Source organism: Dicentrarchus labrax, unplaced genomic scaffold, assembly GCF_905237075.1.
Source record: "Dicentrarchus labrax unplaced genomic scaffold, dlabrax2021, whole genome shotgun sequence".
NCBI lineage: Eukaryota > Metazoa > Chordata > Actinopteri > Moronidae > Dicentrarchus > Dicentrarchus labrax.
In genome coordinates this window covers 3,682,394-3,822,485 of record NW_026136701.1, presented here as the reverse complement: position 1 = coordinate 3,822,485, position 140,092 = coordinate 3,682,394, and the positions used below count along the sequence as shown (strand labels likewise).

Below are 140,092 nucleotides of genomic sequence, written 5' to 3'. Positions count from 1 at the left end.
CTTTGCCTCTCAACCTTTAATCAAGCGAAGTGATGAGCCCCGTAGCTGACAGCAGCCCTCCTTCCATTAATAAAGGTTGCTTATCCACCAAATATGGGATGAATTTTTGGAGAAAGGTTGTACATTAAAAAAAGCGTTCTCTTAATTGGGCAGAATGTACTGCTGCTATTTGTTGCTTTCACCTTGTGACAAACAAGGCGAGGACAATACATGGTACAAAGAAAGGGGAGGGCAAGAGGTGGGGATCAGGGATAGGCTTGATATCAAATGACTCTTAGTTTATTCATATAAATCATAACAGGTTATTTTATATAATTTTTTACCAGTTTTGTTTATGTTATGTTATTTTGTTTGGTTGCCCTACCAAAATAAATACTTTTATTTGATATTTCAACATTCTAAAAGACATTTAAATATTTAAGTTAAACCTTTTGAACCCCTTTTTTGTTTTCATGATAGATGTAATGAACTGATGGCAAATAATATGAACCTATTATGGTCATACAGTATATTTTGATTTGTGTATTATCTGCATTACTTATCTAGCAGCTGCAATTTCTGATAACCAGAACCAAAAAGCTGGAAAAAACATAGAAGAGGTTCAATTCACATTTATATGTGAAAACAAAAAGTTCAAGCAAAACTGAGAGACAGCAGGTCGCATTCTTAATTATCTACTAACATCACCTTTAAGTTCAGTGTCTCATTTCTAAATCCCAGAGTTGTGACAGACAAGTAACATTAATGACTTAATACGACTAATTTGATCTTCAAACATTGTGCTTTGAAAACAGCTCTGGACTTGTTACGATTCCTAAAAAGATAAAGTTCAGCAAAGGTCATTCATGTGAAGGGTGGTGAAATGCATTTCTACAGCCTCTACTGAGACAATAAAGTGTTGCAGCTGTTGTCAAGTGTGAGAGCTAAGGTCAGGGACTTTAAATTATCACTCACCACTGTTCTGCCCAGCAAGGTCTACACCCTTTGTCTCATGGTGTCGTCATGGCATTGTTCCCTTTCCTTTGGCCTTGAGGACAAAGATAACCCTGTGAAATTCTTGCCTGGATTCTTTCTGTCTGATTGAGAAGGGCAGCCTATGAGGGCAGTGATATAGCTGAAGTGCAGTCTCTGATGTCATGATGGATGAGTGGTAACAGGTGCATAGCACTGTAACTTTGCCCAGACACCTCCCTTTATTCTTGAGCACAATTAAATGTTTTTCTCATTTATTCATTTTTACTCCATTATGGAATGTAATAATTTGATGTTGGTGGTTTTAATCAGAATATACACGTTGATTTGCTTTTGAAAAGGCTATGGTAGGGATGGTCCATCTACTTTTATGGAACATCAGTTGAAAAAAACATTTAAATGAACATTCCTTCAAGGAGAAAAAAAAAAGAAAATGGATTTTGTTGGATATGGAATATATCCTGCTATCCATTCTCACCTCTTAGCAAATTAATGATTGAATGATGAGTGCTGAACAATTTTCCAAGTTAATCAGAATTTGCTTTCACATTGTTGGACTTATTCTCATTCTCAGCTGTCTAAATCCCTGCGGAAATCTTGTTTTGCATCCCCTTCCTGGCTTTGGAGTTGTAACCAGATTCCTCCAAGGTAAGGCCAATTGTCTGCGACTAAAATCTTTGATGGAAAGAACAAATGGTGTCACCTTGATTTACATTTGCTGTGGTGTCTGCTAATTAATCCAAAAGTATTTCTAAACATCCCATTCCTATGTGTTAGGCAGTTGACACAAATGAGCCTATACCACTGAGGTAATGATGTTAAAAGTCTTAAAGGGTCAGCAGGCAGATAAACAAACCTTATGTAGTTTTGTTAGTGTTGGATGACAAAGAATAACACTATGCAATTTATTTATTATCTTATAATCTCTCTGCAGATATCTTTAAGCCTTGAAGGACAAGCCATGTGAGATCAAGGTCAACATGCAGTGCTAGACAAGTGTCAAGCTGATATCCACCCCTCACTTGGCTCTCTCTGACAGTGCAAGAACTGTAGCATCAGTCCCTCCTTTGTGCTACTGCAGAAGAATAAGGTACAGTAAGCCTGTCAGCTTACAATATTTTTAGTTGTTTGTATTGTATTTTGTTTACTTTTTAATTTATTAATTTCATTTCACGATATGAGTCCATACAGTTTAGTTTGTAAAACTTGCATGTGCTAGCCTAAACAACAGTCAGCACTCAGTGTACTATTGTTTTATGCACGTTACATAGTGTGATTGGGTGATATGATTTAAATTTATTTAAATGTTATTAAAGAGTGTCTATTTGCATGTATAGTTAGCCTCTAGTTTAGCCATAAAGAACAGCAAATACCATGTAGGAAAGAGGTCATTGTGGATGAATGGTTCAAACACAGGATTTGAGTTCTGTGGGAAACTAAAGTCAGCATTGAATATTTGTTTTTAGACTTAGTTGACTTATTATTTTCTTTTTCTTTCTTTTTAAAAATAATTTTCAGGTTCAGTCACAGTTTGGTAAGGTTTTAAGCAACAAAACTACTTTGTAGGCATGAGACGATTTCATGAAAATTTCATGTCACGACTATATATTTAATAAGTGTGATTAACGATATTATCACGATAATCAAGAAAATATACTGCATACTTTTGAAATGGCACTAAACCATACTGGAATTACTTAACTCTCGCTAAGAAACAAATATATTTATTGCATCACAGATAGGCACCGCATCATCTCCCTGTTTGTTGTTTTGGAATCTAATACTATTTCCACATAAAATCATATATCTTCCCATCCCTACTACTTGTTTGTCTCTTTCATGCTGGTGTAATGAAATAATTGGCCATCCTACCCCAGGTGCAAATAGCATTGTTGGCTTCTGACACCTGGGTGCTAAAAGCATCTGCCGTATTAAAATTGCTATGTATATGTTTTTTCGTTTATTGTTTTTTTGGCATTTACTTTATCTGGATAGAGCGAGAGGGGGGATGAAATTTAGCACAGGTCCCAGGGCCGGATTTTAATCTGATCTGTGGTAAGGACTCAGCCTTGGTATGTGGCACCCCCAGATTTAGCTATTATTTATGTAAACAGTATCAGAATCAGAATTAGAATTGGGTTTATTGCCAAGTAAGTTTTTACACATACAATGAATTTGCCTTGGTGCGTTGGTACATAAAAATCACACAAAAATAGAGTACTTTTAAAATCTAAATAAACAAAGAGAAAGATAGAAAGATCTAAACTGTACTGGAAAGATAGTTACAATGTGCTGTAAATGTGTTATGTATACATAGCTTCTTCTGAAGGAATAATTTTGAATTTGTAGAACAATAACATGAGAGGATCATAAAATCATGATATAATTTTGCTGAAATTTGATAAACAATGATATCTGATTATCCCCCACTGGAATTGGCTAGGACAGTGTCAGTGAATGGTACTGTATATATTAAACAAACTCTCTTCAAATGTATCACTGTTAAAGTAATGTGTCTATTTTAATACTCCAACATGTTAACAAACACACGTAGAGATATTATCTGTTCCCTGTAGTTAGGTGCTTAAAATTAATGACTTGTCTAGTCACTAAACATCTAAAATGAGTAGGCTCAATAAGCCTAATTTACCTACAGATAAACAGTGCCTTTAGACATTTTATTTGTGATTTCTGTTTAGAGATTACAAAACTGTTCTCATCTGGTTTATAGGGCCATTCTTACAAATTTTCACGGTTTTCGCTGCTTCAGGCCTCCACCCAGTTATAGATTCATAAATATTACAGTAATTACGTAAAAACGTCATGTATACCATCATGAGCTACTTTCCACAGAAATAATTTATTTAAGGAATAGCAGCTTTTTTAAAATCTATTTATGGGTGTTTTTTATTGCTGTGATCAGGAAGGGACCTAACTACTACTAACTACTAACTGGTTTAGAATATTCCAAAAAGCCAATATCGTTACTATATATTCAAGCGGATATATCATAACTCTAGATTCAGTATAAGAGGGTTTACACAAAAAAAAAGCTGAGTTTTCTTTTATTCTAGGGACACAGTCTAAGATCAACCTAGACAGTTATGTCTCGGTAGAGACACTGCTGGAAAAAAAACACACAAAATGCTTACAAAATACTACAATCTGACTAACAGGTAATGACCCTATTAGGATTTTCAAAAACATCCCTGCAACAGTAGAACGTCAAGGAACAGTTCAAAATGTCAGCACAAGGTGGCAGGAGTAAGTGTGTGTGTGTGTGTGTGTGTGTGTGTGTGTGTGTGTGTGTGTGTGTGTGTGTGTGTGTGTGTGTGTGTGTGTCTAATACTAACCCTTCTGATATCTTCCTCAACTGAAATACATTTAGCAGCTGATATTTTTCATTGTCGATAAAGTGATAACACTGACTTATACATTATACATACTTATGTCTCCCCTTTGCCTCTCCAGGTTAATGTGAGAATTCTACCAGATTCAAATACAGTAAATAAGGACTTTACACATTAATTTGAATGCACTTTGCTTTATTCTACAGAGTTCTAGTACTTTGAAGACAAAGGAGACTACAGCCAAGGAGATCCCAAAGGTCTTAGGTGGCCATCTGTGAGTTTCACTCCTCCTCTAGCCCTTTCTGTGATGAAGAATGATAAGAGAGTAGACAAAGAGAGACGGATTAGGGGACCAACAAGACTCAACAAGTGTTATACAAGGAAGTACACCAGAACTAGATTTTGATTAGTAAATGTAATATTCAAGATGTTTTAAGTTAGTGATTGTGACATTCATTTTACATGACAAAGGTTTATTTTACTGTCAGCATTCCTTTACTGTAGTATGTTGTATGAATTTAAACCATGTCGCACTTAATGCATTTGGAGGAAGATGTTTTAAAATGCATATATGCTAAAGATCCACGTTTAGTTTTAGTAACATCTCAAGCCATTTTTGTTGACACTGTGAAAACTGATTCCTAGCGTGAGTTCAGTGTAAATCATTTATCTTTTTTTTAAATAATTTATTTGAAATAGGTTAACAAAAATGTTGGTAATGCCAACAGAGCCACAACATTAGCGTGTTCCACTCACTGCATACGAGCAAACAAGAACAGTAGGAACTTTAAGTGAGAACGTAACACTAACCCAGTGCTCTCACAACATCATTTAACATTGTTTGTTTGTTATTTTGTTTACATTTATTTGATTGGTATGTTTATTGATGTCTCTGCATTCCCCAAAAATCACATTGAATTTACTAAATAGTTCAATAGTATAATAAAAATGTTAATTTAGGGGCACCTTGGGGACCTGGAGGTTAAGGAGCTAACCATGAGCCATCCCTGGTTTGAGTCTGGCCAGGGAGGTGACCTTTATTGCATGCCGTCCCCTTTCTCTTCTCTATCCCCTCTTTCTGTCATATTTGTACTGTCAACTCACTAATAAAGGCATGAAATGACCAGAAATAAACCGTTTTTAAAAAACAATGTCAGCTTCTTTCTATGTCACAAAAAAATACATTACTACTAACATATTAAATTCCACTAATACAACTTACCAAATACATTAACAAATTCAGAATAAAAGTGATCAATTCAAAGACCGGTCTGGTTTATTTATTACCATTAAAAATGATGAACAGTTGTATAATTACTGATTTTGAATTGCAAATAAAACGCAGCTTGAAATGGATGACATTTAAATGATGAGAATGACGATGAATGAATGATAATTAAGAAATAGCGTCCTCACTGTGAAGGCAGTAGGACAGTATATGAAGTGCTGTATTAAAATCTAGAGCTTCTTACCTTTGAGCCCACATCACGGCTCTTGGCTCGCAGCTTGTTGACTTGAGACTCAGCGATGTCAGCTCGCTCTTCAGCCTCATCCAGCTCGTGCTGCAGTTTACGGAACTTGCCCAGATGAGTATTAGCCTGCTCTTCCTACAGGATTCAACAAAAACACAGGCCACAAAATGATATTACTAAAAGAGACTATGAACCTGGGAGAATTGACTGGTCTTCAGTTGAAAGGGTAAACAGCTATAGCTATAGCTACAGCTGAAATGTTTCATTGCTAAAATGCAAAAATGCTTATGTTTTAGTAGTATTTTAGAATTCTCAAAATATAATAAACTGTATAATAATAATAAACTGTATATTATAAACTAGGATGCACAATATGTTTTTTTTTCCCAGCCTATACGATTACTGGTAATTACCTACTTTCCATGACCTATACCGATAAGATAACCAATAATTTCACATTTTTGTATATATAAAAAGAAGTTCATAACCTGTTCTGTAAGAATGATCATTAAATATTCCATTGCTCTGTTCTAACTAAATCTAACTGAAATCACTGTACACACAAGAAAAACTTCAGAGTCTTCAGATGGTCTTTTTTTTCTTCTTTTAGGTGCATCAAAAAACTTCACAAAAATACCTAACATAAAGCCTATCGATTCATTTTCAAAAGAATTCTAACTAAATTATCTGACTAGTTTATCAACCAGAATTTATAATATAAATTTCCAATTATTCTGACAATCATTTTACTGTCCTGATAATTATTGTGCATCCCTAATATAAACATGCTATGCTATGAACTGTAACTATGAACTATGACAGCTTAAAAAGTGCTTTTAAGCTATTGACATTTTGCAAAACTAAGTAAATCCTGAGCACACAGCACAAATGAAAGATAACTTTCCCAGCCCATACTTACAGCCTCCTCAGCAGATCTCTTGTAGGCTTTGACTTTCAGCTGCAGTTTGTCAACCAGATCCTGCAGACGCACAGTATTCTTGCGGTCTTCCTCAGTCTAGATAAATCAGGAATAGGAAAGAGACTCACTAATTTAATAAGGAGTATTATTTTTAATTAGCATCTTATATTTATATATTAGTTTAGATTATTTAGATAATTTTAACTTCCACAACTTAAATACACATGTAAATAAATAAATCCAAACAATTGTATTGACCGAAAAGGTGTAGGCCAAAGCCATAGCTTATTACACATACTCATTTTACATTATTTATATAGATCCCTTTGGATTTATACACTGAAAATATACATTATATGTATTCTTATACATTATACCCAAAAATCTTAAACAAAAATACAAATTTTTATACCCCCATTTTACATCTGTTAATTATGTAGATAAATAAAATGTACATATAGATATATATGTTGTATAGATGAAAATACACATGCTATTTGTATACGTTATGGTACAAAATATTACCTGGTATGTGAGCTCCTTGATGCGTCTCTCATATTTACGGATTCCCTTCACTGCTTCACTGCTCTTCTTCTGCTCCAACTCCACCTCATTCTCTAGCTCCCTCACCTGAAAACATCAGAAAACCATTCACTGTGAATCAACCGGTCCATAAGGAGCTATGCTCAAAGCTGCATTGCTGCATTTAACATTTACTGAAATAACTATATATTTATCAGCCAATTGTGCAGCTCTACAGAGCTTTTTAGCTCACTGTTTGGGTTTTATGGCAACTCACTGGTGATGAAATATCATCATCTAGCAAACTAAAGATTTTGTGTACACCAAACCAGAGTCAAAGAGCAAAGGAATGATGAACATATATTAGTCAGATGTCAAAAAACTAGACTGATCGGATCATAATGTTGTTTACTGTCTGCAGGATATGCAAGAAGGCTTTAAAAGGCAGTAATGTAACAGGGTTATCGGCAAAGTATTGTTGGTTGCTCTAATGTACGTGATGTTTGTATATAAGCAAATTTCTCTTACCCTGGCCTCAAGCTTCTGCACCTGCTTCTTGCCTCCTTTCATTGCGATCTGTTCAGCTTCATCCAAACGGTGCTGCAGGTCTTTGATGGTCTGCTCCATGTTCTTCTTCATACGCTCCAGGTGAGCGCTGGTGTCCTGCTCTTTCTTCAGTTCTTCTGCCATCATCGCAGCATCAGTAATAGCCTTCTTGGCCTTTTCCTCTGCGTTTCTGCACTCCTGGACTGCTTCCTCCACTTCAGTCTGAAGCTGGGATGTATCAGCCTCCAACTTCTTCTTTTGGTTTATCAGGCCGGTGTTCTACATATTTTTGAAATTTGAGAATTTAATAAAATGTGTGTTACTGTTAATTCACTTAGAACTAGTAATGCCTTTGAGTTCCTTAGAATGTCCAAGAAACTAGTCCGTCATCTGCAGTGGTTGCAATAAATTATTAGGTCTCACCTGTGAGTGCAGTAGCTGCACCCTCTCACTAACATCCAGAAGCTCTTGCTCAGCAAGTTTGCGACCTCTCTCAGTTTGTTCCAGAGCAGACCTCAGTTCCTCCAGTTCAGCCTGAAGAAGGTTGTTGCGTCTCTCAACAATAGCAATGTTCTCTTTAAGATCATCATTGGCTCGAACAGACTCATCCAATTGAATTTGGCAATCCTTATTGGGATGACATCAACCACATTAATGTTTATATATATATCAGTTTGAATTTGAAATATCACAAGAAAGTGAGACTTTTCATTTTCTGGTTTACCTTTAAATGTGCATGAACAGATTTAAGTTGTTTCTGGGCCTCAGCAGCCTGCCTGTTGGCCTGGCTTAGCTGGATCTCCATCTCATTGAGGTCTCCCTCCATTTTCTTCTTTAACCGGAGGGCTTCATTCCTGCTGCGACACTCGGCTTCAAGAGAGCTCTGCAGGGTGTCAATCGTCCTCTGCAGGTTCCTCTTGCACTGCTCCATCTCCTCATCTTTCTCAGCTAGTTTACGTTCAATATCAGCTTTAATTTGATTGAACTCAAGCTGGGCTCTTAGAATCTTACCCTCTTCATGTTCCAGGGAGGCCTGGTGGACAGGAGGGTACAGAGTATTACATAACCGCATACAGTTATACTGAAAAATGTTTCATTCATCAAAAAGGAATCTGTACCTCAGCTTCCTCAAGAGCAGACTGGATCTCACTCTTTTCCTGTTCCAGTTGTTTCCGTAATTTTTCCAGTTCATGGATGCTCTTTCCACCCTCACCAAGTTGCTCAGTGAGGTCAGAAATCTCCTCTGTGGAATGTCAAGCAGTGTGATTAAGATGTATTTACAATTTAATTGGCAAAAACGTGTACACTAATCCTGGCAGTAGCTCTCACCCTGTAAGTTTTTATTCTCTCTCTTCATGGTCTCCAGATGATCCAGAGACTCCTCATAAGAGTTCTTCAGTTTAAAGAGCTCAGTGCTCAGAGCCCTGGCCTCCTTCTGGGAGCTCTCCAGCTCACACTGAGACTCTTCGTACTTCTGCTTCCACTCCGACAGGACCTACAGTGGATAGAATGGCCAACAGTAAGTGTACATGTGTCAGATGAATGGAGAAAGCACCACAGGCTTGGGGAGTTTGCCTTGCGTGAAACAATTTCTCCCATTATGGAAAACAGCACATCTAGGTAGATAACACGTAAACCCAAAGATATTTGCTCAATAGGTGTTAGAACAGAATATAAATGTGTTCTCCCCTGTTAAAGGCACTATTTCCATCTTTTATAGATGGCATTAGTTTATGTTTGTGGAAAATTTGAATGCCAATGAAAATTGGTGCAATGTGTTGCCCACTAGCTTCATGCCAGCATGTGCTGCAGTGTGTTTTTTGAATACTACCACTGGGGGGCACCGAACTTAGACTTCAAATGTTACACACTACCCCTATTAAAGTTTAGTGAAGCTGCCCTATACTGTAGTTGTGGTGGGCAGCTCTAAGATGTGATGTGTGTAAAACATGAAGCTGGGCACTACTAAAAATAGTTAATAATTAAAAAGTCTACTGATGATTTTGCTGGTCCAAAGTCCTGTGGCTCCCCCCAATTGATATCTTTAGTGGTCACCAATACTTCATAGTACTTCACCTTATCAAAGTTTCTTTGCTTCTTGTCCAGAGCAGCAGCAGCAGCATTAGATCTCTCCACATCCACCATGAGATCTTCAATCTCATTCTGCAGCCTGTGTTTGGTCTTCTCCAGAGAGGAACATTTAGCGTTCACTGCTTCAACAGCCTCCTCGGCATCCTGCAGACGCTGAGCCAGCTTTTTCCTTTAGAAAGCAATCATTAAAATAATTGAATGTCCCTATAGTTGTGGTATAAATTATAATAAATTCAACTAATATAATGGCTGCTTGATCATCTAACAGACAAACTTTTTGTTCGTCTTACATTTTAGTAGGAACATAACACAAACAAAAAGCTGATCTGCTAGACGAAGTTAAATGTCTCTTTAGGAATTACATATCAAAACATGAATTTGTATCTCAAACTGTCTTACTTGGCCTCCTCCAGTTCCTCAGTTCTCTGTATGGCATCAGTTTCGTACTTGGTTCTCCACTGAGCTACCTCAGAGTTGGCCTTGGACATGCTGCGCTGCAGTTCAGCCTTGGCCTCCTGCTCCTCCTCATACTGCTCCCTGAGGAGGTCACAGTCATGACGAGCAGACTGCACTGCATGGGCCAGGGCACTCTTTGCCTGTCGAAACAAAATTATATGAATAAGTAACATTGTTATATACATCAGTTAGAAATGACTGTCCAGTGGTGTCACTGTGCACTGAAACTTCATTTCACCTTGGTCTCCTCTTCCAGTTGTCGCTTTAGGTCTTCCATCTGTTGAGTGTAGGACATTTTTCCTCTTGTCAGTTGAGACACTAGAGAATCCTTCTCCTCCAGCTGCCTTGAGAGCTCACCTAGTGTTTCGGAAAATGCAGAATTTAACTGCCTGTGTCAAAGCAAACTGTGTCACCAAGAAGTGATTGTTTTAAAGAAATGTTGTCTGTTTTTTGTAAAAACTAATTGAATTCCATGATTTCAAAGCTTGAAACATATATGGAAATTGTCAAATACATCAAGTAAATATCAGCTTGTATTAATGCAAAAAAATTACCATTTTCTGTTTGAAGTTTGGCTTTTTGTATATTGAAGTCATTGATGCAGCGTTGAGCCTCTTCAAATTTAGTCTTGTATTCATTCATCTGATCTTCCACAGTCCTGCATGTCTTCTCTAGATTTGTCTAGATTGAAAATAAAAAAAATAAATACACCCATTTTACCCCTACTGTCCTGCCACATCTGTGCAATCTTAACATTAGCAAGAGTTAGTCAGTTTAGCCAACCTTTGTCTTCACAATATGTTCCATATTAGAGACCACATCATCCAGCTCCAGTCTGAGCTCACTCTTCTCCTTCTCCAGTTTCTGCTTGACTCTCTGCAGGTTGTCAATCTGCTCTCCCAGGTCAGCAACACTGTCAGCTTGTTTCTTCCTGAGTGTGGCAGCAGTGGCTTCATGCTGCAGAGTGGCCTCTTCAAGGTCTCTGCGGAGTTTCAGGAACTCAGCCTCCCTCTTCTTGTTCATCTCAATCTGGGCAGTTGTTGCTCCACCAGCTTCCTCCAGCCTCTCACTGATCTCCTCCAGCTCTCTGGACAAGTCTGCTCTCTGCTTCTCCACCTTGGCTCGGGCAGCTCGCTCTGCTTCAAGCTCTTCCTCCAGCTCCTCAATGCGGGCCTGTAAAGGCAAAGTTCTTTGGTTGGCACTTAGTGCTGAGTGTTTTATAAATTTTGGAACCCTTACACACAATTGGCCATTACCTGGAGCTCTTTCAGTTTCTTTTGAAGATGAATGGTTACAGCCTGCTCATCCTCTATTTTACTGTTGAGCTGGCTGAGTTCAAAATCTTTCCTGTGGTAAAAACAGTAGTTAGAATTACTGGTCATCTGTTGTGCTTGTATCTGTACAGCTTTTGTGTCGTGTATGAGATACAGACATGCTGTATATGCACTAGAATATTGTGTTCACTTTTTCATATGCTCTTCAAGTTGTTGCTTGTCATTCTCTAGGTCCATTACGCTCTCCTGGGTTAATTTCAAGTCTCCCTCCAGCTTCCTCTTGGCTCTCTCAAGATCCATTCGAATCTTCTTCTCTTGTTCCAATGAACCTTCAAGCTGAGATATATCAAAACATAAAGTCAAACTGTTTTCTCAATATGCAAGGAGCATAATTGTCTTACAAACACATCAAACTAAGTTGGAGACAACATGTAGTAGAGTTCTTACATCATCCACTTGCTGCTCCAGCTTAGCCTTGGCCTTGGTCAGAGAGTTGACTTTGTCTTCTTCACTCTGCAGATCATCCAGTGTTTGCTGATGAGCTTCCTGTAAGGCTTTCTTTTCCTTGGTCAGCTTGGCAATGATTTCATCAAGAGCAGCCATCTCCTCGACCAGGTTCTTTACCTGTGAAATGAGTAGTAAATATTGTACATGTTAGAAACGTGCTAGTGGCATTTCTCCTGTATTAAGATAAATATAAATAGCTGAGTCGTTGTCATACCTTGTTCTCAGTGGCATGCTTCTCTTTCTCCACTTTCGCCAGAGTTAATTCTAAGTCATCAATGTCTTTCTTCAGCTCAGAACATTCATCCTCCAGCTTCCTCTTCTTAGCTGTAAGCTCGGCATTCATCTCTTCCTCATCCTCCAGTCTTTCTGTCAGCTCTTTGGCTTTTGATTCCATCTGAATTTTGTGTTTGATCAGCCCCTCACATCTTTCTTCAGCATCTGCAAGATTATCTTGCTCCTAAAAAGGAAATGGTTATCAATTTAATAACATATGATAAGTTGCAATATACATGATTAATGTATGTATTGTTTATTCATATTCACATGGTATATACTGTATGATTACATTTTGACATAATATTAAGAATGCTGTTATTAGACTTACAGCCTGGACTTGGAGCTGTAAGTCATTCTTCTCTTGGAGAAGAGAAACCATTTTCTCCTCTAGTTCCTTTCTACGAGCTTCAGATTTTGCATAAGCCTCTTTCAATTTGAGGAATTCTTCCTTCATATTGGCCATCTCTTTTTCTGCCTCAGCAGACCTCAACAGAGGTTTGATCTTGAAGAACAGCTTCATCCAGGGCCAATTCTTGACCCCCATGAAGGCACGGATGTTCCACTGGATTACCAATAGTGCATCTCTGTCAAAGATCAGCCAAAGTTATTACTACCACTTCACATAAAACAAAATCATTATAAAAATTACAAATTTACTTGGTTTTAGTTCATTTAGATTTCCTGATTCCTCTGACCTTCTTTCAACTATCTTCTGGAATTCCACTCTCGCCAGCAAGCCTCTTGATCTAGCCTGGATTCCAGTGATGATAAGTGACAAACGGTCATCCCTCATCTCTTCCAGCTGCCCAAGAAGACCAGCCTTGAAGAATACCTTTAGGAGCATGTCACAGCATGTAAGTAATCAACACGTATTACATGTAAGGGCTGGCATTCTAGGACATACAGTAGCTTTCTTACCACTTTACACTGTATATAGATTTTAACAGATGTGCTTTGGACTTTTCTCTTTTATTGATTACCTTGGTGTGTCCAAACTTGTACTGATTGTGATCAATATCCAGAGACCCAAGGAGTTTCTCAGCTCCCTTCTTGCTGTCAATGAACTGACCATCAGGGATGGCAGCAGGATTCAGGATGCGATATCTGACAAAGAAAAAATAAATATCTTGGAGAATGGTATTTATGTTTTCTTAAGTATGTGACTAAACACATGACATACGAGATAATACCTTTGTTTGAAATCTCCATAGAGGATCCTGTTTGGGAAGCCCTTTCTGCAGATCCTGATGCCTTCCAGCACACCGTTACAGCGCAGCTGGTGCATCACCAGAGGATTCTCCATGGCCCCAGGAGTCTTGGTTTCATTGGGGATGATGCAGCGTACAAAGTGAGGGTGAGTAGACCTCAAGTTGGTCATCAGCTTGTTCAGGTTCTCCTGTGAAGGCAATTAAACCCTGTGTTTAACAGCCACTTTAGGGGATTACTGTGACACATATCAGTGCAAAATTAAACCAAATCAGTATTCCTCGTGAGGCAGCCATTCACACCTCTTAATGTGTTTTACTAACCCTGTGCAAGGCAGACACAGTTTGGAAGGATGAACCCTTCTTCTTGCTTCCTCCTCCTTTGCCACCCTTTCCACCTTCAGCTAATAAACAACGTGTACAACTCATTAGATTGCATTAACAGACACAAGAATTCCCACTATGAACATTTGTCATAGTGGGAAAAGTCAGATTAAATAATTAATCCAGATTAATCCAGTACATTCAATATATTCGTACCTGATTCAGCTCCAGCATAATTTACAAAGAGGAAAGATAAAAATTTGAGAGTAGACTTCTGGTACAGTCCAACAACAGTCTCATTCAGAGGATCCTTGTTCTTCACCAGCCAGTTGTTGATATTATAATCAACAGTGCCAGCGTAGTGCATCAGGGCAAAATGGGCCTCTGGTTTCCCTTTGACAATTCTGGGCTTCTGGAAGTTGGCAGATTTCCCCAGATGGTTGTCATAGAGCTTAGCTTTAAAGGTAGCATCAGAGGCTTTGGGGAACATGCACTCCTCTTCAAGGATGGACATGATACCCATGGGCTGAGGGGGAAAAGATGTGGTGGTGGTTTGAAAAAAGAAATCACATTTTCAATTGGTCTTTATGTATAGTTGTAATAATATCTCACCTTTTCAATCAGGTCAATACAGGCCTGCAAGTCCATACCAAAATCAATGAAAGTCCATTCAATGCCCTCTTTCTTGTACTCTTCCTGCTCCAGCACAAACATGTGGTGGTTGAAAAACTGTTGCAGTTTTTCATTGGTGAAGTTGATGCACAGCTGCTCAAAGGTGTTGAACTGCGAAGTAAAGTTTAAAAAGTAAAGTCATTTTCATGCTCCTGTTAAATGAGTTGAATAAATTAATTTGCAGAATATAAATTAAAAATAAATGGAAGAAGCTCACATCAAAGATCTCAAATCCAGCAATATCCAGTACACCAATGAAGTACTGACGCGACTGCTTGGTGTCCAGAGATTGGTTGATCCTCACTACCATCCATAGGAACATCTTCTCGTACACTGACTTCGACAGCGCACCAATAGCATAGTACACCTTAAAAAAAACAAAAAAAACATTAAACTTTGCTTCCGTTATCTGTTGTGCTTTACTGCCGGAGATATATTTGGTTTTAACTATGTATTTGCACAGGCATGACCTCGCATATGCTATGTCAGTTTGGACTGTTAATTGTGTATGTCCTATTAACACTGTTAAATTAACACAACACTTCTTGGGGCGCCAGCTTAGCTCAGTGGGTAGAGCTGGCGACCCATGTACCGAGGCTAAGTCCTTGCTGCAGAGGCCAGCGTTCAAATCTGACCTTCGCTGTGTGTCATCCCCTCTCTCTGCCCCCCCTTCATGTCTATCCTCAGCTGACACTATAATAAAGGCAATAAAAGCCCCAAAAAATTTACTTATTATTTTTTTTACAAAAAAATAAATAATTAACACAATGCATTTGCGGTGCGAACATGTGTATCTCTGGCCTAAGGGACACCTTACAATAAGTTCAACAATTCAAGTTTTATTCTTACCTGCTGGACATTTTGTCCCTTGGTGACCCATTCATTTCCTACTTTGACTCTTGGGTGACAGAGACCTTTGATCAGGTCAGCAGAGTTCAGACCCATTAGATAAGCTATTTTGTCAGCATCTGAGAAAAATACATGGAAATGTAAAATTTCTCAATAAACATAAATGCCTTAAATCCTGACATGTTTTATATCCCGTTTATCATGTTTCATGGCTTCCGAGAGATTCTGTTTTACCTTCAGTGCCATCAGCTTCTGCCTGCTCTTCACGCTGCTTGTTCTTGAACTTCATGTTTCCATGATGCATGATGGCACCAGTCAGCTTGTAAATGCCGTTCTTCTCCTCTTGAGTGAAGCCCAGAACATCAAAGGCATCCTGAATGAGAAGAGGGGTATTAGGTTTGATATGTCATTGTCATTGATAGGTCATAAGTGACCTCAATGACACCAGGTCTCATAATCCTATACCAACCCATAGATACAAAATAATGTGGGAAGCCAGAACAATAGCAATAGATTTTATGGCTTAACAGTCAGTTTTCAGTAAACCTTACAAGGTCTAAATCTAAAAATAGCGAAATCTATGAATTGGACTCATAGCACATATTAACAACTTTTACCTTACTTTTTCAGGAGTGACTGTTGAGATATTATGGTGCATCCCTACTCACATCAGTGGCCATCAGCTCTTCAGCATCATTGATGGAGGCTACAGTCGTCTCTCCTTGGGAGATGAAGGCATAGTCATAGGGGTTGTTGGTGATGAGCAACATCTCTGAAAAACAAAACAGACATGTTAGATTTTGTATGCTTTGGATATAGCAGTATTACAACTACTAGTTGTTACTGGTCTAAAGATTATTTGTCTTATTTACCAAGCAGTTCAGGTTTCTTCTGAGACAGAATCTGATAGAAGATGTGGTAATCTCTCTCAGCCCTAAGCTGAAAGGTGACGCGGGACTTTTCCAGCAGATCTGTAAAGACATTTGCATTATGTAGGTGGGAAGATAACCACTGTGAACGTATGAATAAACAAGATGAAAGTATAGAGAAGAGACTGCTTACAAGTCTCAATATCAGCTGAGGCCAACTTTCCACTGGCTGCAAAGTGAATTCGGATGAATTTGCCCTAAAATGTATGGCCAAAACAACATTAGAATAGAATAGGTGGCTAGAATAGAGGGCTTTCATTACAGGAAAAGCTCTTACAAATCTTGAGGAGTTGTCATTCCTGATGGTCTTGGCATTCCCAAAGGCCTCTAAAGCTGGGTTAGCCTGGATGATTTGATCCTCCAGAGTACCCTAAAAAGTACAGGCGTGCAACATTCATTCAAAAGAGTAAACACACAAAAAAAAAAAACACTGTCAAATGTTCTATGTTGTCATTTAAGCATCAAAACCTTTTTCTCAGAGCCTGTGTCCTTCTTGCCGCCTGCAGCTGCAATGCTGGCAAAGTACTGGATGACTCTCTTGGTGTTGACAGTTTTCCCAGCACCAGATTCTCCACTGAAGAAACAAATTTGACAAATCACACACACCTAGTCAGGTTTTTGACTAATCGACACTAATTAAAACAAAAAATCCGAATTTTAGGCCTTGAAATGTCTTAAATATAATTTTGACAGGTCATGGATTCCATAAATCAACTTTACTTAGTTGCATTTTCCAGTCTCACTATTAAATGTGTTTTGGGGAAAAATTGTTTTACTAAACTAAAAACCGATATGGAGCCAATACTGATTTTACTTAATATGATTAGTACTTTTTTTGCCTGTATGGACGTATCATAGGTCTTAATTGCACTAATAATGATCTTAAAAATCTTAAATTTAACCTGTTGAAACCTGCCAAACTGCACTATGACTGTTATCCATAATCAATATAGTAACCTGGATTTCTTTAAGTTTATTCTTCCGTATCTGCCTATTTTCAGCTAATAAAACATGACATGATTACAGTAGTGACCGCATCAATAGGTGGCTTGTAAGTAAATTCACACTATAACAGTCCAAAAGAATATGTACTGATTGAATGTTGTTTAGTTATTTAGTTTCTTGCCATTAAATCCATGATTTAACGTTCTATTCTTCTAGTCCAGTATGGAATTAACATGCACAACCGTTCACTCACAAAACCAACAAATATTTCATGGAAGGCTGCTATTCTCATAGCATGATGTCATTCCCAGTTGCATTATAACAAAGTCATGAAAACATAACTTACGTGATGAGAATTGACTGATTTTCTCTGTCTGGAAAAGAGAAGAACGTAAGTACTCTAGGATTCCTTTGTGAAGATCTGCTTTATATTTATGTAAATGTATCATAACTGTAGCTAAATTACCAGTTAGCATGTACTGGTAGGCATTGTCAGAGATAGAGAAGATATGAGGAGGAGCTTCACTCCTCTTCTTTCCTCTATAGGCAACAACCACTTCCTGGTTGTAGACTGGCAGCCACTTGTAGGGGTTGACAGTCACACAGAAGAGCCCAGAGTAGGTCTATGAGAATGAGAAAGAGAAGCAAACTGTTTAAGATAAAAATTATATTAGCCATTGATATATGAATGTAATATGTAGTTGTATAGGTGATGGTTACAATCTTTGCCTCATAATGTTTTTCAAAGCTGTAAACTCACATAGATCATCCATGCTGCATAACGCTCTTTGAGGTTAAACAGCACAGCAGGCTCATGGAGGAAGGTGAACATCGCCATGTCTTCAATTTTGTCAAACTTTGGCGGGTTCTGAGGGTGTACATCACACTCCTTCACTGTGACAGTCTGAAAATGGAGATAGTCGGCATTAATACTGTTATGAATCCTGCAGAATTTCAGCTACTTTCAAAGATTAGTTATTTTTGAGTGAATGTTTATGACGGAGCACAGGATGATCTTGTCTCTACATCAGAGTCTCTGGCTGCTATTTTGTCTCTGATGTGTGTGACAAATGGACCTGAATCATGTCTTGCATTACCACTGTGTCTTAGGAAACCAGTTGCATCCCAGGCAGCGGTGCCTCCCAGCTCACTGACCTTTCCTTTCGCATTTTGAGCTGTGACTTTGTCCCCCTCACGGCTGGTGATGGAAGCCTTCACATACTCCTCGTCAGGGTCAGGAATGAAACACTCCTTCTTCATGTCGAAGGGACGAGTCTGGGCCTCCAGTCGCTCCCTGTCTGACTTCCTCAGGTACGGGGCTGCTGGCCCAAACTCTCTCATAACAGCATCACCCATTTTTTACTGTGTCTACAAGAAAAAGAATCAACTATGTTATATACTTATTAGCATATGCCAATATAGTCTATTTATTTTTCTTTCTTAATTTATTATCATATTGGTAGTACAATTTATTTATTTCTCCTTGTCCTAAAACAATTTTTTAAATCAAAAAACATTTTTCAGATGCTCTTACCTTTCCAATCCCAGCTAAGGAGACTGAGGTGTAATGGTCCTGAGGAAATAAAGAATGGAAACTGATGAGACAAATCGGCAGTCCCCACCAACACAGGGAATGCTTTCTTTGATTTGTAAGCGACTGTCCACCTTACCTTGAGATAGAATGGTGACCTATGGGGGCTTTCACCATGAGTTCTCTTTTTAAACAAAGCCTCTCTTCCAAATATGGAGGAGCGTTTCAGGACCCAGGAATGTTATTGTGTCTGAGTTGGGTTGGGGGTTCATGAAGGGAGGGGGTTAATGCCCGGAGAGCAATATAGAAATCAGCGGGCCAGAGTCTTATCAGTGATGGGGTCTCCTGACGAGGCCATATTAGGACCTGCTCCATGCAGTGTGGTGATTAATCATAGGTATCCTCAAGCAGCCAGGGGACCACGACTCAGTCTTTAAATAGACACAGAGGAATTCCTTTTTCATCATCCCTTATAGTCAGTCTGTTACAAGAACAATACAGAAGCATCCTCACTTAAGACAGACAAGACTGATAGTATTTATTACTAGTAAATCTGGAAATATGCTTAACTTCAGGATTAAGAATTTCTTATTGTATATGTTATGTGTGATTTAATATAATTGATCCAATAGAAAACGACAACATGGACAAATAACTGTTTTAAGAGGGCAAATGGCAATATTTCCAATATAAACATATTTTACATATTTTTATATAAATATTATATATAATGAAATTTTCTCATGTATTACGTTTATTATTGCTTCCCTATGTATCTGTGCACTTCTGTTTACTATGATAGTAAATAAAATTCTACAAAACAAACTTAAAAAATTAAAATTAAAGCAAGCAAAAACTAAAATTACATTTTAACATTATTCAGTATACATACATTTCTAATACATACAATGTTAAATAATAAATGATTTGGAGATTGAGAAATAAAACAAGCAAATGAAAAAAAATCAATAGCATAATTCACATTCTTTGCATGGTTTACAATTACACAGAGCATGATGTCAATGTAAACTACTGGTATTGTTGTCTAAACACAAAGGAAGCCACAGAAAATATCTGGGGACATATTTTAGAGAAGTATGTCATGTATGGGTCTCAATTACCCAGAGGGCTTAAGTGGAGTCGCAGTGAGGCATTGGTAACATACTGTGTTCAGTTATCACAGAATGGACCTTGTGGTAACATAAACAGCAGCCAGATACTGAGTGGGTCGGTCTAAATACAGAACATTAGCCTTTGCGATTAACCAGGCGACAAGTGCAAGGCACACAGACAGAGGTCTGCCACAGGTGACATGCTTGAGATTCACTGAAAGTCAGTAATGATGACACACAATAGTGGGCTGTGCCAGAACAACATGCGGCAATGTGATACCAAGGTCAGTGTGGAAAGCCTTCTACCATTATCAGACAGCAGCTAGTGAAAGCTGGCCCCTCAGTTACAGTCCTGTTGACATGGCATTGTGTCTTTGAGGACAAAGATAACTGTGCGAAATTCCTGCTGAGAACCCTGCACTGATTAAGAACAGCCACAGGGGCTTTCAGTATCCTGCCTTCGCCTGCATTGAGGATCAATTGTAGCAGATGAATGGGCTCTGTTTCACATAAATTTACTAGTGACAGGTATATCCCACAGTCCATCAAATTTTTATCTTCCATTTAAAATGCCGCTCTTGGTGGAGTCTGAGTCTAAGCTGAGCTGCTTCAGTTCGGTAGGGCTTACCTCCACTCATACTTCTGACATCTTTGAAATTTACTCCATTAACAGATGTTGGCGTTTTAGAAATCTCTTTCTCCAGAAGTAAATATACACCTACCAACTGCTCACTCAGGTGCTGTTCATTGGGCTTACTGACACACTTTGCTTATTTAAATATTATTTAACCCACTATATATATATAATAACAGCTAAAGGTGGGATCAGTGATTCTGGGGAAAGATAGTTGATTGTGAAGTCTCATTCTCAAGTTCTCAAATATAGACGCTTTCAAGAATGACTGACCCCACCTTTAATCATTTATGACATAAAACAATTTTATACAACATGCATATACAGAATATGTATAGCAGCTATAATGCAGAGGCAGTCACTAGCACCAGTAATCACTGCCCCTTCAAAGGTTAAGAGATAAAAGGAGGGTCAACAGCTGCTGACAAGTACTGAGATTATTTCCATTCTGATAACTTCCCCGGCCCTGTTACTGACAGCTGGCGTCAGGGTGCCAAATGGATGTGAGAGATTCCATGCCCCTGCTAAAGACCCAGTGAAGATAACACTGACCGTACAGGTCAAATGTCTACTCAATAAAAGAAACATGATTTAAATGCTTTGTTTATGTCAAAACAAATACAAATTTTAATTGCATATAAACTGGGGAAGAATATATAGATGGAGCATTTAGCTACATGTCCCTGGCACTGTAACAATAGGCACCTACTCAGCAACTTAGAGACTAGTCTAACTTTCTTCTAATTTTACTACTTTATAGCTCTTTTGTGTTTTTTTTCCCTTCTACTTTACTCTGTGATTTCCTGTAAAGCTCTATAAAGTACACATCAAATCAAATCACATCCACATGGAGTCCAACAGTACAACTGAAGGTTTGAAATTAGTTTTTATGCTTCTTTTGTTCATTTAATTTAACTGTACTGACTAATGATGTACCATGTATGCCCCTAGTCTTTATAAATAGGGATTTTGTTGGATCCCAATTAAATGTGTTCTTTATTTAACTTCTTCTCCACATATTTGGCACAAAGTGTTCATTGCAGCTTTTATGACTATGAATATGACCTTATACCATCCGTCCGGGATTTTCTGTTGATAAGGTTTGAGTTTCTATATGTGGTGCCCTTTTTTAGTGGTAATTGTAAGTAACCAAATTAAAAATGTCCATACAGTCACTTTTGCTGCTGCTGGAAAAAGCAATGGACTTTCTGTATAGCAGATATATTTTCCTCAAAGAAACCTAGTTAAGAACTGCGTGTGTAAAACCTTTTATAGTCTGGCTATGAACTAAATCACCATTGTGTAACAGTAGTCAGTGACAGTAGCAAGCAGAATTGTATAAAAACTATATGATCATGTCAAAGATGATTGTTTTTAACTCCAGAGATAAGACCATAAGCATCATATACTGTATTAAAGGTGTGCTAATTATAGAGGCAGTGAATTGTTCCATCTTTGGTCTGTCCTCTTATTCATTCGAGCATGGGCTCAGATATCCTGTTAATCGTGCTGATAATCCTCAACACATACTGTGCTGTATGTGGTACACCTCTTTAAACAGAGGTGTGAATGCCATTTCATTAGCTAATAGATACCTGCTTGTCCACTCAGGGAGTTAAGAACGTGACATGTAAAAAGAGAAGAGACAGGTCTCCCTGAATTTCACACAAAGGGAGTCCAGGGCCAACCTCTCCTCCCTCCTCCTGCCCCAAATCGTCATTTATTATCCAGCTGCAGCAACAATGACTGAGACCCTACGTCAACACCAAGCCAAAGCTCTAGACAGGTAAGAATAGCGTCTATCAAAGCTTGTAAAACATCTTTGATAGATGGGGATTTCTCTTCATGTCTCGATAGCACTGCAAACTACTCCCCCCGAGTTTAGAAAACAGCTCAACTTTGATTTGTAATGCTGGTAACCCTTGAACAATAATATTTTAAGAATATATAAAGGGCTTTATGTAAAAATTAATCTCAGCTTAACATGTCTAATAATGTGTAAATGTAGGATAGACATCCCAATGTAATGTGTTGTATCTGTTGATTTATTTTAGTATATGCTCTCGATGCGTGATCATTCATTCTTTGAAATCCTCCCTAGCCCTGTGGAGGAACAGGCAGACTTGAACAGGGATTTACTGAGCAGCTGCAAGTGATTATGTGTGGTATTATAGTAGGCCTGAGTATAAGCATTGGTTTATTGTTGACCTTGACGCCCAGGCTCTTGGGCTTTCTTTAACTCTATTTTAAGAACAAGAGATTTGTTTTATCTCTCTCTATTTTAGCAATCACCTCACTTCAACTCTTGAGTTTTTGGGCCATCTGACACCACCCTTCAGTGGCACCCAGAGTTTTCCTGCTTAGGCCTAACCCAGCTCTTCAAGGTTCCTCATCCTCACAGTGACGCCTGGCTTTCATCATAGTTTACCTCAAAACATTTTAATCAATCTCACTCCACTGAATTTAAGTAATTAGGTAAGATAATGACATTGAGTTTTCAAAAATTCATGGTGGCAATTTTATCAGTTACTTCAGTTGTAATACTATGTATATACAGATGGGTAAAAGTTTAAAAAACAAACTAACACAAACTTTCTGGAACTCTCTCTATTCGCCCATATGTGTTAAATTCATTCATATCATTTTCAGGCAGGTCAACCCAAGCTCTGCTGATTACACACATGACATGCCTTATTCCATAATCACTAACCAAGTGCTCCCCTCCAATCTGGCGGTCTATTTAAACTGCATAATTTCCCAGCTCTCCCTCTGTGTCAATGCCGCTATTGCCCTGCATCCGTATTGTTGCTGCTGCTGCTCTGTAAGCCCCACCACCACCCCAGCATCCACCTGTAGGCTCCGACTGGGGGTTAAGGTATTTGCTCATCACTCCCCAATATCTCTATGTAAACATATCTGCGGGGAGTGATTGGTCGGAAACCTAGACGCTAGAATCTAAATATGTTATACTGCTTAATAATCATTCCAAACGTGAGTTGGCTGACTGAACTATACTTAACATACAGTGCTAAATTAAAGCTGCAAGCAGCGATGAATGGGCCCATGCAAACCACACAACTCGGGGTGTGCTGCGGCTGCGTCACGTGCCGTCGTAACACGTGCGGACCAGGACATGAATTTCGCGTGAATCAGATCATAATCACATCGCAGCGCTTACTTCCTGTTGCCAGTAGGTGGCGCTCTCACGACTGTTGAAGAATATGTAAAGTTTAGTTGACATTGGACAATACAGAGTACTATCAGTGTTATGGCCAATTGACAGAATTCGACACGTCATCACGGGCACACGGTTCGACGTACAGTCACAAATAGCACAACTTTTGATCAGCAATATTTTTTAACTTTACTGACCAATTTTGACGTTGATCAGATAAATTCCTGATGAGAAGTTCTTTCAAATACAATGCAAAAAAAACTTTGAAAATCACTGAGAAATGGCGTAAATGGCATCAATGTTTGACATTCGATTCAACCTGGCCAACTGTGATGGCACGCCACAGACACACCCTTCAACATACATGCTCAAAAAGCACAACTTTTAATCAGAAAATTTTTTTAGATCCAATGAATTCCCTAGGAGGAGTTTGTTCAAATACAAGGCGAAAAGTTCGCCGAAAGTGAAAATGAAAATAAAAATGGCCCTTCCTGTGGGGTTTGGGGTATGGGTCCAAGAGGCTTTTCTGTGGGTCTCGGCACGTCACACGTGCCTACCAAGTTTTATACATATCGGTGAAATGTGGCGCCACCTAGTGGTGGATTGTTGACACATATTTCAGCAAGCCTCAGGGAGCCATGGGCAAGCATCGTACCAAGTTTCATCTTAATCACACATACCGTTGTAGAGATATAAACTTCTTCATTATAAATAGTAATAATAACTAATAACTTCTTTGTTGCTACTGACCAGTCAATATAATCTACCAAAGTAACATTAAATACAGTATTTCCTGTACAATGTTTCATGAACCCACTCATTAAAAAAAAAAAATGGAAGAATACAATCTTGTGCAACAGCAGATTTTATTAAGCACTACAGGTTGGGAATAGTGATAGTTGAGGGAATCTATGGTACACAGCAGGCAAAAGGATTTCTGCAGGCTCCAAAGCTTCACTCCTCATCAAACCCTTTCTGTTGCAGCCGGGGAGGTTGGAAAAAAAGAAAAAGAGAAACAGCTTTAAGGTCTTCAGATTAGTATTGCTTTAGTGCCACAAAGCAATGTACTGTTTAACTAATATGAACTGAAGCACTGCTATTGACCTGATATATCTGCTCTAATACTTGAAGAGCAAAGCAGCATACAAGTTAACTGAAGCCAACAGAAGGCAGCATGTGTTATCGTCAGATGCTGTACACCTGCCACAGAGTGCATGCTTCAAACCTTGGGGCCAGCATCACGGCTCTTGACACGCAGCTTGTTGACCTGAGACTCAGCGATGTCAGCTCTCTCTTCAGCCTCATCCAGCTCATGCTGCAGCTTGCGAAACTTACCAAGATGAACATTAGCCTGTTCCTCCTGTTTGGGTTAAATAAAATAAATATAGTTACACACAGTGATAAGGGAAGACGCCAAATGAAGACCTCACTTCATAAATTTCCATACTTACAGCCTCCTCAGCAGCTCTCTTGTAGGCTTTAACTTTCAGCTGCAGTTTATCTACCAAATCTTGGAGGCGGGCAATATTTTTGCGGTCCTCGTCAGTCTGTAGAAATAAGAGACAAGGTTACAAACCTAATTTCCTTAGAAATAACTTGAACCACACATTAATGGAGCTAATTACATCCTACAAACCTGATAGGTAAGCTCCTTGATACGGCGCTCATATTTACGGACACCCTTCACAGCTTCACTGCTTTTCTTCTGTTCCATTTCCACCTCGTTTTCCAGCTCCCTTACCTGCTCAGGGACAATATTTTTTGGATACTTTGCTAATAATGTCACTGCTAACCAAAAATGACAGAAATCACAAATCTACTTACCCTGGCCTCGAGCTTCTGCAGCTGTTTCTTGCCTCCCTTCATGGCAATCTGTTCAGCTTCATCCAGACGGTGCTGCAGGTCTTTGATGGTCTGCTCCATGTTCTTCTTCATACGCTCCAGGTGAGCGCTGGTGTCCTGCTCTTTCTTAAGCTCCTCTGCCATCATGGCAGCATCAGTAATGGCCTTCTTGGCCTTTTCCTCTGCATTTCTGCACTCCTGGACTGCTTCCTCCACTTCAGTCTGAAGCTGGGATGCATCAGCCTCCAACTTCTTCTTGTGATTTATCAGGCTGGTGTTCTTTTATTATACAATTAAGGCAATTGCATTATACAATGTAACATAAAGCAGCATTTCAAAATATAAAACAATTTCTAAAGTCTAGTATCTGCCATACCTGTGAGTGCAGTAGCTGCACCCTCTCACTAACATCCAGAAGCTCTTGCTCAGCAAGTTTGCGACCTCTCTCAGTTTGTTCCAGAGCAGACCTCAGTTCCTCCAGTTCAGCCTGAAGAAGGTTGTTGCGTCTCTCAACAATGGCAATGTTCTCTTTAAGATCATCATTGGCTCGCAGCGAGTCATCAAGCTGCAGCTGAGCATCCTGGAAATTTTTCAACAAGTCCGGTTACAAACCATACCATAGTAATGATACTAGCAAAAATGAAAGGCAAGTCCCCTTTTTTACCTTTAGATGTGAATGAACCGCCTTAAGTTGTTTCTGGGCCTCAGCAGCCTGCCTGTTGGCCTGGCTTAGCTGGATCTCCATCTCATTGAGGTCTCCCTCCATTTTCTTCTTCAAGCGGAGGGCCTCATTCCTGCTGCGAGTCTCAGCCTCAAGAGAGCTCTGCAGGGTGTCAATCATCCTCTGCAGATTCCTCTTGCACTGCTCCATCTCCTCATCTCTCTCAGCTAGTTTACGCTCCATTTCTGCCTTAACCTGGGTGAACTCAAGCTGGGCTCTCAGAATCTTGCCCTCCTCATGTTCAAGAGAACCCTAAAACATGAGACATGACAGGAGTTTGTCAAATTATATATATTTCCAATTACAGCCTCAATTTCTGTAACAATACATATACAGTACATATGTGAGAAACTGTGGATATAAGGATTTAGTTTTACCTCCGCTTCCTCAAGGGCAGACTGAATCTCACTTTTTTCTTGCTCCAGCTGCTTACGGACCTTCTCCAACTCATGAATCGTTTTTCCTCCCTCACCAAGTTGCTCAGTTAGGTCAGAAATCTCCTCTGTGTAAGAACATAGTTTTATTTAATTGGCTTTTTGGAACCTGCATTGTGTATGTATTGCCTGATAAGATACATTATTTGATATATTACCCTGAAGATTTTTGTTCTCTCGCTTCAAGGTTTCTAGTTGGTCAAGAGATTCTTCATAGGAGTTTTTCAATTTAAATAGCTCAGTGTTCAAAGACCTGGCTTCCTTCTGAGAACTCTCCAACTCAGACTGACACTCCTCATATTTCTGTTTCCACTCAGACAGGACCTAGACATTGAAATACAAGGTTTATGATTTAGTTTAAATCACCACAATGATCTCTCTGCAGTTTGTGAAACACTTGTTTTTTACTATTTATTTATTTATCTATTGCCACATCTATGTAGTTATAAATGTCATTGACAGATTAAGGTAAGAAAAACATGTCAAAATGTATAAAACTGGATTTGATTCATTCTAATGTCTTTAGGGTTGTGATGATTAGAAAATGCTTATATACTTTGTCAAAGTTTCTTTGCTTCTTGTCCAGAGCAGCAGCAGCAGCATTAGACCTCTCCACATCCACCATGAGATCTTCAATCTCATTCTGCAGCCTGTGTTTGGTCTTCTCCAGAGAGGAACATTTAGCATTCACTGCTTCAACAGCCTCCTCGGCATCCTGCAGACGCTGAGCCAGCTTCTTTCTGAAAATGAAAAACAAATCTTATCCACTGGTGCTTGGTGTTCCTTTTATTTTTGGACATTTGATGCCTGTATTTGAGTACATGAAATTTAGGTTATAGAGATGGGGAACAACATGCAACAAGACGGGAGACATTGCCATTCGTATATTTAAAACAATATATCAGGACAAACTGACTTCTTTCCAAATGAACAGGATTTTTTCTAAATGCAAACAAGCAGAGGGATCTACATCCACTGGTGCAACACTGGTTTTCCTCTTCTTGCATGTCAACACATTTCTGAGAATCTTTAAAATAGCTGTAGCAGTTCAAAGTTTGCATGACCTTTAGAGCCACAATGCCCACATTTATGGAAAAACACCTTGTGGAAATAAACCTACATTTTCCCTTAAAATGTTCTTTCTCTTTATCTTACGTCACATTTTAGATTAATGTTTTTATGTGTACTGGACTCACTTGGCCTCCTCCAGTTCCTCAGTTCTCTGTATGGCATCAGTTTCGTACTTGGTTCTCCACTGAGCTACCTCAGAGTTGGCCTTGGACATGCTGCGCTGCAGTTCAGCCTTGGCCTCCTGCTCCTCCTCATACTGCTCCCTGAGGAGGTCACAGTCATGACGAGCAGACTGCACTGCATGGGCTAATGCATTCTTGGCCTGGATTAATATTGATAATGTGAGGATTCCTCCTGTAAATTCAAGTATTTATGAAAGATTAAGATGAATTAATACATTTTGACATCTTCATACCTTTATTTCCTCCTCTAGTTGCCTTTTTATATCTTCAAGTTGTTGATTGTAGGAATTCTTTCCTCGAGTCAGCTGAGAAATAAGTGATTCTTTCTCCTCTGCTTGTCTTGAAAGCTCATCTAGAGAGGCGAAGTTAGGTTAGGTTTTACAATTACATTGTTCTACATTATCATTCATTTATTATTTCAGGTGAAAAGAGTTTAGCACTGACCATTCTCAGCTTGAAGCTTGGCTTTCTGAGTGGTGAAGTCATGAAGAGATCTCTGATATTCATCACACTTGCCCCTGTATTCATTCATTTGATCCTCCAGAGTTCTGCAGGTCTTCTCTAAGTTAGTCTTCAAAAGAAATATACCATAGTTCACAGGAATTACTTACTGCTATTCTAATACTGTGTTAATATATGCAAGTGAACTAAATATGTCCCCGTCACTAGACAGGTTCTACGTCTTAAACTGTCATCATGCAACTACCAGGTTGTCGGCAGTGTGGAATTGATCATGTTTATGTGCACATACCTTAGACCTAACTATTTGTTCCATACTGGAAACCACATCATCCAGCTCCAGTCTGAGCTCACTCTTCTCCTTCTCCAGTTTCTGCTTGACTCTCTGCAGGTTGTCAATCTGCTCTCCCAGGTCAGCAACACTGTCAGCTTGTTTCTTCCTGAGTGTGGCAGCAGTGGCTTCATGCTGCAGAGTGGCCTCTTCAAGGTCTCTGCGGAGTTTCAGGAACTCAGCCTCCCTCTTCTTGTTCATCTCAATCTGGGCAGATGTTGCTCCACCAGCTTCCTCCAGCCTCTCACTGATCTCCTCCAGCTCTCTAGACAAGTCTGCTCTCTGCTTCTCCACCTTGGCTCGGGCAGTTCGCTCTGCTTCAAGCTCTTCCTCCAGCTCTTCTACACGTGCCTAGTTTTTGGATAAAAATGAAATGTATTAATGTAACAAGACTGGAAAAATAATAACACCTAATTAAAGTACTTGTGCACAGTTTTACCTGTAGTTCCTTTAGCTTCTTCTGGAGTTGAATGATTATGGCCTGTTCATCTTCAATTTTGCTGTTCAGCTGGCTGATCTCAAAGTCTTTCCTGCAGCATTTGATTTAGTAAGCATTGGCTAAAACAGTGTGCATATTATCAAATGAACCTATCATCTACTAAATAAACCTAAACCTACTAAATGAACAATACCATAATAAATTTTTACTTTTTCAGGCGCTCCTCCAGCTGTTGCTTGTCATTTTCTAAATCCATTACCGTCTCCTGGGTCAACTTTAAGTCTCCCTCCAGCTTTCTCTTAGCTCTCTCAAGGTCCATACGAACCTTCTTCTCTTGCTCAAGAGATCCTTCAAGCTTAATGCAAATACATATGATTACAATATTTGCAAAATGTTAAATTATTAATACTTACAATATCATATAATGAGTCAAATGCTGATATGGATTCTTACATCATCCACTTGCTGCTCCAACTTAGCCTTGGCCTTGGTCAGAGAGTTGACTTTGTCTTCTTCACTCTGCAGATCATCCAGTGTTTGCTGATGAGCTTCCTGTAAGGCTTTCTTTTCTTTAGTCAGCTTGGCAATGATTTCTTCCAAAGCAGCCAGCTCCTCAGTCAGGTTCTTTACCTGTGAACCGTGAAAAGATGCCTCATTAAACTGCTGTGTTAAAGCAAATGGTTACTGATGGTATGAAGAACTTTTACATAGATGTTATTTGGGACACAGAGTAATTCCACAGTAATTAGTGTTTGTGGTACCTTGTTCTCAGTGGCATGCTTTTCTTTTTCCACTTTAGCCAGAGTTAACTCTAAGTCATCAATGTCTTTCTTCAGCTCAGAACACTCATCCTCCAGCTTCCTCTTCTTAGCGGTAAGTTCAGCATTCATTTCCTCCTCATCCTCCAGTCTTTCTGTCAGCTCCTTGGCTTTTGCCTCCAGTTGAATTTTATTTTTGATCAGCCCCTCGCATCTTTCCTCTGCGTCACAGAGATTATCTTGTTCCTGCCAAACATTTTATCTAGTAAGCACATACCATGTATAACATATTTAAAAGAAAATGTCAGTATAGGGCCATTCTCACCGCTTGAACTTGGAGCTGCAAGTCATTCTTCTCTTGGAGAAGAGTGACCATTTTCTCCTCTAGTTCCTTTCTACGAGCTTCAGATTTTGCATAAGCCTCTTTCAACTTGAGGAATTCTTCCTTCATATTGGCCATCTCCTTTTCTGCCTCAGCAGACCTCAACAGAGGTTTGATCTTGAAGAACAGCTTCATCCAGGGCCAATTCTTGACCCCCATGAATGAACGGACATTCCATTGGATCACTAATAATGCATCTCTAAAAAAAAAAAATTTAAATAAAAAAGAAGGCTTTAGTCAAATATGCAGATCACAAACCAACAACAATCTTTAATGATCAGTACCAACTGGAAACAAAAGATACCTGCGTTCCACCATCTTCTGATACTCAAGACGAGACAAAAGACCACGGGATCTGGCTTGAATAGCAGTGATGATTTTGGAAAGACGCTCGTCTCTCATCTCCTCAAGCAGACCTAGCAATCCAGCTTTAAAGAACACCTAACAACACCAATGGGTATTTTACTTTTTGCGATCTTTTTCCTCTGCTGTTAGAATATTTTTCAAATATCAAAAGAACTTCAGATGATACCTTGGTGTGTCCAAACTTGTACTGGTTGTGGTCAATATCCAGAGACCCAAGGAGTTTCTCAGCTCCCTTCCTGCTGTCAATGAACTGACCATCAGGGATGGCAGCAGGATTCAGGATGCGATATCTGAAGGACAAAAAATAAAAATAAGAGAATGACAATATAATTCAATCGGAAATTTTACAGTATCTGACTTAAATTGAATAATACCTCTGTTTAAAATCTCCATAGAGGATCCTGTTTGGGAAGCCCTTTCTGCAGATCCTGATGCCTTCCAGCACACCGTTACAGCGCAGCTGGTGCATCACCAGAGGATTCTCCATGGCCCCAGGAGTCTTGGTCTCATTGGGGATGATGCAGCGTACAAAGTGAGGGTGAGTAGACCTCAAGTTGGTCATCAGCTTGTTCAGGTTCTCCTTTTAATGTGGTGAAAAATACATTTTAGCATCGTATGAAATACCATATTTTAGGATTGAAAAAATATACAATCATATAAAATACCCTATGAAGAGCAGACACAGTCTGAAATGATGATCCCTTCTTTTTCTTCTCTTTTTTGCCTTCAGTACCCTCTGCCATAACTGTTCAAAAAATGTGTAACATTAGTCCAAGACAAAAATAAAATTGTAATCTCTATTGATCTTCATGCCAGTGTACCTGAATCGGCTCCAGCATAATTTGCAAAGAGTGTAGCGAGCAGTTTAAGATTAGATTTTTGGTACAGTCCAACAACAGTCTCATTCAGAGGATCCTTGTTCTTCACCAGCCAGTTGTTGATATTATAATCAACAGTGCCAGCGTAGTGCATCAGGGCAAAATGGGCCTCTGGTTTCCCTTTGACAATTCTGGGCTTCTGGAAGTTGGCAGATTTCCCCAGATGGTTGTCATAGAGCTTAGCTTTAAATGTTGTATCAGAGGCTTTGGGGAACATGCACTCCTCTTCAAGGATGGACATGATACCCATGGGCTTAGGGCAGAAACATAAATGTCATTTTTAAAAAAGACCATATTTTTAAATTAATTATCAAAAACACGTAAATAGCCCAGTCTCTCACCTTTTCAATCAGGTCAATACAGGCCTGCAAGTCCATACCAAAATCAATGAAAGTCCATTCAATGCCCTCTTTCTTGTACTCTTCCTGCTCCAGCACAAACATGTGATGGTTGAAAAACTGTTGCAGTTTTTCATTGGTGAAGTTGATGCACAGCTGCTCAAAGGTGTTGAACTACAAGAGAAAAACTATGTTTTTTGTCCATCCATATTATATTGAAAGGGCTGGGTTATTGTTTGCTAATAAGATCACTTACATCAAAGATCTCAAATCCAGCAATGTCCAGTACACCAATGAAGTACTGGCGAGGTTGCCTGGTCTCGAGTGACTGGTTGATTCTTATCACCATCCACAAGAACATCTTTTCATAAACAGCCTTGGATAAAGCTCCAACAGCATAGTTCACCTGTGTAATAGGCAATATATTTGATTTGATATTTGATTTGATACAACTTTTTCATGCAATCTTTCAGCCTGTGCAGATGTAGCCATTATTGTACTGGGTATAGCACAGGATTTAAGTTGCCTTTTTTTTTTTCTTCTTACCTGGGCAACATTTTGTCCCTTTGTGACCCACTCATTTCCTACTTTGACTCTTGGGTGACAGAGGCATTTGATAAGGTCAGCAGAGTTCAGGCCCATGAGGTACGCTGCTTTGTCAGCATCTACAGAAGGAAAGTGAATGCTGTAAAATTGCCTACTTAGGCCAGTGTTTCTCTTTGTTGGTTCATAGCCAACCTGACAAACAGAGCTTCTCTAACCTTCAGTGCCATCAGCCTCGGCCTGCTCCTCTCGTTGTTTCTGCTTGAACTTCATGTTGCCATAGTGCATGATGGCACCAGTCAGCTTGTACACAGAGTTCTTTTCCTCTTGAGTAAAACCCAACACATCAAAGGCATTCTGTGGAGGAACACATGATAAGTTAATGGCCATTCACACATTTAGCAGATGTGAAGTTAGTAACATGCATTAATGGGGCATGAATTTGTGCAGAAAGAGAGGGAGAGGATGAGAGGATGAGAGGAGCTCAGTGCATCATGGGAAATCCCCAGATAGTCTAGGCCTATAACAGCATAACTAAGGGATGGTTCAGGACTCACCTGAGCCAGTCCTAACTATAAGCTTTATCAAAGAGGAATGTCGTAAGCCTACTCTTAAATGTGGTGAGGGTGTCTGCCTCCCGAACCACAACTGGAAGCTGGTTCCACAGGAGAGGAGCTTGGTAACTGAAGGCTCTGGCTCCTGTTCTACTTTTAGAGACTATAGGAACCACAAGTAGCCCAGCATTCAGAGAACGTAGTGTTCTAGGGGGTAATAGGGTACTATGAGCTCTTTAAGATATGAAGGGGCCTGACCATGAAATAAATAGGACTTAAACCAGCTTAATGTCTTCAGTGCCAATTAGATGCTCAAGTCTCTGTAATAGAAGAGATCTATCAGCACTAGGTTCGAAATAGGTCTATAGTTGGCTGAAACCCCTCGCTCAAGAGTGGGCTTTTTAAGAAGGGGTTTAATTACAGCTACTTTAAAGGACAGTGAGAAATATTGATCATATCCAATAAAGAAGTGCCAATTAAGGATAAGACTTCTTTAAGCAGCCTAGTTGGGATGGGGTCTAACAGACAGGTTGATAGCTTCGATGTAGAAGGTATTGAAGTTAGTTGATGCAGCTCGATAACAGAAAAACAGTCTAAATATATATCTGATTTTACATTTGGTAAAATTCCTGAACTTGGAGAGACAGCGATACCTGTTGAGGGCATTTGGTGATTAATTTTGTCTCTAATAGTAAAAATGTTATCATAAAAGAAATTCATAAAGTCGTTATGAGGATAATCAATAGAGCTGTGACTCTCTGTCAGCCTGGCTACAGCGCTGAAGAAGAACCTGGGGTTGTTCTTATTTTCTTCTATTAGTGCTGAATAATAAGCTCCTCTGGCATTACGGAGGGCCTTGCTATATATTTTAAGACTATCTTGCCAAATTGAGCAATATTCTAATAGTTTGAATGAGCGCCATTTCCTTTCAGATTTCTTTTTGCCTAATTGGCGGGTTTGGTGGTTGTACCACGGTGCTAGCCTCCTATGTTTTAATGTCTTCTTTTTTATAGGGGCAATAGAATCTAGTGTTGTTCGCAGTGAACCTGCAGCACTATTAACAAGATGATCAATGGGAGGGACTAAAGTTATTATAGGAGTCCTCTGTTATATTCAGACATGGCATTGAATTAAACACTGAAGGAATCTCCTCCTTAAATTTAGCTACAGCACTGTCAGATCTGCTGTAGGAAGTTTTACCTAATGGCTTATAATCTAGTAATAGGAATTCAAAAGTTATTGAATAATGGTCAGATAGAAAAAGGGTTTGTGGGAATACTATTAAATGTTCAATATCAATGCCATACGATAGAACAAGGTCAGAGTGATTAAAACAATGAGTGGGTTTATTTACACTCTGACAGAAGCCAATTGAGTCTAATAATTAGATAAATGCGTTACTAAGGCTCTCATTGCCAGCATCCACATGAATATTAAAATCACCTAAAATAATTACTTTATCTGTTTTGAGGACTAAACTTGATAAAAACTCAGAGAATTACAGAGTACGGACCAGGCACACTATTACAAACTATAAGAACTGGCTGCAGTGTTTCCCAGGTCGGGTGAGAAACAATAACCAGAGTTGGTTTCTCAGCATGTGTGTCGCTGAGTGGAGAAAATCTGTTGAACACGTCAAACTGTTGGTGATGAACCCTGGGCTTCTGCTGTCTGGGACTAAGCTTCCTCCGGACAGTCACCCAGCCTCCCTGGCTTCCCGGCTGCTGGGGAACCAACGGGAGACGGCTAGCAGAAGGTACATTGGGTCGGCCCACACCGACTACTGGGGGCTGGCTAACTATCGCGTCTAGACAGAAAGATTTCTCTGTGGTGCGGTGCCGTGCTTCTAGTTCACTAAGCCTTGCCTCCAACGCAGTAAATAAATACACTTAATACACGTACCATTACCGCTAAAGGTAGCAGAGGAATAACTGAACAACAAGGAATTAACAACTTTCTCGAGTGTAGTTCAACATCTACACCTGAACATAACTGTAGAGCAGAGTATGTAGATTACATGCTCAACACAACTCACACAGAGAGGCACTGTCTACTACATTGTATCTATGTGAACACAGTGAATGGCTGCACTCTAGCTGTCATTATTATTAGTTATTAGAGTTTAATGAGTGAAATGCACAGTAATAAGTGGGAGCCTTACATCTGTTGCCATCAGTTCCTCTGCATCATCAATGGAGGCCACTTGGGTTTCCCCCTGAGAGATGAAGGCGTAGTCATAGGGATTATTTGTGATCAACAGCATCTCTGGAGAACACAGAGACAGGGTGAGACAAGGTCAGCTAGACACACAATCGCAAAAAAATAGCCAATAAAAAGCCATGTTTTACCAGGGTGGCCAGTCACTGAGAGAAATGGAAAGGAACCACAGCCTAGTACTAACCCAGGAGTTCAGGCTTCTTGTTGGACAAAATCTGGTAGAAAATGTGGTAATCTCTCTCAGCCTTGAGCTGGAAGGTCACACGAGACTTCTCCAGAAGGTCTGACAAATGACAGATACAAGAGTGAAAATACTCCCATATATAAAATTAACTATATTACTATATTATTAAATGTAAATTATATTTACATTATTAATGTGTGTAGGATAAGCGTCTTTGTTCTTACATGTTTCAATATCAGCAGAGGCTAACTTTCCCCTGGCATCAAAATGAATTCGGATGAATTTACCCTGAAAGGATAAAGTTTGTGTTTAGAAATATTTATATTTGCTAGTGATTGTGTATTCGTTGTAACTGAATACATTAATCGCAATCAACACAAAAATGAAACACTTACAAATCTTGAGGAGTTGTCATTCCTGATGGTCTTGGCATTGCCAAAGGCCTCTAGAGCAGGGTTAGCCTGAATGATTTGATCCTCCAGGGTACCCTGTCAAAGGGAATGTTGTGGATGCTCAAACAGTAATTAGTGTTTAAAGCTACACAAGAAGACTTCTGCCTCTGGTGGCATCAAGTGATATTTTTTCAGTTTTACAAAAGGTTTTTTATTATTATTTATTTGTACTACTTTTTGTACTAATAATGTAACACAGTAGCTGTTGAAAGTGGAAATCATCAATCATGAGGAATGATGAAAGTCATTGTTGGTGAATTTGTGATTTTTAAGTTTCATTTGTAAAGATTTCTTGGTAATATCACTTTACAACAGAAAGTTAACAGGGCAAGTAAGGCAAATCTATCCCATTTCAGTGAAATGGAGTAGAAGTTTGTTGTGACAATCACCTTCTTGGTGAATACTTATTATTTGTGGATTTAGCCAGTTTAAGACTCCCAAGAATCCCTCTAACAAATCACACGACAGAGTTTATTACTTACCTTGTCTTTGGCATTGGGGTCTTTCTTTATGCCTCCAGCTGCAATACTTGCAAAATACTGGATGACTCGCTTTGTGTTTACAGTCTTTCCTGCACCAGATTCTCCACTGTAATTGCAGAGTCAATGATCAATACTTAAAGTTGTAAAATATAAGATAACATTTTATTTCCAGAGCATGTAGTGTCATGCTTTTCAAATATAAGATATTACATACGTAATCAGAATTGACTGGTTTTCACGGTCTACAAAAACAAGAGAGTACAGTTTAGTTAGTATAGAGTCATCATTATTACATGTAACAAAAGTTAGCCAAAACATTATCTGTCCTATCAGTTTTTACCTGCCAGCATGTACTGGTAGGCATTGTCAGAGATAGAGAAGATATGAGGAGGAGCTTCACTCCTCTTCTTTCCTCTATAGGCAACAACCACTTCCTGGTTGTAGACTGGCAGCCACTTGTAGGGGTTGACAGTCACACAGAAGAGCCCAGAGTAGGTCTGAAATTCACAGATATCTAATCACTTGCCATTTATAAATGAAGTTAAAAAAATGAGTTTAGGTATTGGTCTCATTCCTGGTAGAAATTCCTGTACAGGAACAATATTTTATTTACATTACAGTTACGAAACAAACAATTATGTCCTTACTTGTGTTACATAAGTTCAATTATCTGCTAACATGCCTTTTCATGCACATCTGTGCAACAATCACCTGAATGACTTCTTTGTTTTAGATGAGGAGGATACAGCTTTCTTTAATTCTGACATCAAAATCATTGAATATTTGAAGCCGTGGTCAGAGATGGAGATAGTGTTGACAGTTTCCGTATAATATCCATAAAATTCAACACAGCAACGCCATCTAGTGCATCCGTAGGGAGACTCTTCAGCCTGGGCAGTTTTGTGCTGACTCAAAGGAGGAACAGGTTGTCTGATAAAGGATTTGAGAGACTCCTCCTCATGAGGTACAGCCACTGCATTATGATAAACATGTCAAATAAGCTGGACTAGGCTACTATAAAGCTATGGTTTGGTAAGAGAGCGACTTTGTTTGAGTAAGCTTGGTTTGTTCGAGAAATTACTTTCTATAGGGAGTAATTAAGTAAATGCATTAGTTTTAAAAAAACGATAATGTGTAAAATAGAGTAAGGACCCCAACAGTGTTTATTGCATTCAGATTTCAGCACAAGGCTTATTTGGCTTTGTGGAATCATACTTTTATACAGTTTGTAGGCTACTCACATAGATCATCCATGCTGCATAACGTTCTTTAAGGTTAAACAGCACAGCTGGTTCATGGAGGAAGGTCAACATGGCCATGTCCTCAATCTTGTCAAACTTTGGAGGATTCTGTTGCAGAATCTGGGAGTCTTTAACAGTCACAGTCTAGGGGGAAATGGATTAATATGTAACGGTCACATACATTTGACCTCGAAATATCATTTTTATGAGTGAGTAAACATTCAGACAGTTTCTGTTGTTTTTTTGACATGTGCTACCCTATTATCATCAACATTGCTTGAATAACATTGCAAAGCGTGCCACACATTGTTATTGCCAGATGGCAGCAATGCCTCGTTTCATCACTCAGCTGCTCAGTGGAGTGACTGGAGACACTTTAACTGCAGTAGTAGTCAGGCTCCTATTTGATCTTGCACATACACTCATTTAAGGATAGAGGCTTTAAATCACTCATAGATTTACACTCAGATTAACACTTGCTCCCAGACAAGGACTTCCACATAGACTCACACTCACATCCTGCTTTAACCGACCTTGGTGGCTGGAGTGAGTTAATTAAAATGACTGAATGGATCCAGTAATTCTTCTGGGACTGATTGGTTTCAAGTGCACTGAAGGATGAAGTGGAGCAGTCTCTGGACAGTGCTTATCCTTTGGCATGCTAGGTAGGTTCAGGCATTGGCAAATTGTGAATTTGTTAATTCACACACATTTTGGGAGTCTGACATAACTTTTGTTTCTACCAGTTTACAGACTCTGTCCACAGCCTGCCTTGTACTTCTGATTATTCCCTGATAGTTACATTTGCTCCATGCTTACACTTATTATTTTGTTCAAGGAGATTTGTTAAGATGTTAAGGTCAGGCTTTAGGTTCATACTAATATTATTGCAACTACAGTATGACAAGAACACCATATGTGATGTAATACAAACTAAATGTCTGACTGGTAAAATGTAACCACTGACCTTCCCATGCTGTGTCTCAACAGTAACCTTGTCTCCGTCTCGGCTGTTGATGGTTGCCTTCACAAACTCTTCCACTGGATCTGGGACAAAGCATTCCTTCTTTATGTCGAAGGGACGTGTGGACGCCTCCATGCGCTCCTTGTCCGACTTCCTCAGATACGAGGCAGCCACCCCAAACACAGACATCTCTGCATCCCCCATGGCTGCAATAATTTACATACAGATAACAGTGATTGATAAATCTGATACTTCACCTTAATATCTGTATTATAATACTTTCCAACTATTGGTATTTAGTTATTACAAATCCATCTTGGTCTTCTACATATTACATCAATCTTTAACTCTATAATATGAATTGCTATGACAACATTAGGAAAGGATCATTTACCGGTGGGTTCGACTCAGATGAGAGGTGAGCTCAGAGTACAAGTCAGTGATCCACCTGAAGTTGGCAGAGAAAACTGTTAGTAGTTTAAGTTGAAAAAGGTCTGAATCACAGTATCTTACTCACGTCAACATTGGTGGAATTAACATTCTTACTCTTTCTTAACCTAGTTAGTTCAAATGTTCAAATATATTTGACTATTTTCTACTATAGAAATAGAACTATTCTACTATATTAGTATAAATTATTTAGTTTAGACCATGGAAGAGAAGAAGAGAAACATAATACAAAACACAACTAGTTGTTCAGACTTACAGAGGCCAGGTGAAGAGGAAGCAGCTACTAGACCTGCAGGGAAGGCAGGGATCAAATATATAACCCCAGATAACCCTGCCTTACAAGGCCAAGGGCACTACCCTGACCTGCTAACTACCACACACACACACACACACACACACACACACACACACACACACAGGTACAATCCTCACATACACCCCCCTCTCCCCTCACACACACACATTGTGGTAATCGCCATCACTTTCATCACTTATGACAGGGCTCTCTATGGCTCTCATGATGTCTGGCTGCCCTCTATGCTCACATCCAAATAATGTGATTTTTCGGGAGCAGCGCCAGGAACTTTCTCCTGCATAACTCATGTGTGAGTCACCCTAGCACGGCCTCTCTATCTCTAATTCTACCACGCTTTTTCAATTATTTTTCCAAGTGAGGAGGGGTTATGGACAGGAACCAGAATCTGTTTATTGCCAGTGAGGAGGAGCAGAGAGGGGTGGAGTGTGACAAGAAAGGTATGAATTGCTACCTAAAATAACATTACCTGTCAGTATCATTTATATCCACATGTCATCTTCAATTTATTTATTGATCTGGCTGCTGCCCACTAATGACCACAGTGTGGTACGTGGTTTGTGTGCAACTGTGACCAGTGGGGTCGGATAGGATACATTTCTTTGCTCTGAAAAAAAGCCAAAAACTGTTAAATTCTTCGCAAATAAGAACAGTAGGAGGAACTGCTGTCATTCTCTATTAAGAGTATAGTAAAGTGTAAATATTCTTGAACAGATGATAATTAAAATTATCTTAGATTATAGTTTCAGTTTTTTCAAGGTGCATACAATAATTGTATTATAACCGAGCACCCTGGGTTCACCTAACTGTATAAACTCAATAAGGAAACAATGAACGGGACAATGAGTCCAGACTTTTCCATTTAAACACTGTTATTAATTTAGAACATTCTGTTGTAACACACCACACACAATAAACCCTACCTACCCCTCCCCCACAAACAAAGAGTTGAATCTCACTCAATTGTCCCTCCCTGCTGCCCTGCAGTTACTTTATACACCATAAAAAAGATCAGATAATTGTGAGAGTTCTAACTGCAAGGAATTGGTTGATCATATGCTCATAGGCTGTAGGAAGCTCAGTGTAGAAAGAGAAAGACTAAAGGACAGTAGAAGAACAAGACTGCAAAATGAGTTTGCTTCTCCAGGGGGTAGGTGCCAGGTGTTTAGAAGGAGCTGATGGATGTGTGTTCAAAATAGTTTAACATGGGTATGACAATCCAGATTCTGAGTGTTGATTCTATGTGTGGTGGGTTATTGAAAATTCACTCTACATGTAATTCATGTGATGTGCATTCAGTGCTGTTCTGCTGCACTACAGCCACATGGAGCATTCCCAAGAGCAGAGCCATCCTGTCAAGTCAACACTTTAAGTTGCTAAGCTTGGTAAAACAGCTACAGATGAGTGATCATTTCAAGAAAAACAATACAAACATCCTAGTCTCTGAAACCCCCTCCATTCTCCCATATGTGTTCCATTCATTCACATCATTTTCATTCTCATCAAACCATTCAATGACCCCTCGTGTCCTGTATGAAAGCATCTGCATTTGTCACGTTTCTCCACTCATTCATTCAAGTTTTTCCTTTGATTTGTCATCCTGATTTAGTCATGGTCTGTTTGTAAGCATCCCAGAGGATCTTTATTTTTCAACTGATTCCCACTGAGGGCTTATTTGCAATGTCCTTATATTGCTGTGCATTCCATGCTACTATTATTACTGCAGTGTGGACGAACTCCAGCAGCAACACCATACCATGTCAGAAGTTATATCCACAGTTGCTGGCATGTGCTAATTGGCTTTCAGATCACTCCTCCCGTAACGATAGCAGGGTTAAGTAGTTAGGTGATACCTGTAAATGAACACCCTCATTACAACATGCTAGGAGCACAGCTAGGCTTTAGGTCTAATTTATATACTGAAGGCTTGTCAAGTGACATGTGGTTGGCATCCTCTCAGCAACCACTACTGACACTTCAGTGACAGCTTTGTCATGACCTCCTGCATGTAGCCCTATAGGCTGATGAAATACAGCTGACACAGATGGACAGGCTTTGAAGAAATGAATACTGAGTGATGAGAAGTTCAAACTCTCTGCAGACAGATTAATCACAGACACATCAGCCGGTCAAGAACATTTTTTTCAAACGTTATCACTCGCAACTACATTTATGTTACTACGGTACCTCTGAAGTGAGGTTTGATAAGGTTTAAGGATAAATAACCCATGTGACCAGAGAGGTGAGGAGCTATTCTTCATCTTATATCTGTTACAGGATGGATATTGTCCCTTCCAGTTCTGAGATTTTCTGGGTCAGTCGCATCCGGGTGGTAAGGTGAGTGGAGGTATGGTTTATGGGGTCGGTGGTGGTCGCTGGGGAAAGAGAAATGGCTATGGCCAGTAAAAGAATTTATGACAGGGGTAAATGCTATTGTCTTTGGTGTAGAAGCAAGCAGTGACACAGGGCGAGACTTACCTGCGAGTGCTCCACAATGGGAGCCGACAGCGGATAGTTGGAGGTCCTGAGACTTACCGGCACAAGCCCGAAGACTGGGCCTGCTACAATGGATCAGTCTCCGGTATGCAGGTTAAAGGGTTCCTTCCCAGTTAGTGGTGTTGGTGATGATGGCGAAAAACATTGATGATATTATCTGCTGTCCCCGTTGGCTAACCAGCTACCATGATAAAAACAAGCTAGGTTATGTTAGCAGCAGATCCACTTGTGGCAGGCTATTCTGGCCTTAAGATTTAGGATCTGTGCGTCCAGTTACCAAAATGTCAACTTTTGACAGAGCTTCTGACAGGAATTTCTGCAATAATTGGACATGGATGACAGATGGCTATTGACACTGAAATGTAACTTAAGACACACATATGCTCTGTTTCTCGCTGTCATTAGCAGAGAGAGGGAAGGGAATACATTTAAACTTCTCATGCTAAGTTATCAGTATGGGGACTGCCCATTGTTCCGACAGCCCATTATTCGGAAACCCCAATAATCCGAAAAATGAACAGCTTGGATGCATACTATCACGAGGTGCTACTAAGGTAACTATTAAGCTCAGCTAGTTTAAGCCCCAACATAAGTGCAAGTTCTTACATTTCCCTCTGTATTTTATTTGCTTTGACAAATTCAAAATGTTCTCTGCACATATAGTTTGATAAGGATTTGGATAGCTTTTTTGTCCTAATAATTTATAATAAATAAATGAAAAAGGTCCTGTGGGGTGTGGACGCAGGAAATAGCACATTGTAACTAAACTCATTATAACGTTATATTACAAAAACAAATACTGGGGGTATGCATTATATATTACACTAACTTTTAACACTATGATTAAAAATAAAAGTGCAGTCTACTCCTAGACAGTCAGTGCTCTATCCATAGAAAGCTGCACCCACCATTGGTCCCTCATCATTTTGGTATTAAGCATGTGTGCAGTTTATTAATACCCCGAGTGTGATGGATATTAATAAACCTTTTGTTTGATACCTTGTCTGACCCCACTGCCTTCTTCTGCATAGACACACCACACAAACTGTGTAGGCCTGTTTACTGGTCACACCATCAGTGGCATTTCCAGCCTGACAGTAGCCAGGGAGATAAGAGCTCACTTTAACTAGAATTGAACTGAACCATGCTCAGAAGACTCAGTCATGGGGAAAAAATAACCACAGTGGCTAGACAGAGAGCTTGAACAGATATGTGTTATGCCTGTTTATTCTCAGTCATAATTTGGCTGGCATATTCAGACACTGAAGGTTTAATAATGTTAGGATATTGAACCACTGATTTCCTATGGCAATCACTGGAGGAGTAAACTGTTTTTATATTGCAAGGGTATGTATGTGAGTGTCCCTATGTAACTGTAGTAAGTGTTCTGTCATTAGAACTGACTGATCAGACACATTTTTGTCTTTAAGAATGAAAATGAGGGCCTCCAGCATGTCCATCCATGTCCTTCCTTTCTGGCTTTCTGCTTTGGAACCTTTTCAGCCGTGGGACAGGGCAGAGCAGATCAGGCAGACAGCTGTTTGTGTTTTAAGTCAGTGTTTTATGGAGGATTAGAGATGAGATCCCACAGCTGACAGTCCCTCTGGCTGCCTGGATGCCACACAGATACCAGGCCCTTTCATGGATCTGCACTGGGAGGGGCCGCGCAGGGAGGGGTGAGTAAGCTATGTGCTACATCTTCCCTAATTGAACTGATATCACAAATAAAATTCAGAATGTTAAAGCAGAAACAACCGTTAAAGGACACTGACAAAGATTTACACAGTGGGCCTAAAATATTAGTATTTCTAATTGAATGATGATGCATTAAACCCCAAAAAAATGCTGGATTTAATATTCAGGGTCTAAAGAGTTGTTTGAAGGTACCAGGGAAAGGGTAAGGTGAGCTAAAGGGAGTATTTTGTTTCAACCTTATTAGACAGTATCAACATTTTTGTACCTATATACTGTAAGTGCAATGTGTACGAATTTAAGAGATGTAAACCTTCTAAAAATAACAAAAACTAACATCAGAATTTGAATAAAATTTTGATGTCATGTCGAAAAGCGTCCATGTATTGTGTTGCAAAGATATCTACTGAAGATAGCATGCTAACCAATTAGCCCCAGCCAGCTCTGTCTCATATAGGTGATAGTCTGATAGCATAGCTCAGACCCCCCAACCCCCGACTTTCAACTCACTACGTTACACATGCTTGGTTTTTTTTTTTGTCTAATAAAATCGATGTCCACCACTATTTCTCTCTATGTGTCCCCCACCCCGCCCCCGGCCTGAAAACCTCTGCCTCCTGGTGGTCCAAGGCTCCTGTGCTAGTACCGCTAAGTTAGCTGCACAGCTAACTGAGATAACTAGCTATCTATTAGACAAAAATGGAGAGTAGTCTCAATTCTTACACAGTGTATCTTTTAATAAAGTGATTATGGCAGTGATGAGAAGATACAGTACTTGCACTGGTATTGTTTCTCACTGTTTTCTTCTAACATTGTTAGAAAACATAATCAGTCATGTTTCTTTGTAATGTTGTTATCTAATAGAATGTTTTCTTGTAAATTCCCTGTTAAAAAATCTTAAAAATGTCTCTACTACTTCTCCTTCATTGATGTGAAAACTAACTGTACAGTGAAGCTCCAACACCCAAGTGAGTCAGCATTAGTATTGTACTATTTCCTTTGGGAAATGACTTAACTTGGTGTACAATGATGTTAATATCCTCCATAATCAAGGCATTGTTCCGCAGGTATTTATATTAGTTGAGTATCCATAAAACCACAACCACTCCACCATCAGCATGCACAGGTGTAGTCCTGCATGGTGGCTCCATCACTTCATGTTGAGCTGGACGCTGCACCACTGGGATATGAAGACTCATCACACCAGACAACCTTTGTGCAGCGATCAGTTGCTGGAAACACTGGCCACAGATGAGAATTAGTTAAACACAGAACTGATCTCCTGGGGCGCCCTTTAGCTCACCTGGTAAAGCTGGTACCAGGGCTGAGTCCTTGCTGCAGCGGCCCAGGGTCCGAATCTGACTTGTGGCCCTTTGCTGCGTGTCATCCCCTCTCTCTCTCTTCAACTGTCCTAATAAAGGCAATATATTTATATATTTCTTTTTTTTTTTTAAGAACTGATCTCTTGAACTTAATACCAAACCGTTCTTAAATATACATTTTGAACATATACACTTGAAGGACATCACACTGCAGTGACATATAATCCTAACATGGTCCAGAGTAGGATGTGGGAATTTAGCAGTGGCAGAATCACCTCAGTCCTCAGAATCACAAGCCAGGAACAGGTGAAGGATTGTGGGAACTGGAGTAGGCTCATGAGTCATGAGGTTCACATGTAATGAGTGAGTGAGTGAACAGGAAGCGACGTATTAGTAACAGTATATTACTTTAAATGTGTTATAAGTTTGGCTGCTGTGGTGCACTTCCTAGAGATGATTTGTCATTCCAACATTGTCCACTGCTGCGATGTCCTAACCCTTCAGAGTATTTATGAGAGCAGCAAAGCTCCTTCAAGGAACAGCTCTATCTGGAAGCTGAGGTTAGGGTTAGTTGAGGATGTTTAAAGATCCTGTAGGACATTGGACTATACCCAGGCTTTCAGAGGGGCTCACTTTTTCTACTGTCGTACTGTTCGCTTCAGTGGTGAAGGCAAGAATAGCAGTATCCTTTTGGGCTTATTGGAACCTAATTAGAATAAAAACAAAGTATCATCTTTTGATATGATGTACTTTTAGAGAAAAATGATGTCCACATATGTGGATTCATGGTCCGAATTTCCATAAAACACAATAAAGTCACCTTTGTGTAATAGAATAAAAAACTCTTTATTTCCACCTTGAACACAGCAGTTTTTTCCTGACTGTTTTTTAATGTATTAATAACACATACACACATATTTGTTGAACATGTTTTGAATATCAGAGAGTAAAAACAACATGGAAACATTGCATTTTTGCCCATTTTGGACAGTTAAAAATGCAGTTTGGATCATTTGATATGCTGTAAACAGTTGCAGGATGACATTGTATGTCTGTAAGAAAATATAAAACATTCAAAGCATTTTAAATGGTCACTGCTTTTTTAAAAAAACTATTAGGCTATTAATGTATTTTGAACATCATAGTGGAAAAAAAAAAGAAAAAACATCATAGTAGGTGAATAGCTCATGTGAAATTTTCCATTGGTAATGTAAAAAAGGGAACATGTTAAATGCTGCTATCACTGAGAACTGAAGGACCAGGCCTGCTTACAGAGGCCCAGAGGTCACCTGATTGATTGACCTTCACAGAGTTTGAGAGGAGAGGAGTTGGAGGAGGAATGTGACTAATCGCACACTCACGCTCTCTCTCTCACACACACACAAACATACACACAAACACACACACACACACACACACACACACACACACACACGAACACACACGAACACACACAAAGTAATAATGTCACAAAATATACATGTACACCAAGGAACATGTACACACCTTGAGAATCACTGCCATCACTTATGTGTGAAAGGCTGAGTAACAGTTGCGCTCAGTTTGCAAGCACAAGAACACAGGTCACACAACACACTCGGGTTCTTCCAGTGCAGCCTAGTAGTCTTCAGCCAATGCATTCTTCAGGCTGATCATCTCTGGGAGGTGGGCATTAGCCCTCCTGCGGACCGAGATATGGGGCAACTCTGTCACATGACATTTCACTCCCTGGTTTGAATCTTCTTCTTCTTCTTCCTCTGACTGTGTCAAAAGGTCTGCATCTGCACCATGATGCTGGGCCAAGAGGATCTTAGCCACTTCCATGCGGAACTGAAGGAACTGGATGGGTCTTGTCTTTGGTCCAGCACATATTGCATGGTCTTTGCGGTAGAGTAGCCAGCTGTTGGCTAAAGCCAGATCCGTGAAGTGCATTACCATCCGCATTGTCCACTTCTTAGTACGGGTGCTCATGCGATAGTAACTTATCATTCTATCTATCAAGTCAACTCCACCCATCTTGATGTTGTACTCACGGACAATGCTTGGTCGTGAGACAGTGACATATTGTTTCACTTTCTTGTCCCAGTGCTGGCAGGTGTCTTCAGGCTGTGTACCATGAACAACAGACATCAGCAATACTGGTTTGTTGTCGTACCACTTCACTACACACAACTTTCCATCTTCAGCGGAAACTTCTGATGAGGTACCTCTTCCTGTGTTTTTCATGGCTTTGTCACTGGGTAACTTATGATTCGCTCCAGCGAGTCGGTTCTTCATTATTGTACCAGTCATGTACAGCTCTTTCTCCATCATTCGTTGCGCACCTTTGATGGTGGTGAAGAACCGGTCACAATACACCTTTGTGCCACGATGCAGAGTTTGGCACAGACGGTCGATGACTAAGCTTCCCAAACCCAGGCCCTGTGGTTCTTCGGCCTTCTCAACCAGTGAACCTGTTCCTTGATACAGCTCAAAGTCTATCTATGTACTGTTCAAAATAGTCTAGTGGGGTCCAGCCATGTCTGTCTAGATCAGTTTCGTCCTGATGCTGATACTCTGCAAGGTTTGGCGTCAATGGAGTAGCCTTCCAGCGTATTCCGCGTCCTGCACAACCAGAATCAGAATAAAAATAGTATTTATTGCAGGAAGTTACATTTTTACCCATGTAAGCAATTGAGGTGTATTGGTGCATAAAATACTTGAATCTGTGTGGAAGTTTATATGAAATTTGAAGATTTACCCCCAAGGTGTGCCAAAAATAATAACAATTACCTTGTTCAGAGTCTCCCTTTTTCTTTTCTTTTGTTTGGCTTGGTCTTGGTGTTGGCTCTTCCAAGTCATCTTCTGAGCTATCAGCCTCGATCTCTTGAGTTTAACGGCGACGTCTGAGAGTGCGGGATGAACCTGTACCTGTACCTGTCTCTGTCCCTGTCCATGAACCTGTCAACAAGTTTTGTAAATAAGCATTTTGCTTCCAATCCTTCACATAGCCCTGAGGCCCGAACTGCATAAAATAAACAAATATCTACTGGGTCTTGGCTAACCATTATCTGCACTACGGAGACGTTTGCGTCCTCTGCTGTGGTCAGTGGGCTCAGGAATGGGGTCCTCATCATCACTACTGTCATCCTCATCCTCACTGCTGCTTGTGGTGATGGTTGGTAATTGTCATCCAGGATGGGATCATCATTGTCAGACATGTTCAAATCTGAGTTGTCTCCATCAATTAACCCAAGTAGCTCCAATGCTCTTTGCACAGAAAGAACGCTCTGTAAATAAAAACATGACAAAATCAAATACAAATTAATTTCATTCATTTATGTAGGTTTGCATTATTTATTTGTTATTTATTCCAATGGGACAATATGCAGCTTTTTAGCTACACCAGAGTTAGCTGTAAGCTAATTTACATGTGCACATTTTTACTAGCATTTTCAACCCAACTAATTTAAGTATGTATGTATTTAGTGATTTAATTGTTATTTATTTCATTGGGACCATGTACAGCTTTTTAGCTGTACCAGAGTTTTTTTCTTATTTTACATGTGTGCATGTTTACTAGCATATTAGTTTCGAGGAGCATCAGTCTGTAAGTACACTTTTGTGTACTTCATGTTTAGCGACCTACAAAGTTGCTATTTTTACACATTTTTTTCAGATTTGCATGTCATGACAACTGTACAAGGCTTTTATAAATATCTAAATCAGAATAAGCCATGAAATATGACAGAACTTCTAACCTGGTCAACGTTTGTGTATGGAGCGACCTCTTGAATCTTCCCTTGTGTTTGCCGCCATTTTGAATTTTGACCGTAGTGTGTTCGAAATTTCTGACACGACCAGATGGCAGTGTAAGTACCCCATTTAAGTGTCCATAACACCCCCAATTCAGCAGTGAACACAATTGTGGACATAAGAGCTGCAAAGTGCTGTCCAGGTATGAGACCACTAAGCCCTAGGAGGTTCAATTAGCCTAGAATGGCTAAGCTACGGCACAAACTCACACATAAGGTCCTACGGCAGAAAACTGCAGCATTGAAAACCATTCAAAACACCACTTTTAATCCCATGTTTATCTTAACATAAACAAATGCATTCCTTTATGTTAAGATTTCATTTTGATCTATAAGCTTTCAATTTTTATTTTTTATATTAGTCCACCACATTGCATTACTTTTTCCCATTCAAAGCATGCAGCAAAATTTCACACTTTTTACTGTTTTCTACCAGGGTGCCTTGCTACTGAAATAAGTGTGTATTGCTATTGATGATGTTGTGATGTGTGTGTGTGTGTGTGTGTGTGTGTGTGTGTGGGTGTGTGTGTGTGTGTGGGTGTCCAACTTCACAAGTCTTTTCTCTTAGAATGCCAAACTCTGCATTTATAAACTAATTCAATAATAAAAACTATGAGTGGCGTTCAGGCTGTTGTTCAGGCTGTTGATGCAGGTGCACTACAGTCATGGTTATAAGTATGAGCAGTAGTGAGGGAGTAGTCGTTTTAGAGATGGCAAGGCATTACAGCACACAGGAGGCGCTTAAAATAATCATGGGCTCCGAGAGCGAAGATGGCTCCTCATCTTCCTCCTCCTCCTCTGAGGACTCTGATTCCTCCACGGAGGAGGCCTCAGAGGTAGAGACAGATGATCTGGTGTCTAGCCCTGACTCATCTGAAAACTCATCTGAAGATGAAATTGATGAATCAGCAGCAAAATGGACTTCAAAAAATGGAAAAATAACTGGTCTCAAACAAATTCTGAGACTTTCCACAACAGCGGAGTTGTGTAAACATATTGGCCTTTAAAGGGTTTAAATATCCAAAATATGATGTCTGTTTGATATGTATATTTCAAGCTGGAGTAGTTCTAAAGGATTGACTCATTTAAAGTGGAAATAAATATTGATTTATAAGATTTTTACAGCAGTTTCTGCAAAGGTGGCAGTTTTCTGCCAAAGGAACAAATGTGTGATTTTTTGCTTAAAATCAGACACTGCAGAAAAAATAATAATGCATTAAAATCAATGTTGCTGCCAATCATTGACCCATCTCAGGTCCTAAAAACTTTTATAAGTATATACTCCTTGACATTATTTTATGGAAATTATTTAAGTTTTTTTGTTTTTTTCAATAAAAACACAGCAGAGTTGTGTAAACATATTGGCCTTTAAAGGGTTAAAATCCCCAAAATATATTAAATGTTTGAAAAGTATATTTCAAGCTGAAGTAGTTCTTAAAGATTGACTCATTTAAAGTAGAAAAAAAATATTGATTTATAAGATTTTTACAGCAGTTTTTGCGAAGGTGGCAGTTTTCTGCCTTAGGAACAGATGTGTGATTTTCTAAGGGTTAACAAAGATAAAAGCAGCTCTCACTTTCACAACATAAAAATGAGAGAGAGCGAGAGAGAGTGAGAGAGAGAGAGAGAGAGAGAGAGAGAGAGAGAGAGAGAGAAAGAGAGAGCCACACCTTACCCACTTTAAAGTTTTCATGAATTTGCTGTGTGATGAATCACTATTGTATTATAGATGAGAGACAGATTGCACATACTGAGTATCACCCTGTTCTGTATACTTCCAACCAGCACTCACCATCTGAGCACACTGCATTCTTACCGGTGGGAATGAATAATCTAATATACTCCATTACTCATCACATTGAACTGCTCATGACTGTGAGCTGTCTCCCCTCGGTGTTGGAGTAAATAGTAATGTCACAGTTGATCCACATGGTGGCAGTATTATTTCATGATTACATAAAAGGAGTTGGGAGGAATAACCATTCTCATGCCTATAATTCAATATTTAGACTGGGGGGAGGTTGGATATAATAAACTTGTGGTCAGATTATGTCTGTCTGTGAATTTATAGACATATCACTTTTGATGCATCAAACCCCAGTAACACCACTGATTAAGTAGTTCTCCATCAGAGCGCATCAGTACATTATGTATCTAGGCTCCAAATCTACTCAGCATCTGTGTCTCTACTTGGGCTTTCTGTTATATTTTGTAAGGTTGTATACAGCTTTACATTATAAACTAACCAATGTCATGTGTCCAACTCGGTGACATTTTACAGTTGGCTGATAGCAGTATCTGCTCTCCAGCCAGCATGTGGGACTTCTCTCTGACTCCTGTAGGTGTCAGCAACACAGATGTAACTGTGGTAGGCAGTGCTACAGTATATTAGTGAGAGACAATAGTCTTGCTCTTGGAGGTGCTGTTGCACTAAAGATGGGTCAATATTAGAACCACTTTATTTGATCTTTGTGTTGAGTCATCACAAATCCACTTGTTGTGTGGCAGCTACATAGTTCACCCTCACAATGAACCATAGCATTCTTAATACAGTAAGTTACAGTAATATTACAGTAATATCTCAGATGGGAAACTGTCTTTTTTCTTCCACATAGAGGTCAGAGGTCAGGGTCAGATTCAAGACACAAACCTGGGTGTCTTGCTTTAGGAGACTTTAGGAGATTGCTTACTAAAGGAGGAGGTGTGGACCTTTGCTGCTGGGTCTCTCCTCATTAAGTCAACCAAACCTTCCGAACATGTCCCTAAATGCTTCTTCTTGTGGTGAAAGAAAGTGCTGGATTGAATTAATAAAGTTTAGAAGTTTTCAGACCAGTGCCTGACTTTTGTAAGAGGGGGAAACGTTCTAGAAACAGGTCAGGAGAGCAGTCGTCCAGGAACCGTCTGCGAGCCAGGAGCTGTCTGTGGACCTTACCCATCGACAAATCTGACCCTCTCCCGTTGGTCCAATCTTGGGGAAAAAATACATTAGAATTCGGGACCACTCTTCAGAAGGAAATCATCCCACCCACCATCTCAGACCTTCAACAGTCATGGATAATAACTTGAAATGTGATGTCAATTCTGATGCAGTCTGTAAGAAAGGACAGCAATGTTTGTACTTCCTCAGGAAGTTAAATGTTTTAATGTGGACAGGAAAATTATGTCCTTGTTTTATAAGTCGTTTACTGAATCTGTTTTCACTTTTCAGTGATTGCTTGAACCTGAAAATAAAGGATTAAAAACCACCTGAACCACATTGTTGAGGGTGCTGGGAAGGTGATAGGCGCCCACAGACGCCCCTGATGGCTATCTTTGACCAGCAGGCCAGGTCTATACTGGACTGTACAAACCACCCCCTGTACCGTGAGTCTGAAACTCTTCCCCCAGGCCGTAGATTTAGAGTACCGAGGCTGAAGCGTAACAGGAGTAAAAACTCCTTCGTTCCTTGTGCAATAACCCTGCTTAATTTGCACATGTACTTTTCATTTTTGCACTTCATTTGCACATGTAATTTTAGCATTGCTGTTTTTATATTATGGTTTACTGTATATTGTATGTACAGGAACCCTTTTTGTGTTTTGGTACTTGTGTTGTTTGTTTTTATGTTTGTGCCCCTGAATGTAACTTAAGTGTCCCATCTTAGATAATAAAATTACTGAACTGAACTGAACTTTGATCTATTTTGTTGGCGTAATGGTAAGAGGATGGCTTTTACTTTGTGGACTAAGGCTGTTGTGTTATATGCAGCTCCAGACCAAGCACGCTGGAGAATAAACCTAATGGGGAAACCCATGCAGACGCCACACAGAAGGGCCCTGCCCCAGGCAGGATAGTGATATTTAAGACAAATTATCACTGAAAAACATTCTTTATTTCTCAGATAACATATCATATACAATATTTACTCTTATATTTTTCACAAGGCCTTCTTGATTTTAAGGGGTGTAAGAAAACACCAGAAAATATACACAGAAGGCCTATATGTCAGCATTTGATTCATTTATGTGAAGAAAACAAAATTATTTTATATTTCTAAAGTTTTATTATTATTATAATTTTAGAGCTAAACTTTAAAGACCTGAACACAACCAAACAATAAAGGACCTAATAGAACAATGAGAAGAAAACACACACACAAAAATAATAACTATTAATTTGTATGACTGTCGAAAAAAAGGTAAAAACAAAAAGAATACATAATACAAACAGAGAATTGTATAAAAAGTTCCTAGAAATTTCAGTAAACTCATCTCTGATCAATATTCACAGGAAATAATCTGCTCAAATTCAACCAAATCGCTCATTTTACACAAACGTCCTGCAGTTATTGTGTTCACTGTTTGGGTCCATTGTGCAGTGTATCAGTTGTTCTGCAGTGAATATCATATAAGATATCAGTAAAATATGTCACTGAGTCAGGAGTTGTCAGTTTGTACTGATTAATAGAATAGGGGTCCTTTGAGGTAACAGGTTGGGACCCACAGTGTTACTGTGCACCCGCAGCCAGCAGTGTGTGAAATAATAACTCTCATAGCAACCAGTGCGTTTGAACTACAGTCACTGCGCGTCCAGAATCAGATAGAAACAGACTCAGGTGTGTGACACTGACATGAGCACACACAGAAGAGTTTAGTTTAACTTATTTTGGTTGTGTTGGATGCACATAAAGCGGTTTTCAAGCATGTCTTTATTTTTGTTACAAGCTTAACGGACATGGACGTCTCTCATTCATTCACATTCACCCTGCTGCAGCAGAACCCGGACCTTCAGTCCACCTACCAGCAAGTAAGTTCCAAATATTGTGGATATTAATGGAAGCTGTAACAGGTGGGATTGCATTCTCCCCTTCAGCAGCTCTCGGCCAGCATATTTCAGACTGCTGAAACTGTGCTTTGTTGCAACATCGCAGTCATCTGGAGAATGTGTGTGTGTGTGTGTGTGTGTGTGTGTGTGTGTGTGTGTGTGTGTGTGTGTGTGTGTGTGTGTGTGTGTGTGTGTGTGGACAATGTAATGAGCAGTGAAGTCTCTCTTCAGAGAAGTATGGAAGTCCATTTCGCCAATGTGACGGGGAAAAAAAGGATTCTGTAAGTCATTATAATGAGAAACTTTCTCAATGTTTTGACTTAGTATCACAAAGTCATTGTTTTGGGATGCTAAGTCAATATTTTGAGAAAGTTTCTCATTATAATGACTTACAGAATCCTTTTTTGTCATATTGGCGGAAATGGGCTTCCATAGTGAAACACAAGGCACATTTTTATTTAGCCTACTTTTAAACATATATATAGTATATAATATGAAATATCTATAAAATATATCACTTAGTCAGTTTACTCAATGATAGAAAAGGGGTCGCTTAAGGAATAAAGTTGGGAACCACCCCTTTAGATCTGTCCCCGAGTGTTTAGACTTCTCTGTTGGCTTGCAGTTTCCTGTAATCTGATCACCATTGGAATATCCAAAAAAGTATGGTCACTGATATGGAAGCAACTCATTGTGTTGCACTAATTGATTGTTATTGGTTATTTTTTGGAGCCAAAAAACCCCAAACTCCAATATTGCGGTGTCTTCAAACATGTAAAAAACATTGTCTCAATGTCTTCTGGCATTTCTATTAGTCAGGGGTGTTGTAACAAATGTAGTGGTTAGTGGATCGAATGCTGTCTGTAATTTAACTAGGCTGTTGAGCCTTTCTGCACGCAGTCAGAAAAGAGAGAAGGGAGACATTTAACACTTCGAAACAAGGTCAACCTTTATTTCTGGACAGACGAACAGCAGAGTTCAGCTCAGACGTTTCAGAAATTCAAAGGACACAAGAAGGTTCTAGTAATGTAAACAGGAAATTAAAGAATAGTGCACCAAATGAGAAGAATCTGCCTAATTTTGAATTACACATCTTTCAATCTGTATTGACACAAGATTAAAAATACATACATGTAACTTTTTTACTAACATGCATCTTTCTGTGAGCATGATTATCCTCCTAAATTTATTTTCAATACGGACTTGAAAATTGCATACAAACTGACTGATTTCAACATATCATAAAAACTCATTGTAAAATGGAAATACTAACTGTACAATTGACAGTATAAGTATCTTACACAAGACATACGCACCAAGATGGGATTTGGCATCAGAGCCTGATACACCTCTCCGGACACTGTAGGAAAGCAAAAAAATCTGCGAAATGATCTTTGCTTTAACAGCGATAACTAATTCATCATCAGAAAATCAGCCACTGATAAGGAAAACAAAGAGCAAAAACAGCACGGAAACAAATGCCAAGCTAAGGTATATTGCCACAACAAAACAAAATGGATGAGGGAGCGATGGTATTATAGTAACAAAAAAGACCGCCAAGATGGATTCTTGTGTGGTTTTGTGATCTTGCGAGTCCAGATGCCTCACAAGGTTAAAGCTAAGTTAGCTGGTTCTAATTTACAGCATCTCAGCAAGAAAGCAAATATGCCTTTAAGCGGGACTCATTTGTTACGTGCAAATTGGGTCTATGTGGCTGAACAGGCAGAGACAGTGTGTAGAGCCTGGAAGCTTTGTGGATTTAATTCAGTTCAGTTTTATTTGTATAGCGCCAATTCATAACAGAAGTTATCTCAGGACACTTTTCAAATAGAGCAGGTCTAGACCGAACTCCTTATAACATTATTTACAGATTTAAGGGGACTATGTGGTCAGTTGATGGAATTGCTTTGGTCAGGGTCAGTTCATGTTACTAAATGTAACTGGGTGATATCTGAGGGAGAGAGAGAGGGAGAGAGAGAGTGAGAGAGAAAGGACAGGAGATGTGGGTTGTGTGTGTGTGTGTGTGTGTGTGTGTGTGTGTGTGTGTGTGTGTTAGCATTCACTGATTGACAGAGACAGACAGCTGCAACAGCTGAATCCCAGCACAGATACAGTACAAAGGTTACTGCTATTAATATGCAAACACACACACACACACACACACACACACACACACACACACACACACAATGCAACACATTACATCTTATTTCACATCATTGCTGACAATTCCTGACTTTTCTGTAGCACTGCTTCTGTTGGCACTGCTCATCTTACAATTCAAACTTAATTAGTCGGAAACCCTGTGATACACATGTTAACACAGAGGACTTAATGTCATTGCTTCAACCTTTCTGTACCCTACAGTCATCTCAGTAGGAGCAATGTGACACCTTCAAGGCCCGGGCGGCCTATGACAGGGCGAGAACATACTCTGTATTTTTATGTGTGTGTGTTGGAGAGTGGGTGTCAGTGACAGAGAAGAGCGAAGACGCTACAGTTACCGCGGAGATAGTTCGAACAGGGGAGGTATCCTGAAGCTACAACTCTTGGACGTCTCTCAAGGTGACACAGCGGCGGCCATCGCTGAGTGGAGTACGCTGGCAGCCATATGTGCAGCAGCAATCGAGAGGTGGCCAGTTGATAATCACTGCACAACAAGAGGAAAACAGGAAAAACACGCATGGGAAACCTGCTATACAAGGTCAGAGACGACTGAAACTCCCCTTACTGCAGCTGCAAGAAAAACCTGCCAGGTAACAGTGATGCTGTTTGGTTGCATTGTTCAAGTCTTCAGTCCTAAGTGTGAAAACTGGAAAACTGAGAGCTGCAGTTAGACTACTGTGCACTGAAGCTACTAGCAGATACAATATACTCTACTGAGTCAGGAGAAGTGCCAACGGGATGGATTTCACAGTGTGCACATATTTGCAGCCATCTGAGGAATGCTAGGGTCCAGCTGTCACTTCATTCATGTTATGGAGTACACTCTACGCGTGGATGAACACTAGCAGCTAACACCAGTGGACAGCAGTTATTTTCAACTACATAGCCAGCGTCTTTAGATCTTAGGATCTGGATTCATCTTCCATAACACTAGTGGACTTAAGATATTTTGAACAACACAGCAAGCGTCTTTAGATCCCTGGATTTGGATTCATCTTCCATCGATGTGCCAATGGACCCAATCTAAAACTTAAAATATAATTCAGTCTGCACTGATTGATTGAACTGTTACCATATGCAACCGAGGTAATCCACAACATCAACTAGCGTGTTACGTGCATTCTAGACGGGATTACCTCTTTATCACATGAAACTGTGCATGCTACTTAGTCTGAGGTGGATAATCTACACAAACACACTGCTGCATTCAGAGTCAGCAGCAGTCCATTTTCATACAGAAATACTGAGTTGACATCTGGTCAGAGGTTCCGTTCTGGGTCCAGATGTTCCTCAACACGGTGCTGGTGGTCCTGACGGACCTGGCGGCCCGGTTCCTGGGTAGCACTGTGTTCCGGCAGCACTTCCACCTGTTGCTGTCAGCAGTGCTGATGTTCGGGCCTGCACTGAGCTTCTGGGTCTCCCAGCACAGCGTCTTTGCCAGAAGAAGCCACTTCCTCTACAGGTGAGGCTGCTTCCTGTTTACTTCCAGTGGTATTATTGTGCGCCTGCCTCCATCAGAGACAGCAGGCCCACAATGCAGACTGTGTTACTGCTCAAAGGAAACTGAGCCAGAGAAAATCATTTCTGTCAATTAGATGACGTGTCAGTGTTCAATTCAATTCAATTCAATTCAATTTTATTTGTATAGCGCCAATTCAATACAGAAGTTATCTCAGGACACTTTTCAAATAGAGCAGGTCAAGACCGAACTCCTTATAAAATGAGAGAGAGAGAGAGAGAGAGAGAGAGAGAGAGAGAGAGAGAGAGAGAGAGAGAGAGAATGGGGTAAAGACAGAAGGACAGAGAGAGAGAGAGAGAGAGAGAGAGGGAGAGAGTGATTGATTTGTTAAAAGCTGAGGTATTGTTGAACACGCTTAAGTCATTTCTTCTTCGTTAAACTATAAACATAGGAGCAGAGTAGTTTAATCCGTTTCCTGTGATAAATCTAAAAACCAACCAAATCATAAAACCAACCATCATGCATTTGTCTTTAAGGTCTGCTCTACTGCAGGTGTACTGCACTCATTAGCTGTGTCCTAATTCCACACTACATACCAACACTCAGGGTTGGGAGGGTTACTTTAAAAATAGTAGTGATCCCCAATTTTACTAAATGCAACTGTAATCTGATAAAACAATGTCTGTAAATATAATGGATTACAGTAACTTTTTTTGTATCCTGATTACATAACTCAGGTACATGAAATCCATTACTCCCCATCCCTAAGCCTGCTAATACTACATAATCAAGTAAACACTATGTATTAATCTGCACTGTTCTGGCAGTTAGTAACCTATGCCAGAAAAGAATGCTGCCTCATACTTACAGGACGTGATACACATACGCTGGTATTAAAGTGTAACTTGGAACATACTGCTGCGTGAATATAGTAGTGAATAGTGAAGTTGTGTTTTCTCTTTTCTATCATTTAGTAAACTGATAAGCTCTGATTATGTGACATATTTTATGGATGTTTCATGTTATACTCAGCTGTACAATGAACCCAAATAGTGAACTCAGTAACCGCAAAAAGTTTGTGTAAAAGGAGAGATTCAATTATTTTATTGAGGTTATTTCCTGTTAGAGGATCTTTTCAATGGCTTTTAAACAATCACACTAATTTGTCTGTTAATTCAATTCTATTTTATTTGCATAGCGCCAATCCATCACATAAATGAACGTGATGTAATGATGTTTAACCACGACACGTCTCCTCCTTCCAGGATGTTCTTGCGCTCCGGTTGGGGCTGGACCTGCGTCTTTGTCGGCTCCTTCGTCTTCCTCCTCTCTTTCTCCATCCGCCGCTCCCTCTCTCTCTCCATGCGTCACCTCTCTCGGCTCGGGGTGGCTGGGGGATTGTGGCTCGGTTTCTGTAAACTCCTGGACCTTCTGGAGAACGCCACGGGAAGCTGCTACGAGCCTTTAGCCGCCAACCCAGAGGTCGCCAACGGGCCTCTGTTGGTGCTGCGAGAAGGGGAGAGTAAGTCTGTGTGCCTCAAAGCTGGGATGCTGTGGAGGGGCTATGAAGTTTCAGAAGATGTCTTCCTCCTGTGTCTGTGCTGCCTGCTGTTGGCTGAGGAGACAGCAGTGTTTGGACCTTATCTGAACCTAGGTGGGATCTCAGATGCCCCCCTGAGGATCATCTTTCTGTTCTGTGTTCTCCTGCTTGGGCTCTGGATCTTTCTGCTGCTCTGTCTCTTGGCTTACTTCCCTCAGTTCCCCACACAGCTGCTAGGGGGCGCTCTGGGGTGTCTGAGCTGGAGGGTACTGTACCAGGGCTGGTACCGCCTGGGACCCAGCTGGTGCTGCCCCGGGAGGCCTGGACTGGGACTGCTCAACACCAAGACCAGCAGTGCTGAGGCAGAGAACCCAAAACTGAGCCACGATCACCGCAATTAACTGAAAGAACAGATGTTAACAAAGACAGATGTTTTAGATCATTAGCAGGAGGTTGTGTGAAGATGACTGAGGATTCAGTTACAAACACAAAACCTGTTCAGGAAATCCTGTAGAAACAGACAAACTGTGCTTTCAAAATGTGTCATCAAACACGCAGTTTTCTAATGCATGCTGGGGTTTTCTGTGCCATCGTATCAGGGAGTCACAGTGGGTGACAGCAGAGCCAGCGGTTTCCAATTAGGCTGCAAATGTTTGAGACTTTACTGAACCCACAGCTGCAGATTGGTTTACAATGCAGAAAAACTGAAAAGATTTGATGGGTATGTGCCAACCACTAAATCAGATATTATAGGACTACATACAGCGGTGCTCAGCCATGCTACCAGCTGTGTGAGGCTGTACTTTCATAAACCAGTGCTTTGAGATAAATGTAAACATCAGCATTGCTAACATGCACCCATTATAATGCTAGCATGCTGATGTTCTGCAGATATATTCAGCATCTTAGCATGCTATGACATGTTAGCAGTTAACACAAAGTACAGCTGAGGATGATGGGAATGTCATTAGTTTTACGTGTCAAACTTTCAGTTTGTCCAATACCTGGGTTCATAATTAAATATAATATATAATTCCCATCAGCCTGAGATGTACTTCAGTTTTCAATTAGCATATGTTAGCATGCTAATTAGCATCCTAAAATAAAAAATGGTTAGCATGGTTAACACACCAGAATTAATCAACCACTCAGACTATTTGTATGCTGAGGAAACATTGGAGGCAGAATTAGAAAAAGATGAAAACCAAGGATAAAAAAATATACCAAATAAAACAGATAGACGCACAAATACCCAAACAAAGTAAGAAAACTGATTACCATGTACATTCACCTCAAAGTACTGCTCCTCCTGAGCACAACTTCACAAAACCAAAATCCACCTGAATAAAGAGAAGACAATGGAGCATTTTCCTCCTAAATTTGTTTTATTGATAAATCGCCTGCAGAAAGAAAATATATACAAAAACATCAGACGTCAGAGGGTAAATGTGGCCTAGACATCTGATACAGCAGATCAGCTGTCAACCTCACAAAATGAATACATGCAGTTTCACAGCGCTCAAAAGGTATGGAGAGGTTGTACCATTCATCTATTATATAGAAAGACACAGAGCTTCTTGTCTGGAAAACAGTGATAAATTACATTTGTGGTTGATTACTGTTGGGTCAACTCCCTATGTTCACTTCTACCCACATAATGTCCATTAAATCTATCAGAAAAACTGAGGAAAGTTTCTTCATTAAAAATGAACAAGACTGTTATCCTGTATATACAAAGTCATTCTAGTTCATCCTAGACTGAGAGGACGTACATGGCCAATGATAATTAAGGCATATTTTAAAGTTTTGTCTTGAGAAGACAATCTGTTCTTCCAGGGACATACTCAATGAACAAAGTTAGCTTTTGCTGGTGTCACCATTTCAACATGGATCAACAAAAGTAAGACAGTGGAGTTTGTTCCTCAGTGACATCATTAAATATTGAAATACTGACACGCGTTCAGTTTGCTACAGCTACTGTGTGCCAGTCAACAGCAGAGAAGGCTGCTTCAGCATTTCATCCCTACACTGTATCGAGGAGCTCATGGTAGCAACTTCACTGATTATCAAACAACTTTTTGAATATTACCAACATGGTAAACATTAAAATCGAGTGAATATTTGTGTGTACTTGGAGAGGAACAAGTACATGTGGATGTACTCTCAGCCTTCAGTCAGTTACAGTACAGACAGTGGACTGAAGATGTCTCTGTGACGGGGTCAATGTGATATCAGACCATGGCAGATTTAAGGGAAGTACAAAATCATAAAAAAATGAAATATTTAAGGTTGGGGGGGGGGGGGATAGGAACAGTAAGAATTATCAAGAAAAAGATGGGATGGGTGAGTCAACTGAGTCCATGGGTTCCCAGTGACAGGTCATCATGGCGTCGTAGAGCTCCTCACTGCGCTGCATAAAATCTTTGTTCCACTGCTCCACGTCACATTCAGGGATGGGCTCTGGAAAATAACAAGTAATGATTTGTACACATCCACAGTACAAGGTAGATATGTGTGCATGCAATCAAAAGATGAAACAAATTACAGTGCAAATTAGGGCTTCGCTCATAGCACTGGCATTCAAATTCTAAAATAAACATTGAAATACTGCACATGTTGAGACTGCGTCTATAAAGAGCTGCAGGTTGGTGTGTCTGAGCTACACACACACGTGGCAGGATAAAGTGTGGCTCCTTCCCACAGGGTTGTGCGGAACTCTTTATTGGTGCTTTAGAATGCTGTGAAACTATCAAAATAAAGGTTTTATTTGACTGATACGCAGCTTTGTCCTCGCCAACGCCACTCCCTCTCTCTGCACACATCATCTAGCTCGTTCAGCCACTGATTTTACTTGCTCTTCACAGATGATGCCGTCAAATAGAAATTAGAAATACTTCTAATGTAAAAAGAAATGCGTTGAGTACAGCCCTACCCTTGTGGCACCAGACAACCCTGAAGTTGTGGATTTATCAAGATTGAATCAGTGAGGTGTTCACTGCTACCGCTCCTAAAGGGCCTTACCTTCTGCATTTTCCTCCTCCATGCCCCCAGTCTCCTCATGGCCCTGCTGGGGAAACACAAACATTATTTCAGAGACACTGAAAGTATAAGTGTGTCACATGAATGAAAAGCCCTGTCCTGAAAAGTCCTTTAAGCATGGGTGTCAAAGTATCTCCCTCACCTCTACAGCTCCAGACATGTCAGTGGACATGGGTGGCAACCCCATGGGAGGGGGTGGCATCACGTGGCCTGGTGGGGGGTATCCATAGGGCCCGTAGTTGTAGTTGTAGCCACTGTTGTAGCCGCTGGCATAGCCGCTGTTATAGCCGGTGTTGTTGTAGCCACTGTACTGGTCGTAGCCACCCCACTGAGAGTAGTAACCCCCCTGGCCCCCGCTGCTATTGGTGCCGTAGTAACTGGACGGGGACTGGTTGTAGTTGCTATGGTAATTCTGGCCCTGGCCCCCATGGTAGTTGCTCATCTTCTGGCTGCAACACAACGAAGACAACAACGTTTCATTAACAGTTTTTGGAATTTAGAGAAGAACCCTTATAATGCGGCGCAGTTATTGGAAACGTAGGCTGTGCAGACAGATGTACCTCTACAGGGTCATCCAGATTTCAGAGGGCAATATTGCTTTGTTCTTGTATTGTGCAGATTAAGTACTGTTGACTCTTCCTGTGTAATATATTAATATACTTAAACATTACTATATCAATAATCCAACTCTGAGGGGTCATTCTATACATGCAGTACTCTCAATTCAGATACAGTACATCTAATCCATACTATCACTATGCACAAATAATATTTGGAATGTAGGCTGTTATTTGTAGAGGCATTTCTTTTGCACTAGTAAAGGACCTGAATTCTTCAACCACTGCTAAGATGATAAACTCGGCAGGAAATAAACCCACATGCCTAACACCCAATTTGAAACCAGCCCTAATATTAAAAGGATAAAGCTGACCATACTTTTTACTTTTATTACCATCGACAAATCCTGTGAAAAGATTAAAATAGGGCAGCAGTTCATTAAGATGCAGTAAGTAATCGAGTATTCTAACGATTTATTCCATTGATCCATCGAGTCACTGGTGCAACCATCCTTTAGTCTGTCTCTCATAACTTCGACTACATCGTTTTATTCTGAGGGACATTAAATTGTGGGAGAAAATGTACAGTCTGGATATTTTGCCACGTTCCATCATGTTTCCTGTTCAGCGTCTTACCTCTTTGCCACGGCGATACTGAGCCTGAGCGGCTTTCCCCCCAGCATCGTGCCCTGGCACTCCTCAATCGCCTTCTTCTGCTCGTTCTCCTCACCAAACTTGACGAAGCCGTAACCTCTGCAAGTCAAACAGCAGTTACACCCCCTCTCCACACCACCACACACTCCATACTTGGCATTTAAAAGCCACTTATGAGAAACAGAATATAATGGGTATTATTATGGTAGAACTGAAACTTGTTGTTTTACTTTTTAACATGAGGTAGCATCACTTGAATTGTGAGTTGCTCTTGCTTAGCCTATATGGGGAAAACAATAGTTTTAGCATAAGACGGTAAGAAACATTTCTTCAGCCTTTTTCGAAAATAGATGAAGATGCACTGGTGTTCAACGTCCATAGCACTGCTATCTAAATAATCATTACAACAAAGAAAGCAGGACACATTTTATATTATTGTATATTTCTTACAATAATATTCAAAGCAGAATATTACACATAACACACCAAGGAAATTAAATATGTAGTTCATCTGATGTCAAACTGAATACTTTTAACATTTCTGAAGCCACATCACGGTCAGGTCCACCTCTAAGAGCTGACATACCTGGAGTATCCGTATTGGTCAGTAACCACTTTGGCTCCCTTGCAGGAAAGATACTTCTTGAAAACTTGATGCAGCTGGAAGTCGTCCACCTCAGAGGCCAAGTCTCCCACAAACACTGAGAACTCCGGCCTGAAAGAAGTAAAACACTCGGTCAAATGTTCTTACTGTATTACCATTACTACATTTGTGACATCACAAATAGTTAGGATGTCAGTCCTGGACCAGTATGCAACTCGTGCAGTGTGATCCACCAGTGCACATCCACTGAATATGGACTTTACAGTGAAGGAGGAGACATCTTCCTTTTATTGAGGTAGAAGGAGTACATGACTTTAAGGATTTGAATGTGGAAAAAATGTGTGTGTGTGGGGGGGGGGGTGTCACACCAGACACACGTTGTTCCAAGCAGACTGTCTGAATAGATGTCTGGAGGAGGTATTTAAATAAAGAACAAGCAAAAGTTAAAAGTGAATATCTTACCCTGCCTCTGGCCGTTTCCCATAGGTGGCATAGTTTAGCTTAAACTTCCGGGGCTGCACAGGGGAAGAGAGAAAACACACACACACTAAGCCGACCTCAAACACCAAAGACGTGTAGTATAGCACTGATATTGCTGAAAATAAAGAGTGGAGTTATTATGGTTGTTATTTGGGTTTACATACCTCCACCACCCAGACCAGCCTTTAGCCCATTCCTCAGTTAGTTCCTACCAGAGACTCTATTCACCAGCTTCAAACAAAGTACATTCATGTACAAGCAGCCTCTCAGCCACCTTCAGCAGCAGATACAGGCCGGTGGACAGGGGAGCCCAGTAGCTTGGCCAACTCACAAGGCCAGCAGCAAGCAGCTAAAGCTCACAACTTTACACAACACTGAGACATAAGTTTCAAGCTGGCATTATATGTTTCACCAGACCCTTAAATAGACTTTCTGTCACTACAGCCAATATACAATAAGGTTGCACTTAACAGTATCTGTGCTGTGCTATTGAGTATTACTTCTTTGTAGAGGATTTGGTTAAATTCTCTGGTATAGCACAATAGTAGTAGTGAACAAAAAGCAAATCAAACTAATTTGGCACATTTAACAAATGTATTAACAAGAATCTGGTGTGTTTACAGAGAAAAATGACAGCCGTATATTGATTCATAAACATTAAATACTATCGAGTTACTGTTGGAACAAAAGAGGACCAAGACTAGTTGAGCTCCACTATCCACAGTCAAATCAACAATTAAATACTGCTTGATAACGTAACTAATACTGGAAAAAAAGGAAGGCAGTATTAAATTGTCAATAGTATATTTATTTATATTCATGGAGAAACAATGATATATTACAGTAAGGATTGCATCAAAGATATATGAGTAAGTATTTTGCAATTACACCATAGAACTAACCGGGTTTGATCCAGGAACCAGTTTTCCGTTGAGTCTTTGGACGCAGCGGTCTACACTTGCTTCATCTGCCAGCTCCACAAAGCAGTATCCTGCTGAACCACTGCACCAGAGAATGGAGAGAGAGAGGAAACTGTTTCTAAAACAGCAACTGCACACAGATCATTGTGCCATCAAACCTGCTGTCACATTTTGATTAATACCGACACACTTTTAGTTTAGTTCAAATGGTTTAAATGTATAATTTGTAACATTTTGTTACCACTACAGAAACATTAAATAAGTACATACAACATTACCTGCTGTTAATTATTAGTTATAGTTTGATTAACGGTTTAATAAAGTGTGTATTAATTACTGACTTTGGCTGATTAGACTAATTAGCCGTAAACGGTTGCCCTTTGTGTGTGTATGTATAAACTACTGATTAAAAAAAGGACTCCTGATGAAATCAGTCATGTCTCAAAGTCATGTAGAGTGACCAAGGCTTAAGGGTGAGCTACAGGCTTGTCTTAAAACAACACTTGGTGTAACCACTTACAGTAGTTATTTATAATGGAGGTCAGTCAACACTTAACACTTGAGCTAGAGCCTGAAGAGTCTACCTCTACTAAACATGTTTGTGCTTGTGCTGTGTGTTACGTTCAGAGTCAGGCAGGGTAGTGGACTCATTAGCTGACTCTGCTGGGACTGGGAGTTCCCAGTGACTACAGCTGACAACAGGGTACAGAGGTGTTTAGTTGTCAGTTTTGGTTGCTGCTATCCTGGGGCAGTCAGCTAACGTTGGCTGCATGAGCTAACAGCATCTAACATTACTGTTAGCAATGATTTCGGTTAACGGCGGCTACATTAGCAGTTCGCTGCGTTGAGGCGGAGCAACGGGAGGACGTCATAGAGAACAGACAATATTTTCTCCATAAAATAGCACTGATAACGTTGTGCCTTCGTACAGTGATAACACTGATTTTTCGTACAGTCCTCAGGGAGGTCCAGCACTCTTATACATCCATACTACACTGCAGTAGAAAGACAAGAAATGTGTTTTTGGTATATAAAAGAAAAACTGGCATACATTGTTAAAAAGTATAAGTCAATATAACTGAGGATGCAACCGTACAGGGTTCCAATGACAGAAGCTGCGTGTGTATCTACCCTGTTATCCTGTGAGTGATGATCTTGACTCCAAACGGTGACTCTCCCATGGCGCTGAAGGCCTGCTTGATGAAGTTCTCATCCATGTACGGGTCCAACTAAGCACACAGAAAGACATTTAAATGCAACACATTCAATTTGAACCAAAACCAAACGCTCATCAAATGATGACAGAGTGAGTATGATTAATGGGGCTTTCCACCTCTGCTAGATGCTAAACAGTGTTTTGTTAACCTCAAAAAATAAAAGGCCTGTTTAAGAAACACAAATTAGGAGGGGGGGGGGCAAAGGTTACACTTCAGTGCAGATTTGCTATAATCATTAAGTATTTAACCATTTAACTAACGTTAGCTAACTACATATTCGTGCTGCGTTCAGTTACAATCAGGCTGACTATCAATCCTGTGTGATTCACTTCACAAACATTAACTTACAGCTCTGACTTCCTGAATGAAAACACCCTCCACACTCTACTCACTGGAGTTTGGGGTCTTCTTTAAATCGCTGGAGTACCGTTTACTTTTCTGTGACGTTACTTCACCTAGTTAACGTTACACGGTGCAGTTTCACATAATGGCGTTATATGTGAACTCCACCGATGAAGCTAACGTTAGCTCGCATCGAGTAACTCCACTAGCTAACGGTTGCTACAAGGCGGAGACGATGCTGTGGACGTGAGGGACGCTGGGTGAATCATTCCGAGCACGACAATGTACTATTACTGCTCTCAACAGAGGTTAGCCTAACCTTTTCCGACAGGGGTCACGTATCCGAGCTAATTTAACGTAACCAAGCTAGCAACCAGCACGCGTAGCTAGCTAACGGTAGGCTAACGGTAAGCTAACGTCCCCACACTGAGAGAAAGAGACTTCGGACATACATCACCCATCCACAGGCTCGTCTGTCGGTTAAACATCTTGAAGTGTGGAACGGAGATGGCACTATGGAGACGTCCGCAGGTGGTAACAGTTAGACAGAGTGTAAAAAGTGAAAAGTTACAATGTTAAAAGTTCTCAACACCTCGATCCCGGTTCTTCTTCCGTCTCAAACTCCTCCGGATACTTCCGGTGTTCTGCCTGCGCGCTCTCGCGAGGGAAATGCAGTTCTCGGCGGGCGGAACTCACATAACTGTAATTACCTGAGATATTTCTATGAAACCTGACACAACAAACATTATTACATCACCGTTACATCCTTAATGCATGCTAACAAGCTAAACTCTACTTACATGTTAATATAGCACGCTAATATGTGTTTGTTGTCGTTCCCACAGTGTGCTGTTTGTCTGAGTGCTGTCTGTACAGAGTTTGACTCCAGGCTGGAGGGAAAGTGCTTTAGTTGTCGAGATACCCCTACCGGAGGTAGAACAAAGCACAACAATGTTTTTTATTTTCTCCAAGGTCTCCCATATATGAAATAGATTCTTGTATAAAAATATTTTACTGCAAAAGTGGTTACATTGAGAGATATAGTGGCACACCCCAAATTTAAAGTCAGGCTGAATGGGAGACCATACACCTTCACCCATGTCATTTTGTAATCTAAGCTCTGATTGATCCCAAATTTGGTGTGGAAGTGGACAGGGGGCCCATATACATGTCTGAAAAAGAGAATGTGGATATCTTGATGCACTGAGGAAATAAAGTACTACAAACACAGAAGTACAATAGGCAGAAGTATTAAATATGAGGGTCTATGTTGAATGTATACATTTACTTTAAGTTAGCTTTGGCTGGGAGTGTCTCAGGATTTGTTAGAAAAGTCTGACTGTGCTGAATCCAGCAATATATGATATGTAACTGTAGCAGGTATAGTCAGTCATCTACAATAAGAAATGTATGACGTGTGCCAACAATAGCATTAAATAGATGTTAAAGGGGTGGGCATAATAAATTATTTATACATTATTTAACTTAAACATTTCTTGAGTAAAACAAATACAGCCTATTTTATTCAACTAATATATATATATATAATATACGTATAAGTTGTCAGTCCCCTTGAAATAATATTAGAACACCATTTTCAATAAAACTAAATATTGTCACTGTATTAAATATTCTAGTCATTTGACTGATTGAGCTCGCCTGGTAGAGAGTGATTGGATAAACTATTCGATCAACTATAAACTATTTGAGGAACTCTAAAACCTACTTGGACCCATGTCCATACACCACAGTCTTCATAGATGTGTTCTTAAAATGTCCAAAGGAAGTCTTAATGTGATAAAAATGATTCAGCTTTAACTAAAGAACTGATTACTGTAGCTGTTAGCTGTTAGCTTTTGACTTCAGCTAACATATAATTATACTTCATTCAACCATTCTGTTGTGTTAGGTTGATGTTAATTACTTTTGTTTTGTTTGTCTGTGTTAGAGGTTTTATTATCCCTTCTGCTCTTCGTTTCATGCTAGCTAACTTTGTGTTGTTAGTCAAAATTGACTGATCTATTTTAGCTGCTTAAAAATCTACCAGCATCCTTATATTATAATCTATTAATGTGTCCTCATCTTTCTATTAACTGAATTTAATTTGATTATCACAAGACTTGCATTTATATTTTTAACTGTATGGCTTAATTTACATGAGCTAATACAATTTGTCTTTAGCAAAATTAGCAGAGTGTATGAATGATTTGAGCTATAGTGATCGTAGTGTAGTAATTCATTAGCTGTTGTGTTTCCAGTCAGGACTGATTTGTTGTCTGAAGGATATTCCTCATAATGAATAGAACAGGACAGTCATAGTATAACCTGTAGAACAGCGCTAACCAATCTAATTCTAATTCATCTGCTGAAAGTGGAAAGTTTCTGTGTGCTCACTGAAAAGCAGATTTTTAAGGGGCGGGGCCTACCAGCAGGATTTGTGATGTCACAACTAGTTACTGAATGTGATAATCTACATGATAAGAACTCCTGGCATTAAAAGACAGGTATATATATATAATATGTTCATGGTTGCCCTTGCTTATTTAGATGTCATGAAACAGATCTTATTTTTTTAAGTATTTATTGAATGGTTTCATCAACCTAACTTAGACCCACGCAGACACAGGGAGAGAATGCAACTCCACACAGAAGGGAACAGAGCTTCTGTGAGGCCACCGTGCTGCCCTCAACAACTATTAAAGTTTTACAGCACAACTTCTCTCCGTATTTCCCGTGTGAGCTGTTGTGCTGGAAAACCTTCACAGTGCTGTTAGCCCTCGTCGTTGTTGGCGCTGACACAGATGCAGAGTGTCCTCCTCATCCAGCAGAAGGAGCGCTTGAAGCAATTCCTCTTTCTCTTCTCCTTCCTCCTCTCAGGGTCTGTGTCTTCTGAAAATCCAAAGCACATCAAATGCCTCAACTGTCCTCGCTACATTTAACAACAATTTGAAAGAGCTGTAACAGTTCAGACTCAAGTGGAGGAGAGCATTTCCTACCAGATGTGGTGTCAGTGAGTTCTGTGGGCTCCTGCTCAATGCTACAGTCCTCAGATAAAAGGAGAAGAAGAGGGAGGTCACTTTCAACCTCCTCAGAGTACTCCACTGGACCACTGTCGGAGAGGTCCTCCAGGCTATCCAAAGAGCTTAAAACAAACACACACACACACACACACACACACACACACACACACACACACACACACAGTTAATATATATGATTCCTGACATGTGATGATGTAGACACACTTCCTAATCTGCTCCAATGGTGGCCTAACTTCTCCATTCCTCTCCTGCTATCTGATGACTGATTTGATGTCCAGAGGAAATCATCTCACCTGGCTTCACTCTGCTCCAAGCTGTCCTCATCCCACCTCAGACAGCGTTCAGGTGGTGCAGACTGCACCGAGATGACACCTGGATAAAGTGGTGATTCATGAAATCCATTTGAGCTGCGAAATTAAGACACATAACATTTAATTAAATGAACAACAGACAGCTGACTAGGAACTCTTCAATCTGTTCTATTTCTTAGGAAAGTGATAAATGTTGCCTAAACTACAAAATAACAATTGTGAACAGACAATTAAATTAAACAACATGTGAGGGGTACTAAAGAGGAGGCAATGGAGTAATGTAAGGTGGGTTTTTGCCAAGCTCTGCTGAAACCATTGACGGCATATAATTAGTGGACAGAACCTCTGGGTCTGTGAAGTGAAGCCAACGCCATCTTGAAGGAAGGAGAGGAGGATATTGATGAGTCAGAACGTACCCGTCCACAGCCTTGCTCTTGTTGAGCTCAGTTGCCTGGGTGGTTTGTGGTTCAGCTGCCTGGTTGGTTTCAGGTTCCTTTGTCCTGTTGATTGCTAGTTCAGTTGTCTTGGGGGTGCTTAACTCTAAAGTTTCACTGCTGCTGAAGGAATGTCACACTGTTATATTCATTGTCAGGAATGGCAGTATGCCACTATTCAAAATTGTAAGTCAGAACAGTACTGGAAGACATCTCTAATTACACTTGGACCAGTCAAATGTAATCTATCTGTAATGCAGGAAAGTGTGTGACCAGGTAAGCCACTATTGTTTCCTTTAATGGACGAGTTGAGAGCACAGCCGATGAGAGCAACTCAACTCAGTTCATCACCACTGCTGGCTGCAAAAAAACGATTGCCGACCTCGAGACTTCAAAACAGTACTCCACAAACCAATGAGTGACATCACAATAGGTTTACACCTGAAATTTGGTTTCAACAGGTTAGGGTTTCCCCTTTCCTTAGTTTAGTTTAGACAGTTAACTGTTAGCATACTGTCAGAAAGAGCCTATGATGCTTACCTATGACTCATAGGATACAGCCTTGACAACGACACACTGATTGATTGACACACTTACAGACAGTAACAGTTTGGAATATGGGGTTTGGTAATAATGAGTGGGACAGATCATGAAAGTGCTGAAACAAGTATAATATTACAATTATTATTATAATTGTGGTGAAAACAGGGACTATTTAGTGTTTTACATATGTTTGTTGGAACTTGGGAGACTGGGACATACTGGAATAGCCAGGAGGTCTGGTCACCGTTTTCTTAGCACAAAGGAAACAATGGAACTGCTGTAGAAAGAAATTGAGTAGTCGAAACCTACCCGTCAGGCTCGCTCTCCTTGGTCTCAAAAGCATGGGTGGTGAGTGGTTCAGCTGTCTCAATGGTCCCAGGTTCAGTTGTGTTGGGTGTACTGGACTCTAAAGTTTCACTGCTGCTGAAGGAATAAGTCATACTGTTATATTTATGGTCAGGAACAGCGGTATGCCAATATTTAAATTTGTAATCTGTCATCCAATTAGAAATTAGTTATTTACTATTGTGGCAAGCAGTTTTAATATATAAAAGGTTTTATGTGACTATCACCATTTCCATTTTAGAAAACTTCAAATGCATTTATCATGAAGTCATTCAGATCCCATTTGGAGTCATAACAGTTCTGGAAGACATCTCTCATTACATTAAGACTAGTCAAAATTCTAATCGAATCAATTCAATCATAATTTCAAAACTTTAACTAGGCACAGGCATAAACTGCTGATCATGTGAATACTGTCAGTCTAGTAGATGATGAATCAACTTGCCATATGTGTATACACTCTGATCATCTGTATACAAAGCAATAAAATAAAGATTTCTCAATAAGACTCCTGACACTTACTCAGAGCTATGGTGGACGGTGCCCCTTGTGATGAACGGATGAGCGAGGACTTCACCGGGTGTAATCCTCTCACTGGGATCCATCCGAAGCATTGCCTTCAGTAGGTCAATGCACTCCTTCCTTTCATCGGGCTCCACCTTATTCAGGTTGTCCAGGGGCATCTAATGTGGGAAACAAAGGACAATTAGAAATGGAGTAAGTAAAGATGCACATAAAGAGAATCAGAGAAAGAGGAAGGTTTTCAGCAGCTACTGCACAATCTACTTAAACACCTACCATCTCCACTTCGTCCAGTTTGTGGAACTGGTAGGCCTTGTAGTTGGTGCGAGGTGTGCCTCTTCTCCAGTACTCCTTGCGTGTCTAAAAGAAGGTCATGTCAATTTCAGACAGCTTTTCATCACTTTAACTGATTAACTAGTAGAAAACTAAAGAGAATGTGAAGGAGGACCTTGTTTACCTTCAGTTTCCAGCGACCAGAAAATGTTTTTATAAAATATTTGTCTGAGTATATCCCAGCTCTCAGAAGATGTTCTGGAGGTATACCCAGGAGATCCACTATATATAGTATCTGAAGACAGAACACAAATTTATAGCATCTTTCAAAGTACAAATTTCTTTACATCTGCCAGAAATGCTTCTAAAATATAAATACAGACAGCACACCAAATATTCTACTTCATGTAACATAGGATTATGTAAAAGTCTGTGACTGGTTATGTCCACATGTACTAGTAAAGGATGAGGTGACCATTAAAGATGAACAGTTTTTCAGGAAGTGAGGCCAGTCCTCCAGCAGTGCTAGATCTTATATGAAGAAAGGAAAAAGGGGGCAATAAATGACTTACTGTATCATACTCAGTTTCCCCAGGGAAGAGAGCGTTGCCAAGCACCAAGAACGCCATCACAACACCCAGAGACCACATGTCGATGGCCTCTGAAATTGGAAGTCCCAAAATAATTTCTGGAGCTCTGAAAATGAAACAAAGGTAGAACACAGGACGAGGAAGACTGTCATGTTTAAGCTGATGGCAGAAGTATCCTACAAACTATATATGATTTATGTTTCTGTGTAGCTCACCTGTAGGGCAACGTTTGGTGAATGGCACCCTGCTTCACTAAAGAAGCTGGAAAAGCCAATCCAAAGTCAATAAGCTTTGCTGTGAGGGGCTGCGCGTTGCGATCCACTACCATGATGTTGTCTAACTTTATATCTGAATGGATCACTCTAGCCATCTTCAGGGCATTCAATGCCGTGGCCATCTGCAAGTACAGAGATCAGTCATCAGTGAAATTCAGAAAATAAAGCAATGCTGATATAGCTCTTTCACTTTAGTGTTGAGTCTAATGCCAACTGTTCCCATACCTGTTGGACTACACTCCTGACTTCATGTAAATCCAAAGGGGTAAAGTTCCTCTGAAAAAAAAGGTTGCTAAGATTCTCATCCAGCAATTCGAAGGCCAGACCAGTTCTCTCGTCCTCCAGCTTGAGCAAGTCAATGAACCTGACAATGTTGCACTTGTCCAGGTTCTTCTCCATGAGGAAGTTCAGTAGAGTCAACTAGAGACAACACAGTAGACGTTTGATGCTTACTTGTTGACACTTTCAAAACTTTATGATATTTAGATAAAAGCAATATGAACATTCTGATGACTAAAGGGACTTACTTCAGCTTTGAAGCTGCAGCCATAGTGAGGGACCTTTACAGCAACAGTCTCATTGGTGTCCTTTTTGACACATTTGATCGCATCTCCAAAGCCTCCCTCACCCAGAAATGACACCAGCTTATAGTTGCTGGGGAGCGGGTACATAGCACGGAGAATGCTGGGGCAGCGGCTGCTGTCAGATGAACTGGATGATGAGCTATCCGATGAACTGTACAAATACATCTCGCCAGTTGGTGCAGAGCTTAGCGTAAGGGATAGGGGTATATACTGTAGGTGTGGTAGGAGTAAGGTTAGGGTTAGGGTTAGGGTTATGGTCAGTCTTAAGAGAGCATGACAATGGAAACATGGGTCAAAGAGAAGCACAGGTTACTTTGAGTCCCTTTGTCTGTGTGATTTTGTCATGTTTAAACAGCTCAGTGTGGAGCTGTGTGTCTGAGATCTGATCCAAACTGAATGCATTCCCCAGCAGCTGCAGGGACTTAAGTTCAAGTTCATAAATGTAAGATACATTTGGAGTTGACACACACATGCAGATTCACTACAACTGCATTACTTAATCATTTAAACAGCAGTCAAACTGAGTATGAACTAACTACACTTTGTACTGAAATATTTTTAACACATTTCTGTACAGCAGGGAGCAACAAACAGTGGTTTACCTGTGTCACTAAAGATTTCCAGTTGGTTGAGTTGGTTTGACTCGTCCAGAGGTTGATTTAGTTTGAGATTCAACTCTTCTTCTCTGTCCACTTGTACTCAGTAAAAAGGTTCTAGAGTATCATGTCTACAATCCAAATGTTTGTGTGTGTAGTTCCATGGTTCCAAATATGCAAATTAGTTTATTTTCACTAAAGTTCTTAAACCAAATGAGAAAAGTAACCAACAGCATTTATTCACTTCACTCGAGTACAGCTTCGTATCTAAACAGTCCTGGTTTAGAGAGGTCATCAATCATTTTGTTTTGTTTGTCTCAGTTATTGGAGAATGTTCTCAGCTTGTAGGAGCATGTACTGCTGCAACTGATCTGAGAGCAGGTTAATCATCAATATTGGAAGATTTTCTGCAGGCTGTGACAAAATAGTATATGTTAGCAAGTAAAATCCGTATTCGAGAATAAAATAAAACTAAACAAAAACGGAACATTTTTACATTTTGAGCAAAAAAAACACAATTAATACACATAATTATCCCAAAACTGGGGATACAAGGTTTCCGGCTGACAGTGAAACCAAAATCTACTCTTCATTCCTATGAGTACTGAATAGCACTGAATGTACGGTGGCTTTTAAGTGCCGTCGTGATTTGCACTTTAAGACCACGCAGATTCATCATTTATTAAAAAAAAGTTACCACACTAATGTGTTGAAATGTATGGAAGCTCCCGATGAGTATATTATTCTGTGCAGCTATTTTCATTATGCATTTTTATTGATATGCTTACGACATATTGTTTGCAAGAAGGTAAGGAATAATCCTTCCTTCATTTCACTAAACTTGCCCTGAAAAGCAGTTCCCACTGAGATTTGAACTCAGATCACTGGATTCAGTGTGTAGAGTACTAACCATTACACTATCATATATGTTACATACTTGCACTCACAGACAGGTGGTGTAGCTTGACAGGATTGTACGCTGTACATTTTACGTCTTGTCTGCTTTACACTACAGATTGCAGTCAGTCAGTTTCCTATCCATCACTGAATGTATGAAATTCTAACTGTCGAGCCAGAAGGGCCAAAAATGAAATGGCAGCTACAGTCCTGCGGATGAGTTTTATGTTGTGACTCGAGTATTTTCTCATATATATAATATCAGATATTTCACTCACATGTTCAGCCTAAACATAGTCCATAAGATAAAACATAAAATGAAATCCACAATTTGTGTTGATACTTGTATACATAGAGGTATATTTGTAAAAGTGATAAAAAATACAAGTAAATGCTTGTATCTAAATGCATAAGGACAAAAAGTGCCATTGCTAATGAATGAACTTGTAAAATAATTTTCCTGTTGTCAGTGGTCATGTAATTGTACAGTCTATGTGTTAAACCTATAACCTCTGCAAAGCAACTGAATCCTACAACTGTACATGAATGCAGTAGATAAAAGTCTAGGCTCAAAAAAATGAAAATACTCTTCAGCTTCAGTTAGGATAACAAAGTCCAAAAACAGGCTGAATATAAAGCTGTTTCTGTTCTTCCTCTGGGTGAAATGTATGTAAGTTAATTGTTATTTAACTATTTTGGTTTAATATTTGATTAAATGTACAAATATATACATTATTTCCTATATATGTATATATATATATATATATACATATATATGCATGTGTTTGAAATTTTTTTAAAAAACAAAAAACTACACACACAGTCAGTGCCGGGCCCCAGTGCAAAATGATCATAGCGGGCCTTCCAATCACAATCAAATGTAATATGATGTAATGTCAGTGGTGAGTTAAAGAAATAAAAGCATGTTGCTTTAAAACAACCAGTAACAGCAAAATGCACTGCACAACTGACACCTAAATTAAATGAAAGCAGCCGTGCTATAGAAGATGATGTCAAGGCTGAGACAGTGATAGACTAGCCTGCTTGACCAAATTGTTGCTGGAGTGCCATCAGAGATTAAAACGCACCTTCACACAATTTAAAAAAAACATAACCAGTGACAGCCACCTGAAACCATGATCCTATTAGTGATTGACATTACTGACCTGTTTGATGTCTGCACATAGGCATTATAAACACAACTGTGTAGACTAATTATTGTACATCAATGTACAGACTGTGGAGGTATGAGCCAACACAATGTTTGCATGTGAAAGGGTTTCATGTTATTGTATTGTTCATTAATGTGAATGACATCAAGTGATGGAGACACAGAGTAAGCTTAGCTCACTGACTACTATAAATACATAGCACGATTACATGTACATTCATTGGCTGATACAGAGGCAGGAGTCATATGGCACACTATATTTATTGAAACACACTTTTATGATCCATAATGAACATTGAAGCTTTTTGATGTGACTATTTGATCTGTTACATTTGTAGGGTGTCTTACAGTGTGTGTATCATCAGTGTGATCAATGTACTGTCCTCTGTGCTTGATTCACATCTTATCTCACCTTCAAACCTAAGCTGTGTGACAAAACATGACAGGACTGAAGAAAATTCAAAATGCATTTATTTCTATTATAATTCATCTTGAATTACAATTCATTTTGCATTCTAAATGGACATTATGGGTCTTCATCCAGGTGTACTCCACCTGTGTACAAGGAGAGAGACAGTTAATGTAGGGTTCTCTGTATATGTAATATAACTGACCTGAGAAAAGCAGACTTATTACAAACAGATGTATTTGTAGAATATTTAATCATTTTAAGCTTTGCAGCTTTCAAACACATTGTTGATTTCACATTCCATTGGTTTATGTAAACTGCATTGATTACATTACACAGTATATTTACATAAGGGTCAAAATAATGTTGAGGATGTTTATTTATTGATTTAATTCAATTCTATATGACTTGTGTTCGTACAGTTTTAGTTCAGAAGTGTCCAGTCTGAACCTCAGCCTGCTAGCCTCTTCCCTGCTATTGGTTTGTTTGCCATGTGACCAATCAGCATTGGGTTTGTGAGCCTGCTTGTACTGCTAGCTATTCTGCTACCTGCCTCTCCTGCCTGTTGTGCTCCGGCTACCCTGTTGCCTCATAACCTTTGAGCCTTTAATGAACTTAAATGTACTTGCCTGATGTGGTTGTCATGGCTCCCAATGTCAGACTCTATCAGCAGCCCAACGGGCTACAGTCTCAGCCATCAGGTCCACCTGAACCTTAGCCAATGAGAGCACATGATCCACAATCATCTCAGCTGCCCGGGGCCCCAGAGCCTCAGGCATCCAAGGTTGCAGGGCCTCAACCATCCATGGCTTCAGAGCGTCAAACACTAAGGTACAGAGGCCGTTAGCTGTACTACGCAGCAGAACCTCAACCAGCCGGTTTCTCCAGGTCTGCGTTGGGTGCCCAGGCTGACGCTCTGCCAGATGTTCTCCGCCATCCTCGTTGGTCCTGTTGGCCCTGAAAACAGACAGCAGGGAGTCAGTTAACAGGACTGAAGAATGATTATTCATGGTGTTTGGATGGTCATTATAGATGAGGAAATTAGTTTGCAAAATAAAACATCAGTGTGATAGTAACACATTGAATATGGACAAGTACCAAAATATTCAGAATCCATTCTGTTCCAGCATTTGGCTAACCAAAACATTGTATCTCTAAAAACCTCAGTGCTGACAGAATGCACAAATTCCACCTTTTCTACCAGATAGACTTAAACTGATACTCAGACTATAAGTACATGTTTAAATTAATTCATTACACAAGGTTATTTCTTGACTACCTTATATTAATTTTCCTAATTTTTAAATACATTTTAAGACTAAAACTAAAAAATGTGACTGACTGACTGAGAAACTATGTTGTCCTGCTCAGGTCCCTGCACTCTGCAATTCTTCTGGAAGGATTCAATAAAAAGGACATTTTACTGGGGAGATTTGTTGAAGAGTCTAACAATGCAAAAAAAATTACGCACATTAGCATAAAATCTTGACGTAAGAATTATTGTGTTTTTATTAACATAAAATGAGCCTGTTATATCTACAGATGACTTCCTTGGAGTCCGTCAAGTTGAACCACCATGTTTCTACAGTAGCCCAGAAGGGACAAACCAAATACTGGTGGTATATTGGGGCACTGGCCACCATAGTTTCTCCTTCATGCTTAGAAGGTGAGGATGAAGCAGCAGAGTTGCAACTACACACTGGGCCTTTAATATGTTCACAAAGTGTTCACAATGTGCTCCTCTTTAGCCAACATTTAATCAATGCAGGCAAACCTTTTGCTAACTATTTGTACTAAATCAGTTGTTCCTGCCCCTGCCTGATACAACATTAGGCTCAGCAGCTCTGTCTCCCCATTCCCATACCCAATATCAATCAACCAGCCCTACTCCCAACTGTTGAATGACATTTCAGTTGGGATATTTGCAGGGGGTTTGGTTAATTTTATTTTTGTATTAGAAGTAGAAGAGGAGCCGCTCCCTCTGTAGATATAAACAGCTCATTCTAAAGTAACGAAAACAACGATTCTTATTGTCAGGTGATTATACACTAATGAAAACATAACTATGAATATTATATTCCATTTCTGACAATAGATCCTCCTAAATGTTACACACTAAACCTTTAAAATTAGACATTAGGCTGTAAAAGAAGGCAGTAGATCTCATCAGTAAATATCATCAGCAAGTACTGCACTACAAGACAGTTGCACGCCTACAAAGGTAGAGTTATATAAAGCTTTGAAAAGTGTGATTACAATAACTGTGCAGGTTGGTGTGATCTGTGGTGGTGGGCCCCAATCTGATATCTTTTCATGGGCTCAATGAAGTATATAACACTGAGTTAACCTGCAGTCTCTAACAGACCTTCTAAGAGACCTTCAAGTATCTTGGAGAACAATGTCTACACTGCACATTACTATGGCAATTACCTGGTGGCAGTGGTGTGGTCCAATCCCGCACCGGCAACAGCTGGGTCCTGGTTCCTGTCCTGGGGGTCAGAAGCACCACAAGGGGCAGCACAGTCAATCGAAGGTGTAATTAGATGATTAACAGCAGATGTTACTCTAATCTTTTCCTTTTTTCTTGCGAATGACTGATTTTACTTCAGGAATCTAAAACATTAAACAAACTAATTTTTTTGGATGGAACTGGTCTCAACTGGTGGAGGAATGCAACCACAGCTTAACAAGGGTGCAAAAGTGGATTTTTCTTTGTTTTTAGGTGTCACATATAAAAAGGTTGTGAAACATTGCTCTCTGGGCAACTCTAAAGCACAAAACTTCCTCTTTAAGTAACTGCCAACTGAAAATGCAGCTCCAGCCCTCAGCCTATATACTGGTGATGATTTTACTCATATTCGAATTTCCTGTAGTTTAATGGGTGGGTGTCTGTAAACACAGAACACAAAGGACCTAACACATAGCTACTCTATATGCCACGCTAACAATTCTGTTAGCAAGTGGTGTGTTAGCTCAAAGAAATCTATAGTTAACCTGACTGCACTGTGTTAAACTGAAACAGTTTCATGTTACAAATGTAACTTGTCCATAACATGTTATCATTGTATCTTCTACGTTCAAAGGGCATAAGAGAGCACTGCCTGTGTCACCTGCTGTTTTTTTCAAGCCTGAATGAACACTCTACCTTTTAAATGGCTGATACACTCAACTGATACACTCAACTTTACCTAGAATTTAAACATACAATCATATGTATTAATTAATAAAAATATAATACATTTTCTTTAGGCTTCCCAAACAACCAGCAAAGGAAATGAGTGTTTGTAATCTACCCTTCTTCTTTACTGATTGGATGATTACAGCTCGAATCTACGATCACCCACATTGTCGAAATCAGCTAAATATTCAGCCATAACAATGACAATCTTTTACATAACACTAAGGTACACTTTCCTGACGGAGCGCAATTGCTTGCAAGGCTCATATTACAGCCCCTTTCACGGCTGCAGGCAGCAGCTCTCTCACGTAATACTGGACTAAATTCATTCTTCATTTCATTCATTCAAACTCATTTCCCCAAACATGGGAAAATAAGGTTCAGGTTTAAAAATACCAAAGTTACACTTCAATGAACGTGCTATGCTAGCAAATGCTAATGCTAGCAAATGCTAATGCTAATGTGCATACGTGTCCTGCGTATTCAGAAATCTAATCTATATTAGCCATGGCTGATAAAGATGGATTTTAAGTGTATTATATCGCCAGAACATACTTTCATGATCAACAGATTTTTAGTAGTTTAGCTTTTGAACTGGTGCTAAAGGAACATGACCATGTGGTCTTTACATACTAAACGATCCGCATCAGAGTCGGCTTGAAAGTCGACCAAGGTGGTTTGTTGGCAAAATTAACAACCTGTTGATTCACTGCTAAGTATTGTATAGAAACATTTTAAACAATACGATAACACAGATGACCTTACCATTGTGAACACGAGATAGTTTTTTTTAATTTTGACGTCTTGCAGTATGGCTGACAGATCACGTCAATGGGAAGTGAATCGTGACGTAATTACGTTTGGTATCAGCACCACTAGTCGACGCTGTCCACCTACAGTTTAAGACGCTGCAGTAACAACAGTTAGCGGCGCTGTAATCATGGATCATAGACGGCTATTCAGAGCTTTTGAGATGGTCTTCGAGCAAGTGAAAGTGGACAGAATTTTGGTTGATGTTGAACATTAGATTTGTTTGAACAATCATTTTACAAGAATCGATCATTTTTATTGGATGGGAAAAAAATCTATTTATATCTCCTGTAATTAATCATCAACAAGTTTTGGGGATTATCTGAGGACTACTGAAATGCAGCAGTCCTGAATGCCCTACTTTGAAGGAATAAAATAAAGGATTCCAGCTTACCTGAAATTATCCTTTACTGTTGTTTCACTCTGATTGTAAAGACATGGCTGTGTAAAAAGGATGTCCGATATGTGTTGATGAATCTTCTTTAGTTGCTTCCACAGAAAATAAAAAGACTCCATTTCTTAAAATGAGATCCGAACTGTGTGTGATCCCTCCATGAATCAAAGCTGCAAATCTGTGAAGAACCCATAGTTCTGTACAGTTCTGTGGTGTACCGGGCTTATTGCCTCCTCTTGTTCTGTCCCTCATCTGAGTACTGGTTGTAGCTGTGATGGTCATCATCTTTCAGCTTTTTGTCCAACAGAATGAACTTTGTAATTTTCCTGCCCTCTCAGTTTTGTATTCATGACTTTGATTCCTACAGTAGTTGTTATTACCTTTGAGTACTGCCCACATTCAGAATGAATTCAGTCAAGTACTGAAGGGTTAAACAAGCAACCAGAGCAGTCCCAAACACACTTGGAAGAATTGTGGTGTCCACATTTGTAGTCCATTTGGTCCCATGTCTGTAATAAAATGACAATTAGAAGTAAGTGTGACTGTAAAAATATAGTGAACCTCCTTCTTAAATCCCTTAACCCCTTCTCAAAATGAACTTACCAAGTTGACTCTCTGTGCTTGATTAAAAGTCATCACTGTCAGTGCAGATGAGATATTTGAGAATTACATTAGTTTCACCTCATTGTCACAAAGCATTATTTAGTATTTTATATATATAATGCAGTACGTACACACACACACACACACACACACACACACACACACACACACACACACACACACACACACACATAAAATATACTTTAAATACTTAAAATTGAAATGATTTACCTCATAGAGAAATCCCATCGACAGTCAGTGTCTGTCTGCCAACAATTCTTCTTTTAGACTGTTTTCAGGTCAGTCAGTAGGAAGGGCAGGTTACCTTTTCACCTGCGTCATCATGATGTGGGTGTTGACCATATGGCATTTTATCGTGACACACCAGACATAGTCTAGTCTACAAAGAAGATATCAATCAGTACAATCTTTTGTTGTAGCCTTCAGAAATACAAACATGCACCTTTAGCAAACAGTATTCAAGCATCCCACTGACAGAGAGGCTGTGGTAAATATCTGGCCTGGGGGTGGCATTATGTACTATACAATGAAAGACTAAGGGATAAAAGCAGAAGTCATGCAACATTTAGGGCTCTAATTGGTTCCTATTTTTCAAGATCTAAACTTTACAACTACTTTTAATTGCACTTGTATCTGACAGCAGCAGTTTTATGACTGCATTCTAGATCAACTTATTATTTTCAAAACAATAATGACATTATTAAGAAATGTGTTGAATTACTTACTTTCTCCATTTCTTTCTCTCCAGATGAGGAACTACATTGTTTTCATTAAGAATTTAGATGTTTGGGTTTTTTTGTATTATTAATAGATAGATAGATAGATAGATAGATAGATAGATAGATAGATAGATAGATAGATAGATAGATAGATAGATAGATAGATAGATAGATAGATGGGGAAGGGAAGAGGGAAATTCAAGTATCCAGTAGCATACAAAACACAAAACATACATTAAACATACATTAAACTAAAATTAAAAACCCTAACCTTAAGAATAGAATTAAAAATAAAATAAAAGATAAAATATAAAGCTACAGTAAACAGTGCAAAACAGTAAAACGGTGCAAATGGAGTGGAGTGCAAATGGAAGTAGTCTGATGGCCAGGGGGACGAAAGAGTTTTTGAGTCTGTTGGTGGAGTTGGACTGGGACAGCAGTCTGCCACTGAACACACTCCTCTTCCTGGTGAAGGTGTTGTGCAGAGGGTGGTGGGTGTTGTCCAGTATGGACAGCAGTTTGTCCAGGGTCCTTCTCTCCGCCACTGTCATCGGAGAGTCCAGCTCTGTGCCCACCACTGAGTCAGCTCTCCTCACCAGTCTGTCCAGTCGTCCTGTGTCTCTCTTCTTGCTGCCCCCCCCCCAGCACACCACAGCATACCACAGCATACCACAGCATAAAAGAGCACGCTGGCCACCACTGACTGGTAAAACATCTGCAGTAGTTTTGCAGATGTTGAAGGACCCCAGCCTTCTCAGGAAGTAAAGACAACTCTACCCTTTTCCTGTGTAAAGCGTCCATATTTGCTGTCCAGTTGCAGCCCCAGATATTTATAGGTCCTTATCACCTCCACATCAACCCCCTTGATGGACACGGGTTGGAGATGTGGTTTCCTCCTTTTGAAGTGCACCACCATCTCCTTGGTCTTCAAGGTGTTGATCTGCAGATGGTAATTGTTATTCTTGATTAATGCTAACTTATGAGTTCACCGCGTAGATATTCAAATTTTCCCTACCCCAAAATCAGGTCCCACCGAGATTTGAACTCGGATCGCTGGATTCAGAGTCCAGAGTGCTAACCATTACACCATGGAACCACTTTCATGAGCAGAAGGTGGCAAATCCCATGAATACACCAATGACAATCCAGTAATGCTTACTAGATATACGCATGCTTGTTAATGCATTTCATTTTATAAGAGATACCTTCCCAGTATCTGTATGTAATTGAGGGTCTATTGACACAATGGCCACCTTGTGACGCTATCCTGTATTGAAATGTATCCAAGCTAGTTGTTTATATTTGACATTTCATTTGATGATGATTTATTAATCAACAATTATTACATTTAGCATTTAAAATCAGGACCCACCAAGATTTAAACTCGGATGGCTGGATTCAGAGTCCAGAGTGCTAACCATTACACCATGGAACCGCGCTCACATGTCAGTGCTGTAGGTGGGAAAGGTCATGAACACACCAATGACAACCCTGACATTGTTTGAGGGACGCAACAAAAACACTGCACAGCTAAAATAAACATGATTTTACATTGCACATATAAAAATAGTTTACATGAAGAAGGTGTCTTTTCTACTTGATTACAGTAATGCTTATTAAATATGACCATGCTTATTAATGCATTTCATTTGATAATAGATACCTTCCCAGAATCTTATGTAGTCCTGGGTCTATTGACACAATGGCCATCTTGTGACGATACTGGTGTTGAAATGTATCCAAATTAGTTGTTTTTATTTGTCATTTCCTTTGATGCTGATTTATTAATCAACAATTATTACATTTAGCATTTAAAATCAGGTCCCACCGAGATTTGAACTCGGATCGCTGGATTCAGAGTCCAGAGTGCTAACCATTACACCATGGAACCGCCTTGACCCTGTTGATTCTACATCAAAACGCTACAATGACGTCAAGGTTTCAACAGGTTACACTGAAAGTGTTTGAGGGACATAGATATGAGTAAACACATTATTATTTAGGATTAAACTTTAACCGACTAATTTCTATATTAAAACACCTGTGACACTCCCACATTGCGTGTAAGTTCCTAACTAGTTAGAAACACATTGATGGTGTAAAACAAGCAACAAAACCTTTGAAGAACCCTTTCTGTTTAATATGAGTGTTATTGTTCTATATAAATCATTTCTAACAGGGACACATACGTTGTTGCTAATGAATTAGTTCTCAACCATAATGTATTTATTTTGTCCACAGGAGAGAACAGCAAGCTGTCCTTTTAATGGATCATCAGTAAAAAAATCTTTGTTTCTGGGAAATGAGAGGGTTAGAGATCTTATTTTCCTTATTTTAAGAGTAAGACCACTCGCACAACTTCTCAGTTTAAGAGAAAGTAGTCTGGTCCCGGAGTTGGAAATGAAGCAGTGTTTTAGTTTTTCAGTTTTTATTTTTAAAAAATGGTAAAAAATAACATAGTCATTAAAGATAGTAACTTATTTTTATTATGCTGTTTAAAGAAATTGTGTCTTTTGGAAGATTATTTTGCCAATTATTAATCTTAGATTAAGGTACACATTCAGCTCAATAAAGTGACCAAAATACTTTAAATGACTGAGTTTTCACTGTTTGTAATAAGAACAACTTGTTTTTATTTTTCGACATTCTTTCTAGTTTTACAGCCCATTACAGTCTTTCAGTGGTAAGATTATTTTGCTACTTTTAAGAATTCTAGCAAAGCTAAACTGGCTTACCCCATTGGCAGATTGTTTTGCTCAATACAAGAAAATGTGATTATATTTAAGAATATCTGGCTTGTTTCTAGAGGGGTTGTGTTTGCAGTGATCTTATTTATTCTGAGGAGCCTGTCTAACCTAAAGGTCTAAAACACAGCTAAAATAAACATGATTTTACATTGCACATATAAAAATAGTTTACATGAAGAAGGTATCTTTTCTACTTAATAACAGTAATACTTATTAAATATAAGCATGCTTGTTAATGCATTTCATTTGATAAGAGATACCTTCCCAGAATCTGTATGTAATCCAGGGTCTATTGACACAATGACCACCTTGTGACAATACTGGTGTTGAAATGTATCCAAATTAGTTGTTTTTATTTGTCATTTCCTTTGATGCTGATTTTTTAATCAACAATTATGATGTTGTGCATTTAAAATCAGGTCCCACCGAGATTTGAACTCGGATCGCTGGATTCAGAGTCCAGAGTGCTAACCATTACACCATGGAACCGCCTTGACCATCTGGTTTCTACATCAAAACGCTACAATGACGTCAAGGTTTTAACAGGTTACACTGAAAGTGTTTGAGGGACATAGATATGAGTAAACACATTATTATTTAGGATTAAACTTTAACCGACTAATTTCTATATTAAAACACCTGTGACACTCCCACATTGCGTGTAAGTTCCTAACTAGTTAGAAACACATTGATGGTGTAAAACAAGCAACAAAACCTTTGAAGAACCCTTTCTGTTTAATATGAGTGTTATTGTTCTATATAAATCATTCCTAACAGGGACACATACGTTGTAATAAGCAGCTCCAGGTATAATGGTTTGTCTTTTACCAGGTGAAATGTCTAAAACTGCTCTTTCCCTATAACTAAAGGCAGTTTCCACTCATAAACATACAGGATTAAATGACCTCTACGGTCACAGCAGGTGACGCTGTAGCCATGGCAACAGTCCATTCCAGTCCGTGGCGGACAGGTAGCTGAAGAAGAGTGCGCAAAATGACATCCATACAAGAGGAAATCTTTAAATGTGTGCTGTCCGGGGACCTGGGGGCCATTAAGGAGCACTTTGAATGTGAGGGTGCCGCCGAGGAGCCGCAGGAAAAGGACTGGTTCGGACTGAAGGACGAGGGGGGCAGAAATGCCCTGTTAACTGCCTGCATGCTGGGCAGGAGCGCCATCGTCCGAGAGCTGGTCAGAAACGGAGCCCAGGTCGACGAGCACACTGTCAGGGGTGAGTGAGTGGGAAACACGGTCCACCGGGTAACTGTTCAGTTCGAAGTAACGTTAACGTTAGGTTAAAGTGGGGTAACAAATAAAGAGGAAGAACAGGCTCAAGCCAGGAAACCTCGACGACATTAAAGGTCCAGTGTGACACATTGTGGCTGCAGTGTATAAAACCCATGTTAAAGCTGCAGTAGGTAACTTTTCTAAAAATAACTTTTTGTTATATTTGCTGAAACTTTCACTTTATCCTGACAGTAGAACGTGAGACAGATAATGTGTGAAACAATCAGGTTCCTCTGGCTCCCCCTAGTGCTCCTAATGGCATTTACAAGAATCCACCGGGCCTGAATGAAAACAACCAATAGGATCCCTAAGAGGAGCCAGAGGAACCTTTTCACAGATTATCTGTCTCATACAACAAATACAACAAAAAGGTACTTTTAGAAAACTTACATCCTGAGAGTGAGACTATTTTGGTTTCATTTTTACACAGTGGGAGGAAGTGGAGACTCAACGGCCATCTTTTATATGTTGATATTCACAGCCATCCTCACTCACAGGTCATCAAATACAGACTCCAAATACTCATTCAATGTTTTTTTATTGAAAGTCTATTAAATTGGTCAATGTTCATGTGTCTACAGAGGAAGGAAGGTGTGTGTGTGTGTGTGGATACGTATATGTATCTACATGTACTGTATATTCATCTGTGTGTATTTGTGTGTATATCTGTGCTCTCACCTGAACAAATTCTACTTAATTAATTAATATAACAGTTAATTAATTACATTAAACTAAAAGTAGGAGACTATATTTCTCCAGCCACTGTCCTCACAGTTGAAGAGATTCACCTGTGTCCGGCCTCAGTCTGACGCTCTTGGCCCTGCAGGTTATTCGTCCCTGCACCTCGCTGCGTGCTGGGGTCACCTGGAGACAGTGAGGACTCTGCTGGAACTGGGAGCTGACACACAGGCCAAGACCTTCAGAGGGGAGAGGCCTGTAGAGCTGGCCAGGCGGTACTCTAAGACGGACTGTGCTGACTGTCTCATCCTGGCCGGTGTGTGGAGCTGTGTTCTGGCATTATATCTGGCAACCTTTGATTAGTAAAGATATTTATTCTTAACCTGCGTGCGTGTGTTTCATCTCTGTGCAGAAGCTAAACAGGACTTGATGTCATATTTAGATTTTGTTAAAGACCTCATCTCAGACGCAGAGAGGAACCTAACAAAGGAGGAAAAGGTAACATTTCTTTACATCAGGATTCACCAGGTTTCATTTATTAATATAGACCTTTTAGATGAATGATTATTGCATTTTATTAACTGAGCTAGTGTCTGCACAGAACACATTCCTTCCTCACAATATGTGAATATCAACGTGCTAACCATTCAATTACAGTTGCCCTCATTAACTCAACTTCTTCCCTGTGTTTCTCCTGTAAATGTCTGCACAGAACATCTGTACACGTGTTTGTTCTGCCAAGTCAGACTGGATTCAGAGCGTCCAACATTCAACAGTGTCAGACTTCATAGCCCAAAGGAAAGACATAGAGGACACTCTTCAGCCTATTCTCAGCAAGCTGTCAGCTCAGTGTGAGTGTCATTAACATCACTGTAACTACTGTGGACTGAGTTTGTGGTTGCTAATGAATTAGTTCTCAACCATAATGTATTATTTTGTCCACAGGAGAGAGCAGCAAGCTGTCCTTTTAATGGATCATCACTGCACAGAGGAATGTCAAGAGTAAAAAAAATCTTTGTTTCTGGGAAATTAGTCTTATTTTTTGAAAAATAATCTCGTCAATCATGTTTTGCATTAGAAAAGTGATCTGGTCTTAAGAAAATCTATCTAACTTTGTCTTAATAAGATGATATTACACCTAATATTGAGCTTGATTTAACCAGCTCAGATCGCTGGATTCAGAGTCCAGAGTGCTAACCATTACACCATGGAACCGCGCTCACACGTCAGTGCTGTAGGTGGGAAAGGTCATGAACACACCAATGACAACCCTGACATTGTTTGAGGGACGCAACAAAAACACTGCACAGCTAAAATAAACATGATTTTACATTGCACATATAAAAATTGTTTACATGAAGAAGGTGTCTTTTCTACTTGATTACAGTAATGCTTATTAAATATGACCATGCTTATTAATGCATTTCATTTGATAATAGATACCTTCCCAGAATCTTATGTAGTCCTGGGTCTATTGACACAGTGACCATCTTGTGACGATACTGGTGTTGAAATGTATCCAAATTACTTGTTTATATTTGTCACTTCCTTTGATGCTGATTTATTAATCAACAATTATTACATTTAGCATTTAAAATCAGGTCCCACCGAGATTTGAACTCGGATCGCTGGATTCAGAGTCCAGAGTGCTAACCATTACACCATGGAACCGCCTTGACCCTGTTGATTCTACATCAAAACGCTACAATGGCGTCAAGGTTTCAACAGGTTACGCTGAAAGTGTTTGAGGGACATAGATATGAGTAAACACATTATTATTTAGGATTAAACTTTAACCGACTAATTTCTAGGTTAGGGATCTCATTTTCCTTATTTTAAGAGTAAGACCACTCGCACAACTTCTCAGTTTAAGAGAAAGTAGTCTGGTCCCGGAGTTGGAAATGAAGCAGAGTTTTAGTTTTCCAGTTTTAATTTTTAAAAAATGGTAAAAAATAACATAGTCATTAAAGATAGTAACTTATTTTTATTATGCTGTTTAAAGAAATTGTGTCTTTTGGAAGATTATTTTGCCAATTATTAATCTTAGATTAAGGTACACATTCAGCTCAATAAAGTGACCAAAATACTTTAAATGACTGAGTTTTCACTGCTTGTAATAAGAACAACTTGTTTTTATTTTTCGACATTCTTTCTAGTTTTACGGCCCATTACAGTCTTTCAGTGGTAAGATTATTTTGCTACTTTTAAGAATTCTAGCAAAGCTAAACTGGCTTACCCCATTGGCAGATTGTTTTGCTCAATACAAGAAAATGTGATTATATTTAAGAATATCTGGCTTGTTTCTAGAGGGGTTGTGTTTGCAGTGATCTTATTTATTCTGAGGAGCCTGTCTAACCTAAAGGTCTAAAGCACAGCTAAAATAAACATGATTTTACATTGCACATATAAAAATAGTTTACATGAAGAAGTTATCTTTTCTACTTAATAACAGTAATACTTATTAAATATAAGCATGCTTGTTAATGCATTTCATTTGATAAGAGATACCTTCCCAGTATCTGTATGTAATTGAGGGTCTATTGACACAATGGCCATTTACATATTGAAACGTATCCAAGTTAGTTTGTCATTTGTTATTATTTGTCATTTCCTCATTTCCTTTGATGCTGATTTTTTAATCAACAATTATGATGTTTAGCATTTAAAATCAGGTCCCACCGAGATTTGAACTCGGATCGCTGGATTCAGAGTCCAGAGTGCTAACCATTACACCATGGAACCGCCTTGACCCTGTTGATTCTACATCAAAACGCTACAATGGCGTCAAGGTTTCAACAGGTTACGCTGAAAGTGTTTGAGGGACATAGATATGAGTAAACACATTATTATTTAGGATTAAACTTTAACCGACTAATTTCTAGGTTAGGGATCTCATTTTCCTTATTTTAAGAGTAAGACCACTCGCACAACTTCTCAGTTTAAGAGAAAGTAGTCTGGTCCCGGAGTTGGAAATGAAGCAGAGTTTTAGTTTTCCAGTTTTAATTTTTAAAAAATGGTAAAAAATAACATAGTCATTAAAGATAGTAACTTATTTTTATTATGCTGTTTAAAGAAATTGTGTCTTTTGGAAGATTATTTTGCCAATTATTAATCTTAGATTAAGGTACACATTCAGCTCAATAAAGTGACCAAAATACTTTAAATGACTGAGTTTTCACTGCTTGTAATAAGAACAACTTGTTTAAATTTTTCGACATTCTTTCTAGTTTTACGGCCCATTACAGTCTTTCAGTGGTAAGATTATTTTGCTACTTTTAAGAATTCTAGCAAAGCTAAACTGGCTTACCCCATTGGCAGATTGTTTTGCTCAATACAAGAAAATGTGATTATATTTAAGAATATCTGGCTTGTTTCTAGAGGGGTTGTGTTTGCAGTGATCTTATTTATTCTGAGGAGCCTGTCTAACCTAAAGGTCTAAAGCACAGCTAAAATAAACATGATTTTACATTGCACATATAAAAATAGTTTACATGAAGAAGTTATCTTTTCTACTTAATAACAGTAATACTTATTAAATATAAGCATGCTTGTTAATGCATTTCATTTGATAAGAGATACCTTCCCAGTATCTGTATGTAATTGAGGGTCTATTGACACAATGGCCATTTACATATTGAAACGTATCCAAGTTAGTTTGTCATTTGTTATTATTTGTCATTTCCTCATTTCCTTTGATGCTGATTTTTTAATCAACAATTATGATGTTTAGCATTTAAAATCAGGTCCCACCGAGATTTGAACTCGGATCGCTGGATTCAGAGTCCAGAGTGCTAACCATTACACCATGGAACCATCTTGCGCCCAAATGTTCAACAACAAAATGATAGAACGACGTCAATGTTTTAACAGGTTACACTGAAAGACACAAACACATTATTATTTAGGATTAAACTTAAACTAATTTCTATATTAAAACACCTGCGACACTCCCACATTGCGTGTAAGTTCCTAACTAGTTAGAAACACATTGATGGTGTAAAACAAGCAACAAAACCTTTGAAGAACCCTTTCTGTTTAATATGAGTGTTATTGTTCTATATAAATCATTCCTAACAGGGACACATACGTTGTAATAAGCAGCTCCAGGCAGGGCTCCAGACTAACGGTTTGCACTGGTTGCACTGCTGTGCCTAACTTTTATTTTTTTAGGTGCACCAGCACAAAATTTAGGTGCACCCAAATTTTTCATTGCGTTGCCTTTAACGCCATAAGGTCACCTTTTTACCGCTCTCCATAACTTTCATATAATGTGAATGATTTTTAAACGAGAATAAGGTGTAGAGAAATGCTTGTCTTTATTTGAAGCACAATTATATATAAAAATAAAAGTGTTTAAAGTGGTGAGCTGAACTGAAATTGAACATTTCAAACTCAAACATTTCAAGTAAAATAATTATTAATGATAATAATGATGATTACTGCTACCTGCCGCTGAAATGCAGCTGGGAGAGGGGCCACTTTCTCTACACACACTGTCACAGCATATCGTGTGTTTTTTAGACATGTTGTGTTTTTTTAAAGTTTCGATACGAAACGTTGTTGACCCGCTCACGAACGCACTATTTCCGGCCATATTCTGACTGACTGCTGACAGTACACGCAGTGCATTGCGTTACGTCCTTTGTTGTACCTCAGCCAGGGAAATAGTTTCAGCCAGTCCTGTCTGAAGGAATATGTTTTGACCTTTTTAATTTGGGTCTCGGAGCCGGGCTCTATCCCAGACTGGGTTGTCTCCTCCTCTGGTTCCGAGTCTGATGCTGTCGCTGAAGGACCGGGGCTTGGTCATTTTTTAAACACACACAGCTTAGCGCGGTGAACAGGACCACAGCCAATCAGAGGCAAAGACCCGCCCGAGCTCTGTCTCTTATTGGTTTAGAACACGATATGATCCTACCATGAGTGTGTGAGTTCGGTTACAGGAGAACACAGAGAGATGATGCGCTTGCGAAATAAATTGTGTTATGTGTTCACCCGGGCAGCGTCAGGTGCACCAGTGCGACCTAGAAAAATTATAAGTCGCACTCTTAAAAAATTTGAGTGCACTCTGGAGCCCTGCCAGGTATAATGGTTTGTCTTTTACCAGGTGAAATGTATAAAACTGCTCTGTCCCTATAACTAAAGGCAGTTTCCACTCATAAACTAAAGAAATAAGAACTCTGACCGTTACCATACAGGAATAAATGACCTCTACGGTCTAAAGGGCTAAAGCAGAGGCAGATCTGTGCAATGTCAGCGCCTCAATAAATGCAAAAGAGGCTAATGGTTTTCTGTGTATAAATATTTGGAAATTAATTTGTAGATCAGTTTAAATTATGGGTCACTTCAACCGCCTTCTACAGTAAGAGCAAAGGAGACATAGCCCATACCATCATGCACACTGATGTTTTATTGGAAATTCACAGCAGAAGTAGGATGAGAAAGAAGCTGCCCAACAACCTGGTTATCAAACACAGCCAGTTCGCACGCAGTAACCCGTCAACCCACACAGAACAGCCATATAACAGCACGGTACATGGCAGGATAACCTATATAACCGCCATTGCACTGCCAAACTGAAGATTATTGCCCGTCCTTATTGCCTTTGCATGCTGCTGCCATGTATCAGTGGTTAGAGGCCGATAGAGGAGCCACTTTAACCACACAACTGCTTTTCATGTCGGCCATTTCAGCCATTACCCTCTCTCTCTCAACACACAGAGACCAACGGAAGACATTGTCCACACAGTATTAAAAACATTTACCAAAGTGGCTGCTGGACTTTTTTTTACACCTCAGTTGATTTGAAAGCCTACAATTGATTTTCTTTTGTCACCGTGGGTTGAACCAGAAACAAATCAGTTAAGAGAGGTAGGGAGAGTACCTTAAGCATGCAGAAAAAACTAAATCAGAAATTGGTAGAAAATGGAAAAGATCACCTTCAAGTATTTCAATCTCCAAATGTTTATGGACATTAACACAGTTTTGGACTGAAGCCTTGCAGTTGAATGCTGACCTGGAACAAGTCATATCTGTACCTGAGGACGGAAGCATATCTATGTTCCCAGGGTCCTAAGTTCCCTAAACCTAACCCTAGAACTGGGGAACACAGGAATGACCCCCTTTCCAACAACTCACACCGCTGCTAGTTTCTCCACTGACAGGAGATGGTAACTGACAGTGGCAGCCATGTTGGCTTGTGTTGCTGAAGGCTTGAGTGATCCTTAAGGAACTAGTAGCTGTGACACTAGTGAGGACACTTGAGTCAATTTGTCCCTCTGCAGTAGTACTCCCCAACACGTGTAAACAGGCTTCAATGTGTAAAATGAGTTCCCCTTTAATCATTATCTCTTATTCACTAAACTAGTTCTTTCACACAGTAAACAATGAGCACAATCCAAGTGTAAGGGAGGATACAATATTCATGTGTCCACCCAAACGTAACATAGTACCAATGTGATTTCCAAGTCACTGTGATGCCATTTAAATTGCTATTGCCACATTACCCTTGCATATAAACCCCCATCATTACCATAGCAACATCCGCAGAAACATACTGAGTGCTGTGGCTAACAGCGTCATCCTGGGACAATGTTGTCTTGTGCAGATCAAAGGCACTCAAGTCATATAACTGACATTTAGCACATGAACCCCTAACCTGTAATAGGTGTAACAGAGACTGAAAGCTGTCCTCTGTTGCTTCCTTGAGTCAAGCTGTCCCCTTTTTAAAGCGATCCCTACACCACCCAGAGCTGGCAGAACATGTAGAAACATTTCACCTCTACACACATTTTTTTTTCTATCTATACAAGGTTATCAATTATACAAAGGCTGCTGAGACAAACTGGACATTAAACAAGTCATTTGTAAGTGTATCTTCTCCAAGACACTGACATGAGCTCGCATTTTGCTTATCGGGTTTTCCCACCATTTAACACACAATACAAATATTGGCTGTTGAGCTGACAGTTTAAACAGACTGACACAAAGAAAGACCAACAGCAGTCTGCAGAGACGCTGACATTTTCAGAAGGGGAAATGTTAAAGAGCAGTGGTTCCCAACCTTCATCCTTGAGGGACACCTTCTCTATCATTTAGTAAACTGACAACCCCTGACTCAGTGACATGTTTTATGGATTTTTTATATTATATTCAAAACTGTACAATGAACCCAGAAAGTGAATTCAGTAACTGCAAGAAGTTTGTGTAAAGAGAGTGATCAGGATGCATTCAGGGAAGATTATTTCCTGTTCAGGGAAGTTTTTTTAAAACAATTATGTCTGTATTATTATCTTTAACAATCATACAGACTTAATAGGCTTAATTTAGTGTTTTCTTGTCCTTGATGCTTTGCTTCACAGAAGTGAACCAAACACTGAGATAAAGGCCTACTGTGAAGTTTTTTTTAGCAAAATTAAGAAGGCCTTGTGACCCCCCCATGAAGTTTTGGCGACCCCCAGGTTGGGAACCACTGTTTTAGAGGTCCAGTTTAATTAAAATACAAAACCATGCAAGTACATGTGTATTTAAAAAGTGTACACTCCAGTCTCTTAACTGAATTTGAGTAGTACCAGGGGGTCATTTTTGCATCCATTAGGATAGGCTACAGTACAATATTCAGTGGCAGAAACCATTTTGAAACAGGGAGGAGGAAATGCACCAGTCCAGCTCAGGTTAAGTTTCATTCCAGACTTATTAAACTCAGTCTACATGACATTTTCCAGGGTCTGGTTGTTTGAACTTCCATTTAATTCTTGGTGATGTGACACTATTAAAACCCAAATGCTCTTCTTCTGTAGGCCCATTTGGCAGAGCGGTCAGTTTTAAAGTTATGAATGAGACTGTACATATCGGATGGGTCTTGTTTTTGTACATTGTTCCAACTGCAATCCAGTCTTTAGTCTGGTTTCACGGGACCTGTTAGTAGATTCTCTTCTCTTAACTCTTAATGCAACAGACACTGTTTGTACTGGAGAGGTGAGACTGTGAAGGTGCTTAATGACATGCATTTACAGAATGTTGAGGAGGATAAAGACCAACAGAGGCAACTTCAAGCCATTGAACATTAGATTAAACCTCTGCTCATCAGGGATAAGGTTCATTAAACACTTTCCCATCATCCTCCATCTCTGTCCTTGCACTCCCTACCAGCAACCTGTGCAGCAACCCTTGAACCCTACTGCTCAGCGAACATACTGTGCTATGTTTGTGTGTAACCTCTTATAACAGGAAAGTAAAGGAAACATCAATCACGGCATGTCCACACAGTGCCTGAGAACAGGTTTAAACAGGCAAAAATCTGTCTCAGACAAAAGCCGATAACATGGAAACAAAACTTTTCCTTCAATTTTCCCTTTGACCATTTAAAGGACCAGTGTGTAGGATATAGTGGTATCTAGGGTCCAGGCATCCCTTACTGGGCTACTGAAACATGGTGGTTCAACATGGCGGTCTCTGTAGAAGAGGACCCGCTCCCTCTGTAGATAAAAACAGCTCATTCTGAGGTAACAAAAACATTCTTATTTTTAGCTGATTATACACTAATAAAACATACCTATGAATATTTTTTTCATTACTGGCAGTAGATCCTCCTAAATGTTACACACTGGACATTTATTTTGATTTAATTATACTGAAACATTCTTTTCTGCCTGTTTGGCTGCAACATAATTAGTAACTTAGTAAAAGTGATCCCTGGGTCATGCCATGACTTGGGAAATAATATAGTCTATAAATAAATGTACTACTGTTTTAAGTTGGACTACTTTAGATTATTTTCTAATGCTAACATTATCAACTAACATTGAATTTGTAGTGGGGTTCATCATTTTTTCTATCACTGTAATGACCTTCTAGTGGAGCGGACACCCCCATGATTATAGTATTCACTGCACACAATCGAAAGTTGAATGCTCCATCTCTGTGCTCACCTCAGATTTGAAGACAGTGAGAAGTGAATTGTTGTGGCATAATGGTGCTGGTGAACAGAGGGTTTGTTGATCTAATCCGATCCAATGGCCAGTAAACCCAAATTACACTGATTGTAAATGCCACAGAGGCTCATCGTGCCTTACAGCCTCAAATAATGATAGGTGGTCAGTTCACTAACTGTGTTTTCTCTGGAATATCGTGATGAAGATGGGACTTGATATGATAGAAAGATGTTGTCAGTCACTCCTCAGGTTGTGTTGCAATGTTCAGAATTGTGCTCCTTAGTTTGACATTTGACATTAGAGTCACCCTGTTGTCCTCTGAATCTGAAGGGACTCGGGGAGGGCAACTGTAGTCCCGTGTTCACTGTCAGTGTGTTTGTGTGTGTTTGTGCGCGATGTACTGTATCTCCTCGCTGCATGTGTGTATGCATGTCCAGGAGTGTGTGTGTTCAGAGCCATTCTGTCAGCCATTGCAGTTTCCAGTGGCAGCCATGTTGGTTCCACAGTCTTGCTCCGTGGCCCATGCCGGTGACAGTGACTCCAATCTATCTGATGGCAGATGTTTGGTGTCTCACGCAGGCCTATTATTATTTATTATTTAGTTATATAAAAAGGGCCGGCACATATTGCCCTCACCACAACCTGACCAAACCAGCAATGGCTCTGTGTTTGTCTCTCAGTGCTTTTCAGGGTCCCAGTTTGGTAGTTTTTCCAGTAAGGCCTTGTGGTCCACACCAACACTGGCCACCAGTCCTCCTTTGTTGACTGGTGTTCCGCTGTAGTCGATGTCCTCTCCTTTTAGGGTTGTCATCTGGCCTCCTGCAACCATGATTACATGTCATTGGTACAGTGCACTTCAACCATTAAGAATTCATTTCAGAGACAATAACCACAGTCGCTGGATAAGTAAAAATACAATAGCAATTAGCATTTCTGTTTATGTCTGTGTCTTTTTGTGGTGCAAGATATGTTATATGCATATTTTCTGTTAAAGTCTTGACAGTTTTGGTTATTTCATGAGAGATGTCTGTGTTCTCAGTTGGAAAAAAAGTGATATCAATCACTGATCAGGGTTTATTTCATTGTCATTTAAATCTGACCAAAACAAAACTAACCAGTCCTGATGAAGCAGATTAGAGTTTCTGAATGTTTAACTCTTAATAAATTATATGCAAGAATGTTCCAATTTTAAATTTGACTGTTGCTTATTTAGCTGAAACCAATATTCAGGAGCTTCAAATGGCTAAATGTAGTCCAATGTGAAATGTAGTCCAATACGCAAAAGCCAAAAGGGATTTTTGAATAGAATTTGAAACTGAGAGGGAAACCAAACAATGGAAGATAATGGTTGATACATTACCCAGTGCATTCAGTAGTGCAGCACCAGCACAGATATCCCATTTCTTAATAATGGTGATGTGCATGTAAACATCTGCCTGGTCTATAAGAGCTGTTTCACTTGAAGGCATCTCCAAAAGTGACAGGACCTTATACCCTGAGAGAGAGAGAGAGAGAGAGAGAGAGAGAGAGAGAGAGAGAGAGAGAGAGAGACCAATGAGTCAATATGATTTGTTTCTTCTTTATCACACTAGTGCTATAAATGCTCATATCTAGTCCTTAAATTATGATTATATTGGCATAATCCTCGTTGCTGCCTGTAACAGAGAGAATGCTGTAGCTGGCTGCCCTCCCTCAGCTTTACAGGAGTTCTGCTCACTTTGTGCTGCTGATGCATTTTGTAAAATGTAGTGTAAACGCTGGTAGATGCTGACAGTCTTTTTGGTGATGGATGCATTTGATTGTGGTAATTTAACAATGTCTGAAAACCACATTACTAATGATTTATTGATGTTATAATGTAACAAATATATTTCATAACTTGTGATAAATCTTGTGTCATGTGTGGCTTTAAAACTGAAAATATTTTCATGGACAAATATCCTAACAGGAAAAGCACGGGTGACCAGAGAGTGGACAGTTCGATGGGCAGGCAGGATAAATATGGGCTGGGAAAGTGAAAAAACTGTGTTAGCTCCTACCTCATTACCACCACCGAGATGCCCTTTGGCAAGGCCCTTAACCCCAACTGTTGACCAGCAGGTCAGACTGGGCAGCTTCCAGGTGTGAATGTGTGTACTGTATGAGTGTGGTCAGGGCATTCCTGCAAATGAGAGCTGGGCTCTGAGTGAAGCTTTCCTCAATAAATAAAAAGGTTTAAAATTGTTCTATTCAGGAGTCCCAGTAAGCCACACTAGTGAGCCAGAATCAGGGTTCCCACTCTTTTTAAGAAATCCTTTTCCAGGAGTTTTTCTTGACAATGCAGGACAGCACTTGCTTACAATGGTGGTCAGTGTTTATGGAACAGGCTTTGGCTTGGCTGTTCTCAGCACAGCAGATTTTGCACTGCAGCCTCAGCAGAGCATAAATAACCCTTCAAATCAAGCAGAATTTATTTCATTTCACAGATAATTAGCCTATTAAAAGAAGAGGTAGGAGGTATATTTTATCATCCACAAAAAGAAATGTAAATTTGATCATTAAATATAGTCTGTATACATGCATATACGACCATCTACACAGCATTTCCAGAACAGACTTGACGCCCAAAGCGTGTTGCAAGCGGCGTGAACAGCTGACATGGGAGCCGAAATTAAATGTTCCACTTTGCATCTGGTAAACCCGCTCTGAAGTGTCACACCACGCAGCTTATCCTAGCAACAGTCAAGTTTCAAAAAAGTATTTAATTTCCAGGATATTTGGTCATTTTAATCAATTATCAGTTGTTTCCATGACTGGAAAACTAGTCTCTAAATTTGTCTTTCAGATACTCCAGGACGCATGGGAACCTTGCAGAACGCACAATACCAATGATATGGCACAACTCAAACTAAAAGGAATGCAGCCTTTGTTAATGTTATTAATAACCCCTGTGACAGGAGAAAAGCACTGTAACACTGTGGGCTTCTTTCATCCTTTAAACCAGTCAAATTTCACTAATGCATAACACTGCATGCCACTGCTGCCCAGTTATTTATTGTCAGACTGTTGGTACAAAATGCAAGTTGCAACATTTAGCTAGCTAGTGGGAAAAAACTGGCAAGTAAGGTGACATATGGCTAAAATGGTGAAACATCATCAAAACACTTCAGGAAAAAAAGTCAAAATAAAAAGCTGTGGCAGAGCCGCATTTCAAACTCAGACTCAAGTAGCGATTTAACCCTGCAAGGTCTTATCTGACACTTCAGACCACAAAAAAAGAGAAGGAAATAGTGACAATAGCAGACTATGAGGCCACAGCGAAAGACTGTATGAGAAGTTCCAATTATGACCGTGTGCACATTCATCAGGAGGAAAAATGTGACCTGAGATGTGAAAATGCTGACAAACTTTCAAACGGACTCCACTCACCTGCTCCACCTGCTCCTATGACCGCTGTGCCGTTTCCAAAAGCATCCTGAACGAAACCTTTCACTTTCCCAGCGTGGGAGCGTGACACAATCACCTTCGGAGGGTTGACACTGTAGGATGACCTGGCATGCATATTGGACCCCTGACCTACAAGAGCCCACGCTGGGGGAGGGACAGAACGGAGACAGAGAGACAAAGGGAGTGGAGGATGATAGAAGTTCAATACATATTATGTTGTAGACCAACATCTCATCTATTACAGCTATAGAAAGCACGTTACAATTTCTTCCCCCAAATAGCAATGAGGCAGGATTTGTGACCCATTATGCAAAAATAAGGGGACACATAGATCCTATGGCTTCAACAGGAAGTTTTCTAGAAAACGCAGAAGTCATAGACTAAGTTATGTCAACCAAAATGTTAGCTTATTATTCAAAAAGGCTATTTTGGAAGCCTCAATCAGAGTCTAACAATGTAAGATTCAAAATGTGAAGGCGCCTAGTTTACACTTACCAGTGAACCCAGTGAAGGGCTGGTGTATCACCCCAATGACCGGTTTACCATCTACAGCCACACATACCATTGTGGTCACATACTTCACCAGATTCTCTGTGGAGGGAGCAAAACAGAGGGAGGGCAGAGTTCAGAAGAGAGATGGAATAAGATAGCAGAGACAAGCCAGAGGGTACAGAGAGAGAGAGAGAGAGAGAGAGAGAGAGAGAGAGAGAGAGAGAGAGAGAGAGAGAGAGAGAGGTTACAGGATATCGGAGGGAACAGGGAAAATGAATCAGACCAGTGGAGAGATGTGTCAGCATGTCTGTAACGTGTGGAAATCCTGATCTGTCCATACTCGTGTCCTAAAAAGCTGCATGTTGTTTTATATGAATAAATGATACTGTACAAGTGTTAGAACACATTTACCTCCTGGTCCAACCGGGTTTTACAGGTTCATATGAAATAAGGAACACTCCCATACCTTTCAACAACTACCAGTGAGGTTCTCTAAGACAGTGGTTCCCAATCCCAGGAACACAGAGCAGTACCGGGCTATGGGGTAACCCCATATGATTCAGCCAAAAAAAACCCCAAACTATTATATATTTATAACATATATTATAATTACATAATTGTACAGGCTACCATGGACAGGGTAATAGGACAGGACATAATGTTCAAGCACTTCCAAGGGACCTAAACCAAAAACCAGACTCTGTAAGCCTTTATCATCAAATCTAACTTGTTAGTATAAATGCAATTGTAAAAAATAAAGTTTACAGAACGCCTTCATACCCAGAGCAATCAGTGTATTTTGACATTTTACCAGCTGTTCATATTAACTTGGATTGTAGGTTTTGATGATGATTATTTAATGCTTTCTAATTTCCAGAGTACCAGCTAAACAGAGGACATATCTAGCTTTGAATGTGAGTAAACATGCCAGGAAACAACAAACAAAAGGTTTACACAAGTGTTTATGTAGATGAAACACCAGATTATGTTGAAAATCGAGCATTTTTCAAGGAGTATATTCAAATTCAAGCTTATTCCTGACCTTGAAATCACTGAAAGCATTTTCAACACTTTGTACGAACCCTGCATAGACCATTTGTGATCTAATTATCTGGAACTACAGGAGGTCAGATATAAACGAGGTGATCAGTCTGTAATTACCCACAACACTAATCAATATGCATCTTACCATTTGAACTAGTTATTTAACAAGAGTAAAAAACAAAAACAAGTTGTGTCAGAGGATCTAGGGATGAGAAAAGGCCTAACGTATGTGCTGTAATAGCCCAAACATAAAAAAATAAAGGACTTTTAACTTTCAGCTCATCAAGTGTAACCACTAATATAGTGAAGCGTTAATTTGACCTGCGTCCACTCCACCCTAGTATTTCCAGGTCATTTCTGTGAAGACCGCCTAACAAACACCTGAACAACAGAGAGACTGCTAAACTATCTTCTGACAAAAGTGCACACCTTGGCCAACATCTGCTAGGAAGTGGGACACGGCCCTGCTATCCAGAACATTATTTTATGATCTCGACATCGTCCGACAAATCTACATCAATACAGATTAATGACAACAGCTGCGTGACAGACCACATGCATTTTTACTTCTTCTTTATGCTGTCAGACTACAGAACAAGTACAAAATAGTCATTTAATGAAGACTTGTAAATACTGCATGTTAACCAGCATGCTGCTGCACAGCGGTGATAAAAATCTATATTTTATGATTGCGACTCTGACATAATTTACATAAATCCATGTTTAATGACAACAGCTCTGTTGTGCATTCAGCTGTATTGTCATTTGGAATTATGATCACAGAGAGGGTGGAGGAGGAGAAGGCGACAGAAAGCCCTTCTAACTTTACTCACAGCCCCCACCCTCATTTAGCAGCTTACATCATCATTTTGCAAAACTTCTGTTTACCCCCATACACACTGAAACGCTGAGCCTGTGTTTTTATACATAATAATGATAAACACTATCATATAGTTTATACACTCAGACAAGAAAAGTTCAGTTTTTGGCTGGAAAAATGCGAAAGAGGGCTGAAAAGGAAAGACAAATATGTGTTTACAAACTGAACTGGCTGAATGTGGACATACTGTCAGTGGCTGACAGAGTAAACAGGAGCTGTACTGGGCAGCTCCCGGCTGTATGAGATTAACTGGATCAGTGTTGAGAGGGAGTTGCTGCAAAAGGACCATGGACGTTCAGCCAATTTTCCATAGATAATGGTAGAACAAACACACACAAACATACCTTGGACAAACAAGTGTGGCCACCGAACCTCATATCCATTCACGCTTCTTTTAAACTGAGCTCGACATTTTACAACGTGCACTACACCGAGTCCCATCAGCTTAATCTGTGAAGACAAATCGAAGCCCAACGAGGCACCTCCCTGACAGGTGGACATACTGTTGTCCAAGATGTCATCTAAAATGACTTAACTTCAGTAACATGCACACCTGTATATTCCTGTGTAGCGTCGAGAGGGTCGATCCACACAGTGATGCTCTCAGCAGGAACGTCATTGCCCCCCTTTACATTTTTGAGTATGTCTGCTGGAATTTCCCGGCTCCAGGTTGCCTTGTCCACCACGTTGTCATGTTCCTCGCTGTACACCTGAAAGCAAACACATGCAGACAGAAGTATGGGTCCTCTGCCTTAGAACGTATTCAGACTACATTGGGCATGTTGATTTGTGCTTTAGAACTTCACCGCTGCGAAACAATCAGAAAATAGCGTTTCCTTTCTCTGATTCATTGGCCGTCTCGCTACCAGGGCTCTCTCTCCTCATTCAATCTCTATGTCGAGAACACAACTGGGAGAGTGTTATAGTTTGGTCCATGAACCAGCGCCTGTTTTAGAGAAATTTCAGGCTGAAGCAGTTTGTCTGGTTTTACTGCCGGATTCCGTTTCTCCAAAAGCTGATTCTGTTTCAACGTCTATGGCACAGGTACAATGCACTGCCCCCATTCAAAATGAGAAGGAGGACTGATCGGCCCATAGGCTTGTTTTAAACTTTAAACAGTATGTGAAGGCATCTCACAGAAAAGCTTTCCTGTCTTTGCAGTCCGACTCAGATCTAACTGAATCAAATACAGGACTGATGAGACCACTGCAGCTTTCGGTCACATCCAACATCAGATTAAAGCCTCGGTTCCGTGGTTTCTCGCTTTGCTGCTAGTTCATGATAGTTTCTAGTTTGTGATTTACTTGTTGTGATTAGTGAAAATGGTCACAATTTAGTTTTTTCATCCTTCATCAACTAAATAGGTGCTGGTATTGTATAACATCACTAAAGTTTCTGCAGTAAACAATTAATGACTGGAACAAACGCAGTACAATGGCTACAGTGGCTGTGCTCACCGTGACTTCAGGGAAGGTATTCTTTAAGAGGTTAAACATCTTTCTGTGAGACTGCAGGTCCCCCATAGTCAGAGGCTCATTGGCTCCCTCCTTTGTCTTGCCCTTTGACTTCTCCTTCAGGCTGTTGTCATCACGCACTGTCTTCACCTGGGGAGGAAAAACAAAAACGGAGAGTTTACCAGATGTCCCCAACCTGTGGTTCCTTTAGAGACTGTAGTTAAACTAACACTTTCACAACAATGTCAGGTTGCATTGAAGGCTTAGCTAGCATAGCAAAGGAAAACATCACTTTTAGTGGACTCAACAACACACAACAAGTGGTTATTCAGGACTCAAATTCACCCTTCACTAAAGTCAGGCCACAGTTTATTCAATAACTAAAGATTTAAATTCAAGTAAGTAAATGTTTTAGTTAAAAGTATACCAACTCTTTCTTAAGCAGAAAGCAGGCGAACTGACCTATAATCATCCAAAAACATGTGTGATACAGCACACTCATTCTAAATCTGCTCTGGACAATAATTCGAAGTATTCTACTCATGAGTCTAGTCCTACAGGTGAAAATATACTAGTACTCCAAAACAATGTCTGTGGCTCTGCTGAAGGTGACATGAAGCAAGCAATGAATACACAAACATGACTTGTAATTTTTTTTTGTATTTTCTTCTTTTGCCAAGAGGGATTTCTGTGACCATGAAAATCACTTTTTCAGTGTAGTCTGTCGTCCTTTAATTCAATACCTCCAATTCAAAACCCTGATCAAACAAGTAAAAGCAAAACAAGCCAGCAAGCTATTGGAAGCTATTAATATTGAATTGTTTGATCATGGTTCTTAGGTATGAAAGCCTGCTTAACGTTTGTTTGTTGAGGTGTGACAAAAGAGTGTTTTTACCTCTCTGCCACCTAGTTCTGCAGCCTCCACTGAGACAGCCAGCAGGTCCCTTAGATCCACAGTTCTCCTCTGTCTGCAGAGAGGAAGGGACAGAACAACAAAGTGTTAAACAGCACTGAATGAAGAAGAAGCATCACACCAAACCTGCTGAAACCATATCAGCCTTATCAGCTGCTGGGAGGTGAAAGAGAAAGCAAGTTTTGGACACTGAATGCCCCTGGTACTTCTGAAATGAAGCTGCTATTTTGTGCTCATATTCATTATCTTACAATCACACCACTGTTATCGCAGACAATTAGAAAGATTCAATGTTTCCTCACAGAACACTGAAAGCCACGTAATGGTAATGATTCAGGTCAACAGTAGGGCTGGGTATTGCATTCATAAAACACCTATTTCTTAATTTCAGAAAAGAAGCCAAACTTCTGAACTGTAGCTGTACAAGACCTTTGCCTCAATACCAGTAGTTACATTTAGATTTAAAAACAGGCAAAAAATATCACGCATTACAGATCTGAACAGCCTGCAACTAACGATTATTGTCATTAGCGATTCATCTTTCGAGTATTTTCTAAATGAATTAAATTGTTCTTTGGTCCATAAAGGTGACGTACTCAAATGTATTCTTTTGTTCACAACCCCAACTTATTCAGTTTACTGCCATCAAGGACTAGAGAAACCACAAAATATTCACATTTAAGAGGCTGAAAGAGAGAGAGATTTGGATGTTTTTTCTTTAAAAAATTACTCAATTACAAAAAGAAAGTCACTGACAACAACAGACATTCGATATCAGGTTTTCAACAGACACATTTCAGTCTCTACCTAAGTACTGAGGACCAATACCCTGGCTGAGTAAGCAGCTATGTGACCCACAACAAACATTCAACTAATGATACAAACCTCAACCACAATCACAGATCTATATTAAAGGGTCAAAGTCAACCTGATGTACATGCAAATGCATATAGTGATGTGACCCGACCAACTCCATTACCTACTATGGCTGCACAATATGGTAAAAAAAAAAAAAAACATGTGTTTTAATAGATATTACGATATCACAATTTTCCTTTTCATTGAAAAATACTAAAAACAAAAATCTACTGTCTGTGTATTGGCAAGAATTTGGTGATACAATATGCATCACGATACAGGGTTATGATTCAATATATTGTGATACATTGCAGTACTATGAGGAACACTGGTAGCTCACCTGGTAGAGAGATTCCAACTTGTGGTCATTTTCAGCATATTGTCCCCTCTCTCTGTTCCCCCTTTCATCTCTATCAAGCTGTCGCAGTCAAAAAAAGGCATAAAAAGCCTAAAAAATTACTTTTCCATGCACCCAGAACAACCCTGCTATATAGTGGTTGGGGGTTTAAACACAAATATTGATACAGTGTTTTTAGAATCAATACAATATCACATAACACCTCTACTAAAAGCATTGTCATGTGAGATTTGTTGGCGTTTGTTCGTCTGGAGAACAAGATGTGTAAGGCAGGGTATCTCTGAGGCACTACAGTACTTCATCATAATGCTGACTGTCACATTTTACCTGTGATTTGCATATTGCCATATTGCCATTTAGATAATATTGCGATTAATTGTGCAATCCTATACTGAATGTGGCAAATCAATATATTGTTATACATAATTAACACACACACAGACACACTTACTATTTACAAGCATATTCTTGTTGTATTTATTAAATGTATCATATTGCTATTACAGAACAGTATTTTTATGGACTGTTTTCTTAATGAACTAGTCTTTCTTGTTTTCAAATGATTAATAGTTCGGCAATAATTGTTCCTAACATTCGTGCCATTAAAGCATATTAAAGTGAAACAGCAGCTCCAGTGAGAGGTAACGTATATCATGTGTGGTAATGGGAGAACAGTCTGACCTGAAAGCAGCCAGGCGGCTGGAGATGACTCCCGCATACAGGTGGTAGATGACACCGACTCCAAGGAGGCAGAACACCGCCACACCGAGCGGTGACAGTCGGATACCCATGGGAGCCATTGTCGCAGAATAATAAATACCTTGTACGTTTTAGTTGGATAACAAGACCACAGGCGTAAACCGAGAGCACAGAGCTGCTCGCAGTGTAACAGACTGGAGAGATAAGAGCTAGCTGACGTGGCTGTCCCCGCCGCCGGAGGGTCCCGATAAAGCGGCTAACTGGCTGCTGCACACCTGACGTTTGCTCTCCGGATAAACAGGTCGACTGTCACCTAGCGGACCGCTGAACGGCGGACAGACTGAAGCTGTCCCAGAAAACAACACGCTGGCTAATTTCGATTAGTTGGAGAGCCGTTTAGCACCGTCCGACGTCTGCGAGACTCATTTCTCTTAGTGACGACATTCCGTTAGCTGGACAGCCTGACTGCGGTCCTTATTCTCGCTGTTAACTCGCCGAAGCACGCCAAGGGTTCACTGGCGTCGAAGGCAGAACGGAACAATCACATCTCTGTTCAGTCATTTTTCCTCCCCAACGTTACGTACACAGCAGAGGTCACAGGCTGGTTACTTCTCTTCCGGGTTATCGCTGCTGTCGTCATCTGTTTGGGGTTCTTTTCTATTCCTTTTTATAGCCGCTGTTTGTAGAAATAATTCTTTATATGGTTTTTAAAAAGGGATACAAATAAACCATCTTTACGTTTTACTCTATACAGTTATAGAACATTTAAAAATAAAGGTCACATTTTGGGGGTTTTGTTTATCAAAGAGTTGCTTATTTACACAACCAACAGTTACAGAGCAACATTACTCTTTTAGCTCTGTTTTTGGTCTCTACCAACTCCTGAGGGAAATATCTGTTTCTTTAGCTGCTAAATGCTCCACTGTCCCTATTTGTTTGCATAACAGTGATCAATTATTGTGTTCATTAATAATTGCCTAATAGCTTCATTTGTTTCAAATAATCAGTGTTTTGGTTATAGACACGTATATATTTTATGCAGGCTCTTGTGCATCCCATCAGCAGGGTGTTCACACTTCCTTTTCAGAGGTGAAGTACAATGCAATACATAATCCACCTCTGTTAAAGGACCAGTGGGATTCCGTGGCATCTATCGGTGAAGTAGCTGATTACAACTCCCTTGCTTCACCCTCCTCTTTGAAGCATGTAAAAAGGTGTTGTTCGTTCTGGGCTATTGCAGAAAGATGGAAGACTCCATGGAAGGCAACCTGCTCCCTCTGTAGATAAAAATGGCTCATTCAAGGTAACGAAAACACAACTATTACTATATTCAGGTGATCATGAAAATAACTATGAATATTATATTCCATTTCTGCCAACAGATCCTCCTAAATGTTACACACTGGACCTCCAACAGGCCTCCTTCTATTATTTTCATGATGAATGCATATACAATGAACAAAGAAAATATTTTACTTTGTCACCAATCTGTATCTGCATGACCACTACAGGTAGGTAAGTATGTATTTTCCACTTTTTTGGGTAAACCTCCCCTTCAAAAATATACTAGTGTTTGTATTTATAAAAACAATCACAACAAACCACGTTCACAAACACCTTGGACATCCAGAACAATACAGCTCCCACTGGTTGTATTTGTGACACTACCCTCCCAGTATGCTTGAACTTGTTTTGCGTCCCAACAAATTACAGGTTTGAAGTGTTTCTCCAGAGTTTTATTCTTCTCAACTGAACACACTCTGAAACAACATTTGGATCGTTAGGTGACACACACCAATACAAAATAAACAGCTCTAATACATTCATTTTAAACGGAGGAAATTATTAATCATTTATAGAAAAATGTCTTGTTATTAAAGAAGCATGATATGATGCATTGGTCTGGGAGGAACCACCATCATAAGACCGGTTCAGTATCTATAAACCTCAAGTGTTGTTTGCCATCAGTGACACTTGGTAGTAAGCGTTTCTTCTTTGTAAAACCAGTAAGTGTTTCAGATTTCCATACTGTAGGCTGTTTCCATGTTCCCTTTCTCAGTAATAGTCTGAGATGCAGCCACAACATCACCTCCTCCTCATTTTCTCTCCTCCTCCTCACATCTCCCAACCAGCTGGCAGACATCTTCATAGGCTACTACACCGCCCGCTGGCTGTCTGCTCATCTCTCTCCTCGTCCTCACGCTCCGTCTTCTGATAGATAGATAGATAGATAGATAGATAGATAGATAGATAGATAGATAGATAGATAGATAGACAGATAGACAGACAGATAGACAGATAGACAGATAGATAGACAGATAGACAGATAGATACATGATGGTAGTGTTATTGTTAATAACAGTATATAATGATAATATTAATAATATTTATAATAATATAATTATAATATGTATATAGAATATGATGACTGAACAGATATACGTGTATAAACATAGATATTCTACATTAATATTGATATGATGTAAACGTGTCATATATTCATATATATATATATTTATATTCTGTGTCTCTGAAGACATCACTCCTTTTTCTGATATCTTTCTTTACCTCCTCACTTCTCCTCTTCTCCTCCTCGCTCTGTAGGCCATTTGACAGAGATGTGGTAAGACTTCAGCTCCTCCTCAGATACAAAGTCAGGGGCGCAGCTCATGAGGTCTTGACCCCGGAATGACTTGGGAAAGGCAATGACATCACGGATGCTGGGAGCCCCGACAATGATGGAGACCAGCCGGTCAAACCCTAGCAAAGCATAAGTTTAGAGTAATTAGACAACCTAATACATTTATAACCATTTTCACGTTTTAGCTCATGAATTGTGCATTTTAGTAGCACTATTGCACATTACATGAATCATTTATTGTATGCATACAATAAATATTTGATCAATACACCACTGACACTTTAACCCTGATGTCAAATTCCAGTTTTTCATATCTAAGTTGCATGCCACATGTCAGCCTGCCTCTTAAGCTAGCAAGCACAATAATAATACATAATATACACGTTTTACTGGTTGTATCTATGTATCTGTATTTTGTGTTTTTATTCTTATATATTAATACTTTAATTTACAGTAAAGTTTACTGTTAAAAACCTTAAATCTATCGTAATTGTCATGTTTTGCTCAACTGTAAAATCAGTACATAAACACTTTAATAACTTGTAGCTTTTAGATTTTTTTAACTGTAAGCTGTAGCAGGAGTATCTGAACATGAGGATATCATATGTGTACAAGGTGTTAAGAATAATAAAAATAAAAAAAAACAGTTAAGCCAGGCCACAAGTGTCTGCAGCAGGACCTGCATCTAGCTCAGAAACACACTGAACACAGCAAACTGAGCAGAGGAGCAGTGGTGTTAAACCTCCCCAGGGAGTGTGATGTGATAGGAGAATGTAATGAATGTAATTTGCAGCTTATTATTCACAATAACAGTGCAATCCGATGCAGCTCCTACACTGATCTGTAACACTGTGAGCTCAAACAGCAGTGGGAGCAGCGGTAAACTGCTTTTAGACTGACAGCTTAATGGATCAGCCCACAGGAGGTGGAGTGGAGGAGGTGTCTGTGGTTCCTGACTATGGTCTGGGTTTTATTGTGGGGGTCAACATGTTCCCTGAAGTGAGCACCCTAAATAAAAAACAAAATCAAAATGTGTAGAAATAGATTTCTTTACTGTCCTGAACTAGCTCAGCGATTGCTGAAGCAGGCTGTGGTCAACCATACCCAGAGCAATGCCTCCATGTGGTGGCGCTCCTGAGTCCAGAGCCTCCAGCAGGTGAGAGAGAAGACTGGGATCCTCCTGCAGCAGATAGGTTTCAAAAATAGTTATGATAAGCTAATTGATTCAACACAACTCCAAAGGTAGGCTGAACACTGGCAAAATATACAATGACTGACCTTGAGGATGTTCTTCAGGACATAAAGCTGTTCTGAGGCGTTGTGGATGCGGATGGAGCCTCCTCCAATCTCACAGCCATTCAACACCAGGTCGTAGTGCTGACCACGTACCTGGGAAGGACAGATGCATCCCACATGATGTATGATTATTTCTAAATATCTGAAAATGTATTTAGAAAAAGTTAGAATCAATCAGGTTTTGAGTGAATCAATGTGACTACCTTGTGTGGCTCTGTGTACAGTAACTGTGTGTCCTCTGGCAGTGCAGCAGTAAATGGATGATGGGCTGACTCCAGCTGCTCCGGCTCCTCTTCTTTGGACAAGAAGAGAGGGAAGTCCACAACCCAAAGGAAGCGGAAGGCTGAAGGGTCACGGACTGAAACGCCACGAGACTCCAGGAGCTCTGCACACAGCAGGCGAACATTACCCAGCAACGGGCGCTGAGAGCGGGAGGTACAGTAGGATGGAGAGACAGAAGACGAATTAACATACAAATACATCCTTGCTTGCTATAGTGTACAACTTTTCCCCTTCATGAGTCTGATCTAATCCAAGTTTGAGTCCGTTACCACAGTGTGGAGGGACCCGGCTGCTATCAGCAGCAGGTCGCCTGGTTCGGCTCCTGTCCTCTGCAGCAGCTCATCTGTGACTGAGACAGACAGCAGCTTCTTCAGGACAGACTTCAATGTCCCGTCTTCGTTGACCAGCACCACGCTGAGCTCCTTGGGACAAATCATACACATGAAGAAAGAGCACACAATGAGAAAATACACTTTGGTCCAGAATGAAATATATCAACAACTATTGCACAGATTGCCGTGAAATATTTGATTCATGGTTCCCAGATGATGAGTCCCAATGATCTCTAGTGACGTTCACATTTATAGAACTGTTTTGTAGACAGCCACTGTCTCCACTCACAGCCTCTTATAAACCCTCACTGTTACTGTATTTCACAAGTTGTTTATGGTCAAACCATTGTTTGGCCACACTTGTGTTTTGTTTGGTCCGGTTTATGGTACACAAAATATTTGCCAGGAACCTGTTTGCTCACACGCTACGATGCATAGTGCGTCCTGTAGCCTGCTTCTACTTGTTAACCTCTGATAAAGTGAACCACAGCACACGCCACCCAGCACCCTTTGCTGTGATTGCTGTGACATTACTATGTGTTTATATATATTCATACACACAGACACATTCTACATGGGCTCAGAGTCGTGCACCATGTGAAACTGAAACAACGTCTGTGTCCCAACCATTCATTTTATTTATTTTTGAATCCTCATTTGTTCTGTTTCCTGATTGTACTTCCTGCGTCCATTCTCCATTTTTGAATTATTAGTACAAAACAACAAAGACTGACCTGAACACACAGAACAGGAAGTGGTGAGTTCGAAAATGTTTCACAACACAATTAAAAAAATGTTTTAAATGTGAAAGTAAGGAAAGAGAAAAAGAGTAAAGACACACCTACCTGGCCAAACTGAGTCTTGGCGGTTTGTTTGACGTTTTCCAAATCTTTCCCAGAGAATAGTTTCTGTAGGCAAACCCAGGACAGATATCAAGTATCGAGTTTTAGTTGATATCAAACAGCTTTTTCTTTTTATTCTTATTGATTTGTACCAACATATGTTTAGTATGCCCTGGTGGAACAGGAAATGGATTTGCTCTTACCGCTCCACTGGGGACACGGATGGCCTGGACAGAGCCTTCTGGTTGGCTGAGAGCTGATCTGAGGAAGTTAATTTCCGTGGATAGGAAAACCTCACTGAGGTCCATCAACTGGACGGGCAGATAAGAAGAAAGACAGGGATTCAGACAGTGACAGATGTGTTTGCGGGTCCCACAGGTACATTCACACCCTCCTGAACATACAGATGAAACCGCCCAGAGGAGCATCTTCAACAGCAGTGGGTTTTTTTTAGCTGTAAGTCAGTTTGTTTGGGTTAACACAGCCCACGCTCATTGTGGCTCAACAGACCGGCATCACATCACAGTGTGCTGTGCAATAGACCACTCACAAGTGTTCTCCTTTTCTGAGACTGGCCTCTCATTGGTCTTTGGCAGTGTTGGGCTAGTTACTCTCTACTTAAATTAATATATTTTGCATTTTTTGTAACTTTCTAGCCCATTCTCTTTCCAAGGTCATCAAATGCAGACACCAGTAGTGTTCAGTTAGTCACAGTCTGCAATTTCACCACTAGATGCCACTAAAAGCTACACACTGGTCCTTTAAATTTTTCCTCTGGAGTTTTAGACCTCTCGTAGCGCTATGAAGCAGTTTTCTGTGAATGGGTTCCTGTTTTGTTTATATTCCTGCCAATGGTCTCACACTATTCCACTGATTAACAGGGAAATGCTGCCATGTGCCAGCAATGGCAGGCAAGAACAAGACTGCTAGCTAGTAAACATGAATGTAAACTATGCAGGATTTTAAACACTTTAAAACATCTGCTTTGTAAATGTCTATGGGGAAGAATGTGCATATTTATTAGAGCTCAAAGATACACAATGTATATTGCTGAGTACTACTGAATGTAAACATAACGTTTAACTTAAAGGATCATAAACTGTGGAAAACACAGTCATCGTTCTAACAGGATCCTGACACACTCAAAAGTACTGCCTTCATAATAAAGTGAGCAGTAATAAAGAGAAATTATTTGTATAAGTCAGAAGAATCATTTTGCTGTTCCATGCTATCCTCAAACAACTCACAATCACCCACCTTCATACTGAATCTGGTGTCAGGCTTGTCCACACCATAGTCCCTCATGGCCTCCTCATACGTCATGGTTTGGAAAGGAACCTTAATGGGACCTTTCTCTGCAGGCCAGGAGTACTGTAACAAACCCTCCACCAGGGACATGATGCCTGCCTGGTCCACAAAAGACATTTCTATGTCTACCTGGGAGAGATAATGAGAGCATAACCATTCAGAGAATATGATCAGGACCGTAAACCGACTAGTTAAGTCCGAGTCAACAACAGGATCAAGTACAAAGGGGAATTGACCCTTTCTCTGTCCCGTCCATTTTTTGGTCAACTTGCTCCTTTCCTGTACTTAGATATGCTATGTGCTAGGCTAATCTTATAAAGACAACTACACTTTGAAGATGGTTAAGTGATAAAAGCCATAAAGTCACATCTTAGGTTCACTAATATAGCAAATCAATTGTTGTTAGGTAGCTAGTTACATCTTGCTTACATAACTACCTTAAGATGTGACTGTATGTATTATACATATATATTAATACATATATATCGCTTTTATCTTTTAAACTTATTTAAAATAGGGTTGTCTTTCAGCACAGACGAGGCTAGCACATACCATATCTAAGTACAGGAGAGGAGGAAGTTGAGGTTCTCACTGGGGTTGCTCAACTGTCACTGGAACCACAGAGCAAAAGAAACGGGACTTCAGAAGGGTCAACTGAACAAGCAGGACAAATAAAAACCATGTATTCCCATATGGTCTAGCGGTTAGGATTCCTGGTTTTCACCCAGGCGGCCCGGGTTCAACTCCCGGTATGGGAACAAGTCTTTACCTAATTTCCTATCAAAAAACCAATATCAATTCTTGGACCACATGTCAATGTTTTAGCAGGGTCTTTGAGAGCACAGTGCAGTGGTTCAGATAAAGCCTGTGTGTTATCCTGCCTCTGTCTTACCTGGGTGAACTCAGGCTGCCGGTCTGGTCTGGAGCCTTCATCTCGGTAGCACCGGGCCATCTGGAAGTACCTGTCACAGTGACAATAAAGGACAAACACAAAGGCTGTTGACCATTAGAGAACAGCTTATTACTCTAATATGCCAGTCGACTCTTTGTAATGCATGATGGGATTTAGCTCTTGGTTAGTGACCATTGATTGTTCACTGTCAGTGGTGGAAAGTAAATAAGTGCATACACTTAAGTAGTACACATGGTACAAATTGGAGGTATCTGTACTTGTATTTTCATTTGACCCTACCTCGTCCTAAACTAGGGAAATCAAAATTTCACATTGAAAATGTAGGATGAACAAATAGAATATGATACATATTCATATTACACCATGCTTAATCTCTTTATCTTAAAGTCAATATCTTACTATTATTTTTCATAATTTTGTGACATTTTAAGTCTGAATACTAACTGTAACTCTTATTCTATTTTCTATTTTCATTATATCTTGTATTTTTATTTTTTTTTAACTTTCTATTTTAATTGAATGTGTACTTTCTTATCTCCTGTGTTGTATCTGGAGCTGGGATCAATAAAGTCTATCTTATCTTAACTTAATCAATAATGAAAATAACTGTCAGGCCTATAATATTATATAATAACATCACACAATAACTTAATTGAACTAATATTAGCTAATATTAGCAAACAGAGTCAGTCAGCTTTATGAATAAGCTACACCACATAGGGACAGCAGAAACAAGTCATGAACAACATTGTTATTTAAAGTTAATATGTTCCATTAAATTAGTAAATAGTTGCTAATTAACACATCCAGCAGTTAAAGAGCAACATCACCATTCATTTGGCATTGTGTTTGTCCACCTGATGAATGTAAGTCCAATACTCACTCTCTTTTAGCCCTGTTTTTGGTCTCCACCAACTCCTAAGGGAAATATCTGTCTCTTTAGCTGCTAAATGCTCCACTATGTTCACCAGCTAGTCTCTAACCCCCAAGCTTCATACTGTATATATACAGTATAACGGTATGTATGATACAGAGTGTTTTGCATGTGCAGATCATCATACACACACTGCACACAGTATTGGATATTCATCTTACTATTACTGTGCAAATGTCAGTCAGACCAATGCTGAAAGAAAGCCTGTACCCACCTGTCTATACCAGCCACCATTAGAAGCTGTTTAAACTGCTGTGGACTCTGGGGTAGGGAGTAAAACCGGCCCGGCTCTCTGGACGGAACCACAAACTCTTTGGCTCCCTGAAACACAAAGAACAGATGAACATATTCTGGCCATCATATAAGTCTCTCTATATACAAGTACTTTGCTACATTAGCGTTTGTCTGTGATGATATCACCTGTGTTTTGTTAGCCTTTAGAGTGAAGACACGATAATTTTGTTTTGTTCTGGTAACTTCAGTTAAAGTTCAACAATATGAGGGAAGCCAAGACTATGTAATGCCCCTACATTTTCTCTCAAATGTATAATTAAGCAACTGGGTGACAAATCCTTCCATTTACTGAATGTTTGTTTGGCAAAGAAGCACTATAGTGACTCTGATACTGTGCAGCAGAAATCATTCAAAGATAAAGGACCTTTCTTACCCCTGGTGTTCTTTTAAACAAGGTAGGAGTTTCCACATCAACAAAACCTACAAATGAGAATAAAAGAGACAGTAAGAAACTGTTTTAATCATGCTTCAGCAATGAGGGTCTGGATTCTACTATTGGTCCACTAAAGTCCAACGACAGGCAGGTCACATTGGGCGGACACTCCGGGGCAGTATGTAGTAAATGTGAATGTGTTGTGTGTGTGTGTGTGTGTGTGTGTGTGTGTGTGTGAAGGCTCTGTGATGGATGGGCAACCTATCGCCTCACTGACTCTCGCTCTCCTTACCGTGCACATTACAGAGGTATTCTCTCATCTTCATCACCAGCTGAGATCTCAGTCTGAGGTTCTTCTGCATCTGAGAGGACCTCAGGTCCAGGTAGCGATACTGCATCCGTAAAGACTCCGATTTCTGCACAAACAACACAGTCACTCAGGATTATTAGCAAGGATATCACTAGCTTGAGTGTTTTGTAAAATAGTGGATATAACATGAGCTACTTACTTTGACAAAGTCTTTAATTTCAAAAGGCAACGTCCGGCACACATTGAAGACCTCCACACTCTCAGCCAGGATTTCTACTTCTCCTGTTGGCATCCTCTGTTGGTATGGACACAGAAAAAAAAGAGTATATATATATATATATATATATATATATATATATATGATTTTCACCCAGGTGGCCAAGGTTCAACTCCTGGTATGGGAACACTGCTTTTTCTTCCTTGGGGGTCAATTAAGTGTAAATCTACTGCATCTTCAAAACTGCCTTTTATTTAAATTTTTTTTAATTGAAAAGCTGTGATCGGGCAGTTGGTTGTTTTTCATTTTGGCATGGTCATTAAAAAGCCAATCTAAATAAAGCTACCATTGATTTGTTTTTAGCCAGTTATGATCTTATATTCCATACTAACCTTGTTCTCCTGTCCCGCTGGCCGCTGTCTCACTGTTCCTGTAACCTTGATGACAGACTCGACTGTGAGATCAAACAGCACTGATTTCAAATGACTGGCAGACTTAAAACACAGAGAGAAAAAGAATAGGTTAAACTCAAATAAAACAACTTTTGAGTTTTTACTTTATTAAATGCCTCTTCAGTGTGCAGGAAATAGCTGTACATCATTGTTAGCAGTGTCTCTATTAGAGGTGGTATGTTGAGTATAAAGGAGGCATGGCGGTTCAGTGGTTAACACTGTTGCCTCACAACAAGAAGGTTCTGGGTTCAAATCCCTGTTCCCCTACTAACAGAAACATATACAATAGTCTAACAGTAACTACTCCTAGTACTTGGGGATGTTTTAAGGTTATTTGTTGTACTTATAATATTATATTTTGGTGTTTGAATCATTTTCATGCTTACTTCTTCCTGAGGGATTAGAACTTGTATCAAGCCGCTGAAATCTCGCAGGATGACAAACATGTCTTGCCTGTTGGAGGCAGAAACATTGTTAAAATACAAAAATCGGAATTAATCACGGCACACTGGAATTACTTTACTGTGAATTATTTAAGATCAAACGACTTTCACTTGCAGCTGCCTCAGGTTCACTCGGTTAACTGTTAAAATCCAGTTTTATCCAGTATGAGGTCACATGGGAGACAAATGAGAACTGTCAGCTCATAACATATATTACAGTTTTGCTGCTCCTCATACATAGGATTGCGTCATTAGGTGCGTAGAGAGAAATCAAAGAGCTCACAGGAAGTCTAGAATTAAAATGTGACAGTGTCAGACATTGAAGGTCCTGTCATATGACGCTGCACGAGGCTCTGGCGGTTTACTGACATCACAGGATTTTGTGATAGCAATGTCAGTCTGTCTGTCAGTTGGTCCACACTGAAATATCTCAACAACCATTGGATGGATTGCAATACAATTTTGTGAAGATATTCATGGTGGTCCCCAGAAGACCAATCCTACTAATTTTGGTGATCCTCGGATTTATGGCTTTTACTGAACTATACCTAGAGCAGTGGGTCCCAAACGGTGTGCCCTGAGGACAGTACAGGTGTGCTGTGTGATTCTGAATGAGTTATTTAGTTTACTATATCAGTACTTTGTAGTTCCATTACCTCATTCTTTATTGTGTGACCTGCCTGGTTTCAATATGAATTGTTAACATTTTAAAGTGAATCCTTATGATTTGGTTAATAAATATTTCATGATTTGATTTGGTATTAGTAAATCAAATGTTTCATTTCAGTGTTCTAGAGGCTACTTTACATGGATATGAATGGACTGTGTTTGTTTTGTGCCATCATCAGGGTCAGAATGTTACATTGTCCAGTGGTTGCTTTGGTTTATGAGCTTCTTTCCCATCAGCCTCAGCTGCACTCTGTGTTTAATGTTTATTAGCACACACTAACTCGCTAAACCAACATAGAACATGGTAAGCATTACACCCGCTTAACAACAGCATGTTAGCATTGTCATTGTGAGCACATTAGCGTGCTGATGTTAGCATTTAGCTTAAAGCACTGCTGTGTCTAGATACAGCCTGACAGAGCTGCTAGCTCGTCTGTTAGCTCTCATTGCTATTAGGATTATAATGTTAATGTAATGTTGTAAACAGCAGTAACTGAATAATACCTGAGGTACTGGACCCAGCCACACAGAGAGACCCTCTCTCCCACATGATGGGCTGTCAGTTCTCCACAGGTGTGACTCCTGAATGACAGACTGCTGGGACCTGCAGAAGAACCATTAACAGACCAGAACTGGAGCTGACGATGATCTTATGACAACCAGTAAATTACACAACAACTTCTGTGTAACACGTATGTAGAGTTCTCAGTGGAAGAGATCGTATTGCTTTCAACATAAGTTGGATGATTTCATGGGCATTATGTATACATTTGTATATACATTTGTATATATCATATATATTGAAATACTGCTACAAATGAATATTGCGATAATGACTTTAACCATATCGGACCACCCTACTTAAACTCCATTAAACTTTCAGAAAAAACATGTGTCTGCTGTGAAAAAGGTCTGATGTTCACTTGAATGACCTAATGACTAAGGTGTCCAGTACAGATCATTTTGTGAGTAACAGCAGAGTAAAATGTATCGATATCTGTACTTTAGCTAAAAGGTAACCTTTGTGTTCTGCTCTGAAGCTAAATTCTGAGGCTGTTCTGTAAACAGCTGGTTTCCTCACTTTCTCATTTTAAAGCAAAAACCCATCAGCTGCAGTTCACTGACCAGTGAGGTTAATACAGATGAACACCAGTCTTTATTATGGGCATGTGGGCTAACTTCAAGGAAACACCAGTGTGCATTTTACTTGCCCATCGTGGACCCTAATGGGAGTCACTGCCCAAAGGAAATACACACTACAGTAAACTATAAGCCCCCACTCAGTCCCATGGTGCATCAGTCAGGGATAGCAGTACCTGTGGTGGGGGGATCGGACCTGTACAGTGTGTTTGAGCAGCTCAGCAGTCTGACGTGTGGTTTCCACAGCAGGCGTCCTCCACTGGAGGTCACAGCCGAGCCCTGGCTGCAGACAGTGGGAGCTCTGAGGACAGTGAACACTCTCTGCAGCACACACCTGCCCCTGGCTGCCATTTCCCAGCAGCACCGCGCCAAGCAGGGCTGATGGGATGTCTCTGAGGCTGTCTCTCAGGCTGTCTCTCAGGATGTCTCTCAGGATGTCTCTCAGGCTGTCTCTCAGGATGTCTCTGAGGCTGTCTCTCAGGATGTCTCTCAGGATGTCTCTCAGGCTGTCACAGTGTCCGAGGTCCTGCTGTCTGAATGAAGCACATGGGAGCTCTTCTTACAGAGACAGGCTGTTCCCTGATGTAATGACACCGTTATTCAACATGAGAGCGCTAACCCCGAGAACAGGAGCTCACAGACCGGGTCTGGGTGTGTGTGGGTCGGATAAGAACCCTCCGCTGTCACCTCATATGATCCTGGTTCCGCGTTATCGACTCTCACGGCTCTGTGCTCCTGTGGATGGGCTCGGTGCCGCCGTACACATCAGGTCACTGCCGATCCACACAGGTAGGAGTCGGCCGTACGTAAACGGATGTGACGTCAATGTCGCCTTTAGGCCGAAGTAGTCAATCAGCGAGATAATCGATATAAACCGCACTCAACCCGCACAGTGCGGTAGACGGGTGACATCATCGACATACGTTTCTATATTTCAGTAACACAGAAGGATATTTATGATTAAAGCTATTTAAAATACATTAGATCAATAACAGTAGTGTGATGTAGAGACCGCAGTGCTCGTCCTCTGAGAATGGACTGACAGTGAAGGAGGAGACTTCTTGTGTTCAGCAGGAAAACTGGGAGAACCCTTAAAAGTGGCTTTTCTTGTGAAACACCTTGATTCTTGTTACCTTGACCTAACCCTAACCCTAAGTGTATTATTTATCCCTCTTATTGACAACCATCCGCTCCAGAAGGGGGCGCTATAGTGTGCCTGTAAGAGCTCTGTAACGCGCAGAAGCAGTACTGCGTGCTCGGAGGGACAGTCCGTCTGAAGTTCCTGAACGAGTGTGTGAGAGTGTGTGTGAGAGTGTGTGTGTGACTGTGTGTGTGTGCAGACATGTCGGGCGGCAGGCTGATGAGAGCCATCAGAGTGAGTGAGTTCGGAGCTCCGGCAGTGCTCAGACTGTGCTCCGATGTGACTGTCCCTCAGCCGGGACACAGACAGGTGAGACACCCTGCAGCCACAGAGACTACCTTATTGCGTAAGAGTGGACATTGCAGACTGACATCAGTCAGATCTGTTGTTGTGTGTGAATAAACTTTAGAGTTTTAGTCAGTAATGTATATTTGTAAAATAAAGTGGCAATAAAGCCAACATAGTGAATGTTAGGAATATGAAAAAGCAATAAATGCATTATATGATCCTTTATAAGGAAACAGCAATTTCAATTAAACAATGGAAACCCACAGAAAGTACTGTAATCGTCTGTTATGCTCAGCCTGTGGCCGTTGGTAATCTCCATAAACCTTTTGCATGTGTATGTATGTGTCTTTAAAGCTGCAGTAGGTTACGTTTCTAAAAATATTTTTTGCTGAAACTTTCACTGTATCCTGACAGTAGTACATGAGACAGATAATGTGTGAAACAATCAGGTTCATCTGGCTCCTCCTAGTGCTCCTAATGGTAATTGCAAGAATCCACCGGGCCTGAATGAAAACAAGTGTATGGTGAAAGTTTCAGCCAATATGACAAAAATCGATATTTCTAAGCGTTACCTACTGCAGCTTTACTTTATTACATGATGCTTTTTAACTGTGTCTCCATCCACAATGTCTCTCCGCTGTAGGTGTTGATCCGTGTCCATGCCTGTGGAGTGAACCCTGTGGAAACTTACATCCGGGCCGGGACATACGCCCGTAAGCCCACCCTGCCATACACGCCGGGCACAGACGTAGCTGGAGTGGTGGAAACTGTTGGAGAAGGAGTCTCTGCAGTAAAGGTCTGATTAACAAACACTGTGGGATTGATGGCATGCACAGTAAAACAGAAATAATGCTGGATACATTATTGTACATTCATCTTAGTTTGCTTATAAGACCATAGTGCATCCTGGACTCCTCAGAAGAATACCACAGCAAACATATGTGTTCATTTAACACCACAGGATCAGACTTATTTTCCTTTTTGATTGAAGTTATTGTTTCCACAGATAGTATAACCCATCAAGCTATTTATAACACCTGTTCTGTGTTTGTATTGATGTGTCTGTCCGTATTCATGCTGAAAGGGAGTGCTAGTGTATGTTCTAGAGCCCAGTGTGACAATGGGACAGAAATATATCATTAATAATGAAATGATTACATTTATCTTACATGGAATATGTATTATTTTAATTTTAAACAGAACAAGCTCTATGCTACATCACATGCGTGCTTAATAATAATAATAATAATAATAATACATTTTATTTAGAGAGCACTTTTCAAGAAACTCAAAGATACTTCACATGAGTTAAAAAGAAAATAATAAATAATAAAAACAACACACTCAAAAAATATATCTACAACACTCAACAATGAATTAATCATTAAAAGCAGTTCTGAAAAGGTGGGTTTTGATTAGTGATTTGAAGTTGGATGGATCAGTACTGTCTTGGATTTGTTTGGGGAGAGAGTTCCAGAGGGAGGGGGCAGCAATGGAGAAGGCTCTGTCGCCCCAGGTATGATGCTTGGTCCTCAGTGGTGGAGACAGGAGGTTGGCATCAGAAGAGTGGAGGCAAATCATTGAGAGAGCCAGTGTTGCCAACTTGGAAGCTCTCTTGCTAGATTTAACAACTTTTCAGACCCTCTTAGTGACTTTTCTTCTAAAAAGCGATTTATTCAGTCCATCAGCGAGAAATATATTAAATTGTATTGTAATTCATTCCCATGCAAGCTGCTCAGAATAATCACAGTCCACAGCTCTTCTGCTAACAGTGCCGGGGTCTCTCCCTCTCCTCTTGTGCCGTGCTCAGGCAGTCAGTAGGTGTGGGACGAGTTTCACCTTCTCTCTCACTCTTTATCTCCGGCTCTCTGGATTTGGGTGTACCTGTAGCTTATACGTAAATAGTTTGTTTGAGCAAGTAAATATTTAGACAGTTTGTTTGACCTTGTCCCTCTCTTTGTAGATTTTTCTACATTTTCAAATATACAATGTCCGTGGTGTGAGTTTGTGACTATTTGGCTAAATAATGATAATGTTCAAAGTGTGTGTACGTACATTTCCACCTCCATATACCAATCAGAAACAGGTTTGCATTTGCACTGCAGTTTGCAGATGCATTCATTGATTAAACAGTCAGAAACTCAACCAGTGACAAAAAGAATAATGACAGGGTGAATTCTTATTCAGATATAACAGGGAACAACTGGCAGAACTTCCATGGTCGACCAGAGTGAGTCAATGAAGTGATGTGAGATACTGAAACACAACAAAAATTATTAAACTATATTCATTATGTTCAGTTTGGGACAATGGTTGTTCAGTCTGGGACAGCTGAAAGTAGAATTTGTGACAGTTATGGGGAAAAATGTTCATTGTACGCCCTGCTAGAGCCGGCCTGATGGACTGAATACTGTCTGAAGGTAGTGTGCCCTCAGTCACTGATTACAAAACAAGCTTAGAGGAGGAAGTTAACACATCCATATGTGGCAAAGTACAAACTGAACTACACTGATCTTTACCAGCTTACACAAGAATCTGATGTATTGTGAGAGTGCAGACACTCTGTTAATACTGTTCAGGTGTGAGGAGTATGATTCTAACAAAAAGATATTTAGTCTTAAAAATAATATAAGCCGAACTCAAGATATTAAGTCAAAAATATTCGTGTTAGTTCGTGTTCAGATTGCTTTACCACAACTCCTCCCTGACTGGAGTGGTTCATCCTCTGAATACCACAGGATGGCAACTGTAACACACAAGCCTCACACTGCCCCTCTGAACTCACAGGTACTTTGTATAAGCGATCCTCCCACATCTTGTCCGCTATCCAGCTTCTGTATGCAAGGCCATAAGGTATTTAAAAAAAAATTGTCACACGCCACTGTATGGATAAAAACAACATAGTCCTCAGTTTACATTTACAATGCTGCTGTCTGGCGGTTGGGGGTTTAAACACAAAAGTCAGTACAGTGATTTTGAGAATCCATACGATGTATACAGTGTTTATTGATATTTTCTTACCTCCAGCTATCCTGTTTGCAGTGTACTTTGATACTGAAGAAAACCTAAAAATGTGAGGATTCTCAGGCACGTTGTGGAGTTTTTTTTTTTGGACGTTTAATTGCGATGGACATTGAAGGCAATGATGTCACAGAGAATCTAAAAAAAAGTGTGTCATATGATACAGGGAGGTCGCAGTTTAAAAACCTCTGATCTATAATAAACAGGCCTACTAGCACATGTATTGGTTGTCCTGCAGTTGTTGCCACTAGAGTACTGACATTTTTCTAAATTCAGTAAAAACACAGGCTGAACACTTTAAACCAGAGACGGGGACAGTGATAACAGGTTGCTGAGAGAACAGTGTGATCGGTAGCAATTACCTTGTTAAGTCAACCAGTGGGAGGCTGCTGTCATGTTGTGCAGTAAATCATGTGTGTTTTTCAGACAGGAGACCGTGTGTTCACCACAGCCACAGTCAGTGGAGGTTACGCAGAGTACGCCGTAGCGGCTGACGACTGCGTCCACAAGCTGCCCGACGCTTTAGACTTCACCCAGGGTGCGGCCATAGGCGTCCCATACTTCACTGCCTACAGAGCTCTGGTTCACAAGTAAGACCTCGCCACTGCATCAGCCAGTTCATCTCTGATGTTATGACCAAAATGTGTTTTAACTTGTGTGTGTTGCAGAGCCCACGCCAAGCCTGGAGAGACCGCCCTCATCCATGGAGCCAGTGGAGGGGTATGCTTTTTCCTTCTTTTTTGTCTTTCCCTTGTAATGACATTGTTAAATAAATTTTAAAAGGTTTCCATATTTGCACCACATGTGTCTGTATGTTCAGGTCGGTGTGGCGGCGTGCCAGTTGTCCCGTGCTCTGGGGCTCAGGGTCTTAGGGACAGCAGGAACACCAGAGGGGATGAAGCTGGTTCTCAACAACGGAGCTCATCTGGCCTTTAATCACAGAGAAGAGGGCCACACAGACAAAATCATGGTATACACACACACACACACACACACACACACACACACACACACACACCCTGCAGGAACACCAGATGGAAAGGAACTGGTCCTGAATGAAGCTCTCTAAGAATTTAAACATTTAATAATCTTATTTCTGGAGATGAAGCGTATTTGTATTCTGTCAGGAGTTTTAGTAGTGCTTACAGAGATATGGACTCTGTGTTAATGTGTGTGTGTATTTGTCTGTTCCAGGAAGCCACAGAGGGCAGAGGCATAGATGTGATAGTGGAGATGCTGTCAAATGTCAACCTCAGTAAAGACCTCCAGATGTTGGGCTATGGAGGACGTGTTACGGTCAGTAGGACTACAGTCATTATAAGGATCTTATCTTCCATCTCCACAACAAGTAAAATATTTCCCCCCCTTCATGTAAAAATCATCTTTGTTTCACAAAATATCTTCTTCTACATCAACAGTACGTCAAACACCAGAGAGGAGGAACCATAGATACAGCTTTGCGTCTGTGTTTCGCCATATTGTGGCGGTCAAGATGCGAGTGAGCTCAGACATACAGCGGTGGCATTCAGCAGCATGTTTATATATCTATAGGAGGAACATTCTGAGCTTTTGTAGTGAGCTTGTCTTCCTGTGGCAGTAGTAACTTAAAAACACAAACAATAGTAGATAATTATTTATTTATTTATTTTTATTATTATATATTATCTGCTCTTTCGAAGGCGTTTTCATGAATCTCATTTTAGTGACCCTGTTTGCGTGTGGACGAGAGGCCAAAACACGGAGGGACATACATTTTCAAAAATACTGGTATTCGTTCGGACAAGACCTTCATGAACAGACAAGTTGGAGTCTGAAGGGTCTGAGGAATAATTCTGACAGGTGTCTGAGGCTGACATCATCAGCACTGCAAACTGTATTTTAAGGAGCTCATCTCCTGTGTCTATTTTAACAAAACACTGACAGATGAGACACTAGTTACAGTCACATTAGTTACAGTAGTTGTATCCCAGTATGGCTTGTTCCTGTGCATTTTATTTTTTTTAAATTCATGTCTTTTTCTGTTTAGATCGTAGGCTCCAGAGGCCCCATAGAGATCAACCCCAGAGACACCATGGCTAAAGAGAGCAGCATCATGGGAGTGGCCCTTTTCTTCGCCACACCGGTACAAAGCAGCGACATCACATAAGTCATGTTACACACACACACACACGCACAAACACACACACACACACACATGCACACACAGATACACAGACACGCACACAGACATACACACACACATGCATGCACACACGCACACACACACTATACACGCACACACATGCACGCACGCACACACATACACACACACACACACACACTCACAGACATAAACACACACATATGCACGCACACAAAGACACACAAACACACAGACAGACACACACACACACACACACACACACACACACACACACACACACTGAGTGGTTGATATTGCAGACTTTGGATGATGATACACATGTGACAATCTCATTCAGCTTAGTTGAATGTGACTGAGATGGATGAGCGTTGTTCTGTGTATTAGTGGCTGGTAATGTATTACATTGGAATTAATGCAACTACCTGCATGCACCAGCCAATCAGTATGCTTAAATCACCTCAAATGACTGTCAGTTGGCTAAAGTCAGATCCAGTATCCAGATTGCCAGTACTTACAGTGATCACATGATGGCATAAACAACACAACTTTCCTCCAATACAGTGTTTGAGTAGATTAGAATGTGTTGTTGTCTGCTCTCTCAGGAGGAGCAGAGGGAGTGTGCAGCGCAGCTCTACGCAGGGATGGAAGCTGGTTGGCTGCGTCCAGTCGTTGGTTCCCAGTATCCGCTCGACAAGGCCGCCCAGGCCCACCATGACATCATTGAGTCTCCCGGGGCTGCTGGGAAGATGGTCCTGACCATGTGATGATGTGTTCATACACAGGCAGGTCAAAGGTCACCATGGCGTTAGGGTTTTGGCTGTTCATAAAGGGGACTCTTGAGGAGCAAACAGTGATTAATGTGGTGACATTGAGGTTTAAATAATTTAAGGTTTGAAGGTTTTTACTAGAATACTAATGCGCTTCGACACAAACTCATTCATCACTCATCACTGCTAATATGCAAAACATGGATATAAAGGTTAGAAGGTTGAAGTTACTGAGGTCTGCTGTGATTTGTCAAACTGAAGATGATGACATGGTTAATTTCAACCTAACTGCTAAATCATGCTAACAAGGAATAATGTGTGACTCTGCGTGGTCCAATCACTTGAGCTGTACATGACTAGCTAGTCCACTGGTTCCCAACCTTTTTCCTCAAAGCTTTCTATACATCTATACAGCTTCTTTTTTGACAAAGTCTATGTTTTCTTCTTATTGTTCTTTTAGATCTTACTATATATATTCTTAAAATCACAAAGGTCTCGCGACCCTCCGGGACCCCCAGGTTGGGAACCAGTAAACTAGGCTTCAAAAAAGTACCTCTGATGCCTTTGGCTGCCTTTGTCGACTATGTATGTGACCTTTACCATGTTCATTATAGCAGTTCCTTAAGAGTCTCCCTTAGCTTAACTGTGGTTTGGGCTTTAAAGAGGTTGTGGGGGCTGTCTATCTTCAGCTGTCACTATCAATTAAAGGCAATAAAAGCCCCCAAAAAACATAAAATTAATTTAATCTTGTTGCATTAATTGATTCATTATTATTGTTTTGGCCACTCGGGGGCAGCAGAACTTGCTGAAAACAACATTAACATATTATCACCTTATAAAGTTGATATGTTAGCAAATAATTGCTTATGCACATCCAACAACATTAACATTTATTTGGAGTTATGTTTCCTGCCACCTAATGAATTTAAAGTCCAATATTCACTCTCCTTTAGCTCTGTTTTGGTCTGCTAAATGCTCCACTCTGCTCCCCAGCTAGATGCTAAGTATGTCTGTCTGCTGTAGTGTACAGTGGGTTTTTAGAGCAGAGGAGAACTGCAGAGTTGTCTGATAATTCAGGGCTCATGTTACTAATAGTCATTGTTAAGATAAGTTTGATTCCTGCAGCTTTAAGTGAATATTTAAGGTAATCATTAAATAATACACTGTTCATGGTTTATTTCTGTACGTTGGGTTTAATTTAATCAAGAATGTGACAAAATATTTTTCGAGCTGACTGATAGTGACAAATACACTTGAGATGTAGAATGAGAGTATGGAATATATTAAATTGCTGATGTTCCTGAATGAAATTGTAAAACTATATGTGTTACACAATGATAGCAACAATGTAAGATTAGCCCTAGAAATACCATCATGCCTTTATTAAAGTAATTCTACAATTGTCCTCATTCACTCACCACCAATGATCTAGAGACCAAAATCCCCAAATGTGATCTGTGGTCAAGAAGACAAAATGGATGAAACCATTTTTATTAGCTGTACATTGTGAAAATAAAAGAAATTTGTAAAAATAAAAACAAAAAAAACCCATTTTGGAATCTTTTGTGGCAATCCTATTAAACCACATTGACATTCAAGAAAGGAATTAAGGTGACAGAGTAAAGTTAAAGGCTCATTTCTGACTCAGGGAACTGAGTCATGACATCTGTGCCTCTCAGGTGACAGCCGCCCCTACTGAGCATGCTCCAGAGAGGGCCAGGTAACCTAAGCTAGACACACACATTTACACAGTACCTGCTACAGCCCCGTAGCAACCAGTAGATGATGGAGTCCACCAACAGTAGACCGTCCACAGAGCTACAGATCATTCTTATTATGGATTAATATGTGAGTGGACTGTACCATGTCATCAGCAGGGGAGGACCTTTGGGCTCTGTTCAAGAGGTAAGCAGTGTGTACTGGGTTTTTACATTATCTCTAATCATTGTTGGCTTGGTTAAGGAGGAGGTGTATGGGTGTTCACAAACTAAAGCCAGGCAGAAAGCAAATCAGTGAAATTGCAGAAAAAGGTCCTCACATGTTCAGACCTCTCTTTGGTGTATGGTGGTGAATGTCAGTCAGCTGTGGGTATATTATTTTAACTGAACTGTCACCAGCTTGCAGGATGAAGGCAGAAGATATTTAGGTGAGGCTGGGGATCGGTCCACTTAGAGGTCACAACGAACCTGATTCACAGGGTGAGGGAATAGATTTTGATTGTGCCAGTGACCAAATATTGGGAAAAACAAACAAAAAATTCTAATGTCTAATGTAGAGATGTGTAAAACACCTTGTGGACCACACTGTAATGGGACACTAAAGTTCTTAGGTGAAAGCAACACTAGTGAAACGGTTTTAGGTGAGGTTAGGTTAGTAGTTCATTAGCAGCAGTTCATGTAAACTACAGCTAGATTACCAACCAGGCATGCATTTTTACTCAGTTTTTAATATTTTTAATATTTCAGTTAATATTACATGTGCATATCCTACGTACAAAGTTCACTTGCCACAGGATGTTGCACTAGAACACCAGTGTCTCACCAAAACTGACTTGTTAGTCTTTCCACAGTCAATCACAATCATTAACACTGGTTTGGTCAACATAAACCCTTAACTGTGTGAGCTAAGTTTATTCATTGTGAAATCTAATGTTAATCTTTGGGGACAAATGCGCCCTTCAAATTACATCCACAGAAAGTGCTGTTTTTGCCACTGACCGGCTCAGATTGTTATTCTAAGTAACATTACAGAAAGGATCCATAAAAGATTTTTGTTTGGCATTATCATTTGCCACCAGACTCCATAGACCAAAACATTTCACCCTGCGTATCATTTGAACATTGCAACTTCATTCAGAGTGAACAGAAACAAAATAAAACTCACCTAAACTGTCTTTGTTAGTCTTTCCACTGTTCCAACAATCACCAACTCTGCTTTGGTTGAAATAAATCCTTAATTCAGGTAGATGATAAAAACAGCAGTTTCCGTACTCAGCTGCACACGGAGCAGACTGGCTATGGAAACAAACTACAGAGAGGCTGCGATAGCAACACAGGCAGAGGGTGACACCTTAACTCCACTATATTTTTACATAGCTAATAGTTTGCTGCTATATTTATGTTTAAATTTCAACATTGAACATTAACATTAAAACTACCTGCCATACAGTAAACCTGCGGTTGAGTTAATCCAGCCCTGATGTAAACCAGTCAAAAAAGACACACATTGCCACATATTGAAGCACAGACACACAGTGCACAGTGGGTTTATCAGGCACCAAATAGCTCAAAAGTACTAAAAAGAGAAGGAAATTAACCACAAAAACACTCAAAATCACCACAAAGACAAGGAAATGTACTACAAACATAAAAAATTACTACAAAGAGATGGCAAATGACAACAAAGAGACTCAAAAGGACTAAAAAGAGTCTCAAAACGACCATAAAGAGAAGGAAATTGACTACAAAGAAACTACAAATGACAATAAAGAGAAGTAACTCATATTTGTTCTTTTAAGAGGACAGCTCACTAGAGGAAAGTCCATTAGGAGAAGAGCTTTAGCAGAAACATGATAGGCCTCATCCTGCTACAATGTCTGGCTGTCATCCATCAGTCAGCATCCTCTGGGGACTACCTCCACCTCCCCTGATGACTCACACACACACACACACACACACACACACACACACACACACACACACACACACACACACACACACACACACACACACACACACACACACACACACACACACACACGGCAGTTCTTTGCCATTTATTGCTGTTTGTTTGCCTAGCAACTCAGATCAAACAGTGAAAAAACATTACAACTGGTGAGCCATCAAAGGTCCACAATCTTTGGTCCAAGGACATTCTGAGGTCTCTAATGTGGCTCCAGAGGGAACAAAGCAAAGTTCAATTGAGTTTCTTTTAATCTTTACAAATTAAATTCACATGTCCAAATGACACCATGGTCTGTTCCTCAGTGTTACTGCACTCACGCCAAGTCTGAGCCAAGATCACTTCCAGACCATTTATTAAGATGGCCCATGACAATTTTTTTTTTACAAAATGTAGAGTGTATTTCCAAAGATGTAATTATATGCTTCAACAGGCCGAACAGATGATGATCATGACAGTGATGCAGCTGTGCCGGGTTACAGCCCTGTGGAAGAGATGCTACCTCATCACCATGTTACCTCAACTATAACACAACATGACCAGTAAGTACTACACACAGTGGATTTACATCTTAAACAAATGAGACAATCATTGAAATTAATTGCAGTCTGCCTGCAGTTATTGTAGGTAGAAACCAGACGGAGATACAGCAGGTTAACACACTCCGGTTGATCAGCGTCAGCCATAATGAAGCTTATTGTTTTGCCAGTTTCCAATGTGTAATTGTTCCTATAGTTTTTGTGAGAAATGTGAATTTGTCTGCAGGTATTCTGCTGATGTTGCTGCTGTCAGTCATCAGAGCCCAGCCTGTGCCCCCTGGCCCATCATGCCCTGCTTCCTGTGTGGTTTGTTCTGAAGATGCCGTCATCTGTAACAGACTGGCTCACATTATCAGTAATGCACACAGACAGACAGACACACACACACACACACACACACACACACAAACACTTACAGTAAAGTACAGCTTTTGTGTTTCATGTTACCCAGTCTAAATGATAGTAATTTAATTATATCTAATTTCCCTTCACATACTTTGCAGTAATATGACAAACTTTGTAGTATATTACCCATGATACCTCATATGCTTACAGGACTGTACTGTGTGTGTGTGTGTGTGTGTGTGTGTGTGTGTGTGTGTGTGTGTGTGTGCGTGCGTGCGTGCGTGCGTGCGTGCGTGCGTGCGTGTGTGTGTGTGTGTGTGTGATCAGACGCTCCAGACACAACCCAGGCTCTGCTGCTAACAGAGGGCTCCATCTCCACAGTGCAGCCTGCCTCACTGTCTGACCTCAACAACATTACAGTCATAGGTCAGTCAATACCTGTGTGTCTGTGTATGTGTGTGTGCATTTGTATGTACTTGCACATGTCTGGGTTGTTGGATGCTATTCCTTTCTCTAGGAAGAGAGCAATGAGAAGATAGCAACAAGGTATCTGTTTGCCACATTGTCTTTTTGATACACCCACTAGGGGGTATAGTGGCTTTAAAATGCTGCAAGTATGAACTATAAGTCTCTGTCCCTCTGTCAGGACTGAGTCATAACCATATATCAGTGCTGGGAGAACAGTCCTTCAGAAACCTGCCCTTCCTCCACACCTTACTGCTGGACCACAACCTCCTGACCAGCCAGGCCCTACAGGGGGGAGCTCTGACCAATCTAACCCATCTAGAAGTCCTCGCCCTGGGCCACAACATCATCAGCATGGTGGGTACAATGGGGAAAAATGTACCTGGGAACATGTTAGCTGATTGTTGTATTTTTGATTTAAAGAATTTGGGTGATCCGGTCGTAAAAAACCTCACTGTTGATGTTTTCCAGAACGTCCACAGACCTCTTCTTGTACTGAGAAAGAACTACGTGAATCTGTAATATTACAAGTTTGAGTACTTTGAGTGAAGTCTGTATTATTTCCTCTGTGCTGATGTGCAGATCCAGGGAGGCTGGCTTAAAGGTAGCAAGGCCCTGCGGAGCCTGAAGCTGGAGGGAAACCTGCTTACAAGTTTGGACTCTGGTTCCTTTCCTCTGAATGATCTCAAAGCTCTGGAAAGTCTGGATCTGTCAGATAACCTGATAGATCATCTGGACAGAAACAGGTTATTACATATTTACCATACATTCATACATCTACAATATTTTTTGATATTTGATATTCATAATATTATATATTTTTTCTTTTTAAGAAATGAAAGAAAAGTCTTTCAGCAATGCCAATGTAATGTGTACAGTATGATTCTGTCTTGTGGTCTTAGCTTCAGTGGGTTGGTGAGCCTGCAGACTCTAGATCTTTCCAGAAACCGTCTGAGTACGGCTCCTGCTGAGGCTTTTTCCTACCTCAGCTGGCTGACAAACCTCAACCTGGACCTCAACTCATGGAACTGCTCCTGCCAGCTGCTGGAACTGGCTGCCTTCCTGTCCACCTTCATACAAGAACCCGACAAGGTGCAGGAGTTTTTCTTCATCCCGTTCAATCCTGTCCAATGCAGCTTCACTTGTTCCAGGAACTGCCAGATTAAAAATAAATGATTGAAACATATTTAATTTGGTGACTAAAGATTATGACTCCTATCACCACTGTAGTCCCAGGTAGAAGAAAACACAAGATTATATTATTGGAAAAAAACTGTAGTAAAGTAATTTGATGAGATTATTTGGTAGAACTGCATTGGAAGCAATTGGAACTAGACCTGTGCAGGTTTACAAGGGTCCAATCACCCAACCTAAACAAGTTGTTTTGAGGAGAAAATGATCAGTACAAGACTAGTTGACCTAAACCTGACATCTTCCCCCCTTGCTGCTTTCAGACCCTCTATAATGGCCGTAGGATGGTGTGTGTGAGCGCCGACAACCCGGCTGTAACCACGGTGCTAGAGCTGACCGAGGCCAACTGTGTCCCGTCCAATCAGAACATCACAGTGCAGATACAGACAAGAGGCAGCGTGACGCCTCAGCTGTATGCACGAGATCTGGCAATCACAGCAGTCATCTGCTTTATAGGTGAGAATGATTCACAACAAAATCAAAGAAAATGGTTTGTGAATTTAGTTGTGCCATTATGTCACTAATTACTTAATTGGAAAAAGTTGAAAACACAGAAATGTCAGCTCTCACAACTTGCTGCTTAATTAGATGCTATGTGTTTGAAATTAACTACATTGCATTTAAGACTATACACCTAAATGATTTTAAAACATATTTTATTTAGTCAAACCTACTGTATCACAGAGTCTTTGAATGTGTGTCTTTTTTTTGTTATTTTACATTGCACCGATAAAATGATTACATTGTGAGCCAGCAGGCACGGTCACATCAGAAGTAGTCAGATAGTGATGTATGTGTGTACAAATGTACATATGTAGCAATGATTCAACAGCCCATTATTCAGAAAACAAACATCCATGCTTCGAAGGCCCCTTGTTCCGAAAATACATACTCTGTATCATTAACTTGCATATGCAACTTACCTGACATAACTAATGTATTTATTTTAAACCAAACCTAATCCTTTCATAAACATAACCAAGTAGTTTTAGTGCACAACAAACAAAACAAAAAACTGCGACAATTTCCTAACATTAACCATGTATATATTATTGTTACCATGACGACAAACTCTAGGGAGAGTGTGTTTTTCTGATAATGGGCTTTCAGATAAATGGGACATTTTTCAGACTATTGAGGTTATGGAATAATGGGCCATAGGAACAATGGTATCCCCCGGGGGGCAGGGTTATGTGGAGTTAGATGTTTTGACACAATTAATGATTGATGCAATATTTCAGTGGACTTACTTTGCTGTTGTGAACAGTTGATTACTACAATTTCATTAATGAACTGAATTTAATGTGAAATGACCTGGTCTCACTGTGCTTTTAGAGAGAAATCTTCTGGATTGATTGGACTGGATATGATCTCAATTAATTTGCTACATGACATTTTTATGTAGAATTGTAAAGGTATCCAATTAAAAAATCAAAATGCCCATTAAAGATATCACTTGTCCTGCTCTGCTTCAGGTGGCGTTGGCCTGACCCTGCTGGTAGTTCTGATCTACTATCAAGTCTCTCGGAGGAAGAAACGAAAAGAAAGTAAAAGACAGAAAACGGAAGAAGAGGGAAGAAGCACAATGGCAAATCACCATGTCAATCACCTAGATGTTAGAGAAAAGAGGAGGGACCTCTTCTTGCAAGCAAATAGCAGCCAGCCTTGGGACAGGGAAGTCATGGCGTTGGATGCAAGGACAGATGGCCCTGGTCACCAGTTTAGGTCCCGAGCTGAGGAAAACGGCAGCCATTTTAGGTGCCCGGATTGTAGCACCGAAGGGCAGAGGGGGATGGGGCCGAACCCGATGAGATGGAACAATAGAATAAATGGGGGGATGGAGGTAGAGGAGGAAATAGTGAAGAGGCAAGTGAGGATGATGACAGAGGAAGAAAGGAGGAGGCTCGGGACTCAACAGGGAATAATCTTGAGCAGGGATATCCCCAACAAGCTTCTTTCTCATGGCAACACCAACTCTTCTCATCCACGGAAAGAAACCTTCAGTCAGAGACAAGAGACCCTGGCTGTTTACAGAGAGATGGGTGAGAGCTACAGGACTGACATGGAAGGGCAGAGGAACAGAGGACACGAGAATTTACACTGCGAGAGCTGCCACAGGACATACAGACCACCAGAGCAGAACACAAGACAAGGGAGGATTCACACCAACATGAGAGACTCTGCTCTGTTTGATGGCTTCCCTTCTCAGTACAGACAAATTGAAAGGGGTAGGAATGCCAACCAAAACCAGTTTGACATCGTGAAGAACACAGAGTTAAGAAGAGAAACAAGAAATGTAACATTTGATCTGAAAAAGTCGAAAACCCAGGAGCACAGAAACAGTCAAGCCGATGACAAGGAGGAGGAAGAGAGGACCTCCAGAGACAAGGACAGTGGAAGTGTAAGAAGACACAAAGCTAAAGGCCAGTCTAGCCGGTTACTGAAGGTTAAACTAAACCTGAACCCGCTACGAAAAAGCAAAGTCCATCCTAAGAGGAAAACTGAGCACGGCCACTCGGAGAAAAGCAGCTCAAAGAAGAGCAAAGATAAAAGGCCAGATGGAAAAGAAAGAGGAGAGAGGGAAGGGAAAGGAAAGTCTGGTAAGAAAACGAAGAGTAGCAGCGAGAAAGCAAAGAAATCCACCAAGACTAAAGGATCGACTGAGGATGGTGAGGAAGAGAAGGAAGGAGGAGGACAGAAAAGCAAAATAACTCCCAAAGGGGGGGCAGGTGGGCAGGAAAGTACTGAAGGCAACCAGGGAGAGAATAAACACCAAGAGAACTCTCAACCTGCTGATACCACTAATACTGCTGACCAATCAGCCTCTGCTATTGCCATTGGACAGAGACAAAATTTGCAGGGTGGGACTATTCAGTATCAGGGAGCTGGATTGGTTCTGGGGAGTGCTCAACTGTCCTCGCAGCATCCCTTATCAGCAGGCTCACAACTGACCGGCAGCAGCCTCGCTCTTCCAGGAGGGAATTTTTTGCTCAACACCATGACCCCAGGATCTAATGCACGGTTCCCCAACTATCCAGCTAATTCCATTGCTCCTAGCATAGCAAGCAGTGGGCCCAACATGGCTCCATGTGGTGCCCCAGACAGCTTCAGCAGACAAGCTGGGGTAGGCCTCATGGCTCCTGCTACCTCTCTTCTAGCTAACACTGGAACTGCTAACTCTTTGCAAGCAAGTGCAATGCATAATGCTCCTCTTCATACCTCAGCTGCCCAGCCTGCAGGATTAGCCCCGAACATTACAGCAAACCTAGTTTTTAATCCTGCACCTGGGCATTCTCTCTCGCAGAGCCAGCTGCCTCCTGACAGCTCTCCTCTTATAGCAAGACTGAAGTCTGATCCAGCCCAGGGACAAGGCCTTCAGACTGGCAGAGAAGCAAATCAGCTGCCCCTGGAATCTCAAGCACCCCAGTCAAAGGAGAACCTCACTCTCCGAACTCAGCCACCTCCAAATGCAGATGTTTTTTCTGGGGTGACCCCTCAGGCTCCCGCACCAGTGACCAGTGCAGAGAATTTGTCGAACAATAACAGTCAGACAGAGACCGGGTGTGTACCTGCTGGGTCTACAGTCAGTGTATCAGCTGGGGTTGTGGCTCTTGCTGAAGGACTTGCAGCAGGTGCGTCAGGAGGCAGCATGCAGGCAGCAGATGTGTCCATATCAGGTGTCTCTGCACCCAGTATGTCTACACAGAGTGTATCCTCTACAGGTGATGCAGTTACGACTGCTGCACTGCTGCAGCAGGAGTACCTGTTAGAAGAAGGAGGATCGCCCCCCAGGAGGAAACTGAAGCTGGTGCTTCCTGAGAAGACGTCCGGCCGACCACCCACTGCACTGGAGAGGAAAATACGCTAGCTATCGTAGTTAATGGTTGACGATCTAATTTAAAGTTTTAGATCAGACACAGAAAATACTGTAGATGAGACTGATGCATTCATCAAAATGTATTTTTTAGGATGTTTTACAGATGTTAAGTGTTTTATTTTTATAATTATAAACAGCAAAAAAAAAAAAAAGAAAAAGTGCTGGAGCCTTCAACCATACCACATGATCTTCACCAGCAGATGGAGTTTCCTCAGTTGTCACATAAAGGACTCATTGTCTATGTTGGCTTACAAGTTGAGATTTAGTTGAGTAAGAATCTCTGCTTTTATTTTTAAGTTTCAACCTCACTTCACTAACAAGACAAAACTTGACCACGCCTGTTGCATGCAGCTTCTCAATTCACTTTACACAAAGAAAAAAGAATCACGAAATACGAAACATATTTTAACTCACACTGTCTTAGCTACTGGCACTTTAGGCTGCACATTCAGCTTGAAAGGCAAGGAAATAGTATGCCAAAAGTTCACAAAAATAGGTTTAGGGTTTAGGGTCGCCAAAGCTTCACAGGGGGTCAAGAGGCCTTCTTCTTTTTAAGGGGGTGTAATAAAATGTTGTTTTTAAAGTTTGTAAATTTGTAAGTATGTATGATTGTTAAATACATAAAAACACATAATACAGACAGAAGTGGTATACAAAGTTACTACAAATAAAACCCATCTCTGATTGTTGGATGTGATCCCTGTTTCTGGATGTGTTTTTATTTTTTTTTAAACTGCTTTTTTAAACTCAGATTTCATGTATACGTGGTGTGCTCTTTATTGTATGACCGTTTTCCTAAATTGTACTCTTTTTTTAAAATGGCAGTATATCACCTGCCTTCCAGTATTACAGTACACTTTTTTTTTATTGAATCCTAACCCCTGTATCTTGATCCTTATGTTATTGCCACATACTTGCCAGTACACAGCCCTGTTAGCAACTTGTTGATGAAGATCATGTGATATGATCAAAAGTACCAAACAGTTACTAAATGGACCTTGATGTGAGATCAATTGCTGTTATGTGGTATGGTGGTTTTTATTTGTACTTTTAAATTATGATTGCTCTCTGACGCTAGCGGTCAGCATTATAACAATGTTCTGAAACTGCTCCGAGCACTAAAGACAATATTAAAAAGAGCAGGGGAATGCACATAAGACTACAACTTATATAATAATAATCCTGTGATCAAGGCCACACATCAACCTGAGCAGGAGACGAACAGCAGACTTTGACCTTTGTGCTGATTGTAGCAGGCTGCCGACAGCCGAGGCGTCTGTGTCACTGCTGGGTTGGGTTTCGGTTTTGGCACCAGGACGGCTGTTTGCAATGTGTTGGGTTTCCCTGGTCACACTGCGACCTCTAAACGCTGCCTATAGGCAGTTCAGTTAACACTTATCAAACCTTTACCGTCTGCGCTGAGGTGGTGTTAGCTCAGCCCTCCGCTGTGCAGAACCCTGAGTCACTGTCATCTGTGAGCCTTCAGATCAGTTTTGACTCCTTGCTAGAACTGAATGAGATCATGGAGAAGATGTTTCACACCATGGTATCAGTGATGCTGCTAAATCTAAAAAAATCTAAAACAGGAAGAACAGCAGACGCTCCTGTTTTGTGCTATAAGCAATCCAGCAGGTTTCCAGTCCAAACTCATAGAACATAAAGTACTCAACAGTCAATGAATTAATCAATTATCAGACAACAGGCAACAACTCTGAAACCTTCATTAATAGATTGTTCTGCCACTTGGGGGCAGTGCAACAAACATTAACACCTTATAAAAGTTGATATGGTGAACATGTTTGCAAATGGCCGCTTCATTAGACAACCTAGCAACATTACCATTCATTTGGAGTCGTGTTTCTGGTCACATGATGGATGTCATTTCACTCTCTTTTAGCTCTGTTTTGGTCTGTACCAACTCCTCAGAATAATATCTATCATCTAGTCTCTAACTGTGTCTGTCTGAGGCTGGGCAGGTAGTGTACAGTGGGTTTATCAGAGCTTTCAGCTGAAAACAGCTGCCGGCTGGTAATGAGCGTGCTCTTATAAATGAGGTTTATGAGAGCAGTGTCAGATTTTACCAAACCAAATTAATGGAATGGGCTGAAAGATGTTAAAATGCTCTGTTAGTCCTGGTGATATGTACCAAATTTGCAGTCATATGTTTTTTTTCCTTTTTCATAAAAGCATGAAACTGGGTACTTTTGTAGTTTGGGGCCCTGAACATTTTCAGAGATGGAGCCATCACAAAAACAGCTTGTGGCGGCCATTTTACTTAACTGAATTACCAGTATGTATTTTGCAACATGTCTTATTAACCAAACATGATAATACAGAAAAGATTATGTCTCACCTGTGTTTTGATGGTCAAGGATTACAATAATACCATATACAACATCATAAAGTGTTCAGGTGAATCGTTAATGGTGAATTCAGTGACGTTGTGAGACGGAAATCACAGTAAGTGAGAACCTAGTCTAGACTTTGTAATATCATGTCTGTTGGCTATATGTCATGTAGAGTTTTAAAGGACCAGTGTGTAGGATTTAGTAGCATTTAGCGGTGAAATTAAAATACTGACAAGTGCAGCTTTAAAGGACCTCTGCCGCAGTATCCAGGGTCCTAGGAGTTACACATTTGACTTTCCATCTTAACACTTTTCAAATAGAAAAAACAACACAGAGGTGGATTAAGAGTGACCTAAAGCACCTTAAAACCACAGCTTAGTGTTGTCTTAAACTGTGAACTGTGCTGAAATTCAAATGATCTGCAGTGGGCTGGATGAGAGTAGGAACTAGGTGCAGCTCTTGCGTGTTTCCATTAGGGGGCAGTGTGCATCTGCCGACGTACAGAGAGGCAGCCACTGTGTAACTGTAGCTTAGACCCATGACAGGGACATAGAACTGAAATGGCACTTTATGGAGACGGAATGTAATTAAAGCAGATCAGCTTGATAGAGGCTGTGTGTACAACCTGAACACATTATTTTACAATAAAAACTAATTTATTCAAGGAGGGGTAGACAGAACAGAATTAAACCAGTTTTTGACATTTGGCATCATCTTTCAAAATATCAAAATGTCAAATTTATACAGCAGTCACATTTTGTGGAACTTGGATAAAGGTTTAACTGCTGCCAGTGGTGATAGTCAGCACAACAAATAGATGGACCTGAAGTATGGAACCGAGAAAAAACACACCACATAGACTCATAAATAGTTAGGCAATATGATTGATAGAGACTACTAACTACCAGCCTGCACTACACCCCCAGCACCTTGTACTGTTAGCAGTAAAGTCACTGTGTCCCCAGGCATCTGTGTGTGGAATGCAAATGTTGACTGCAAGTGAAGAAACGCCTGGTGGGCTCTGACTCGCCCCCACACCCACTGCGGGCTAAATTCTACTGGAAAATGGAAATGTATATAAATGACTTGAGATTTATACTCGTGTAAAAACTATTAGTCTCCCCTCACCTCTGGCACAGTCACTACTCTACATTAGTGCAGCCGATAGAGCCCAATTGATTATTAATCATTTTGCCTGCCAGTGTCAATCGGACCAATAACCATCCAGATGAGGAGTTCCTGTTGTTTAAACCATAAACACAACATCAATGCATCCCAGCGGCTCTTAATCTTGCAATGAGCAACAAACAGCCTGACATCTAAAGGTGCAATTTATATTTATATGCTTTACATAAATGTTTTATATATCTTTATATATATATCTTTTATTTTACTAAACTGTGAAACCAGATAAGTTAATTTAACACAAAAAATTGTTGAAACTGATTACAAACATTTTAAGTAAAACTAACTAAATTTTGTAAGTTAAAAAAAACCCATTCTTGATTAAGTAGCTTTAGTAATTTGAGGTGACATTAACCTAATTTTGTAATTTTTCAGCTTTTTCATGGAATAGCACCACCTATTGGAGACAGGATGTAAGCCTTGTATGGCGGTTGTGATCTGATCTATGTGACATTTTCACAGCCTGGTCTACACCACAACTGCAGAACGCTCTGACGTGCGCAGACTGCGAGGGCCCGATCATCGCTGCTATTATCTTTATCTTCTATCTTTTATCTTATAATGCGGCTCCATTATGACTAACTTTGTAAACCTTTATTCGCAATAGAGTGAAAACTTGGAAAAAAAAATTTTTTTTAATGTGTGCAACGTACAAACAATTTTTTAAAGTCCAGATGTAACGCTGATGAATCTGGAATACCTTTGAAGAACCAACAGGGCCAGTGTTAA

At 40.1% G+C, this 140,092-nt stretch overlaps 11 protein-coding genes, 4 long non-coding RNA genes and 7 other non-coding genes across 31 annotated transcripts in view; 8 read left to right on the top strand and 14 right to left on the bottom strand.

Annotated features, from left to right (window-relative positions):
* The window catches only part of LOC127361435 (myosin-7-like), a 27,367-nt gene extending 27,268 nt beyond the window's left edge, over positions 1 to 99 (bottom strand). Inside the window, exon 1 of one of the 2 annotated variants that reach the window (XM_051396079.1) lies at positions 1 to 99. The gene's annotated coding sequence lies outside the window, so the exon portion shown is untranslated. The other variant, XM_051396062.1, reaches the window with a different exon arrangement.
* The window catches only part of LOC127361574 (uncharacterized), a 34,582-nt gene extending 29,109 nt beyond the window's left edge, over positions 1 to 5,473 (top strand). For 6 of the 7 annotated variants that reach the window (XR_007884311.1, XR_007884308.1, XR_007884305.1 and 3 more), the window contains 3 exons: positions 1,547 to 1,620; positions 1,907 to 2,062; positions 4,529 to 5,473. This is a non-coding gene — a long non-coding RNA (uncharacterized LOC127361574). Of the gene's footprint in view, positions 1 to 1,546; positions 1,621 to 1,906; positions 2,063 to 2,490; positions 2,507 to 4,528 lie in introns of all 7 variants that reach the window. The other variant, XR_007884307.1, reaches the window with a different exon arrangement.
* Positions 4,501 to 18,882, bottom strand: LOC127361455 (myosin-7-like). Its single transcript, XM_051396091.1, has 38 exons — positions 18,844 to 18,882; positions 18,465 to 18,677; positions 18,070 to 18,213; positions 17,776 to 17,932; positions 17,656 to 17,683; positions 16,833 to 16,938; positions 16,642 to 16,734; positions 16,498 to 16,561; positions 16,308 to 16,406; positions 16,104 to 16,207; positions 15,670 to 15,808; positions 15,436 to 15,554; positions 14,804 to 14,953; positions 14,527 to 14,697; positions 14,131 to 14,440; positions 13,915 to 13,994; positions 13,576 to 13,781; positions 13,366 to 13,489; positions 13,081 to 13,217; positions 12,714 to 12,969; positions 12,324 to 12,566; positions 12,050 to 12,226; positions 11,793 to 11,938; positions 11,585 to 11,675; positions 11,112 to 11,501; positions 10,883 to 11,009; positions 10,567 to 10,685; positions 10,272 to 10,468; positions 9,858 to 10,041; positions 9,111 to 9,276; positions 8,900 to 9,024; positions 8,506 to 8,814; positions 8,205 to 8,408; positions 7,764 to 8,060; positions 7,239 to 7,343; positions 6,714 to 6,809; positions 5,795 to 5,929; positions 4,501 to 4,624 (listed from the first exon to the last, which is right to left on the bottom strand). The coding sequence occupies exons 2-38, from the start codon at positions 18,663 to 18,665 to the stop codon at positions 4,604 to 4,606; spliced, it is 5,820 nt and encodes a 1,939-aa protein (XP_051252051.1). The 5' UTR covers positions 18,666 to 18,677; positions 18,844 to 18,882; the 3' UTR covers positions 4,501 to 4,603.
* A 5,726-nt stretch (positions 18,883 to 24,608) lies between these two features.
* LOC127361460 (myosin-7) lies at positions 24,609 to 39,336 on the bottom strand. The gene is made up of 39 exons (XM_051396104.1): positions 39,306 to 39,336; positions 38,994 to 39,047; positions 38,603 to 38,805; positions 37,636 to 37,779; positions 36,735 to 36,891; positions 36,609 to 36,636; positions 36,395 to 36,500; positions 35,856 to 35,948; positions 35,685 to 35,748; positions 35,461 to 35,559; positions 35,221 to 35,324; positions 32,724 to 32,862; positions 32,509 to 32,627; positions 32,219 to 32,368; positions 31,966 to 32,136; positions 31,568 to 31,877; positions 31,412 to 31,491; positions 31,121 to 31,326; positions 30,913 to 31,036; positions 30,685 to 30,821; positions 30,324 to 30,579; positions 30,002 to 30,244; positions 29,694 to 29,870; positions 29,450 to 29,595; positions 29,241 to 29,331; positions 28,763 to 29,152; positions 28,456 to 28,582; positions 28,245 to 28,363; positions 27,955 to 28,151; positions 27,315 to 27,498; positions 26,917 to 27,082; positions 26,702 to 26,826; positions 26,268 to 26,576; positions 25,980 to 26,183; positions 25,586 to 25,882; positions 25,398 to 25,502; positions 25,213 to 25,308; positions 24,987 to 25,121; positions 24,609 to 24,736 (listed from the first exon to the last, which is right to left on the bottom strand). Exons 3-39 carry the CDS (start codon positions 38,801 to 38,803, stop codon positions 24,716 to 24,718), a joined length of 5,820 nt encoding a protein of 1,939 aa, XP_051252064.1. The 5' UTR covers positions 38,804 to 38,805; positions 38,994 to 39,047; positions 39,306 to 39,336; the 3' UTR covers positions 24,609 to 24,715.
* Positions 39,337 to 55,638: 16,302 nt separating this feature from the next.
* Positions 55,639 to 60,937, top strand: fitm1l (fat storage inducing transmembrane protein 1, like). Its single transcript, XM_051396233.1, has 2 exons — positions 55,639 to 57,097; positions 58,360 to 60,937. The coding sequence occupies exons 1-2, from the start codon at positions 56,919 to 56,921 to the stop codon at positions 59,033 to 59,035; spliced, it is 855 nt and encodes a 284-aa protein (XP_051252193.1). The 5' UTR covers positions 55,639 to 56,918; the 3' UTR covers positions 59,036 to 60,937.
* trnau1apb (tRNA selenocysteine 1 associated protein 1b) lies at positions 60,001 to 67,098 on the bottom strand. 2 transcript variants are annotated; one of them, XM_051396209.1, is made up of 9 exons: positions 66,900 to 67,098; positions 66,020 to 66,117; positions 64,871 to 64,970; positions 63,951 to 64,003; positions 63,471 to 63,599; positions 62,867 to 62,983; positions 61,816 to 62,122; positions 61,656 to 61,701; positions 60,001 to 61,094 (listed from the first exon to the last, which is right to left on the bottom strand). In XM_051396209.1, the coding sequence occupies exons 1-9, from the start codon at positions 66,933 to 66,935 to the stop codon at positions 60,958 to 60,960; spliced, it is 1,023 nt and encodes a 340-aa protein (XP_051252169.1). In that variant the 5' UTR covers positions 66,936 to 67,098; the 3' UTR covers positions 60,001 to 60,957. The 2 variants fall into 2 exon arrangements, with proteins under 2 accessions (XP_051252169.1, XP_051252175.1); XM_051396215.1 differs by having other exon boundaries at positions 61,656 to 61,698.
* Positions 67,099 to 69,011: 1,913 nt separating this feature from the next.
* On the bottom strand, positions 69,012 to 73,530 carry LOC127368356 (homeodomain-interacting protein kinase 2-like). The gene is made up of 12 exons (XM_051409133.1): positions 73,309 to 73,530; positions 73,007 to 73,201; positions 72,722 to 72,903; positions 72,489 to 72,612; positions 72,101 to 72,211; positions 71,920 to 72,003; positions 71,644 to 71,804; positions 71,086 to 71,199; positions 70,216 to 70,356; positions 69,782 to 69,895; positions 69,444 to 69,589; positions 69,012 to 69,336 (listed from the first exon to the last, which is right to left on the bottom strand). Exons 1-12 carry the CDS (start codon positions 73,528 to 73,530, stop codon positions 69,218 to 69,220), a joined length of 1,713 nt encoding a protein of 570 aa, XP_051265093.1. The 3' UTR covers positions 69,012 to 69,217.
* A 2,952-nt stretch (positions 73,531 to 76,482) lies between these two features.
* LOC127361603 (uncharacterized) lies at positions 76,483 to 81,743 on the bottom strand. Its single transcript, XR_007884315.1, has 5 exons — positions 81,655 to 81,743; positions 81,424 to 81,458; positions 80,821 to 81,329; positions 78,869 to 78,927; positions 76,483 to 77,395 (listed from the first exon to the last, which is right to left on the bottom strand). It is a non-coding gene; the product is annotated as an uncharacterized LOC127361603 (long non-coding RNA).
* Positions 81,744 to 83,187: 1,444 nt separating this feature from the next.
* On the bottom strand, positions 83,188 to 83,259 carry trnaq-cug (transfer RNA glutamine (anticodon CUG)). Its single transcript has one exon. It is a non-coding gene; the product is annotated as a tRNA-Gln (tRNA).
* A 723-nt stretch (positions 83,260 to 83,982) lies between these two features.
* trnaq-cug (transfer RNA glutamine (anticodon CUG)) lies at positions 83,983 to 84,054 on the bottom strand. The gene has a single exon. It is a non-coding gene; the product is annotated as a tRNA-Gln (tRNA).
* A 958-nt stretch (positions 84,055 to 85,012) lies between these two features.
* On the top strand, positions 85,013 to 90,030 carry LOC127361599 (uncharacterized). Its single transcript, XR_007884314.1, has 2 exons — positions 85,013 to 85,091; positions 88,237 to 90,030. It is a non-coding gene; the product is annotated as an uncharacterized LOC127361599 (long non-coding RNA).
* On the bottom strand, positions 85,328 to 85,399 carry trnaq-cug (transfer RNA glutamine (anticodon CUG)). Its single transcript has one exon. It is a non-coding gene; the product is annotated as a tRNA-Gln (tRNA).
* ankrd45 (ankyrin repeat domain 45) lies at positions 85,837 to 88,014 on the top strand. The gene is made up of 5 exons (XM_051396299.1): positions 85,837 to 86,138; positions 87,021 to 87,188; positions 87,285 to 87,370; positions 87,585 to 87,723; positions 87,818 to 88,014. Coding segments are annotated over exons 1-5 (630 nt in total). The 5' UTR covers positions 85,837 to 85,903; the 3' UTR covers positions 87,820 to 88,014.
* On the bottom strand, positions 88,472 to 88,543 carry trnaq-cug (transfer RNA glutamine (anticodon CUG)). The gene has a single exon. It is a non-coding gene; the product is annotated as a tRNA-Gln (tRNA).
* Positions 89,543 to 89,614, bottom strand: trnaq-cug (transfer RNA glutamine (anticodon CUG)). The gene has a single exon. It is a non-coding gene; the product is annotated as a tRNA-Gln (tRNA).
* A 583-nt stretch (positions 90,031 to 90,613) lies between the features above and the next one.
* Positions 90,614 to 90,685, bottom strand: trnaq-cug (transfer RNA glutamine (anticodon CUG)). The gene has a single exon. It is a non-coding gene; the product is annotated as a tRNA-Gln (tRNA).
* A 1,571-nt stretch (positions 90,686 to 92,256) lies between these two features.
* Positions 92,257 to 106,514, bottom strand: bpnt2 (3'(2'), 5'-bisphosphate nucleotidase 2). Of its 2 annotated transcripts, XM_051396187.1 has the most exons (9): positions 105,909 to 106,514; positions 105,210 to 105,287; positions 103,994 to 104,066; positions 103,102 to 103,248; positions 102,198 to 102,354; positions 99,724 to 99,819; positions 99,211 to 99,372; positions 97,163 to 97,297; positions 92,257 to 96,621 (listed from the first exon to the last, which is right to left on the bottom strand). In XM_051396187.1, the coding sequence occupies exons 1-9, from the start codon at positions 106,025 to 106,027 to the stop codon at positions 96,479 to 96,481; spliced, it is 1,110 nt and encodes a 369-aa protein (XP_051252147.1). In that variant the 5' UTR covers positions 106,028 to 106,514; the 3' UTR covers positions 92,257 to 96,478. The 2 variants fall into 2 exon arrangements, with proteins under 2 accessions (XP_051252147.1, XP_051252154.1); XM_051396194.1 differs by lacking the exon at positions 105,210 to 105,287 and having other exon boundaries at positions 105,909 to 106,512.
* A 138-nt stretch (positions 106,515 to 106,652) lies between these two features.
* On the top strand, positions 106,653 to 109,222 carry LOC127361593 (uncharacterized). Its single transcript, XR_007884313.1, has 2 exons — positions 106,653 to 107,229; positions 107,309 to 109,222. It is a non-coding gene; the product is annotated as an uncharacterized LOC127361593 (long non-coding RNA).
* On the bottom strand, positions 107,641 to 119,172 carry dars2 (aspartyl-tRNA synthetase 2, mitochondrial). Its single transcript, XM_051396146.1, has 18 exons — positions 118,549 to 119,172; positions 117,737 to 117,836; positions 116,507 to 116,573; positions 116,061 to 116,162; positions 115,651 to 115,746; positions 115,434 to 115,557; positions 115,142 to 115,188; positions 114,689 to 114,795; positions 113,520 to 113,589; positions 112,577 to 112,756; positions 111,523 to 111,630; positions 111,323 to 111,385; positions 110,415 to 110,567; positions 110,067 to 110,285; positions 109,846 to 109,956; positions 109,672 to 109,747; positions 108,495 to 108,686; positions 107,641 to 108,137 (listed from the first exon to the last, which is right to left on the bottom strand). Exons 1-17 carry the CDS (start codon positions 118,721 to 118,723, stop codon positions 108,499 to 108,501), a joined length of 1,986 nt encoding a protein of 661 aa, XP_051252106.1. The 5' UTR covers positions 118,724 to 119,172; the 3' UTR covers positions 107,641 to 108,137; positions 108,495 to 108,498.
* On the top strand, positions 113,314 to 113,385 carry trnae-uuc (transfer RNA glutamic acid (anticodon UUC)). The gene has a single exon. It is a non-coding gene; the product is annotated as a tRNA-Glu (tRNA).
* Positions 119,173 to 119,252: 80 nt separating the features above from the next.
* On the top strand, positions 119,253 to 127,283 carry cryz (crystallin, zeta (quinone reductase)). Its single transcript, XM_051396221.1, has 8 exons — positions 119,253 to 119,822; positions 120,445 to 120,597; positions 123,249 to 123,412; positions 123,491 to 123,542; positions 123,643 to 123,792; positions 124,017 to 124,118; positions 124,849 to 124,944; positions 125,568 to 127,283. The coding sequence occupies exons 1-8, from the start codon at positions 119,715 to 119,717 to the stop codon at positions 125,727 to 125,729; spliced, it is 987 nt and encodes a 328-aa protein (XP_051252181.1). The 5' UTR covers positions 119,253 to 119,714; the 3' UTR covers positions 125,730 to 127,283.
* A 219-nt stretch (positions 127,284 to 127,502) lies between these two features.
* Positions 127,503 to 136,930, top strand: lrrc53 (leucine rich repeat containing 53). The gene is made up of 9 exons (XM_051396120.1): positions 127,503 to 127,637; positions 129,847 to 129,955; positions 130,179 to 130,307; positions 130,625 to 130,723; positions 130,944 to 131,119; positions 131,345 to 131,508; positions 131,665 to 131,854; positions 132,217 to 132,409; positions 133,429 to 136,930. The coding sequence occupies exons 2-9, from the start codon at positions 129,949 to 129,951 to the stop codon at positions 135,819 to 135,821; spliced, it is 3,351 nt and encodes a 1,116-aa protein (XP_051252080.1). The 5' UTR covers positions 127,503 to 127,637; positions 129,847 to 129,948; the 3' UTR covers positions 135,822 to 136,930.
* The last annotated feature ends 3,162 nt before the right edge of the window (positions 136,931 to 140,092 follow it).

Coding starts and splice junctions, on each gene's coding strand:
- LOC127361455 (XM_051396091.1), bottom strand. CDS start 18,665: ATGGGTGATGCTGTTATGAGAGAGTTTGGGCCAGCAGCCCCGTACCTG. Junction 18,214..18,464: donor CTCAAAATGCGAAAGGAAAG/GTCAGTGAGCTG, acceptor CTCCATTTTCAG/ACTGTCACAGTGAAGGAGTG. Junction 12,567..12,713: donor TACAGCTCCAAGTCCAGGCT/GTAAGTCTAATA, acceptor TTTCCTTTTTAG/GAGCAAGATAATCTTGCAGA.
- LOC127361460 (XM_051396104.1), bottom strand. CDS start 38,803: ATGGGGGATGCAGAGATGTCTGTGTTTGGGGTGGCTGCCTCGTATCTG. Junction 31,878..31,965: donor GTATTGACCTGATTGAAAAG/GTGAGAGACTGG, acceptor TTCTGCCCTAAG/CCCATGGGTATCATGTCCAT. Junction 27,083..27,314: donor AGCAAAGAAACTTTGACAAA/GTATATAAGCAT, acceptor TTCAATGTCTAG/GTCCTGTCTGAGTGGAAACA.
- fitm1l (XM_051396233.1), top strand. CDS start 56,919: ATGTTCCTCAACACGGTGCTGGTGGTCCTGACGGACCTGGCGGCCCGG. Junction 57,098..58,359: donor AGAAGCCACTTCCTCTACAG/GTGAGGCTGCTT, acceptor TCCTCCTTCCAG/GATGTTCTTGCGCTCCGGTT.
- trnau1apb (XM_051396209.1), bottom strand. CDS start 66,935: ATGTTTAACCGACAGACGAGCCTGTGGATGGGTGAT. Junction 63,600..63,950: donor GGGAAACGGCCAGAGGCAGG/GTAAGATATTCA, acceptor TACTTCTTTCAG/GCCGGAGTTCTCAGTGTTTG. Junction 61,095..61,655: donor GGAGGAGGAAAATGCAGAAG/GTAAGGCCCTTT, acceptor GTTATTTTCCAG/AGCCCATCCCTGAATGTGAC.
- LOC127368356 (XM_051409133.1), bottom strand. CDS start 73,530: ATGTATTTGTACAGTTCATCGGATAGCTCATCATCCAGTTCATCTGAC. Junction 72,904..73,006: donor TCAGGAGTGTAGTCCAACAG/GTATGGGAACAG, acceptor CTGTACTTGCAG/ATGGCCACGGCATTGAATGC. Junction 71,200..71,643: donor ACCGTCCACCATAGCTCTGA/GTAAGTGTCAGG, acceptor TTATTCCTTCAG/CAGCAGTGAAACTTTAGAGT.
- ankrd45 (XM_051396299.1), top strand. CDS start 85,904: ATGACATCCATACAAGAGGAAATCTTTAAATGTGTGCTGTCCGGGGAC. Junction 87,189..87,284: donor TGACTGTCTCATCCTGGCCG/GTGTGTGGAGCT, acceptor ATCTCTGTGCAG/AAGCTAAACAGGACTTGATG. Junction 87,371..87,584: donor ACCTAACAAAGGAGGAAAAG/GTAACATTTCTT, acceptor ATGTCTGCACAG/AACATCTGTACACGTGTTTG.
- bpnt2 (XM_051396187.1), bottom strand. CDS start 106,027: ATGGCTCCCATGGGTATCCGACTGTCACCGCTCGGTGTGGCGGTGTTC. Junction 102,355..103,101: donor ATACCTTCCCTGAAGTCACG/GTGAGCACAGCC, acceptor GTTTGCTTTCAG/GTGTACAGCGAGGAACATGA. Junction 97,298..99,210: donor CATAGGAGCAGGTGGAGCAG/GTGAGTGGAGTC, acceptor TCTCTCTCTCAG/GGTATAAGGTCCTGTCACTT.
- dars2 (XM_051396146.1), bottom strand. CDS start 118,723: ATGGCAGCCAGGGGCAGGTGTGTGCTGCAGAGAGTGTTCACTGTCCTC. Junction 113,590..114,688: donor ATGGTGGCTGGTATAGACAG/GTGGGTACAGGC, acceptor TCACTGTGACAG/GTACTTCCAGATGGCCCGGT. Junction 111,631..112,576: donor ACACCAGATTCAGTATGAAG/GTGGGTGATTGT, acceptor CTGCCCGTCCAG/TTGATGGACCTCAGTGAGGT.
- cryz (XM_051396221.1), top strand. CDS start 119,715: ATGTCGGGCGGCAGGCTGATGAGAGCCATCAGAGTGAGTGAGTTCGGA. Junction 120,598..123,248: donor AAGGAGTCTCTGCAGTAAAG/GTCTGATTAACA, acceptor TGTGTTTTTCAG/ACAGGAGACCGTGTGTTCAC. Junction 124,119..124,848: donor GCTATGGAGGACGTGTTACG/GTCAGTAGGACT, acceptor TTTTCTGTTTAG/ATCGTAGGCTCCAGAGGCCC.
- lrrc53 (XM_051396120.1), top strand. Junction 130,724..130,943: donor CAACAACATTACAGTCATAG/GTCAGTCAATAC, acceptor TCCCTCTGTCAG/GACTGAGTCATAACCATATA. Junction 132,410..133,428: donor AGCAGTCATCTGCTTTATAG/GTGAGAATGATT, acceptor GCTCTGCTTCAG/GTGGCGTTGGCCTGACCCTG.